This window comes from Diceros bicornis, chromosome 5 (assembly GCF_020826845.1).
Source record: "Diceros bicornis minor isolate mBicDic1 chromosome 5, mDicBic1.mat.cur, whole genome shotgun sequence".
In the NCBI taxonomy this organism is placed as follows: Eukaryota; Metazoa; Chordata; class Mammalia; order Perissodactyla; family Rhinocerotidae; genus Diceros; species Diceros bicornis.
The window spans coordinates 5,548,887-5,693,065 of record NC_080744.1 but is presented as its reverse complement, the minus strand read 5'-3'; the positions used below and the strand labels follow the sequence as shown (position 1 = coordinate 5,693,065).

Here is a 144,179-nt window from a genome sequence, read left to right as displayed (position 1 = left end):
ATGCTGAGGTGGTGTCCCACATACAGCAACTAGAAGGATGTGCAACCATGACATACAACTATCTACTGGGGCTTTGGGGAGAAAAAGGGGAAAAAAAAGGAGGAGGATTGGCAGTAGATGTTAACTCAAGGCCAGTCTTCCTCAGCAAAAACAGAGGAGGATTGGCATGGATGTTAGCTCAGGGCTGATCTTCCTCACACACACACACACAAAATTGATTGATGTTACTAGTCCAGTTCGAATGATGGAAAGATGATAAAACTGAATCTTAGATGCTCTTACAGAATTTGCCCATGATGACCAAGATGATCTCTGTTCCTTGAATATTGTGCCAGGTCTCACCTGGTAGAGATGTCGCCCCAGTGAGTTGTAATCTTAAGACATTGTAACAAGCCTGGATCTGGCCAGAGGACCTAAAAACTGCCCTTCTCACTGTATTGCCTACATTCTGTTTTTTCAAAGTGGAAAATTTATTTGCAAGTTGAATAAAATTTTACTTCATGGCTGTGGGATAAAGCAGTGGGCTTGAATGTAAGACCGTGGGGGATAGTGGGCAGTGAAGGGGATTTGACCAGAAGATGTGATTTGACTATCTGCCATCACCCATTCTCTCAGAAGTCTTCTGGGATGAGGTTTCAGAAACAGTCATCTAGGTCAAGACACGCTCAGTCTATTATCTGTGTTTACTTGTCTGGCAAGAAAACTCTCATTCCCAATCCCAGCCAAAGGAATTGTGGTTTCAGAAGAAATACGGCATAAAAATTCACATTACAAGATAAAACATGAGAAGACATGTCAAGCTATGTAATTATCAGGGCAGCTCAAATTTGGCAATCATCTTGTAAACATAGAACTCTTTTCCTCCTCTCAATCTGGCAGCTGTGAGGGGAGCCAAGGAGAAAATTAAAGAAACTTTAGCAAGGTTACTTAAAGTCTGACCTCCCTGCTCAGACTCTGTGCAATTCCCTTAGAAATTGCGTTATCGTTTGGCCTTATTTTCTGGGTAGACAGTTGGGGTAGCTGCAGTTCAGTTTGAATGCAAAAAACAAAACAAAACAAAACAAAAACCGAAACAACGACAAAAAAACCCAAAATCAAAGTTTAAACTCTTGTTAAGATGGTAGTAAAGTTGGGAAGGTTAGGTTCCAGTAAAACCTAAAAGGAAAAATGACATTTCATTTTGATTTCAAAGTATAGGCATTTTTGACATAAACTTTGCTCTGGAAAAAATACACATTAATCAGTAACAAGATTATTTCAAGCTTAAAAAGGTTGGCATATTCATACCAGGCCAAAGTTTATATTTTGATTATCTGGGAAAATCAGAATAAACAAAGAAATTAATAATATAAATCAAATTTTGAGGAAATTATTAATGGACACAGTAAAATGACAAGAGTGTTTCCAAATATTTTGGCATATATGTAAATAATGTAAATATGTAAATAATTTATGGGATTGGAAATCAGTTTCAACTTTTTGTTAGAACACATCCAGATGTGGTAACATTTACATTAGTACTGGAAATTAGTAAACTTTCAATTATTTAATGTAAAATAGAAGAGGAATGTCACTAATTTTTATTGTTCTTCCTTTCATTCTGAATTATGAGGTTGTGGTAAGGTATGTGATCACTCGAGATATTTTGCATATTTTTAGTGAACAAGTAACTTCTTAGTAATACTGTGTTGGTTAGCAGAGAGATAGATAGGGTATATATAGGAATATCCTAGACATAAGTAGAGGAGGAATAATGTGAGCTCAAAGTGTCAAAATGCCCGCCAGCTGCCAACAGATCATCCCCATGATGAATGACTACTTTGGGTTACAACACAAAAGACCTTTGATAATTTCAAGTGTATTAAACTACCTTTAGCTAGAATGGCTGTATCAATATGTATAGCTGTTTACTTGCAAATTGCCTTCTGAGTGGGGGAGGCGGTCAGATAATAAGAAGGGCAATAAATCTCTGGAGAAGAAGTGGGGGAGGTGGGAACAGGCAAAGGTAAGGTTGACCAGGGTGGACATCACAGGTGAAGTTCACTTACTTTGCACTTTGACTGTGTGTGTGTATTGATTGTGTGGGTAAAGTGGGAGAAGGTGGGGTAAAATTATGCTATTATACCTTTTAAAACTACGCTGTGTTAGATTGTTGCCATGGCAAATATTTTTCCTTTGAGTGACTGCTTAGTACTAACTTCAGGTCATGAAGTATTCCCAAAAATATGATAAAGATGCGAAACATCCTCTGCCTTTGGCAGAAAGTTACTGTGGCTCAGGGGCAAACTGGCATCAGATGTAAACCAAGTTGTGCCTTTTGATTCTTACTCTGTCAAAGACCTGCTGCTTGACGTGAACTAAACCCATCCTCTCTGCTTGTAGCTATTGAAAAGGCAGAAGAATTTAGACTCAGCTGATGGACAAAGTCATTATATTTGTGAATGAATTTTGTTATGTAATAAAACTTTTGCACATAGAGAAATTATTTAATGAAATGAAACTTTGACTTAAATCATAACAAGTGAAGTAAAGAATTGAGAAAATCGTCTGCAGCAATTCAGACCTAGAGTAACTTTCATTTTAACTTTGAGATAGAGAAAAATTATTTGGAGTTTTCATTTTGCTTAGATTATTTCATTTGCTTAGATAATCTGTATAATTGCCTTTTCTACTGTGTGTGAATCTGGAAACCACTCATTCATCCATCTTCTATTCTACAAATGTTTGTTGAACCATCACTCTGGCTAAGAACGGGGACTGTGAGGTCAGGTGAACAATACCATCCCTCCAAAAGCTTGCTGTTTGTGGAACTCCTAGCCTTTAAAGATGGGTTGTTATTACTTTGTGAAATATAAACATAACATAAATCTAAGCAGCTTTAAGCCCTACTCCTGAGATATTAGCCATGAAGGATAAAACCAGACCAATGAATATTCTGAAAAACAATTTAAAATACTCATTTAAGTCTTTTAAAGCATCCTGAAGTGAGATTGCAATAATCAGGCCCAGCCACATTTCCCACCCCCAACCATTTCTCAGGAAGTGGACTCGGTTCCCTAAATCTCTGAGTTTCTTCTCTGCAAATGCCCTCAAACTCTCTTCAGCTCTTGATTTCTCCCTCCATAGCTCCATATTCTCTTCCCTACTAAGTCTGCTCCTTAATTCTCCCCTCATTCACTTTCTTGACTTGGTACAACAAAGACCACATCACAGAGGTAGAATACACACACACACACACACACACACACACATTTTTTATGTGACATAAAATTTATGAAAGACTATTTGAGTTAGATTTTTAAAGATAGCCAAAAATCTCAGAAAAGTATATTCACAGATCTAAAATGTCAATTTGTCTATTGTTTCAGTCACTTAATATCGATATGAGGGCCAGCCCCGTGGCTTAGCGGTTAAGTGCGTGTGCTCCGCTGCTGGCGGCCCGGGTTTGGATCCTGGGCGTGCACCGACACACCGCTTCTTCTCCGGCCATGCTGAGGCCGCGTCCCACATACAGCAACAAGAAGGATGTGCAACTATGACATACAACTATCTACTGAGGCTTTGGGAGGAAAATAAATAAATAAAATTATAAAAAAAATACTGATATGAGTTGATTATGATAATTTCATATTTTTTTTTGCCTTAGATCTTCAAAATTTTGGTCGAAAGAAGTATGTGTAGGCTAATCTATTTTGCAGTTGTAGGGCAGCCAAGTAGACTATGATGTATGTGCTGTTTTTTCGTAAGCATATTTAAATAGATATCTTCTTCCCACACTGACACCACAGTCTGGTGTATGTCATTGTCCCTTAGTTTTTTAAAACGAAAATATTTTTAAAAGCCTCAACTGTTTATATTTGGAAAAACTGCTGCCTTGTGCAGTAGCTTGAGTATATCTCATAAAAATTTTATCTTTAGTGCAAGCTATGCATAGAAGATATTATGGCGGCATTGAAGTCATAATAGTTCTATTGATATCATAATTGCTCTGAAGGACCATTACAATGTAAATATGCAAGTGCTCCTAAAAAGCTACACTGTTAAATGAAGCCATCCCAAACAAGCTAAATGTAACAGTGCAGATGTAACAAACCAGCTAAAGAACTGCTGTTAGAGACAGCTTCTTCTGTCTAAGCTAAGTGGGTAGGGACTAAGGAAGCAATCTATTCGTATTCTAGTTTTAAGAATTAAGGTAGAACCACAAACCTGGAAAAGGCCGAAATAGTCATTTGGCCCATCTCTCTTACTTTTGAGAAGAGAAGAGTAGGCAAAGGGAGGTTAATGATTTATTTGAGGTTTTATAGCTAATGGCATAACCAGAGCTAGAGTTGAAGGCCTGACTTCTGTTCAGGATTACTTTCACTACATAGTCCCCACTCAGTGGCAATTCACTGCGGGTGAATACACCTGTTTTAAATACACTTTGTCTGCATTTTGGGGCAGGTGTTGTTCCTTGTTCCATTATGAGATCTTGATCACCATCTGTGGCTGTTCTTAAGATGGGCTGGAATGTTATTGAACTCAAATGAGCAGTAGGACACTATTCACATATAAGTAAGACGATTTTTTGGGGAAAGAGGGAAATATTCTCTGACGCAGGATGGAACATCCCCCTCCCCAGAGGGTAATTTGGTGACTGTCTGCAGCATGTTCCCTATGTCCGTTGCAGAGTGGAGAAGATTGCAGCAGAGGATTGGTGGGGCAGCAGTGGCCTACCATCTTGGACACTTGACTAATTGTGAGAATTTGGGGGTGGCCTGTTTAACGGTCCTAGATCAGTTTTGCACTGAAAAGACTAAAGAGTTTGAAATGTTAGATTTCATTTTATAGGGTATTATACATGTAAGTTAAACATTTCATATGGAAACTCTTAGTGTTCTGATTTAGGCTTCATTGCTCACACCTCCTCTCTATCAACTTAAAGATAAGCAACTCCAAGAGAAATGATGACATCCTAATGTAGTGATTTTAATTAGTGATTTTAATTAGTGATTCTTATGAGATAGGTGCTAGACACCCATTAACAATTATTTTAAAAGTTACAGTTACGCGTACATTGTAGGAGAAGTCTAGCGGGCCTTGAAAGGGTAAAACCCTGGACAATAACTTAGTTGAAGAGCACAGATGGCTTCCTTAACAAAGTGACACTTGAGCTAAACTCAAACCGAAGAAGAAGTAGGAAATCGAGGCATAGAGTAGAAGAAAAATTTTCTAGTGAAGGGCAAAGATTTCAAGGTAGGAAGGAATATGGCATGTTTAAGAAACTGAGAAAAAGTTATTATAGAATGAGAGTGGCCAGAAAAGGGACTCATGAGGAGGGTGTCAGATGGTGCCCAATAATCAGATATTCAATAGAGTATAAATTTATATATATTTGATACAGTTTGATTTTTTAAAGAATAAAGTTAAGTGGGATGACATTTTAAATGAAAAGTTTCACACTTCTGAGTATTTTTACTAGAGAGAGATATTAAGTGAGGGAATAAGTTAGAATATATTAATGTGTGAAGTTAATGACAGTCTCAATAAACTAGTTAATTAGTTGAGATTTTTTATGGTGAGCATATTTCAAATTCAAGAAAGATCAATTATTCTATTTAGAAGTAAATGTACCACACACCTAACTTAGAACGGAATACGTTAAATAATGAAATTGATTGATTTTAGTTATCACTATCATTTTTCCAAGCTGAGAGATACTTGCTTTCTTTTCCAATCATTTATTATGATTGAATTAGCTTTGTTTTTTTATTTAGCACTTTCCTTCCTCTTGGTTGACTATATTATGAAAGATTGCAAGTTTTGAGTTTGAAAATAAATAGGAAAGTTATTTAACACTCAATTGATTGATTCAATCCTTGAGCTTCGTGCTAGTTTGCCGTTGGTGGTAGCTGAGGGAAATATCCTAGCTCTGGTTACTAGAGTAATGACAGGCCATGGGTTCATTTACTTGGAGATGATCAAGCAATCATAAGAATAAAACTTGTAACTGAAATTTTTAAACTCAATTCCTTGATGGAAAGTTACCCAGGTTGGCAATTATGAATGCATTTTATTTGCAAACTTAATAATAATAAATAAACATTTCTGTGCTGCTCAGCCTGAGCCAATGGTAAAATGGTTGCCTTTAACTGGGTTTGACTGGGAATCTTTTTTCACCAATGATAGTGATGTGGTAAAATGTCCCATGGATCAGTACAGGAATCAAATGGGATATTTGTTGTTTTTTATACCTCCTGTAGTAACTTATTATTCAGGTATACGTATGTTTACACCTCTTTCAGAATGGCATCACACCTCACACAGGTGCATAGGTGCAGGTGGACTTCGTATCAAGCATTGACCACAGGCCAGTCGAGGTGTGGGCGCTAGACAGTCAGGAGCTACCGAGACAGGCAGGATGTTTATGCTCACGCAACTTCTAGTCTAGGTGGAGAGACGTGTTTCAAACTCGTTATTTAGCATACAGTTATGACAGGCTTATGAGAGCATATAATGAGAGAGTTAGCCTTGTTTTGAGTGGTCCTGAGGAGAAGAGGACCCCCAAGAAAACTGTCTTCTGAGTAAATGACATTTAAGCAGAAAGCTGGAGGTAATTACAAATGAAGGTTGGGCTGAGTGGGAGGAAGACCCCTCAAGGAAAGGCCTTGAGGCATTAAGTCAAGGACCTAAAAGATTATTATTAATTATTATCAATAATTATACTTATTGATAATAAATAATAATAATAATTACTGGGAGAGGCCAGTAAGTGACAGACCTGCCAAAAGTCATGTTACCTGCTCTACCACTTTACCTGAAGAGATTCTCTCTGCTGCATTAAATTTGCGGATAAGATTCTTTTCTTTGTGTGAGGAAGATTAGCCCTGAGCTAACATCTGTTGCCAATCCTCCTCTTTTTGTTGAGGAAGATTGGCCCTTGGCTAACATCTATGCTCATCCTCCTTTACTTTATATGGGATGACCCCACGCAGGCTGGATAAGCGGTGCGTTGGTCCACGCTTGGAATCCTCTTGGGATCCGCGCCCGCGAATGAGGGGCCGCCCAAGCTGAGCGCGGGAACTTAACTGCTATGTCACCGGGGGGGCCCCTGTTGATAAGATTTTTCAGTGGGCCTTTTGCTTCCTTAAAGATTGAGAAAAATAACTAAGAAATCATTGTTTTTTGTTACCTTTTCTTCTCTTTTGCCAAATGTTGAAGATCACAAGAATTTGATTGTTTCCAAAGAATAAAGAAGAGCTGGAATTTAAATCAGGTTGTTGCACAAGAATGAAATGTAGAAAGCTTTTCAGGAAAAGATGAAAATAGAAGTAATTACACACATGGGGGAGTGGGGATTATCTATTTTTTTTAACTGAAGCAAATGAAGATTTATCACAATGTATTAACCAGGATTTTAAAAGCTTGCCACTTTTAGGTGTAGATTCCAATTAGCCCACAGACTTAAGTTGGACAGAAAGAAATTGGCAGGCTACATACTTCAATTCAGTGTTCAGTGGCAGCCCTTTGTCAGCTAGCCGTCCACCAGGGGTCTCTGAATCCTCATGTTGGCTGTCTCCCTGTGCTTTGGTTTTAGCCCAGCTTTAACTAACTGGGTGCAACCATTTACATAAGTATCACCATGGAGTCAATGGAAGTGTGCTGACACAAGCCTTCCCGAGGCAGAAAAGTCCAAGACGACTGCACATGACGTGGCAGTGCAGCTGTCCTCAGGAGACGCGTTGGGTCTGTTTGGGCTGTGGAATGGGCAACAGTGCTGATTGCTGACCACCTTGAGCATAATGGCTGTCCTAATCCCCGCCTCTGATGAAATCTGGTTTCTCATGAGTAGTCCTAAAACTCAGTTATGTCTCACTGATGGCAGTGATGAATAAGTGAACGGCAATAAGAAAAGTATAGATGTTGAGGTATATGAGGAAGCCGTTTGGTTTAAAACGAATTGGGCCTGACCTTGTTTTTCCAGAAAGGCCTGATGTTGCCTGTCAATCATGCATTGTACATCTGCTGTAAACATTTACAAAGCCAAGAATGATGCCTTTAAACTTAGGGATGTACGCCTTCCCCCGTGTCAGCATTTCTTTCAAGATAAGTGTTTCTTCCCAGAAACTAAGGGTCAAACTGACCTGCTGTGCTCACCTTGTGACCACTGACCTGCTGACCACTGACCTGCTGTGCTAGCAAACATCTTGTGACTGTAGTAAAAAGAGATATTCATATTTGATGTATGTTCCTTGTTCCAAGACGGCGTATAACCAATCTGTACACCTCACTTCTTCCGAGTACGTCCTTCCTTGGTGAAGGTTCTCTCCCAGGCTATATAGTCCTCAGACTGGCTCATATAATAAACTCACCTCAATTTTGATTATAGATTGATTATTGATTATTTGCATCTACAACAGGAAAGGAAGGCAAATTCATGCTAGTGACAGCATCTAATGTAGCACTGTCTGATAGAAATGTAATGCGAACAACAAATACAATTTAAAATTTTCTAGCAGCCCCATTATAAAAGTAAAAAGAAACCTAAAAATTAATTTTAATAAGATATTTTATTTAACCCAATTTTTCCAAAATATTATCATTTCAACATGTAATCAATATAAAATTATTAAGATATTATACTTTTTTTAATACTAAGACTTCAAAATTGGATGTCTGTTTTACACTTGTAACACATTTCAGTTCTGACTAGCCACTTTTCAATTTGCTAATAGCCACTTATATTTTAATAATACCCACATATATTTTTCATGATTGTTTGTGTGTAACTTATTTTCACATGGCTAAAGTTGGCTTTTGTTTTGTTTTGTTCTCTATGTATTATCTATCATTAGTTCTTTTCTTGTTTGTTGAGAATTTTTTAGATGCTCATACACGTCACATAATCTATCGGTTTCTTCTTCTTTCTCCTTGCAGGCCTCCACCCACTAGTCCTCTGTCTGTCTGCTTCCATCTGAGCTGGTTGTTCCCTAGGTTTTGAGGCACAGCTGAAATTCCAGCGCTTCCCTTTGTCATTCTTTGTTCTGGATCCACTCTTTCCTGTAGGCTGCGTCTTTCTTTTTCTTAGTTCACTCCCTTGTTTTATTGGTGCTTATCCTTCAGTAGCTTCTTCCCAAAAATGGCAAAGGCATGAAAGATAATGTTTGCATGTCTAAATTTGAACAATTCATATTTTAAAGAAAAATTGGTGAGTTTATGGGTGAAATTCATGTACTTTGTGTGTGAAATGGCAGCAATCACTTGCTGAATACGTACTTCCTCTCAGGAGGTTATGAGGCAGCACAGGTCTGGAATGTGTGTATTGTTTATTGCACCAGCCTCAGAGTAAAGGATAAACTGTGGGGATCTAGAAATTGTAGCAGAGAACAGGCTGTGGCAAAAATTCAAGTGAGAGTGTGCGAGGCACTAGGGTTGAAGGGAGGGGTATGGAGGGAGTTATAAAGGAGGTAGACCCTGAAGGGACCTGTGACAATGGACCCAGTAGTCAAGTGAGGGGCTCTGCCATAACTGAACGCGTGCCCGTGTGTGCGCTCCTGCACTGCAGGGCTGGATGAGAAGGGTTAGAGCAAGGGATTGCCTCAGGCCAGCTTTCTGCCCTGTGCTCACACAGCACAGCCTCCTTTTGGGCGGGACTATATTCGAGCATCTCAGCAAATAAGATTCTATCCTCTTTAAAAAAAAAATATCTTTGAAAAAAATTTCATACTGTATCAACTTCAATTTATTGTCAAGTGTATTCTGATCAGATTTAATTTCTGCTTCGTGCTGCATATACATCTACAAACTGCTTCTTGTAGATCACAGTATCAACATGTTGCATGAACATGTTACCTATGGAGGTAAGACTAAGGTAAATTTTGGGCCAAGTGAAATGGGTTCTGAGAGGAGGGAAAGAGCTAGGGTAGACCGTGCAGTGGTATCCCCAGATGGCACTGATCAAGGCAGTTGCTTCCAGGGTCTATTCCTAAAGCCAGATAATTTTCTTTGAAGGCATTATTCTGTAAATCTCCCCCAAACAGATAACCTGAATGATTATGTCTTTTTTTATATGAATAGTATAATAAGCAATGCAATTGATTTTCTGTGGATAACCACTTCAATCTTATATTTCCAATTTTTAAAATTTCATCCTTAAAATACCAATTTTGAGTTAGGCAGTTTTGGCTTCCATTTTTTTTTTTTTTTGATTTTTATTGATATTTTAATGGTTTCTAACATTGTGAAATTTTGGGTTGTACATTTTTGTTTGTCCATCACCCCGTATATGACTCCCTTCACCCCTTGTGCCCACCCCCCACCCCCACTTCCCGGGTAACCACAGTCCAGTTTTCTCTGTCCATGTGTTGGTTTATATTCCACATATGAGTGAGATCATACAGTGTTTGTCTTTCTCTTTCTGGCTTATTTCACTTAACATAATACGCTCCAGGCCCATCCATGTTGTTGCAAATGGGACGATTTTGTCTTTTTTTATGGCTGAGTAGTATTCCATTGTATATATATACCACATTTTCTTAATCCAATCGTCAGTCGAGGGACACTTAGGTTGCTTCCACTTCTTGGCTATGGTGAATAATGCTGCAATGAACATAGGGGTGCATAAGCCTCTTTGGATTGTTGATTTCAGGTGCGTTGGATAGATTCCCAGTAGTGGGATGGCTGGATCATAGGGCATCTCTATTTTTAATTCTTTGAGGAATCTCCATACCGTTTTCCATAGAGGCTGCACCAATTTGCATTCCCACCAGCTGTGTATGAGGGTTCCTGTTTCTCCACATCCTCTCCAACATTTGTTGTTTTTTGTCTTGGTGATTATAGCCATTCTAATGGGCGTGAGGTGGTATCTTAGTGTTGTTTTGATTTGCATTTCCCTGATGATTAGTGATGTTGAGCATCTTTTCATGTGCCTATTGGCCATCTGTATATCTTCCTTGGAGAAGTGTCTGTTCATTTCCTCTGCCCATTTTTTGATCGGGTTGTTTGTTTTTTTGTTGTTCAATTGTGTGAGTTCTTTATATATTATGGAGATCAACCCCTTGTCAGATGTATGTTTTGCAAATATTCTCTCCCAGCTGGTTGGTTGTTTGTTCATCTTGATTCTGGTTTCATTTGTCTTATAAAAGCTCTTTAGTCTGATAAAGTCCCACTTGTTTATTTTTTCTTTAGTTTCCCTAGTCTGGGTAGGCATGTCATCCGAAAAGATTCCTTTAAACCCAATGTCAAATAGTGTGTTGCCTATATTTTCTTCTATGAGTTTTATAGTTTCAGGTCTCACCTTCAGGTCTTTGATCCATTTTGAGTTAATTTTTGTGAATGGCGATAGCACATGGTCCACTTTCATTCTTTTGCATGTGGATGTCCAGTTTTCCCAACACCATTTATTGAAGAGACTTTCCTTTCTCCATTGCATGTCCTTAGCACCTTTGTCGAAAATTAGCTGTCCGTATATGTGTGGTTTTATTTCTGGGCTTTCAATTCTGTTCCATTGATCTGTGTGTCTGTTTTTGTACCAGTACCATGCTGTTTTGATTACTATTGCTTTGTAGTATGTTTTGAAGTCAGGAATTGTGATGCCTCCTGCTTTGTTCTTTTTCTTTAGGATTTCTTTAGCTATTCGGGGTCTTTTGTTGCCCCATATAAATTTTAGTATTCTTTTTTCTATTTCTGTGAAGAATGTCATTGGGATTCTGATTGGGATTGCATTGAATCTGTAGATTGCTTTAGGTAATATAGACATTTTAACTATGTTTATTCTTCCAATCCACGTGCATGGGATATCTTTCCATTTCTTTATGTCATCGTAGATTTCCCTCAATAATGTCTTGTAGTTCTCATTGTGTAGGTCCTTCACCTCCTTGGTAAGATTTATTCCTAGGTATTTTATTCTTTTTGATGCAATTGTAAATGGTATTATCTTTTTGAGCTCTCTTTCTGTTAGTTCATTATTAGCATATAGAAATGCAACTGATTTTTGTAGATTGATTTTGTACCCTGCAACTTTGCTGTAGTTGTTGATTGTTTCTAACAGTTTTCCAACAGATTCTTTAGGGTTTTCTATATATACAATCATGTCATCTGCAAATAGTGAGAGTTTCACTTCTTCGTTACCTATTTGGATTCCTTTTATTCCATTTTCTTGCCTAATTGCTCTGGCCAAAACCTCCAGTACTATGTTGAACAGGAGTGGTGAGAGTGGGCAGCCCTGCCTCGTTCCTGTTCTCAGAGGAACGGCTTTCAGTCTTTCCCCGTTGAGTATGATGTTAGCTGTGGGTTTGTCATATATGGCCTTTATTATGTTGAGGTACTTTCCTTCTATTCCCATTTTATTGAGAGTTTTTATCATAAATGGATGTTGTATCTTGTCAAATGCCTTCTCTGCGTCTATTGAGACGATCATGTGGTTTTTATTCTTTGTTTTGTTGATGTGATGTATCACGTTGATTGATTTGCGGATGTTGAACCATCCCTGCGTCTCTGGTATAAATCCCACTTGATCATGGTGTATGATCTTTTTAATATATTGTTGTATTTGGTTTGCCAATATTTTGTTGAGGATTTTTGCATCAATGTTCATCAGCGATATTGGCCTGTAATTTTCTTTCTTTGTATTGTCTTTGTCTGGTTTTGGTATCAGGGTGATGTTGGCCTCATAGAATGATTCAGGAAGTGTTCCATCTTCCTCTATTTTTTGGAATAGTTTGAGGAGGATGGGTATTAAATCTTCTTTGAATGTTTGGTAAAATTCACTGGAGAAGCCATCTGGTCCTGGACTTTTATTTTTTGGGAGGTTTTTGATTACTATTTCAATCTCTTTACTTGTAATTGGTCTATTCAGATTCTCCATTTCTTCTTGGTTCAATTTTGGGAGGTTGTATAAGTCTAAGAATTTATCCATTTCTTCTAGATTGTCCAATTTGTTGGCATATAATTTCTCATAATATTCTCTTATAATCCTCTGTATTTCCATGGTATCCGTTGTAATTTCTCCTCTTTCATTTCTAATTTTATTTACTTGAGCCTTTTCTCTTTTTTTTCTTAGTTAGCCTGGCTAAGGGTTTGTCTATTTTGTTTATCTTCTCGAAGAACCAACTCTTTGTTTCATTAATCCTTTCTACTGTTTTTTTGGTCTCAATATCATTTATTTCTGCTCTGATTTTTATTATTTCTCTCCTTCTGCTGGCTTTGGGCTTTGTTTGTTCTTCTTTTTCTAGTTCTGTTAGGTGTAATTTAAGGTTGCCTATTAGGGCTTTTTCTTGTTTGTTAAGGTGGGCTTGTATCGCTATGAGTTTCCCTCTCAGGACCGCTTTTGCTGCGTCCCATATGGTTTGATATGGCACGTTATCATTTTCGTTTGTTTCCAGATAGTTTTGATTTCTCCTTTAATTTCATCAATGATCCATTGGTTGTTCAGTAGCATGTTGTTTAATCTCCACATTTTTGTCACTTTCCCAGTTTTTTTTTCCTGGTTCATTTCCAGTTTCATAGCCTTATGGTCTGAAAAGATGCTTGTTATGATTTCAATCTTCTTAAATTTATTGAGGCTTGCTTTGTTTCCCAACATATGGTCTGTCCTAGAGAATGTTCCATGCGCGCTTGAGAAGAATGTGTAGTCAGCTGTTTTTGGGTGGAGTGCTCTGTATATGTCTACTAGGTCCATCTCGTCCAGTTTTTCATTTAAGTCTAATATTTCTTTATTAACTTTTTGTCTGGATGATCTATCCATTGCTGTAAGTGGGGTGTTAAGATCCCCTACTATTATTGTGTTGTTGTTGATTTCTCCTTTTAGGTTTGTTAATAGTTGTTTTATGTACATTGGTGCTCCTATGTTGGGTGCATATATATTTATAAGTGATATGTCTTCTTGATGGAGTGTCCCTTTTATCATTATATATTTCCCTTCTTTGTCTTTCTTAACCTGTTTTATCTTGAAGTCTACTTTGTCTGATATGAGTATGGCAACACCTGCTTTCTTTTGTTTGCCATTAGCTTGGAGTATTGTCTTCCATCCTTTCACTCTGAGCCTGTGCTTGTCTTTAGTGCTAAGATGTGTTTCCTGAAGGCAGCATATTGTTGGGTCTTGCTTTTTAATCCATCCTGCCACTCTGTATCTTTTGATTGGAGAGTTCAATCCATTTACATTTAGGGTAATTATTGAAATATGAGGGTTGAATGTTGCTGTTTTGTCACTTATTTTCTGGTTCTTTTGCATTTCCTTTGTTTCTTGTCCCATTTGTTTTGGACTGACAATTCAGTTTGGTTGTTCTGTCTTATGATTCTTCTAGTTTTCTCTTTGTTTATCATATGTGGTTTTAATTTGATTATTTGTTTAGTGGTTACCTTGAGGTTTGGGCGAAAAATCTTCTGTATGAGATAGTCCATTATCTGATAGCCTCCTATTTCCTTATACTAAGTCAATTCAGTCACTTTCCTCTTCCCCTTCTAAGTTGCTCTTGTGATACCTTATTCTATCTTGTGTTGTGGCTGTGTGTTTACAGTGATGAGGTTAAATTTATTTTTGGTGAATTTCTTCCTTTGATCTTTGAGTTTAGTATTTAAGTGGTTGCTAACCTATTCCGGTAAAGATCTACTATTTCTCTGATTTTGTCTACCTACTTTTCTCCTTACTCCAAGCTTTGTGTTCCTTTCTCTTCTTGTTTTCAGGCCTGAGGGCCTTCTTGAGTATTTCTTGTAGTGGGGGTCTCGTGGCCATGAACTCCCTTAGCTTTTGTTTATCTGGGAGAGTTACTATTTCTCCATCATATTTGAAGGATATTTTTGCTGGATAGAGTATTCTTGGCTGAAAGTTTTTGTCTTTTAGTATTTTGAATATATCATTCCAGTCTCTTCTAGCCTGAAAAGTTTCTGTTGAGAAATCCGCTGAGAGCCTGATGGGAGTTCCTTTGTACGTTATTTTTTGTTTTTGTCTAGCTGCCTTTAATATTGTTTCTTTGTCGTTGACCCTGGCTAGCCTTACCACTAGGTGTCTTGGTGAAGGCCTTTGTCTGTTAATATATATAGGAGTCCTGTTGGCTTCGCTTACTGGTATTTCCTGCTCCTTCCCCAGATTTGGGAAATTTTCAGCTATTATTTCCTTGAATAGGCTCTCTGTTCCTCTTTCCCTCTCCTCTCCCTCAGGAATACCTATAATTCTTATGTTACATTTTCTAATAGAGTCCGATATTTCTCGGAGTCTTTCTTCATTTCTTTTTAGTCTTAGTTCTCTCTCTTCTTCCATCTGGAGTATATCTGTATTCCTATCCTCTAAAGTACTAATTCTTTCCTCCATATTGTCAGCTCTGTTCTTTAAAGATTCCAGATTCTCCTTTATCTCCTCCATTGTGTTCTTCATCTCCATCAGCCCTGATAGATTTTTCTTTATGATTTCAATCTCTTTTGTGAAGAAACTCCTAATCTCATTTAATTGTTTGTCTGTGTTGTCTCGTATTTCGTTGAGTGTTTTTATGATAGCTATTTTGAAATCTCTGTCATTTAGTTTATGGATTTCTGTGTCTTCGGGGTTGATTTCTGGGTGCTTGTCATTTTGTTTCTGGTCTGGTGATTTCATATATTTTTGCATTGTGGTTCCTGTGTTGGTTTTGATTTTCCTCATCCTGAAAGTCTCTGGTTGCAATTTCCACCTGCCGCCACTGTCTGGTGGTAAAGGGCTGTGTAGTCTAAGCCCCCTGCGCTCTGCCCCAGTTTTTCTGCTGCGATCCGCAGTTTTGTTTTGTTTTGTTTTGTTTCTTTTCCCCACTGCGATCCACGGGTCCAGTCCAGTTTATTCAGGTCTGCCTCGGACCGCTAGATCTGGTCGAGCTGCAGACTCCGGGTTGCGGGGAGGGGGGAGCTCTCTCTTTTGCCCTCTGGGTCCCTGACGTGGGAGGCTTCTCGTTTGCCCCTCTTTATCCGCTCTCTGGGTTGCTCAGATGTTGATGGTAGCCCTGTGGCTCCTCTGAGCCCTCTGTGCGGGAGTTTCCCACTGGCTGAGAGAGCCCGAAGAGCTACAGTTTCCCGCTGAGGGCCGCCCCTCCCCCCTCTCTGGGAGCCGCGCGGACTGGATCGCTGATCTGATGGGGAGGGAGCGGAGTTCTCCTTACCTCTCCCCACTTCCTCCGGGGGCCCAGCACGTTCCGCTCTCAGATGTGCGGCAGTGTGGATCCCTCCGCTCCAGCTTTTCACTGTCTGGGATTCCGTTGTTGGTCTGTGGCTGTTACTTTTGTTGTATTTTGTGGGGGAAGAATTCACGAGAAAGCTCACTCCGCCATGATGCTGACGTCACTGTAATCTGGCTTCCATTTTTAAGAGCTAATATAATCTACTAAAGTTTCAATCTCCACTTTCTGTCATTTTCTTTCATTATTTTAGCTTGCTTGCAGAGTTGTGGGTGAAGAAGGTCCATGTAGAGAGGTCCTCTGCTCTGTCCCCTTGCCCCAGGGGGGACAGCTGTGTCAGCAAGACAGTTGGTCAGAATCTTGTAGAGAGACACAATGAAAGCTCGACAATCTGTTTGTCAGTCTGTGTTTTGAAGCAGATGGCTAGTTTAGAAATCCTGACAGTACAAGTCAGTGCAAATACTAACCCCTTGTTGCTTTACCTCAGTTCTGATGGCACAGAAATGATTTTAAACACTGGTGACTATTAATTGGTACAAGTAGGAAATGTGTGGTCACTTTTTGTGTACATGCTAAAATGTGTGAACATTATATTACTATTCCTCTGTGAAATATTATAGTTTCTCCTGTTCCTGCCAAGCAAGAAAGGAAAATAGGAATAAACAGATCTATAGATTTTCTCTCTCTACCATATATTATATAGATTTTTGAGACATATGGTTGATTAAAAAATGCTACTGATGGGGCTGGCCTGGTAGCATGGAGGTTAAGTGTGCGTGCTCCACTTCGGTGGCCTGGGGTTCTCTGGTTCAGATCCTGGGCATGCGCCGATGCATTGCTAATCAAACCACACTGTGGCGACGTCCCATATAAAAGAAAGGAAGCTGGGCATGGATGTTAGCCCAGGGCCAATCTTCCTTGGGAAAAAAAAGAGGAAGATTGTCATTGGATGTTAGCTCAGGGCTAACCTTCTTCACCAAAAAAAAAAAAAAAAAAATTGCTACTGATCAGATACGTATTACTTTGAGGAAAAAATGAAAAATGACTTATACTAATATGGCATGTTAATGAAAATTAAGATCTAAAATATCCATTTACCTATTTTCTATTATATATCTTTCCTGTAGTTTGAACTTGGATAAGATTCACCTTTACAATGTTAAACTGTTTGTTTTTGCATCTCTAAGACAGATTTACCAAACGCACAAGTTAGTAACATTTCTGTTAATTGCCTCTGAACATACTGAAAAACTGCTGTGTGTGTAGAATTGTTACATAAGTAGGATTGAAGGCCTGAACGCAGATTGTGAATTTTGCAATTGCATTTTTAGAGCCGACTCAATCTAGCCTATAACTTTTTTCTTAGCTTGTATTCACATAATGGATAATGGGTGCTTTCTATGAGGTAGCCAGATTGAAATGAATATTGAAGTTTATATTTCTTTGCTTGAGAAAGCTCACTTTTTTAGTTAGGCCCAAACCACAGCAGTCTTTATAGACAAAAATAATCTAACATTCTCAAAAAGTGTATCTCAAGTCTATCCCCATAATAACAATGGAATGGAGGTTGAGAACCCTGAAGTGGTTCTTAGAGTTTTGATATAAAATTTCTCACGTATAGAAAAGTGGCATAATTACTTTTGCATCTTCTTCCTCTCCTTCTGCTCTATCTTCCTTTCATTACCCTTCCTTCTGTGAAATTCAATAATTGTAAAGAAAAATGTAGAAAATAAACTCTATTTTCCTTACTTCACATTAATTTAATATCTCAGTAACTATATACAGTGTATGAATTCCAGTGTATGTACCCATACACTGTATTGTATTCCATAAAATCTAGTGGTGTTATTTGTATGCATACTTCCAACATATTGATATATTTGAAGTGTTTAGTCATTTATTTTTTCAAATAGACTTTGTTTTTTAGAGCAGTTTAGGTTCACAGCAAAACTGAGACAAAAGTACAGAGTTCGCGATGCCTCCTGCTCACATACACACACAACCTGCTCCACCATCCACATCCCACACCAGAGTGGTACATTTGTTACAGTTTCATGAGGAAGATCAGCCCCTGAGCTGACATCGGTTGCTAATCTTCCTCTTTTTGCTGAGGAAGATTAGCTCTGAGCTAACATCTGTGCCCGTCTCCCTCTATTTTGTATAAGGGATGCTGCCACAGCATGGCCTGAGGAGCGATGTGTAGGTCCGTCCCCAGGATCCAAACCTGCAAATCCTGGGCCACAGAAGAGGAGGATGCAAACTTGTGAACCAATATTGACAAGTCATTATCACCCAAAGCTGATAGTTTACATTACTCTTGGTGTTGTATGTTCTACGGGCTTGGGCAAATGTTTAATAACATGTATACATCATTGTAGTATCGTGTAGAATAGTTTTACTGCCCTAAACATCCCCTGTGCTCCATCTATTCATCCCTTGTCATGTGTATTTTTAATAACTCCGTAGTTTTGTGTCTGTGTGTTTTAGCCATATCCCTATTCTTGGGCATATGGATCATTTCCAACAGTTTAAATTAAAAATAACACTTATTGGAGAAATTGGCTCTTTCTTTGCTTTTGGATCATACCCTTAAAGTACCTTGTGCAAAGAAGAATTGGGTTAGAGTATATTAGAAAGTGTACAACACTTGTTTCTCTCATCCAATAAGCATTTGCTGAATAGCCGCTATGCCTCGATACCAGGTTTACAGAGGTGAATAGAGCACAATTGCTGCTTTCGGATCTGAGTATGTGGGGTGTGAAGGTGGGGGAGTGGACATGTAAGCTAGAAAATAAATATATAATGCAAAATGCTAAATGTCGTAACTGAGATATGAAAAGTGCTTTTTGGTTCCTGACAAGGTGGGATAGCAAGGAAGTACAAGAAAGTGAAAAAAAAAATGTAAGGAAGAGGAAAGGACTTTTCAGGTGGGTCTTGAAGGGCGAATATAATTTTCTAGGCAGAGAAGTGGGACAGGGGTTTTCCAGGATGAGGGAATCGTATTTGCAAATCAAAGATCCAATAGCACCTGCTAAATCTGGGAGAGAGTAATCAACGATCGAGGTTGGAGTATTGTTTGTATGGGTTGGGGGGACAGTGAAAATTGTGGGAATTGTGGGGAATGAGACTGGATTCTTAGGCTGGCCTAGATTATGAGGGATCCTGCATCCCTACAGGTGCATGAGCTTTGTCCTTTGGACAATAGAGGGTTGGCAGAGTTTACCAGAACTTCCTGTGATAATCTGGGGGCAAAACAGGCAAGTGGTGTGAGTGACAACAGCAAATATCATGTAGCCCAGTGGTTCTCAAATGTTCATGTGATTCAGAATCACTGGAGAGCTAGGGAGGACCAGACTTATTGAAGCAGAATGGGGCCCAGACCTCTGGATTTTTGTTGAGTTCTCCAGGTGATTCTGATAGACGCCAAAGTTCAAGAACCACTGATATAACGCGGACACAACAGTCATTGCGTGGCTTACTTTTAGTAGCATTCAAAGAAACATCCTTTCACAGGAAAATTATAAGAAGAAGAAAATTTAAATATTTTTTAAAAACGGAGGAAAGTCAGAAGACAATGGAAGATGCCTTTCATTTTTGGCGTTGTTGTTGAGCAGTTAGCATAAAGTCACTTGAAGGTAATCTGTTTCTTTACTGTTGTTGCTTTTAAGACTTTTTCTCCCTCTTTATTTTTCTGTTATTTTAGTATGATACATCTAGGTGTGAATTCTTTTTTTTTTCTGGTTGGGCTCATAGGGATCCTTGCATCTGTGGATTGGTGTATTTCAGCAGTTTTAGAAAATTCTTAGCCATTATCTTTTGAAATATTGATTCTACCGCATTCTCTTTGTCCTTTTCTCATGGTCCTACAATTAATGATAGTGTGTATAATAGCTTGTCATGATGTCGTCTCCCTTACCCTCTCTTCTGTATTTTCCATGCTTTTCCTCTGTGCTTCATTATGGATATTCCAGCATATCGTCCAGCTAATAAATTGTCACTTCATCAGTGTCTAATTTGTTTTAAAACCCATCCATAAAGTTCTTCATTTCACTTGTTGTATTTTTCAGTTTTAAAATTTCTATTTGATTTTCTCTCACAGTTATGCCATTTTTATGGTTTCTAATTCTTTGCTTAAAATTTGAATCTAATCTTTTGTTTGATGAGGATCGTTGTGTTAAAATCTACATCTGGTCATTCTAGTATCTGTAGTTTTAGTGGTTCCATTTTTATGGTCTGTTGATTCTATTTATTCTTGTCCACGCTATCTTGATCTTCTCACCTGCCAGTTTATTTTTTATTGTCTGCCAGACATTGAATTAGAGAAATTGTTTGTAAAAAATGTAAGGCCTGTGATGATACTTTCCTTCAAAGAAGACTCTGCTTAGTTCTACAAAGTGCCTGGTGGTGGTAGCGTTTGGATAGTCAGTAATCATTTTTCTTGGGGCCATGCAAACGACTGAAAGCTGGACTGCAGGCTGTGCAAGGATTATGTTACTTCTGTTTCACTCGGATTCCTTTGGAGTTCCCAAAGAAACTTGTGGGGGCTTTGTTAGAGCTCCAACCCTTCACAGATTCTGGCTTCCAACTTGAGGCTTACAGAAGGACTGCTTAGTGGCTCATCTATCTCTTCTGGAATTGGCAAATGCCCTCAGGGGTCAAGCAACCACCAATGGTGGGCTTACTTGTCTGGACATGTCTGTCATAGATCTTGGCTATGTAGTTCTTCACCATAATATTAGCTCTCCCATGCATCCAAGTAGATAATTTTAATGTATTTTATATTTTGGCAAGCTTTTCTAGTTGGCCTCATTGGGAGTTGCTCTGATTCACTTACCATCACTGGATGTGGAAGTCCAATTTTTCCTTTCCTTCCTTTTGTTTCCATTTTAAAACATTTTTAATAGGACGACAATTCTTAAAGCAGTGTGTGAGACAGATTAGAGGAGAGGAGGGACATAAAGTTACCACCAAGTTGGTTCCAGAGTGGATGTGCCCACTGACACTTCCACTAGTACTGGAGACAAAATGGGTGTCTCCACTAGTAGTGGGGAGTTCCAGTTGTTCCTTGAGTGTGTTTCTTTAGCCCTGTTTGCCAGGCAAGGTATTCCTGAAAAGTCTGTCTGTAAGACAGTAGGTTCTATCTTCATTATAGGAGCTGTACCTCTCATGTGTGGGTGGGAGGGGATGTGGCCTGGTGGGATGGGTAAGCAGCTGTTTTTTTGGTCATGGAGGCTCCCTGTTTATTTTAGCAGCTGTAAGGATACTGGCCACTTTTCTGGCCCCAATGCCCAATCCAAACATCTTGTTAGAACTCCCTCTTCAGAGTTTATTTAGAACATTATCTTGGTGACAAATGGAATTAGCTGCAAATGTTTTCCTCTTCAATAATTACCTGGTAGAATCCCCATGGCCCTTTCCTTTCCTAAGCCCCACACCCACATATGTCTGATCTTTGCATTATTTCTGTGGTTTGCTGGGAAAAATTCCTGTTTGGAAGGCCCTTCCTGTCACTTGTGTGTGATTGTGGGTTTCTGGAAATATTGGATTGCCCCATTAATTTATTCTCATTTGTTATATATTTTCCAGGAATTCTTTATTGCTTTTTCTGGCATTCTTCCTGATTTTTCCAGTGATTTTTTTTTTTTTCCCCCTGAGGAAGATTTTCCCTGAGCTAACATCTGTTGCCAATCCTCCTCTTTTTTTGCTTGAGGAAGATTAGCCCCGAGCTAATACCTGTGCCAGTCTTCCTCTATTTTGTATGTGGGACACCATCACGGCATGGCTGGTGAGTGGAGTAGGTCCATGCCTGGAATCCGAACCCACAAACCCAGGCTGCCAAAGTGTAGTGTGCAGAACTTTAACCACTAGGCCACGGGGCCAGGCCCTTTCCAGTGTTTTTAAAATGAAATATTTGTTAATATTATTTCATTTTGAGGGAGAGAGAAAATTTGTGTACTTAGCCACCTTGATCAGCAATGCCATAAATTTCTAATATTATTATCATTGATGTATTTCAAAATAACTATTTTCATAATGTCTACTATTTATACTGTCACCAAGAAAATAATATATTCCTCCAAGAAGATCTAAAAAGAGTAATTACTTGGATTTACATTTCCAATCCCCTTTCTTTTCTTCATTGTTTTATCTTGATAGTCTGAAATCCATCTGAAACTCAATATTCAAATCTCATGTTAGCAAAGCTGTCATCTAACAAAATAAAATGTTTATCTTTACCCTTCTTCATTTTCAAGTCTATTTGTGTTTTAAAGATATTTTTCATTTTTTTTTTAAATGTTTATTGAGCACCTTCTTGAAGAATTCTCAGGCCTTTTTTTTTTTTTTTTGAGGAAGATCAGCCCTGAGCTAACATCCATGCCAATCCTCTTTTTGCTGAGGAAGACTGGCCCTGAGCTAACATCTATTGCCAATCCTCCTCCTTTTTTTTTCCCCCTCATTTTCTCCCCAATGCCCCAGTAGATAGTTGTATGTCATAGTTGCACATCCTGCTAGTTGCTGTATGTGGGACGCCACCTCAGCATGGCCGGACAAGTGGTGCGTTGGTGCGCACCCGGGATCTGAACCCGGCGCCACCAGTAGCGGAGCACGCGCACTTAACCGATAAGCCACAGGGCTGGCCCCTATTTTTCATCTTCTAATTCCTATGGTTTCTTGTTTTGATCATTATATCTATAACAATTTTGTTGACAAATTGTTCTTGATTTTGAGATATTCTTCTTTTGTTTTGAAGAAAAAAGTGTCTTGCTTTTTACTCTTTTTTGGTATCAACTCTATCCCTGATAAATTTTTTGTCAAGCGTTTTTTAAAATCTATAGTCTTAGGGCAAAGGAAAAAAAATCATTGTTGTTGTCCCTAATTTAAATATTATGTATTATTTTCTGTTTGGTATATTATTAAAGTCTTAGCACTGGCAATCAGGTATTCAGGGTGGGCTAGCAAGGGCTTGGGGATTCACTGAAAGCAGTTGTTTACAGGCATCACATCACACTGTGGATACAGCGGTAAATAAGACAGATGGTACCTGCCTTTATAAAGTGAACTAATAGAGAAGGGAGAAAATCACACAGGTGATAGTAATTAAGTATGATGAGTTTTATGACAAGGCAATTACTGGGATTTATCAGAATATGCAGTAGAGTTCCCTATCTTAATCTGGAGATGAGGTAAATTCTCCCAGGGACATTGTGACATCTCTACCAGGACTGGGACTTATCAATCGACAATATTGTCTGAATCTAAGACGTTAATTATAGATCAAATCTTCTGTTTGTGTTTTCTATTTTAACAGGTATTTTCCATAATTCTTATTTGTGTATTTTAGTTCTGTGCTTCTTAAACTGATATAACCCCCATAGGGATGCCAGGACACAGGACACACATGCCTTGTTCTCCCAGAGGATTTTGTTGTAGAATACAAAATTTACATGAACTTATTTTAAGAGAAAGAATGTTATTTCAAAGAGAGTTTTTCCTTGCATAGGGCATGGGGAACACATTCAGAAGAAAAATCTGAGAAGCACCAGTTTGAGTATTCTATGTTACCCCTTACTATCAGTTGTCTTCTTATATATGCATCATTTATTCTATTCCACAACACTTAAATCTAGCCTTTCCTTTAATTTCATATGAATTCTGCCTCTCTCATGTATAAATATTTCAAATTAAATATCGAATTGTAATGACCCCACTCAAGTCAGTAGTTGTGAAATGTAGACGGTGGAGGCTGCAGGCATTAACTTTTCAGTGGTTTTATTGCTCAGTCTAATTCTTGACTCGTTAAAGGTGAAGCATGGAGACTAGGGAAGTGCGGTGAGGATATAGGATATAGGACCCTGATGACTTATTTTTCTAGTAAGTATATGGTAAATACTGTTCTAATGTTCCATACTTTCAAATCTCATCCTTGAGCTGCGTACTTGGAGGCAAGGCTGGTTTTAGAGTTCCTTCTTTAGTGTTAGGTTCTTCATTTCTGCTTCTATCTCGAGATAGCCTGGGAGTATTGTTCAAGCTTGAGTTTCTGAGTTCATTTGCCTGTCTGAGAGCCATAGGAGGTTTCCATCACAGTAGACTGGGCGCTCCAGATTGGAGGATTAACCCAGGTTTTTATTCTAACTTTTAAATTAAGCTAACCTAGGTTTTTTTTATTGGAGGGGCAGGGGGAGGGTGGTGGTCAAGTCCTTGAGCACCTTGAGAATTGGAGAGAACTTGTGCTCTTGGTGGAACGGTGAGAGAGAAGGAGTTTAGTTCAGATGTTGAGAAGAATAGTTAGTCATGCACACAAGGCTTTAGAAGGAAACTTAGAGATGGTTTGGTTCAACATCTTCTTGTTAGAGGTGAAGATATTTCTAAGCTCAGGAAGTTTGAGAGACTTGCTCAAAGTTGAGGGACTTATTCAAGAAAACTAAGTTGATGACAGACTTAAACATCAGGCTCCAGATTCTGAGTCTCAGGGTGGTTTTTGTACATTAAAAACTGCACTTCTGCCTGAAGTCTCAGTGGCAAGCATGTCAGAACATTCTGATAACTGGTTTCTTGGCACCACAGTATTTAACCACTAGAATTAGATTCCATTTCTTTTCTACCCACTTGCAGCACTCTTCCCTATGCCCTTCCTTCATGTCCCTTGGAGTTTCTGCAGATAGTCAAGAATAAATTTTGAACTTAAACTGAGAGATGGAGAGACAGACAGACAGAAGGGAGGTGAGCATCCATGAATGCTCAATTCTATTCTTATCGCTAAAAGTTCTTTTACAATGTTGTTAATGGGCAAGGTAAATTTTTATAGTCAAGGTGTTAATATTATTTAGTTTTTTTTTTAGCTGGAATTCTGTTAAAAAATTCTATATATTTCATGATTCATTTCTTTATACTTATACTGTAATTTGGGAATTTACAAATTCTTATTTTTTCATTAATAAATTTTTATTTTTTATTAAATAAAAAATTTAATAAAATTTTTAAAATTATGAATGGTGACTATGTATGATTTTACAGAAATTATTCTTTTAAACTTCTTCCTAGACTTAAAAGAAAAAAAAACTCGAACAAAAAAACTTCCATGTCACTATGAATCTTTAATCTTTTGGTATGACTTTCTTTATTTGGGAATAATTCCTCATTAACGTTATTTCAATACTATAGCAGGATAGTTTTATTTTAGAAGAATTTATTGTCTAGTTGGCAAGTGAGTTATATAGTAATCTGGAAATATACATAATTCTTGTTCTTCTTAAATCCCTACTTGATATTTTCTTCAAAATAATATTAATTTGGATTTTATTAAAAAGTCAACCAATCAAGAGAATTTATTTATTGATGAAGAAAATAAAACATAAATTTAATCTAACAAATTTATATTAAGCACCATTACTTACCACCCTGGAGTATGTGGAGGTGTAGAAAAGACATGTACGGCACGTTATTGGTTCTCGGTTTTTAAAAAGTGAAACAGACACAAAGAGACACAAACAGAGTAGCATTTTCTGGCTTGCTCATTCATCAAGTAGCCCCAATACCCAAACAATTTCTAGTCATGTTGGGTTTCATACAATTGCTTTATTTTTTTATTTTAATTTTTTTTGTTTTTTTAAAATTTTTTCAAAGACTTTATGAAAGATAAGCTTCTTGAATCCGCTGTAGTTTGAAAATTCTTATTTTTTTTCTGGTGAGTATCGAATTAAATTTAAAAATTATTTTCCAAGCAGTATAAACTTCATAATATACATATTTCCATTAATGCTAATCAGTTAACATTAATTCCTATTAATCTATAAAAATATACATTTCCAAAAAGGAAAGCTTTTAGTTTTTTTTTTTTTTAATTTTTTGTTTATTGCGGTAACATTGGTTTATAACATTGCATAAATTTCAGGTGTACATCATTATACCTCTATTTCTGCAGGTGACATGTTCACCACCCAAATACTAATTACAACTCATCACCACACACATGTGCCTAATTATCCCTTTCGCCCTCCTCCTGTCCCCCTTGCCCTCTGGTAACCACCAATCCAATCTCTGTCTCTATGTGTTTGTTTATTGTTATTATCTACTACTTAATGAAGGAAATCATACAGTATTTGACCTTCTCCATCTGACTTATTTCACTTTGCATAATACCCTCAATGTCCATCCATGTTGTCACAAATGGCTGGATTTCATCGTTTCTTATGGCTGAGTAGTATTCCATTGTGTATATATACCACATCTTCCTTATCCATTCGTCCCTTGATGGGCACTTAGGTTGCTTCCAAGTCTTGGCTATTGTGAATAACGCTGCAATGAACACAGGGGTGCATGTATCTTTATGCATTGGTGTTTTCAAGATCTTTGGATAAATACCCAGCAGTGGAATAGCTGGATCATATGGGAGTTCTATCCTTGATTTTTTGAGGAATCTCCATACTCTTTTCCATAGTGGCTGCACCAGTTTGCACTCTCACCAGCAGTGTATGAGAGTTCCCTTCTCTCCACATCCTCTCCAACACGTGTTGTTTCCTGTCTTGTTAATTATAGCCATTCTGACGGGCGTGAGGTGATATCTCATTGTAGTTTTGATTGGCATTTCCCTGATAGTTAATGATTTTGAACATAATTTCATGTCTGTTGGCCATCTGTATATCTTCTTTGGAGAAATGTCTGTTCAGGTCTTTTGCCCATTTTTTAATTGGGTTGTTAGTTTTTTTGTTGTTGAGATGCATCAGTTCTTTGTATATTTTGGATATTAAGCCCTTATCAGATGTAGGTTTGCAAATATCTTCTCCCAATTATTAGATTGTCTTTTCGTTTTGTTGATGGTTTCCTTTGCTATGCAGAAGGTTTTTAGTTTGATGTAGTCCCATTTGTGTATTTTTTCTATTGTTTCTCTTGCCCTGTCAGACATGGTGCTTGAAAACATGTTGCTAAGACCAATGTCGAAGAGCGTACTGCCTATGTTTTCTTCTAGAAGTTTCATAGTTTCAGGTCTTACATTCAAGTCTTTAATCCATTTTGAGTTAATTTTTGTGTATGGTGTAAGGTAAGGGTCTACTTTCATTTTCTTGCATGTGGCTGTCCAGTTTTCCCAACACCATTTGTTGAAGAGACTTTCTTTTCCCCATTGTATGTTCTTGGCTCCTTTGTCAAAGATTAGCTGTCCATACATGTGTGGGTTTATTTCTGGGCTTTCGATTCTATTCCATTGATCAGTGTGTCTGTTTTTGTGCCAGTACCATGCTGTTTTGGTTACTATAGCTTTGTAGTATATTTAAAAATCAGGGAGTGTGATACCTCCAGCTTTGTTCTTTTTTGTCAGGATTCCTTTACTTATGAGGGGTCTTTTGTTGTTCCAAATAAATTTTAGGATTCTTTGTTCTATTTCTGTGAAAAATGTTGTTGGAACTTTGATAAGGATTGCATTGAATCTATAGATTGCTTTAGGAAGTATGGACATCTTAACTATGTTAATTCTTCCAATCCAAGAGCATGGAATATCTTTCATTTCTTTGTGTCTTCTTCAATTTCTTTCAGCAATGTTTATAGTTTTCGGTGTACAGATCTTTCACCTCTTTGGTTAAGTTTATTCCTAGGTATTTTATTCTTTTTGTTGCAATTGTAAATGGGATGGTATTCTTAATTTCTCTTTCTGCTACTTCGTTGTTAGTGTATAGAAAAGCAACTGATTTAAGTATGTTGATTTTGTATCCTGCAACTTTACCATATTCGTTTATTACTTCTAAAGTTTTCTGGTGGATTCTTTAGGGTTTTGTATATATAAAATCACGTCATCTGCAAATAGTGAGAGTTTCACTTCTTCCTTTCCAATTTGGATCCCTTTTATTTCTTTCTCTTGCCTGATTGCTCTGGCTAGGACTTCCAGTACTATGTTAAATAGGAGTGGTGACAGTGGGCATCCTTGTCTGGTTCCTGTTCTCAGAGGGATAGCTTTCAGTTTTTCACCATTGAGGATGATATTAGCTGTGGGTCTCTCATATATGGCCTTTATTATGTTGAGTTACTTTCCTTCTATACCCATTTTATTCAGAGTTTTTATCATAAATGGATGCTGTATCTTGTGAAATGCTTTCTCTGCATCTATTGAGATGATCATGTGATTTTTATTCTTCATTTTATTAATGTGGTGTATTACGTTGATTGATTTGCGAATGTTAAACCATCCCTGCATCCCTGGAATAAATCCCACTTGATCATGGTGTATAATCTTTTTAACGTATTGTTGTATGCGATTTGCTAGTATTTTGTTGAGGATTTTTGCATCGATGTTCATCAGTGATATTGGCCTGTAGTTTTCTTTTTTGTGTTGTCCTTGTCTGGTTTTGGTATCAGGGTAATGTCGGCTTCATAGAATGAGTTAGGGAGCTTCACCCCTCCTCAATTTTTTGGAAGAGTTTGAGAAGGATAGGTATGAAGTCTTCTTTGAATGTTTGGTAGAATTCACCAGGGAAGCCGTCTCGTCCTGGACTTTTATTTTTGGGGAGGTTTTTGATTACTGTTTCGATCTCCTTACTGGTGATTGGTCTATTCAAATTCTCTACGTCTTCTTGATCCAGTTTTGGAAGGTTGTATGATTCTAAGAATTTATCCATTTCTTCCAGATTGCCGAATTGGTTGGCATATAGCTTTTCATAGTATTCTCTTATAATCTTTTGTATTTCTGAGGTGTCTGTTTAATTTCTCCTCTTTCATTTCTGATTTTACTTATTTGTGCCTTCTCTCTTTTTTTCTTGGTGAGTCTAGCTAAAGGTTTGTCAATTTTGTTTATCTTTTCAAAGAACCAGCTCTTGGTTTTATTAATTTTTTTCTATTGTTTTTTTAGTCTCTATTTCATTTATTTCTGCTCTGATTTTTATTTTTTCCCTTCTTCTATTGATTTTGGGCTTTGTTTGTTCTTCTTTTTCCAGTTCCTTTAGGTACATTGTTAGATTGTTTGAGATTTTTCTTGTTTGTTGAGATAGGCCTGTATTGCTATATACTTCCCTCTTAGAACCGCTTTTGCTGTACCCCATAGATTCTGGCATGTCGTATTTTCATTTTCATTTGTCTCCAGGTATTTTTTGATTTCTTCTTTGATTTCTTTGTTGACCCAGTCGTTGTTCAGTAGCATTTTGTTTAATCTCCACGTATTTGTGGCTTTTCTGATTTTCTTCCTATAGTTGATTTCTAGTTTCATACCGTTGTGGTCAGAAAAGATGCTTGGTATTATTTCAGTCATCTTAAATTTATGGAGACTTGTTTTGTGGCCTAATATGTGATCAATCCTGGAGAATGTTCCATGTGCCTTTGAAAAGAAAGTGTATTCTTCGGTTTTTGGATGGAATGCTCTGTATATATCTACTAGGTCCATCTGTTCTAGTGCATCATTTAAGGCCAATGTTTCCTTATGGATCTTCTGTTTGGATGATCTATCCTTTGGTGTAAGTGGAGTGTTAAAGTCCCCTACTATTATTGTGTTACTGTCTATTTCTGTTTTTCTGTCTGTTAATAATTGCTTTATATATTTAGGTGCACCTACATTGGGTGCATAGATATTTACAAGTGTTATATCCTCTTGTTGGATTGTTCCCTTGATTATTATGTAATGCCCTTCTTGGTCTCTTTTTACAGTGTTTGTTTTAAAGTCTATTTTGTCTGATATGAGTACTGCTACCCCATCTTTCTTTTCATTGTCATTTGCATGGAGTATCCTTTTCCATCCCTTCATTTTCAGTTTGTGAGTGTCTTTAGGTCTGAAGTGTGTCTCTTGTATATGGCATATATATGGGTCTTGTTTTTTTATCCAATCAGCCATCCTATGCCTTTTAATTGGAGCATTTAGTCCATTGACGTTTAAAGTAGCTATTTATAAGTATGCACTTACTGCCATTTTTTAACTTTTTTTTTTCCCTCAGTGTTTTAGTAGTCCTTCTCTGTTCCTTCCTTCTTCTATACAGAATTGATGGTCTCTTTAGTTTGACCTCTGTCTGAAAGCTCTACTTTTTAACTCCCCTCCTCCCTCCTTTTATGTTTTTGATATCATATCTAACCTCTTTTTTGTACATTTGTATCCATTACCCTCTTATCATGGAAATAGATAATTTTTCCTATTTGTGGTCTTCTCTTTTCCCCTTAAATCAGCCCCTTTAACATTTCTTGTAGCACTGGTTTCTTGGTGACAAACTCCTTTAATTTTTGCTTGTCTGGGAAATTTTTGATGTCTCCTTCCATTTTGAATGATAACCTTGCTGGGTAGAGTATTCTGGCTGTAGGTTTTTTCCTTTTAGCACTTTAAATATATCATGCCATTCTCTTCTAGCCTGTAAGGTTTCTGCTGAGAAGTCAGCTGATAGCCTATGGGGTTTCTTTTGTATGTAACTTGTCTTTCTCTTGCGGCTTTTAGGATTCTCTCTTTATCTTTAATTCTGGACATTTTGATTATGATGTGTCTTGGTGTGGGCCTTTTTGGGTTTATCTTGTTTGGGGCTCTCTATGCTTCTGGCACCTGGATGTCTGTTTCCTTCCTTAGGTTAGGGAAGTTTTCATCTATTATTTCTGGAAATAGATTCTCTGCCCCTTTGTCTCGCTCTTCTCCTTCTGGGACACCTATAACACGGATGTTAGTGTGCTTGATGTTGTCCCAGAGGTCTCTTTGACTGTCCTCACTCTTTTTAATTCTTTTCTCTTTTACCTGTTCAGCTTGGGTAATTTCTTCTAGTCTTTCATCCAGCTCACAGATCCGTTCTTCTGTTTCCTCTACTCTGCTTTTGAGCCCCTGTAGTGAATTTTTCATTTCCAGTATTGTATTCTTCATTTCTGATTGGTTCTTTTTTATATCTTCCATTTCTTTGTTGACCTTCTTACTGAGTTCATCTATTCTTCTCCCCAGATCAGTGAGCATCCTTAACACTGTTAGTTTGAACTCTCTGTCGGGTAGGTTGCTCATTTCTGTTTCACTTAGTTCCTTTTCTGGGGTTTTGTCCTGTTCTCTTACTTGGAATGTATTCTTTTGCCTCCTCATTTTGCCTCATTCCCTGTGCTTGTGTCTACGTATTAGGTAGGTCAGCTACGTCTCCTGCTCTTGGATAGGTGACCTTATGTAAGTGATGATTTATGAGGCCTACCATGTACTTCCCTCAGTTCTCAATGTTCCAGGGGTGACCCCTATGTGGGCTACGTGTGTCCTTCTGTTGTGGCCTGTTTGCTCTCCCTGTAGGCGCCCAAGGAGGCCGAGTTATGCTCCTAGCCAGCTGTTGTAATGCTCAGCTGCTTGTAGTTGTTGTGGGCCCTCAGTCTCTTTATCAGGTGTGGGGAGCCCCAGCACAGTTGGCTGCAAGTTCTAATACCACATTTGTGTTGCAGTATTTCTTTTAAGTGAGTAGGCCCCCAGCGTGGCAGGTTGTTAGGCTCAAGGCCTTACAATTGGTATAAGCTTCCAGCCTTTAGGTCTCTTGTCAGCTCTCTGAGGATTGCAGCTGGGTGGGGCTGGCCTCAGGCACAGGAGCACCCAATTGTTTCAGGCTTTGGAAGGTGGGGCAAACCCCCTATGTGGGTCTTTGAGAAGCACAAGTCTTCTGCAGCTGACAAGCCCTGCCGCCCACAGGTCCACACACACAGTCCACACAGTCCTGCCCCATGTGTGCACCCTGACCTCCCGAAGCGGCCCCAGTCTCTCCATGGCGGGAGCCCCGCACACTCCACCACTGCCCCCCACTCTCCACCCGCTTCTTGTGCACGCCCTGCCCCACCGAAGTTGGCTCAGTTGCCAGGCTGCAGAGAATCCAGTTACCAATCTATGCAGGCCCACACGTTGCCCGAGGGCTTCTTGTTGGGTGGGACCAGTCTCTAGGGTGGGCTGCCTGCCCTGGCTGAGCTGGATTAAATCGTTGCTCTAGTGGGTGGGGCAGACCCTGGGCTAGCAGGCCCCAGGGAGAACTCCAATGGCATCTGTGTCAGCCCGCCCACACCAGGCGACAACAATGGCCGCCGCCAATGTCCCAGTCCCTGGAGAGGTATCACCTCTCACTGAGATGCACACGGGGCCTATTAGGTGAGTCTCTTTTCACCACAGCACTGTGCACCTTTCTTTCTGGTGATTTTATGTTGCTTTCTGAAACGGGTGAGTTTGTGCGTGGGTCCTTTAAGAGCCGGTTTTAGTTTCCTTGTGAGCCAGCTTTTCTGGGGGTGCTCCCCAATGTTTTAGTAGCAGCAAAGTCAGATATTCTGCCACTTGCCTCGATTGTGCTGGGTCCACAAAATGCCCACAGTGGGGGCGCTCCCCGGCTCCAGGCGCTGCGTCTCCAGGGAGTCTGCGCACCTTTGAGCTGCTCCCGGCGGCCGTGACGCTGGCGGCTTGTGAAGGCGGTGTTTTTCCTCTCCAGAAGGGAGTTTCTGCCTCTTTCACCTCAGTTAGGATTGTCCGTTGTTGCAGGAGTTCCTCTCATCCAGTTTGCAGTTCTGTCTCAGGGGTAATTTTTCCAGGAGTAGTTGTGAATTGGCTGTGTCCACAGGAGGAGGTGAGTTCAGAGTCTGCCCACGCCGCCATCTTGACTTCTCTCCCTACCATCCAATTGCTTTAATATAATATGTTATAATACAGCTCCATGCCTCTCCTCGTAACGTTCCCTCTGTCTAGACCGTCGCGCCTCCCTTGCTCTCCTGATCTACCTGCTTGTGTGCTTACTGATCTGCAAACACTCAATGGAAGGGTCACTCCCTCTATGGCAGTCCTCCCTGGCAACTCCTTCCCTTAGTGCACCATTAAAAATAGTCCTTTTCTCTGTGCTCCTTCTGTACTGTGCAGATGTACCTTTTCTTAGAGAACACTTGATTGCTCTAAAAATCAGCAGCCACAACGAAACAAGGACTGTGTATCTGCGATCATTAATGGTCCCCATTATGTGAGAGTTAGATAATTTTCTATATGGAAAAACATCTGCTTGTCAAAATCTTTAGGGAAGAATATAAAAAACTCATTGAAAAACTGCTCCATAATCAAATTCTTCAAGTTATAATGTTTTCATTGCCCTTAAAAAAAAATGTCAGTCTCCTTTTTCTTGACTGTGAGCTTCTTGAAAGCAGGGACTGTGTCTTGTTCGTTTTTGTATTTTCCTACTTAGAAGTGTTTCTTGCAACAAACTGTTGTTTGTTGAATGAATGGATGAGCAGCCAGGGATTGTGGTATATAGTGTACATTCTTTCTGCTTGCTCATCGGGTTGCATATTTTCCACTGGCCCCTTCAGATCCATTTTCTGCCCTTACCCACCCTGCTGTCTGTCCCGGGGCCTGATTTTTAAGGCTTACATCAATGGGCTCCTGTGTCCTCTGGCTCTTTGTTGAGTTTAGTCAGTGGGGAGTCTTGGAAGGAGATTGGAGGAAGAAAGGGTTTATTTCCCAGGCTCGATCTTCTTGTGAGGCCGCTTTGGGTTAGTTGTGTTCCTCACTGAAGATCTTTGCTCCTCTCAAGGTGGTTTCTCTACAGGACTCTGTGCTTCTTGGTTTTAGTAACTGTTTCTTTCTCTTTTCCTTTAGATGGCTCTTCTAAGTGACTATGCTATCTCTCCTGGTTTCTCTATACCCCATTTATACCTTTGTAATTTGTCTCTTCAAAAATAAATTTTCTTGAATTACCCTAAATTGAGTGTTTCATTTGTTTCCTGTTGGGACTCTGATAAACCCAGCAACCATTCTTCTGCCTTTTCCTTGGATGAAAATTCCTCTTTCTGTTTCAAGAAAACCCTCCCTCCATGTATAGCTCATGAAGGTGTCCCACCTGTTGCTCCAGGGATTGGCACCTGACTCAGGCTTGGCAAAGTATCCATTCCTCTAGCTTGAGTTACTGGTTCATTGATGGGCTCAGGACCAGAGTCATTTCTCCTCTTGCTGTTTTTTCTAGCACTCCTGGGGTAGAGGCACTGTCTCCTGAAATTGTAGTAAGCCTGGAGTACCTGGCAGCCATCTTTGCCGTCATGTGGAGAGTCTTCACAAAAATGAAGGCAACATAAAGGAATTCTGAAAGAGGGAAAAGACTTAGGCAGGTTTGAGCTGAGTCTCTGTCACGTATAAGTGAAAAAAAATTGAGTTAATATATGGTATCATTACCATCCATAAACTATGGCTGTGTGTTAGGAACTGTGCAAAGGAAGAAGACTGTATTTGAGGAGTGTGTTGTGTTAATTTATGACAAAACTGTCTAGAGAACAGAGGTCATTTTGTTTCTGTACGTGTCTACTTACCTGTTAAGTTGTGGTTGTCAAAATTTAAAGCCTAATGATTCTAATTCTAGGTGATTCTAAAAAAATTCATCCGCATGATATCAAGAAGCTCATCTTTTAAAATCTTTTCAAAGCCTTGTACAATAGATCTTTTTTACCCTTATTCTTATATATTTGGGTTTCCAGTAAATGTCTTATTTCCCTACCTGAATAATATATGTAAGCTTAGTCTTTTTATTCCTCCATAGGCCAATGTTTTCCAAATAAACATCGCTGGGTTTAGCTTTAGTTTGAAGGAATCCATCAAACTGATTCCACTTGTGAGCTAAGTTTTATTTTCACTTAAATCTCCAGAGCAGGAAACCTACCAATTGCATGAACTCTTTTCTTAGTGAGAATTCTGCATGGAGCAGAGAGCAAACTGCCAAAGGCACACAGAATATATTGTCGGAAAATGTCCTGTTTCTTGCTGCATTTTAAAATAATTCAAACATGATAATTTCCTCAAACAGGAGTTTAAAGTAAGTAGTTTATCTAAGAGATGTATTTCCTAAGACTTCAGCCAGTTAGGCTGGATCTTAGAATTCAAAAGTCATGGTTGCATTTTCATTCAAATGAGTGTAAACATTCGAACCACGTTTCTCTTCCCAAAGGAGATGGAAAGGAAAAAAAAGCAATGTGTTCATTTTTTAAGAGTTTGGGATGAGAGGATTGCTTCTTGATCTATTTAAAAGATAATATTACAAATCTCTATCTGTATCAAATTATTTTTCAGGATAGCTTTGAATTCTTACAAATAACATTGACATTTGAGATTCTTTTCCCTTAAGGGTGATTCTTTGGACCTCAGTTGTCAATTTTTCTAAAAGAAAAATATTGCAGAAACAATATGTTTCAGCCCAGGATAGAGAACTACATACCTTCTGATTTGGTAGTTAAAATTCAGAAGCACCTGCTAGTGAGTCTAAATCCTGATTGTTCAACTCTTCCTCTGAGTCTCAGAGATGCCCTTGTATCCTCCCTTCAAAACTCCCACCTTCTTATTTAGTGGGTTTTTAACTTTTTTTGTTTGCACTAGCCCGAGTTGATTCTGCTGCTTGCAACCAAAATATCTTAACGATGTACTCGAAGTGGTTGTGTTATCTCTTTATGATAAGAGACAATGGAAGATGCCTCCCTCCAGCAAAAGCATAAATTTCATTATTGTACTCCAAAATATTTCTTACTCTCTAAAAAAATGTTAAAATAAATTTTAGTAAAAAATTGGGCAACTGCTATCAGTTGGCCCGCTTTCGTATATGTATAATATTTCATTTGAGTCTACATTTGTTTACTAGGGCTGTTTCAACAAATTACCACAAACTACGTAGCTTAAAACAATAAAAATTTATTCTCTCACAGTTCTGGAGGCCAAAATTCCAAAATCAGGGTGCTGGCCATGTTGTTTTCTTCAGAAGCCTCTGAGGGAGAATCTGTCTCATGCCTCTTTCCCCGCTTTTGGTGAATCCTGGCGATTCTGTGCGCTCCTTGGCTGGTATCTGCATCGCTCCATTCTCTGCCTTCGTCTTCTTAGGGCCTTCCCCTCTGTGTCTTCCCCATTTCTCTCTCTTATAGGGATACTTGTCATTGGATCTCGGGCCCACCTTCAATCCAGGATGATCTCATCTTGTGGTTCTTAATGATATCTCCAAGATGGTATTTTTAAATAAGGTCACATTCACAGGTACCAGGGGTTCGGACTTGGACATATCTTTTCAGAACCACTATTCAACCTACTAGAGATCTTCAATAGCCTGTAGATGGGTGACAATGTTATCATTCCCATTTCACGCATGAGTAAGTTGAGGCTGAAATCACATAGCCAGCAGAGTGGAAAGCAGGACACCAGCCAAAACCTCATTCTAAGACCAATGCTCTTTCTTCTATGTCACAGCCTCTCTTGACACACCATTTTTGCTTACATAATCATCTCATCTTTTAAACAGAAGACAATACATATTTTAACATTGTTCATAGATTTGACAAAGTTGTATATTTTATCAGTGTCATGTTTAATTTTCTCAATATAAAGTAATTCTTGTTAACAAACTATTACTAACAAGATTCCTCAGCTTTTCAGAAAGAAAGGGAAATTAAGAGAGAAAGCAACTATATTTTTCCTCATCATCTTCAGCTCTTTTTTTACTCATAATTCTAATCTTCCATTTATATTGCTGTCCTTCTGCTCACTCACATCCCATTTCCAGACCCCTGGGGTTCAGCCAGTGATGAGCACTCTTGAGGAAGCCCAGCGTAGGCATGCTGGTCTGTCTACAATCCCCTTTTCTCGGCATTCTGTGTAAGCGATCAAGGATGCACCCGCCCCATTACAGACAAGGGAGTAGGGCCATGATGCATGTTTGGGTTTTTGGTTTTTAAGAGCATTTATTTTGTCGACTGGCCATGTTGAGGCCAGACCACAGAGAGCACAAGCTAACGACTGAATGAATTTGCTGCAAGGCATGACACATGGCAGTATTTTGCCTGAGTGACCAAGAAGCCTGTCCATCTTCCCATGCTTCTCTAAGATTTGGAATATTCTACAATCCCACAAAACTCAAAAATCCAATTCACATTGAGTCAGTTTAGAAATTCAGAATATATAGGAAGGATGTAACAGTTGTTTGGTCTTCTATACTAATTCTTGATTTAAAAAAATAGCTTACGTTCTTATATCACTGAGCACTTGCCTTATATTAATCTGATTTCATTGCTCAAAAAGGGTTAAAAAGTAAACAATATGCAGTTGAAAATAAGACTAGTCACTGAAAAAGTCTGAGCATGTTATTTATTTTTTTTCAAATTAAATGCCTGCTCCCATCTACATTCTACCTTCACAAAAAGAATTCTTCCTTTGAAGCCAGTTCCTCATTTTCCAAGAAGTCCTGAATTCCAGGCTTCTTTGATTTCCTCCTTTCCTCAAATTTGGTTAGTGATTGGTTTGTGCCCTACAATTGAATATTTTATTATTTGGCGTGCACACTATAATTTTGAGTGCTTATCTCATGTCTTATCACCAGACTGTAAGTTCCAGAACCTGGTACTTACCCTGGTACCTGCAAATAACTAGCCAAACATCTCCAAAAATTGAGCTATGACTGATGCAAAGTACAGCCTACATTTATCGTAAGCCCGGAGCTGGCAGCAGGACAGTTCCTGTTACATTATGTAATACTTTATTGAGGGTTGCTGTGTACCAGGTACTGTTCCAAATGCCTTCCATGTATTCACCTCAGTTCATGGAAAGTTAGAAAATTTAATGATTGGTTGGGAAAATCACAGCAGCATTGCTGTTGTCTTGAAGAGTGTAATTTTCTTCAAAGTTTTGGTCGATATCCCTTTCTGGAGAACGTTATTGCTATAATGCAAAGTCAGGACAAAGATGACTTCCATCTTCATATTTCTCCTCCACTCTGTCCCTTTTCAATGTTTTCAAGAATTCACATTTTTTATCAGTGCCCATTCAAATCAGTTTGTGTAGATGAGGCTGTTGATTAATTCTGTCAACAGGTAAAGAAGATTTGAGCAATTTGAGCTCAGTTTGAGCAATTATACTCTTACTAAATTTTTGCACTAACATTCTTGGCAGTTGACTTGAAAGCATTAGAATTGCCAATGTAGGTGGACTTATGAGTGAAAGACGTCCCAGGTTGGTTTCTTTAGTTTGGCTTTTCCCTAGTGAGTTTTTGTAGGAGGAGCAGCATGTTTAGGGACAAAGCCTTTATACCATTTGGAACAGTCTTGTTCTTAAGTGACTGTGACAAAAAGTTTCCTACTCCTGGGAATCCAGATATCTGCCAGTCTTTTATACTATCTTCCTCACTGGCCAGCTTTCTTAGTGCTGTGGAGAAAGGTTTTGGAGGCTATCCTAAGAAGGAAGCTTAGGAAACTCTTTTGGTTGAGTATTTGCGTGCTTGGCCATGTAGGCCCCATATACCTGCAGTTAAACACTGATTCTGATTTAGTTCTCTCCATATTCAGGAGTCAAATATACAAAGTCTTCAGCCTCAAACTGTTTACATTCTCTCTTTTCTCTCCCCATGCCCTCAGTTTCATTGTCAGGGGCGTTATTTCCATGGAGTCCTTGATTTTTTCCAGAATGGAAAGTACTGCTATAAGAAGAGGAACTCTCACCATATCTGTTATGGACTGAATATTTGTGTTTTTCCAAAATCCATATGTTGAAGTCCTTACCCTCGATGTGATGGTATTTGGAGGTGGGGACTTTAGGAGGTAATTAGGTTTAGATGAGGTCATGAGGATGGGGTCCTCATGATGGAATTAGTGCCTTTATAAGAAAAGACCAGAGAGTTTGCTCTCTCTCTCTGCCATGTGGGGACACAGAAAGAAGACAGCCATCTGGGGCCGGCCCCATGGCTTAGCGGTTAAGTGCGTCTGCTCTGCTACTGGCGACCCGGGTTCAGATGGCGGGCACGCACCGACGCACCACTTCTCTGGCCATGCTGAGGCCGCGTCCCACAAACAGCAACTAGAAGAATGTGCAACTATGACATACAACTATGTACTGGGGCTTTGGGGGGAAAAAAAAAAAAGGAGGAGGATTGGCAATAGATGTTAGCTCAGAGCCGGTCTTCCTCAGCAGAGAGGAGGATTAGCATGGATGTTAACTCAGGGCTGATCTTCCTCACACACAAAAAAAGAAGACAGCCATCTGTAAGGCAAGAAGAGAGCTCTCACCAGGAATCTGACCATACTGGCACCTTGATCTTGGACTTCCCAGCCTCCAGAACTGTGAGAAATAAATGTCTGTTGTCTAAGCCAGCCGGGCCATAGTGTTTTGTTATAACATCCTGAGCAGACTAAGACAGTATCCCTTTTGATGATTTATGTTTTCAATGCCATTTATTCCTTGCATACACCATCCAATTTTTCTTACCTTACAGTGTTACCTCCATTAGGATGCCCAATACCAGCGTCAAAGCCATTTGAAGAATTTTGTTATCTATGATTCACATTGTAACAATTTTCTGTCCATGAAAAGTTTCCATAACGCTTCTCAAAATTCCATGGCGATTTTTTGATGATAGAGAAAAAATCTAACCTAGGCTAGAGCAAAGTTATGCTGTGTAATTTTAGGTGAAGTCTCTCTGTCTCAGTGAAAAAAGACTTCAACACCTCATGGAAAGTCCAAAATCCAACAGGACTACCCAGAAAGGTGTTAGATTTTTTCTGTGAAATTTTTGTGTTTTCCAGTTTGTTTTTTAAAATTTTGCTTCCTTTGAAATAATGTCCAGGTTTTTTTGAAGATATTTACTGTGTAGTTATTTGACATACAATTATTTCAAGTCAGCTACTTGTACTTCTGTTAAAATTTTTATATGGTTATCTCCAAAATTAGCCAAGTTTCTTGTGTTTAAGATTATAGTGCCTTCTGAAGCCTGTTTCTATATTTTTCCATGTTCTTGAAGAATTGACATATCCTCTCCAGATGAAGTATGTTTTAGGAGCTAAAAAGCAAAAACCAAAAGAAAATTTCACATCTGAAGGAACGAATACTCTGATTCATCATGGAGACACGTAGCTAGCTCATTACTACCATGCTCCTGTGAAATAACAACATCTTAAATAAATTTACACTTTCAATGTTTTCCTTTAGAAAAGTTGTTCCATGAGACATGGAACATCAGAAATTCCCATAACTTTTAATAAAGATAAAAATGTCTAACATGACACTTCAGCAGTATTTAAACAGTAATTTGAAGCTGTTTAATCTATTCAATACATAGATCAAAAATATCTCTCAGGTCTGGCTGAAGAACACCAACAACAGGGAAGAGGATAAAAATTCAACCAGCTTAAATACTTAAAAATGATAAAGAATACCCAAAAACTTATAGTAATTCCAGCTTGAGTACTTTTTTTTTTTTTTTTGGTGAGGAAGATTGGCCCTGAGCTAAGATCTGTTGCCAATCTTCCTCTTTTTGCTTATAGAGATGATGAATAGTAGAGGGACTTTTGAAGGGGAAATACCAGGGAAAAAATGTCTGTACTCTAGTAATTATTCTGTGTAGAAGAAAGAGATGGTACATTCAGTAAAGGCAATGAGAAACTGAGTGATAGAGGAGAACCAATGTCCCATGTTATGGCAGAGCCTGCCAGTTTCCCACCCAAATCCATGTAAACACTTCATATTTACAGATCCCTGATTTCTGTCGTACAGCTAAAATACTATATTTCCCATCCTCGCTGTGTAACAAGGCCTGACTCAGTTCTGGCCAATGAGATCTAAGTAGAAGAAGTTTGATGTAAGTTGTTGACAGAATGAGAAGGAGCCTTAAAAGAGAGCAGACAGCTGGGATGAGTCCTTTTTGTTTCTCCCTTTCTTCTTTTCTATCTCCAGGAAATTGGAAATACTATGATGGCTGGAGCTTCAGCAGTCATTTTGGGCTATGAAATGCCCTTGATGATGGACAGTAATTGCTAGGATGATGGGACAAAAATAGGAAGAGTTCTGGGCTTCCTATGTCGAGACTTCTTTTGTAAATTTTCTCTTATTTACCCCACGGCTAATAGGTTTTCTGTTTATGCCGATATAACCGCCATGTAATAATGGCAGCCACCATTTATTGAGCCCTATTATATTTCAGGCATGGTGCTAAGAACTTTATATTATTAGCTCAGTCAGTCCTCACAGTAATACGATGCCATGGCTGCTATTGTTTCCATCGATTTAATACATGACGAAAATGAAACTTAGAAGGGTCACATAAATCACCCAAGAACACCCAGCTAGTGTGGAGCTTCAAACTTACTTGTTTGATTTTAAAGCTTGGGTATTCTCTGCTCCAGCATGCTGTCAGGTGGGGGTAAAACTTAACTGAGGTTCCGAGAGTCCTGTTTAAACTATGTTTCTCTAAACTGGATGCTTCATCATTGACTGACTGTACGTTTCGGGCCTGCCTTCTTCACACATGGTTTTGACAAATCCCCATCTCACCTAAGACCTCATTCCATTGAAGTGATGCTACAGCGCAGCATGATGTTTAAATCCTGCCAGAGTCCGCTTTGTACCCTTCTCTATGGTAGCCGTCCTGAGGCGGGGGAGAGCTCTTCTCTCAGAGGGTAGGGTTTTGTTCTAAATCGAAAGGAGGTAGCAGCTGGCCTACAATTATGACTGGCATCTGGTCTCAGATTCATTATGGTTACGCTGATGCTTTCTCAGATTCACTGAAATGTTTTTCCTCTGAGAACAAAGCTTCCGGAAACTCAAAACACCGGTATTAATTGGTGACCCAAAAGGAGCACTTACCTGCTGACTTCCTGGCTAGTTTTCAAGTAGCTTGGCAGAGACTTCCTGCTGTTACTAGGCTGCTATAAAGAATTAATTATTCTGGATAGCGAGGCCTATTTCAACGGAAACTGCCTTATTTTTAAAATCTGTATTTTGAAATTTTCTAATAACTGTTAAGAGCCCATTAGCAAAATTGTAAGGAAAATAAGGTAAGACAAGTAGAGGCATGATCCCAATCATCCCCCCTAGAGACACAGCAGCATGCATTAGCTCACGTGGATGTTTTAGTTTCACAATTAATGTAGATTACAGAGATGAAAGAGGTTCAGATCTTTTTATTTATGTGGTTGTTTGGGAGTGGAGTATGAAAGAGTAAGTATGAATGGAAAGGATTATTTAAATATTTTAATCAAAATTGCATTAATACTCACCATTTATTGAATGCCTATTAGGTGCCAGATGCCATATGAGGTACTTTACTTCTCTCATTTAATGCAATCCTTGCACCAGCCCCTACGAGGTAGAGCACAGTTTGTAAACTTGGTGACGTTCAGAGACGTTGAGTTGTCACCGAATCAGGTGGGTTCATCTCCTGGCGAGTTAAATAAGACTCTACACCAGTGGAAGTTGTCTCACAAGGTAACGTATATTTGCAGCAAATAGGCCATGTGGAATCATTTCCAAAGTCATGGCGTCCCCGAACAAAGGGAAGCAGAAACTTTTATTTCGGATGGAGAATGAATATACAAAAGGGAGAGGTGTCTATTCGCTTGCGCAGGCTCAGTTGGAAAACACGCTTCCACATACACATCACACATATGGTGATAAGGCCCAAGCCTTAAAAATAAGACAAAGGTCATGGACACAGCTCTTGTGGTGAGGCGTGGTCTGGTTCAGGGTGGTTGGTGGTTGCATCTCCTTAGCATAACAAAAGGGAAAAAAACACTTTGGAAAAACAGTGAAATTCTTCCAAACCCATCCTTGAGTTCCTCGGGGAAGCTAGTCGGTGACAGAGTGAGTTGCCCAAGGTCACACAGTGGGAATTTGTATATAGATTTGTCTGTCTCCAAAGAGAATGCTCTTTCAGTTTTATTATTCTGCCACAAAAAGCGCACAGTGCTATGGGGTATTTTACACAGAGGTCTGCTTTACAGAACTTCAGCGATATTGAAAACTCAAGTGCACTTGTAAACAGCTCTGGATCACTGATGATGGTCTGGTTGGAAGTTTTCAGTTCCCACATCCTTCTTTTTCCTGCTGCTACCCTTCGACCATTTTATATACGCTAGAAGAAAGAATACAGTTAATTAATTTTGTTCATTATTAACTGCCTTGGCAAAAGTGTTGATGAAGAAGGAAATGAAAATACGGATTAGAATGAACTTTGTTTATTATTTTCCAATTTCATTTAATGGTACATTACCATTCTTCATTCCCATAATTTCTTGAACTGACTTTAGTTTAAAAAAAAATCTCTAAATTGCTCTCATTTAGCAAGTGAATACACTATTGTTTTTACAAATAAGAAAACTAAGTTATATTTGCTTATAATGGTTTATAATTACCCTAACCGTCACATAAAGAAATAGAGTAAATCCTTAAAGCAACTAGCTTCGTTTGTTACTTTGAGGAGGGCCAATAGCCACAAAAGAGTAGTCGTGGTTCTGGGAGAGCTTAGTGCAGTAAAGTCTCAATTGAACGGCATGTTGGTTCACCTGATGGCCGAACTGGCTGTGTATACAGTTGATTAGCGGTAACCACAAGGTTTGATCACAATTAGCAGTAACCAACATCATGCAGTATACTGTAAAGTTTCTGCATAAAGGAAATGGGTCATTTGCTAAATTTTACGTGAAGGCAAAGCAACGTTGACTATTTTGGTAGCTATGAAATGCTTACCCTCATCGACTATCATCTATGAAAATTTTAAATCACAAATGAATATAGTTATTTAATTTCTGTTTTGTGTATCTTTCCAGCTAATGAGATCAGAAGCAAATAATAATCAAATTCTTGAGTTTTTCTCTCTTTCCGTTTGAATAAGTATTTTTCAGTTTCCCTTATGGGTTGTATATTGACTAAAGGCTATTACTGACTTTTAGGAAATTATGCAATAAATTGATTGCTCAATGTGTGTGAAACGTTTGTTTTTTGGAAACATATAAAGGAAGGAGAAAATAACTAAGTATCTACAAAGTGTTTAACAAGATTAAATAATCCTAATGTCACTACCTTGTTGCAGATAGTATTTGTGGGTGAATGTGTAGGAAAAAGAGAGTTTCTCTACAGACTCAGACTCCTGGGCTTGTCTGCTTTCACACTGTTCAGTGGCTTTCCTGGAGTTGGGAATAACAAAGAATCATGTACTTCCATTGCAAGTTTATTCAAGGGTATAATTTTGCCTGGATTTTCTTTGTTTGAGGAGGGATTACTTGCCTGGCCTTCTTAGTTATGCGAGTTTAGGGGACATTTGCAGCCCCTGTTCTAGGATTAGGTTGCAGCAGATTTTGGGGGGGACTCATCAAGATGCTTTTCCCTGTAATCTTGGGTTTGAGAAGGATGGTCCCAAGGGAGAAGATGGGTCATCTTGCGTTAGGAGCTTTCCTCATCTCTTCTCCCAGGATTGAAAACTGGAGACTATAAGGGTATCTTCAGTCAAGGTCCAGTGGGAAGGACAGAAAATAGAGCTGAAGAAATAAAATGGCCTTGAGGAAAGACAGAGTCCTGGTTAGGCAGGCCTAACACAAAGGGCGAAAGGTGTGTGAAAGAGGACTTGTTCTCACACAGCGTGTGTGTGCCCCAAATCACCCTCGCATGGTGGTTCTCAGACATGGACGTGCTCAGAATCTCCTGGAGGGACTGGTGAACACAGGTGTTTTGGGCCCCAGATCCAGAGTTTCTGATTCAGTTGGTCTAGCATGATGGCGGAGAGTTCTCACTTCCAATCAGTTCCAGGGTGACGCTGCTGCTGCTTTTTCAGGGACCATGGTTTGACCATCATTTCCCCCAGCACACTGATAAGCTTTATGTAGGGGGTTCTTGTGAACTCAGAGTGCTGGGACTATGATACTGACGAAGGGAGAAGAAGAGTACCCTCTACCCACTCTGGGTCCTCTCTGACTGGGATACAAATTAAATTGACATGAGACTGAATAGCAGGACAAAATCAAACAAAACTTAATAATATGTATACATGGGAGAAACGAGGGAAACTGAGTTTCTCAACAAATGGTGGAGGTTTTCACCTTAAATAGATTTAGATAAAGACAAAGGAGGATGTTGGGAGTGGGGCAGGAGACAGCTATAGGAGATTACCAGATAGCACAGCAATCAAGAGTATGTAGATTTAAGTCCTCACCTTCCGCACTAATAAGAGTTTCTATAGATAAGGTCATTCCCCCCCCCCCCTTCCCAGTACAGAGAGGGAGACACCTTTACAAATGTAAATGTTTGGTAAACAGAACTTTGATAAGAATGGGCTTAGCAAGGACCTTGCCAGTCTAGCCATACCTAGAGTTAAATTCTTTAGTTAGTTAGTTGGGGAGGTCAAATGTCCATCAGGGAAAATAATCAAGGTAAAGAGACATATTTTGAGGTGGCCAATTTTGATCTCCCACACTGATGTTGGGGAATTATGGGGCTTTGGCAGGAATCCAGCCCAGAAAGGAGCAGTGAACAGCTTCTTTTGGAGTGGGCCTGATACGTCTTTCATAGCTGTCCTGTGAGGCAGTGGGAGGCGGTGGTGATGGACTTATACCCTTTAATGTCTCTCTGTCTGGAATTTGGAAGCAGGACTGACTAGCCACATTATTGACTCAGTCCTGGAATTTTTGAATATTCTTATTGCCCAGCCTATAATGAACATTTAAATAACGCATGTGCTTTTATTTAAGGCAGTTTAAAAAGGTGAATTTATAGATATATCTGTATATTTACATTAATACTAAAAACTTTTTACTTTATAATTCACCTACACAAAACAATATTTCTATAATATTTCTAAGGCATGGAGTGATTGCAAAATGTATTGAATAGAGGGCCAGCCCTGGCGGTATAGTGGTTAATTTCGGCATATTCTGCTTTTGGGGCACGGGTTCAGTTCCCAACGTGGACCTTCACCACTCATCTATCAATGGCCATGCTGTGGTGGTGGTTCATATACAAAAAGGGGAAGATTGGCAACAGATGTTAGCTCAGGGTGAATCTTCCTCAGCAGAAAAAAAAAATGTATTGAATAGAAAACAAAGATGCTCTGAGTTGAAAGTTTTTCCCTCAATCCTCGCTCCATCCTGAAATGTGACTTTATTTGCACTGCATGACTGGGATATGGCAAGAAGTTTACCATTTCAAGTTTCAAAAAAGTAATATTAAGTAAGCAGTCAATGGAGAAGGGGAAATGAGGCAGAGTGTCCCCAGACACTGATTTGCTGTTTGTTTTCTTTTCTAACAAAGAAAAAAAAAGTCTTGTGGGTATAGAGTGAGTGAGCGTGTACATGTCAGAGCTGGAGGGCTAGTGGTGGGACTAGATCACGTAAGCCAACTATTCATTTATGCTTAGATGTCACTGGCTTAGTAAATCATTCGTTGTATGTCATAGCTGGTACCATATTTTTAGACCAAATCAATTTATGCATACTGAAATTCTGTCCTCGGTTTCTACATTTATCTAAATAAAAACGTAATGTAATAAGTTTAACTGACCACAAGTTACATTATATTTATAGACTTTCAACCTTTGTATTTTTCCTTTCTCTCTGTTTGCTGAACCATTTTACTTCTCCCATTATTTTCTCTCTTAATTTTACTTCTCTTTATAGTCAGAAGTTCACTCAGTTAACAGTGTGGTGTCTTTCTTATATTTTTTTGGTCCCTTTACTGTCTACACCTTCGCTAGATAGAGCAGAGATGAGGACTTTCTGCTCTAGGAAATGATTGCTTCTCTTTAACTTTCACATAGCTTAATTTTTATCCACCTATTATTAGTCTCTGTCGACTTCATCTCGTGACAGAACAACACTGAAGCGTTTTTGGCATAGTTTTCTTTATTGCTAGGACATAGTATGCTCAGCAGTGTAGACAATATAAAAAAGTGTTGGTTCAGCATTTGGTAGATTGGCTTTGTTTTGGACAACTTATAATTTTAAAAAATGTTCCACACAACTAGGTAATTTTAAAAAATTGTTAGAATTGAAATCTTTGAAAATATTGACCTTACCAAAGTCCTTATGAGATTACAGAAACTTTACAAGGGGATGACATATAAGGTCTCAAACAAAGATTTGGTCCAAATGTTTTTTTTTTTTTTTTTTTGGTGAGGAGGATCGGCCCTGAGCTAACATCCATGCCCATCTTCCTCCACTTTATATGGGATGCTGCCACAGCATGGCTCAACAAGTGGTGCATTGGTGTGCGCCCGGGATCCGAACCGGTGAACCCTGGGCCACCGCAGCGGAGTGCGCGCACTTAACCGCTTGTGCCACCGGGCCGGCCCCAAACATGTTTCTAAGCACCTTTATAGGCTTCAGATCTGCCCATATTCATATTCTTTGATGGGAACAGAATCAGGCAAGGAGCTGTTCCAAAGACTCTTTAGTTAAACCACCACAAAGGTTAGTTTTTCCAATTAGTGCATTTTATTTAAGGCCAGAGAGTTTAGAAAGAGGGACCATAGGAAAAACAATTGCTTTGAGTCTCTGGGTTAGGCAGAGAAAGTGTTCACACTGGCTGTGGTCTTTGGAAATTTAGACTAAATTAAAGAACTAGTAATGTAATTAATTTACAATTTTAATGAGAAAACATCAAGACACTACTACTTATATTTTTCACTAATTTCTCTGTAACTCAGCAGTTCACACTGAAGTTCAGGGTAGCTACACTGCCCTGCAGAGTCCATCCCTTCCATAATCCTATCCCTCTCTCCTACTTGCTTGTCTCTGCCTGGTAGGAAGAGCTTCAAGCTGGACCTCCAGATGGAACACTAAAACAGGGTTTAATTATATAGGTCAACTGCCTTGCTTGGTCATGCAGCTGGAAAATTTAAGATGAAGAATAACTTAAAGGTGACTTAAACGTAGGACAGGTACATTATCATTTCTCATCAATTTGCAACCAAACATGAGATAGAAAATACTCTCTTAGCTCCTTTACATTGCTGAACAAGTTAAAAAAATCATTGAATTGAAGCCCCAAAAAGGCCTTTCTGTAGGAGAAGATGATCAGACACGAGCGGGTAAATTCTACTCTGGTTCGTACTAGCTTATTTTACAGTCTTCAGCTCCCTGTGGGAGAAGTATTCATTCAAAGAACAGAAGCACAGAGGAGAGGGGAGTAACTAGAGCTGGGGGAGAAGGGATAAGGGAGCTTTTGCTGAGGACATGACATGGGAGCTGGGTCTCGAAGAATAAATTCTTCAGGAAAGCAAAAGCTTCAGGCAGAGGACCCAGCTTGCACAAAGGCAGAAATCAGCATGGCAGTGTGGTGACTTGCGTGTGTGTGCATGCGGGTGCGCCTAGGGAGCGAGAGATGGAGCTGGAAAGGTAGGCAGGGAATGGAATGAGAGAGGTCTTTTATATGTGCAGAGCAACTTACACTTTGATCTAGGCCTGTGGTTGCAGACAGTGCTCCAAGAGCCCTTCTTGGCCCCTGGAGGCGGGAGTGAACGGGCCTTGGGACTCTCTTCACTTCCGCCGGGGTCAGTATACATATTTCATAAACTTTCGGTCTTCCCAGTCTCTCTATTAAACAAAGGATTCTGCAGCTCTCATATTCACTGCAGTGGTTATGTCTTTCTTGCCATTTCTGGCATGATCTTTTCATTTTTGGCATGTAGCCTTTAAAACTACATGCCATTGTCTGAGCTAGTCTGTCTTGGACCACCATGTTTCTTTATTTTGGTACTTCACCCTCTTCTCTCCACATGGAGATAATTTGGGATTGAATAATCAGAATTATGTCTTGTGGAGGCTCTAGCCCTTTTGACCTATTTTCCCTTTTAGGATTGCATGCCATAAAATCATGAATTTTTCTCCGAACTTTCAAATTCTTGTCTAACTACAGTCTAGACTTACATTAAGCCATCTAACTCAGTCTTTTCCTTGCTGGCTATTGTAAGCCTCCAGGTGACAGGGCCCCCTGAATCCTAAGATTCTCATGACTTGCTTCATTATCCAATTCTTTTTGGTCTTAAGTCCCTAGGTGTTTCCTTGACTTTCTCAGTGCCCAAATTGTGAAGAGCTGTCATATGCTTTGTTTGAACTAAATGAGAGACAAGAACTAATTGAGGTCCTTATCATGACTGTGCCTATTTTGCGACCTGTCTCAGTAACCTGTCTTATGTTCTAGAATTTGCTCAGGAATATTACAGTATCATCACAATACTTTTCATTTCTTTCCTCCCACAGATTTCTACCAAAATGTTTATCTTCATTAATTTACTTCCACTGCACTTACCTTCTTCCTACGTAGTGAGTCTTTTTTTTAAATAGGCTAATTCCTCATATTGTTATAGCTGAAATATAGGTTTATCCTAGCAATTATCAATAATACCTCTATGACAATGTATCATCCTGTAATGTGCATTTAAGCTTGATGTTCATTTCAGTTCAATCTTGCCGGTTTTCAGGGCTCTGTACATAGCTACATAGCTACGTTAACATCAGTAATTGTAAGTAGCATTTCTGATCTTTAAAATTATTTTCTCATGGTGGTTGTTGGACATCTGCTCTCCAGTCAGATTTTCTGACAGGCTGATGGGAGAGACATGTTGGGCAGGATAGAACTTTCAGCATTTCTCCATAACACTCAGAAGTGATTTTCTACTCCATGTGCAGTGGTAATCATTCATGGTGTATAAGTCGAGTCGAGAGACCTTCTTTAAGAAGAGTGGCAGAAAATACGAGGAAGAAAAAGTGGGAAAGTGTGCTAACTTTGCACCCAGTTGGGGATTTGGCAAGCTTTGCACACAATAAAACCTGACTAATTTTTCCCCTTTTAGATCACAGTTTGATGACACCGTCAGACTGAGACATGCACTTGTCCTCAACCATTGTTAAACAAAAGACCATAATGATTGTATTTGAAGAGAACAAAAAAATAAAAGGAATGAAACGTGGTATTACTTGGTTATTTCTAGATATTAATACACAATTTGCTTTTGTTATTATAGATAGGTTCTATTAGAGTGGTTCTGTAGCTACAGATGAGCATTAATTATTATTTAATTTATAGGGAGCATGAAAATCCAATTTATTTAAGCAAGAGAAATGATGTGGATTATTCATGATAAATCATTAGTTCAATATTCTAGTTTATGCATTTGAAGATCATGACAAGTTTACCATTAGAAATAGGTGTTATCTCACTAGGTTTTTTGCTTCTCTGTGAATCTGCTTCCCACCTTGTGATGATTCTAGTGTTAGTGCTCACGTGGGCAGAATGTTTGCTTTCATTATTTCAATGTTATTGATTTTGTTTTACACACTGATTTCAGTCCTTTTGCTCATTGCTGTTTGAGAATATTGGTTCATTCCCAGCGCTCTTAGAGGAAATGAATGAAGAAGAGGGTTTACAACCCTACAAAGTCTTGTGCCAAAGTATTTAGTGATTAAGGGATTCCTTGGCCACTGCTATTCGTGATATAATAATGCTTTTCTTAGTCACACAGTTTTTCCTTGTTAACTATGGTTACAGAGTTGAGCTATTGACTACTTTATTTTGGGGGATAAGAAGATGTTACATTATTGGAGATGGAATTGAAATATAGTTTCTATAGCTGTGGAATTTATAGTGAGCATTTCCGCTGGACTATAGGCAGGTTGAGAGGTTATCTGTTATGAAAACTACTTAGGATTAGAAGTAGTTCTACCCAGAAGTAAGTGTTAATGAATTTTTTTGGTAAGTGTTATATAGAACCCAGAGTTTGGGTACCTGAAGCTTGGAAAAGACAAGCAAAAATATAGGCAAAAAGAAGACTATTGTGCATACCAGAAATCAAATTTAAATTTAGGTTAGAACAAACTTACGCAATAAAAAGCTGTTTTTTTTTTTTTTTTTTTTGTGAGGAATATCAGCTCTGAGCTAACATCCATGCCAATCCTCCTCTTTTTGCTGAGGAAGACTGGCCCTGGGCTGACATCTGTGCCCATCTTCCTCCACTTTATATGGGATGCTGCCACAGCATGGCCTGATAAGTGGTGCATCTGTGCGCGCCTGGGATCTGAACCCGGGCTGCCAGCAGTGGAGCGTGTGCACTTAACCGCTGCACCACGAGGCTGGCCTAAAAATCTGTTTTGTAAAAAATAGTTATAAAACAAATGGCATTTTCTCAAATCCCTTGCTTTTGGATATTTCAGTCTAATAAAGCTACATTGGAACTTCTGATAAAGATTCAGTTTGCATGGCCAAGACCGTGAGCACTCTTCAGGCTGGTGTAGGAAAGGGCTTCCATCTGCTTCCCAGGTTTTGTTTGTTTCTTAAATCGTATTCCAGTGACCTTTTGAACACTAGAATTCCTCTAGTTCAGCTGAGCTGTGGTTTCTTATATTTTAACAGTGCCTGCTTCATCCACTAGGGAGAATGGATGGATATGTTCAATAGAAGGTGAGCCCTGTAGTGTTTTTCATCAGGTAAAGCATGACAAAGCCTTCTGACAGGACTAAAGGGAAATGCATGAATGAAAACACCACTCCTGCTTGGGCTTCCCCTGCAGATGGCACTGCTGTTGCTTAGATAAAGAACATTTCTGTGCTCGGCAGCTTTTAGTTCACTGTGCACACTGGAAAGGCTCATGTGTGTTAGGAAACTAGGTAGACGTCTTGCAGTAAGTAGTCACTTATCTGTGTGTGAATGAACCCCAGCATGGCTCAGCCAGCCCTTTTGGAGGTCTGCTTTTCAATTAATGCATTCACAGGGACAATCAAATCTGATGGAGTACTCTTTTTGACCAGAGAAGAGGCCTACTACCAAAATCACGTTACAAAGCTCCAGGCCTGTTCTCCCAGTTGCATCTGCATGAAAAATCCAGCCTCGTTTGAAAATGCATAAATATTACAGGAGTTTGGAGGGAGGTATCATGATTTTTTTCTTTTTAAAGTAAAAAATGCTAGGAGATTTGCTGTGATAATCTTAAAAGTGAATTCAACAAAGACTTATTGAACACTTATTTGAGATAATGTATGGTGCCAGATTGTTATGGAGGGTTCAAAGATTAAAAACAAATATGATCTCCATCTTCTCAGATCTCTCAAGCTAATTTCAAAAATAGATATATGCATAAATATGTGATATACAAATGTCGTAGTCCATTCAGGCTGTTATAACAAAATACCACTGACTGGGTAGCCTATAAACAGCAGAAATTTATTTCTCACAGTTCTGGAGGCTGGAAGTCTGAGATCAGGGTGCCAGTATGGTCAGTTGAGGGCCCTCTTCTAGGTCACCAACTTCTCTTTGTATTCTCCCATGGTGGAAGGGGCTAGGGAGCTCTCTGGGGCCTCTTTCATAAGGGCACTAATCCCATTCGTGAGGGCTCCACTCTCATGACCTAAGCACCTCCCAAGGGCCCACCTCCTGATACCATCATCTTTAGGGGTTAGGGTTTCAACATATGAATTTTGGGGGACATAAACATTCAGACCATAGCATACAAATTGGTTTCATAAGTGACAGAAAAATTACCAGTAAGAAGTTATTGGGGTAAAGGAGGAGTGTTGAGGTGGGTTTGAGATGGAGTGTGAGAGGAGGGCCTGCCTTCAGCTAAATATGAAGTGGGGAAGAGACAAAATAGAATTCCCAATAAGGGAACTGTATGGGCAAAGCAGTGTATGGAGAATGGTGTTCTTTTTGGATTTAATGATTTATTCAGGGACTGATATATTCTATGCTCTCTGTTAGGTGCTCTGAAACTGACTGTATACCACTTTGTGTTAGTCACTTGAGGCTTCTATGACAAATATACCCTAGACTGTGTGGCTTAAACAACAAACGTTTATCTCTCACAGTTCTTGAGGCTGGGAAGTCCAAGATCAAGGTGTCGGCAGATTCTATGTCTGGTGAGGACCTGCTCCTGGTTTGCAGCTGGCTGTCTTCTCATTGTGTCTTCACATGGTGGAGAGCAGAGAGAGGAAGCAAGGTCTCTCATGTCTATTCTTATAAGGCACAAATTCCATTCATAAGGGCTCACCCTCATGACCTAATTACCTCCCACAGGCACTACCTCTAAATACCATCACATTGGGGATTAGTCTTCAATTGATGAATTTTGGGGGACACAAATATTCAGTCCATAGCAACTTTTTAATTCTGTGCTCTTGGGTTATTTAACCTCTCTGTGCCTTTGTTTCCCCATCAGGAAAATGGAGATGGTGAGAGTACTTACCTCAAAGTGTTTCTGAGGGGATTAAATGAGCTAACATATGTATAGTACTTGGCCATCATAATAAATATTACTGTAATTATAAAAAAATTAGATGTTATGCATATTTGTATTTTATGCTAATCATTCTATAAGGAGAATTCTAATTCTATCAGGAGCCTAACAATTTTGCGTATAAGAAAATTTAGGCTTAGGAAAATTAATTAACTTGCTAAAGATGATACAGGCTATATTTGTTAAATTGAAGTATAATTGAGAGTTAAAAATTATATGTGTTTAAGGTATATAATTTGACGATTGGATATACATATACATTGCAAAATAATCACTATAATCCAGCTAATTAACATGTCCATCTATACAGTCTACATTTGGACCAAGGCCAAACTTATCCTTTTTCTGCTTCATCATTCACTTTTTTTTTTTAATAATTTTATTTATTTATTTTTCCCCCAAAGCCCCAGTAGATAGTTGTATGTCATAGCTGCACATCCTTCCAGTTGCTGTATGTGGGACGCGGCCTCAGCATGGCCGGAGAAGCGGTGCGAAGGTGCGCACCTGGGATCCGAACCCGGGCTGCCAGTAGCGGAGCGCGCGCACTTAACCGCTAAGCCACAGGGCCGGCCCCATCATTCACTTCTTAATAATTAAGTTGATTTTAATCAGTCCACGTCTAAGTGGGTGGCAAGGAGCTACAGTAGGATTTAAAGATGATCAAGGCCCAGAGTGGAAGCCTTCTAATGCTTGGCCAGGGGTTTATACTTTGTTATGCAATGGGAAATAATTTATGGGCTATCTTGGACATTGCCTGTCTCCCTTGGCAAAGATTGAAAGATAGTTTGAATCTGCAAAGGTCAATTAATAGGTGGTTGAAGGCTAATTGAAGAAAAAATTATTCAAATATTAAATGTCTTCCAACCATTCCTTCATAGATTGATATCCTGGTTTAGGGGAATGTTCCTAAGGTATCAGGCTGGGCTATCTGATAGGCGAGAGATCTGAACATGGGAGAATATTTAACTTGTAGATAGAGGTTGAAGAAAAAGATTAATCCAAGTGGTTAGGGGAGAACCAGGAGATATGCTGAGTGTTATGGATCCAAACAATGGGAAAGTTTCAGGAAAGAACCACGTGCTGACTGTTACAGAGCGGTGAGCAAGGATAGGCTGAGAAGAACTGAGTGAACTTCCTGGCTCGATGGATATCCATGACAATTGAGAGAACAGTTCAGTCCATGTTGGGGTTTCAAACTGTCGGGTGAAGTAAGGAGATTGAGAACAATGAGTGGGGACAGCATAGATTAGTCCAACAAGAACAAAGCTTAGAGATAACAGGAAGATAGTTGTAACTTAAGGGGGAATCATTATCACTGAGGGGTTTCTTTTAGTATAGAGACAGGAGAGTGGCAGTAGTTGAGGGGACTACAGTAGCAAAGGAGACTGAAACCAGAACAGCTGAAGGAGAGGGCAAGCGACGGGACATTTTGGTTGGGCGTGGATGTGATGGCCAAGGCAGCATCAGAGGAGTGATCAGTAACGTCCAATGCAGAGGAGAAATCAAGTGAGATCTCTATAGAGGAGTGGGAACAGAAGCTGTGTGCAGAAGCTGCTTTTGAGGAGCTTGAAGTGCTTGGTTATGCAGAGAAGGAGAGAAGAGAGGTAGCCCCAGAGGTGGTAGGTTTTTTCTGCTTTGCTTTTTTGTTATTGAGGATGGGAGTGTACTTATCGTCTTTGAGGAAGATACCAGTAAAGCTGAGTCCAGAGGAGTAAGTGATGAAGTAAGAGTGAAGTGAGGCCAGGGAGGTGATGACAGGGAATCTGATCAGGAGCTGAAAGGGGTTAGTCGTCCAGCGCAGTGAAGACTGGGGAGGAGAAGTGTGACGTGGATGTGATTTTGTGGGTTAGGGTGGAGCTCCTTCGTTTTGCTTCTCAGAGAAAACAGAGCGACCAGGGGCTATTAAATACACTCTGAATTCTCATATACAACACATAAAGCCCTTGACTGATTCCCTAGTTTTCATCTCCTGCCCCTCCTCACACGATTCAGCACCATTTAGAACTCGTACCCAAATTCTGTTCATAAGCTGTGCTTTTGCCTATAGTGCTTCCTCTGTTCTTCCTTCAGATACCTCTGCTGTTCAATAGAGTTTAATGTTTCTCCTGTGTCTTGAGCTCTATAGAGCCCTCCCAAACAAACTTCATTGGGTTGAGAACGCCTTAGGAACAGGGACCACTTCCCAGTTGCCCTTTTATTTCTAGTTCCTAGCACACAGTGGTAACGCAATAAATATTTGATGAATTTAATTTCTTCATTTCCAAAATAACACTTTTGTGTGGTTTTTAAAGTTTGTATAGCAATTGGAGATTATCCCAATTTACATATTTTTAATTAGTAAAGCTAAATTAGAGGCAGACTTGATTTTAAAAATGGGAGAAATGATGCTTTATTGGCTATATCACTCTCTAAAGTGCACACTGTCTTTGCTTGTTTGACTCGGTGTGTGTGTCTGCCATCTGTGTGTGGATTAGGGGTCACTAACTAGTGTCAAGTCTCTCTAGGGCAGGATGTTTTAATTTCTGAATCTACAGTGTAGGATTGCCAGAACCATACTTGATAGATGCCTAACAAAGAGCTAGTTCATGTTATTAAATAAGTTCTAGACTTATGTACTATTTGTGGCTAGAGTGTCTTCTTGGAGAAGTCACTTTACATCCCTGTGGCTTAGTTAATTCTCTGTGAAGTGACTTCATCTGCTAACTATCTTTCTACAATTATAGTTCAGAATTAAGCAGGTTATGTTTGATTAATAATTTTTGCTCATAGGAGAAAAGCACTATATAAATAATTATTCAACTAGAGGAAGAGTTTAGTCATGTGCTGGCCTTTTCAGAGGATGACTATACCTGGGTAATATAATCTGCAACAACCATCTTTGTATGCAAAGTCCAATAACAAATAATAGATGCTTTTGCTCTTATTTAAATGAACATGAATGTATTGCCTCTGATCCTTAAATGATCAGTTCTTTCTTCTCCTTTTTTTAGATCACTGTGTATTTCCATCTCTCTTCTTCTGTGGTTTGCTATACTTCTCATCTCAGTCCAAGATATTACTCCCTGATCTTTATTTTTTCTTCCTCAGCTCACAGGGTCTCTCCCCACCTAGAGTGCAAACACTGTCAACGTGTATTGATGGCTTTCATATTGTGTGTTGACAGTGCTACTACTCAGGACTGGGAATGTGGTCAGAAAGACTGATATGACCGTCCCTTCTTTCCAGAGAATATTGCTATGATAAGGAACATTCACAGGAGGCTTTTCTGTTTTAGCTCCCAAGGTAACCTTGGTGTGTACATCTTACTTTTTATTTTCCAAAGTACACTGTTTCTAAGTTTCTGAAGGCTTTGCTTGGTGTCATATCCTAGGTTTTGTTTCTGTGAGTTTTGCTTCACATGCCTGCAGAGAAATAATGGTGTTGACATTCTTTATCTCATTTAGAATATTCTATCCAGGACCCAACGTACTGTGTAATTTAATTTTAAATAATAAATTGCATACAAATGGAAATAATGTGCTGTCTTTCAAAACACACTTCCTAGAGCCCTTTTCTTGAGATTGCTGTGACTATCAAAGGACACCATTATAGAAACATAACCTTGTGTGCCGCTCCATGTTTGAATGTGCTTCAGGAGGGCAATAACCCAACATAAAAGCAGTCACATTACATTTTAAGTCCTTCAGCAATAAAACAAAATTTCAATGTGTCTGTAATGTGATTTTCTATAAAGACTCATCCTATTATGTTATGTATCATCAATATCTTAATTGATATACGTGTTAATACAATTACTGTTTTATTCAGGCTATAGACATCATAAACAAAGAAAATGGGTTAAACTGAGTAAAAATGAATGAAGTAGGAAAATGGAATATAGAATTAGAGGGAAATAAAGGAGAATCTGTTTATAACCTTTGATTGGAATGGTTATAAGGTCAGACACAAAATGTAGACTATTTATTAGAAGCAATTGATAAATGTGATCATATCAAAGTTTAAAAATTTGTTTAAATTAGACACTTTAATGTTAAGACAAGCAGTGCACTGGAAATGTTTACAAACTCTTTACTCATTCACTTTCTTTTTCATTCTTCCAGTGAACAGTTACGGAGCACACCTGTGTGCCAGGTACTGTTTCAAGCCCGAGGGACCTAGCAGAGAACAAAACAGATAAAACTTCTGCCATCACGGAGCTCACAGTCGATTAGCATTCAGAATATATGAAGAACTCCTCAAGCAAAACAAAACAAAACAAAGGCCCACTAGGAAAATGAGCAAAGGGGATGAGTAGGTACTTCAAAGGGAAAGTACAAATGGCCAACGAACATCGCACCTCTATCAAAACATCAGTAAGAAGTGGAAGATACAAATTAAAACAATGCAATAGCAAACTTTCCTCAAAAAATTGGGAACAAGTAAGAAAGATTGACAAATCCAGTGGTTGTGTGGTGTAGGGTAATGGGTAGTTTCAAGCATTTTGGTGCTCAGGTAAGTTGGTACAGTCCTTTCAGGAGACCATCTGGTAGAACCTTCCACCCCGCAACTACCCTCCTAGGTATGTCTGCCGTGGACTGAATGTTTGCGTGTCTCCAAAATTCGCATGTTGAAGCTTTAACTTTTCAATGTGGTGATATTTGGAGATGGGGACTTACAGAAGGAATTAGGGTTAGATGAAGTCGTGAGGGTGGGTCCTTTTAAGAAGACACCAAAGAGCTTACTCTCTCTGTCTCTGTCATGTGATGACATGGAGAGAAGGCAGCTGTCTGCAAGCCAGGCAGAGATAATAAGGAAGAGAGAGCTCTCACCAGAACCTGACCATGCTGGCCCCCTGATCTCAGACTTCCAGCTTTCAGAATTGTGACAAAATAAATTTCTTTTATTTAAGCCACCAATCTATGGTATTTCGTTATAGCAGTCTGAGCTGACTAATACAATATCTTAGGAAAAAATAGTGCAAGGGCATGTTGCGTTTTTTTTAGTATTTTTTCAATGACAGAAAACAGAGAATGGGTGAGGGAGGGACGAACAGATGGAGCACAAAGGATTTTTATGGCAGTGAGAATACTCTATAGAATACTATCATGGTGGATACATATCATTATACGCTTGTCCAAACCCGTAGAATGTACAACACCAAGAGTGAACTCTAGTGTTAAACTATAGGCTTTGGGTGATACTGATGTGTCGATGTAGGTTCATCAGTTATAACACGTATACCACTCTGGTGGAGGATGTTGATAATGGGGGAGTCTATGCATGTGTGGGGACAGGGGGCATATGGGAAATCTCTGTAACTCCCACTCAATTTTGCTGTGAACCTAAAGCTATTCTAAAAAAATTGTCTTTGAAAAAAATAGGAGAGAATAAAAGGGAGAAAAAATGGAGATAATCCAAATATCCATAATGGGTGGATTGTTAAATAAAACATGACATATTCACACTTGGAATATTATAGTAGATCTCTATTATTGATGTGAAAAGATCTTTAAGAAAATGGGTAGGGAAAAAAGTTAAAACAATATTGGAGTATGATCCTGTTTATGTAAAATAAGCATATAAATACACACAACAAAGCCATATATTTATATATATATATTCATATATTTTATATGTCTATATGTCAATACATATGAAGAGTTGTGCTAACAGGGATTGCCCTTCTGGGAAGAGAAGGGGGATTGGATAGAAACCCAGGGGAACGTTACCATCACCTAAATTACTTGAAATTCTGTGCAAGAATGAATTAATTTAAAAGTTGTATAATTAAAGTTGTTTTAAATAAAGACAGTTGCAAAATGTTTTTAAAAAAGTCAATGAGCAGAAAAGAAAATTGGCAGCTGAGAGTATTATGGGAACCGAGTTCTCCCAAGTGCAAGAACACAGTGCGCAGTCAGGATTGTCTAAAGTGCAGGTCGTACGTTGAAGGGAGAAAAAAAAATTGAAAAACTGAACTGGAAGTGTTTGTATATGGTTTTTAAGGTTGGACTACATTCTGCGGATAAAGTTTTAAGCAGAAGTGTGAGATTATTGGACCTGTATTTTATGAAGTTTTATCTGTTCTACAGGATGGATTGGAGAGACTAGAGACAAGAAGGTTAAGACTTTTTGTGTGTGTGACAGTTTCAAGAAGAAACGTATGTTACTGTATTGCATCTCATAAAACCAACTTACAAATATACTGCTTGTGGTCGGATAGTAGAAATAACTGAGCATACTTATACATTAATGTGTCTATGTAATTTTCCCATCTTAGCTCCTGCTATCTTTTGTATACACTTAAGGAAATTTTAAGATAAAATTATTAGGAGTTGGCAAAAATTTTAATCTGGTTTTCAAGAACACTTATTCTGCTTTTTGCAATTCCCCTGCCTTCAGATTCTTAAGAAACCATGAACCTTATATCAGGCCAAAAAGACAGATGATACCTACTTCAGCATCTATTTCAAGGTATCTTTCTGACTTCTTTAAATAAAATAGATGGATATTGAGAAAGCCATTAGTCACCACTGCCTTTTTCTCTCCCAGTGACAGAGATGGAGTCAATCAAGCTGAGCATCTGCTCGGGTCAGCAGACTAGGAGAGACTTTTGACATGAGAATGAGTTTCATGAAATAGCTCTCCCTCCAGAATGCTTACTAATTTTAACCCTGGACTCCTCTTACTGTTTTTAAGAAAGAAGGTTGATGTTCTTATCTCAGGCAAACTGTCTACCTTCTCCTATGCTGTTTTTCATCACCAAGGCTTTTTAAGGACATTGATCTCATAATTTTAACAGGAAACCACATTTCCCAATTGCATTCTCACCTCCTAGAACATGATTTTCAAAAGTTAAAAGGGGAAAAATAAATCTATCTTCTTCAGGACACACAACACATTTGCTGCTACATACTTGTCAAGTTTTCAAAAGTGAAATTAAAATGGGGCTGATAAATGAAGGTAATGTTCCCATGTTCCCTTCTCTTTTCAAGTCCACTTAATTCTCCTCTTCCCCTCTATTATCAATCTCCTACCTCCAACAACACCCATGCCCGTTGTCCACAATGTTTAATGGAACAGACATTTGTCCAGTGCTTAGTGAATGCAAGTCCCAGAGCAAGAGAGCAGTCTTGTCTTAATTGTGAATAGGAATCCACATTAAAAAGAATTAAAAAGGAAATGGAATATGGTGGCCATGAGTTTCTTGAGCAGAGGATTCTTTCACTCAACAATATCAAACACTAAGTACTAGGGACTCAAACATGCTTTAGACGGTAACTCTGTCTTTGAGGGACTCAGGTTCCTAGGGAAGGCCTAGAGGTAAATGTGCTGTTATATGCAGTATCACAAGTGCTATCACAGAAGTATTTAAAGAGACTGCAAGAGTTCAGAACAAAAGTAAAGACTCTGAACTCATGTGGAGTGAGGTCAAGGAAGGCATCGTAAAGGGATGACGCCCAGATGACCCAAGGATGAGGGCAGTGAAAAGAAGCGGGTACAGGTCATCCCAGGCAGTGTGTGTGTCACGTGTCAAGGTAGAGAAGAAGAACGCATTTATTATTTGAGGAAAGGAAAAGTGTTCAGTGTGGTTAGAGAACAGGGTGAGCAGAGGGAGTTTGGGAAGAACTGGGAGGAGGAAGGGCTGGATGGGGTACCATGCCAGTAGGAATGACTGGTTCCCGTTCTCAGTGTTTTACATGTTCTCTAACATTTACTCCTCACAAAAATCCTCAGTCAAGTATTATTACCCCCCCTTTTGCACAAAAGGAATCTAAACCCCGATAAGGTAAAAACAGAACCAAAAATATCTCAAATTTACATGGGTGGAAAGAGGCAGAGGCAGGATTTGAATTCAGGTCTAACAGGCTTCAAAGCCCGTGTTCTGATTCATAGAAGAGTGAATGGTAAAGGTAAGTGTCCTTGTGAAGAGCCTTCACAAGACGAGAGCAAGCAACGGGAATTTGAGTTTTATATATATGCAGTAGGAATTCAAGGAAGCAGTTTAAGCAACAGGAAAGGAATAGTTCACCCTACAGAAAGAGGAAAGCAATGTTGTTTTCAGAATTTCTTTTGCTAACATTAGTGATGTACAGTCATTATTATTAGTTAAAGATTTGCCTCAAGTCAATAATTGGGCAGGAACAAAATATAATTAAATCGTTCTATGGTACTGGATATAGTCACCTATATAGAATTAAACTAAAATATCATTTAATTTGGGAAGGCATTCTGAAAAGGACAAAAAGCTAATGGTAGCTGACTGTGTGATTTTCAGTACGTTCTCAGCGCATGGACTTTTAAGTGAGTTAAGGTCAGAGACCGGCTGAAATACATGTGTAAAAGCACGGCTTTCGTGATTATTTAGGGTTGATGTCAACACAGGATCCAAACAAACCCAGTATGACACAATGACTGTGTTGGCCAGGCTTTTCAGATTTGGTGATAAATTTAAAATCCGTATCAATTTGAAGTGAATCTGTATGAATTTGCCAGCATCGTGTGGAGGTCAGTACATCAGTGCTTTATATGTCCCGATTTTATCTGAAACAAAAGGCATAGTGTAATCTGTTGTTCTACAGGAAATAAAGTATAAATCAAGAAGGGTCCCTATATTTGGGGTCCCTATGATGTCCTTGAACTACGTGTGCAGAAACTCAATTGATGCTAAAAACACAATGGCCTGTTATGTGGTAACTGCCTGAATTTATTTCCTTTCCTTTTTTTTATTTAAATGAGTAAAACCATTAATACGTCAGACAGACTGATGCATTAATCTGCTTATAATATCCTTTATTGCAAAGTATGTGTCCGTTGTAAAGAAAATCTCAATATATAAATTAACTTGAAAAGGGGTTTTTTCAAAATACGGAAGTGAGGAAGTAGTACTTTTCCTCTGAATTCTGTATTTAAAGATGATGCTTATAGGTTGAGTGGACTCATTCAAGCTGAGCCTTCTACTTTGAATCCTGATTCTTACCCTTACTAGCTGGATGATCTGAGCAAGTTACTTCACACCTCTGAGCCTCAGTTTCCTCAGCTGGAAAGTGGGAGTGAACCTCCCCACCCTCCAGAGCAGGTATGAAGAATAAATGTGATAATGTGTAGGTACAGGTAGGTGCCTGGTTCTTGGAGGCTCCCCACTGCCTGCTTACAGAAGGTCGAGTAGACATTGTTTTGGTTTCAACATCTGGTTGCTGCCAAAGTAGACAGTCCTGCTGAGAAATATATTTGTCCAAAAATAAATTAAAGATGATTATAAGTGTGAATCTTAGACTTTATCTGAATAGTCTAACACTGTTTTATATTCACAGTAGTTATTCATTAGAAAGTTGGAGTTTTGGGGCTGGCCCTGTGGCGTAGTGTTTAAACGCGCGCGCTCCGCTGCTGGCGGCCCCGGTTCAGACCCCGGGCGCACGGACGCACCGCTTTTCAGGCCATGCTGTGGCGGCGTCCCATATAAAGTGGAGGAAGATGGACACAGATGTTAGCCCAGGGCCAGTCTTCCTCAGCAAAAGTGAGGAGGATTGGCATGGATGTTAGCTCAGGGCTGATCTTCCTCACACACACACACACACACACACACACACACACACACACAAAAGAAAGTTGGAGTTTTGATGCTTCTGCCTTTCTTAAATCAGTTGCAGTTCATCAAAAGAGATTTAAAAGAAATAACAGCAGGACGACATGGCCCGCTCATGGAGAGACCCTTATCTGGTGCATGACTTATGAAGATGCTTTCTTTCCTCCCCAAGTCTAGTTTTAGATTCCTGCTTGTGAGAAGACAGCTTGGTTCTAATTGCCAATCTGCAGGATAAAGCACGGTCTCACTGTCTCCCTTATGACAGAGCTGGTTTTGAAACCAAACCAAAGAGGCTTCAAAGATGCACAGGATAACTCTGCCAAGAACTAGGGTGAGGGTCTTTTTTTTCTTTTAACTTATTTTTTCTTTACCTTGCAGCTGACTTTGGGATCTGTAATTTACAGGTTGCCATGGAAACAAGTCACATGTGTGAGTTCCTATGGCAAAAGTGCCAGCCTGTGAATGGTGAATATTCAAGGTGGCATTGGGCTCGTCTTTGCTGAGAATAGTTTAGTTCTAAAACATCCAAAAATCTTAGTAGTCATAGCCATAGCAAAGAGGGCACTGTTTCAGTGAATTACAAAAGAAAATTGCCTAATACATTTCTCTGCTGACTGGAATGTGCCCACTTAGAAATAAAGAATAGGTTCTCCAGTGTGGGCGTGTCATGTTGCATATTTACATTTTGACCAGGACACACTGATTTCTTTTCACAAATAATGAATGCAATATTTAATAAGAACACTGACTTGATATTTTAGTGTTAATTAATTTTACTCAGTCAAAAGTCACCTTTGGTATTTTTAAAGCAATCTTGAAATATAACTCTTCCTAATACGCTGCTTTAGAAACCAATTCTTGCTTAGTTTAGTTGTTTAGTTTAGTTGAGCTGTCAGCAGAAAACCTCACACTAAAGCAATACATTAAAAACTATTCTCATTGTCCTGTGGGTTGTTTACAAAGAGGAGCTATTTAAGTTTTAGTTTTCAATATATTTTTCTGATCCTTGCTTTGCTCATCCATTTTCCTACCTCTTTCACTTATTAAAATAAATAGCAGACAGTAGAATAGATCAAATAGGTATGGAAATTGCCAAATGGTATGCATTCTGAAGGTATACAATTTCAGAGGTCAAGACACCAGAGAAATCACATTTATGTATTAATCAGTATTTTCATCTTGTTTTGGTGTACTTTGCACTTGGATTCCCCGACATGACTAGTAAAATTGATTTATTTTAATGACTAAGAGGTTCTAGTTACAGAAACACAAGAAGAAATTTTCTGTTGTTTTAACTAGCTCAAAAATAAAATTTTAACTTACTATTGTATTGATATGTGTGGTTGGAATTTCCATTCCGATGCTGTTATCATAATGCATGTCTCAATTCAACACCTCTTCCAGGATAGTTATTTTCTACTCTACTCGGACCACTTTGGATAACTATACTTACATGCTTCTCTTTTATATACCATTTTCATAAGTACAACTTCTTTTAATTCACCACCCACCACTAAGTATGTGGTATGTGTGTATGTCTATCAATATATTATCTTTCAAACCTTACATATGAACAAAACTATTTCTTCCTTGTTTCTAGCTGCCTTTATCACAGAAGACCTAGTGATTCCATTTGGAGTTTACAGAATTTGCCTTAAGTAGGTACCAGAGACAAGTGCTAAAATGGAAAAGGTAGAATCACTAACCCTCAAAGATAACACCCCAAATCCTCCATACCAACATGCAAAAAACTCCATTCCCAGCTCCCCCACCACTTAGTACGTGTTGAAAAGATGCCATGAACAATTCACAGGTTTTCATCAGATTCAGTTTGCCGATAGCATGTACATGAAGCCAAAAAGTGACTAGGTAGAATCCCAGCAGAGCAAGATAGAAAAACAAACCATAAAAAAAAGCTGAGAATGGAAAGATGGGTAAAGGTGAGAACTCAAAAGAAAATGCTAAAATGAAACCAGAGGGAACTGTTGAAAGGGAGAGAAACACTGCAGAGGGAGAAAAGAAGAAAGAGAAAAATGGACAGATTGCAGATGGCATCATTCTAGAACTGAACTATCTGGAGTGTCAGACAATATATCTCTAAAAATGTATTTGGGAGTGCCATCATTTCTTTTCAATAGGAGGCTCTTCTCAAGAGTTATGAAAAACACGTGCGAGTCAGTGTCAGTTCTACTGCTGGCCTTCAGTCTTTCTGTATGGACACAAAAGATACCACAAGGCTGAAAAAGAGGGAGAAAGCAGTTTTTATAGGAGGGGAAAAAAGAAACAATGTCTTGACATTATTGGAAAAAATGTTTTAAGAATACTACTCTTCTAATTGCTTATGTATCTGTGCTGTGAATTGCAGGCAGCTTTGACGGCATTGTTGCCAAACATTGATTTGAAATCAAATGCATTGCACACTTTACGTTTCAATTTTCTATCATATGTTTGAAAAAGCTGTCTAATAAAATGGTCTGGCGTATTGTGAAGTGAGTTTTTCTCCATGGGAGTTGTAAAATTCATTTATAGTGGCGACGATAAAGTTTCATAGTTTTTAAACTACTAAAACATTTCTCTAAGCACAAGGTATCAAAACCTTTGAGAACCTCAGTAATTATAAGATGTTGAACAGTGCAAGTGAGATTTTGAACTTCTTAGCTATTTTGTTACAGAAATTTCTTTTGGTTCTGGCACCGATGGCTTCTCTCAACTGCACATTGCGTCCTATTAGAATGAAGAGAAGAAGAATTCCAGTTCTTTCTGAGAAGGGGTTTTGTAGACAGAGATTGATATAACGTACCTGTTGAGGATTTATTCCCTCTCAAACACATGATCACAGCACAACTGAACTTTATTTGATATTTGTTGGATGGACAGAGATTTAAGTAGACTTCTGAGTGCCTCCCCAACAGTTAGAACAAGTTACTGTTTGGAGGTGTGATAAGGATGAGTAAGTTGTAAAAAAAAAAAAAAAGATCATCAGGAGACTCCATTGCTGAGTGTGTGTCTATGATTCTTACCTTTCTTTGGATCTGGCACCACTACACTGCCAAAGACAACTAAAAATCTTACAGTAATAAGTATGCAGTAGACTGTACTCAAGGGAACTAAAATGAAGGCCAAGAGTCATCAAATGTATCCAATTTTTACGTTCTTTTCTCTTCTGGGTAGGGAAATACATTAATATGAAACTAGCTATCCTCAAAGCATTTCTTTCCAAGTCCATTCCAAGTCTCTAAAATGGCAATATGTCAAAAAAAATATTGAGAATTTCGATTATTGTTACCTGTGACAATAGTGAGAGTTGCTGGGAAATGAATGACTAATTTTCCAACCAGTACTTTTTTTTTTTTTTTATGAGGAAGATCAGCCCTGAGCTAACATCCATGCTAATCCTCCTCTTTTTGCTGAGGAAGACTGGCCCTGAGTTAACACCTATTGCCAATCCTCCTCCTCCTTTTTTTTTTCCCCACAGCCCCAGTAGATAGTTGTATGTCATAGTTGCACATCCTTCTAGTTGCTGTATGTGGGACGCGGCCTCAGCATGGCTGGAGAAGCAGTGCCTCGGTGCACGCCCTGGATCCGAACCCGGGCCGCCAGTAGCAGAGCACGCACACTTAACCGCTAAGCCATGGGGCTGGCCCCCAACCAGTACTTTTAATTTTACTACAGTTCTTCCTTTCAAAATATGGTTTTTCTAAATGTGATGAAATTTACTTAAAGTAGCAATCATCTCTCAAATATTGTTTTCTAGGAAAATTAATGATGAGCTCATCAGTTTATGAATCAAAATAAAATACATCAAATTTTAGCACCTTTAACTAATTTCGTACATAAACTTAATAAAACTTGTAATAATAGGTTTAGAATATACTTATATTTAGAAAAATCAAGTATTAGCAAACCTTAAAATATTTATATTGTATTATAAATTATATTATATTATTATTACATATATATTTATATATAAATATTAGACACACATATACATATATTCAGGCAATCAAGATTTAGTACTAAAATTAAGTGTTTCTCTAAAGTTCAATCTGAAGATTCTGTTTGATGGTTGTACTTCCCTTATCCAAATATCCCAAATATTGTCTCAAAGGGAATATACATTTTACAGTGTGTCCTGAGTTCTCACTGTCCCCTTGCAAAAAATACTCAAAGACCTAACCATATTTTTATTAAAAAAAGGAAGTTTTAAAAATTTCTTAACTTTTGGATCAACGAATTTTATTGTTTAGAGAATTAAACTGAAATAAAAGTAGACTTCTATATTAGGAAGGCTCTTTGAGTATTAACTTTGGTTTTTTATCATAACACTAATTTAAAGAATAAGTATATGGGTTTGACTATTTCCTAGGTAATACTAATCAGACTGCCTTGCCTTTCATTCTGTACTGTAGCCCATTGGATTCTCTGTTGAAATGTCATAGCTTAAGGTTTGTGTCAAGTGATTAATTGAATAACATACAATGTACTTGAAAGAAATGTCTTAACGTTTATTTTAAAAATACTGTAAACTATAAATCAGTACCTCTCATGAACATAGACAAAAATCCTCAACAAAATATGAGTAAATCAAATCCTTAACAAAATATGAGTAAATCAAATCCTCAACAAAATATGAGTAAGTCAAATCCAATCAAATACAAAAAGCGTTATATATCATGACCAAGTGAGATTTATTCTAGATGTGCCAGGCTGGTTCAACATTTGAAAATCAATCAATGTAAACCATCATATAAACTGACACAGCAAAAGCATTTGACAAAATCCAACACCCATTCATGATAAAAACTCTTAGCAAACTAAAAATTGAGGGGAAATGTCTCAACTTTATAAAAAACATCTGCAAAAGTTCTATATAAAACACAATTCTTGTTGGTGAGAGACTGGTTGCTTTCTCTTTAAGATCAGGAAGAAGGCAAGGATGTCTTTCTTCTTTCACCACTCCTATTCAATATCTTACTGGAAATCCTACCCAGTGCAATAAGATAAGAAAAAGGAATAAAGGATATAAAGATAGGAAAATTGGAAAAATAGCCATCTGTATTCACACATGATATGATTTTCTATGTAGAAAACCTCAATCTACCAAAAAACTCCTGGAACTAATTAGTATAGGAAGATAGCAGTATACAACGTTACTATTATTAGTCTGAAAAAATATTTATCTATTAAGACAGTTAAGAGTAAGAAAAAAAAGATTTTATTTTACCTTCATTTATTCTTTCTGTGATCCTTTCCCTTTTTTATAAATGTAGATCTGAGTTTCTTACTTATGCATTTTTCTTCTTTGAAGAACTTGAAACATTTCTTTTAGGGAAGATCTGCTGGTTATAGATTCCGTGAGTTTTTGTTTGAGAAAGTCTTTATTTCTTCCTCACTTTTGAATTGGGTTCAAATTGCTCTTTTTCCTACCTTTTAGCATGCTTTATAATTTTTGTTGAAATCTAGACATGCTATATTGGGTAATGGGAACTGAGGTGAATTGGCCATTAGTCTGAGATTTCATCTTAATCTGGCTAGTAGTCAGACTGTGTTCAATGCCTGCTGTAGCTGAAGGTGTCAGAGGCTTCAAATTCCTCTAGTGTCCTTGTTTTTGTCTCCTCTCTTGTCTTTGGGTTTCCCTAAGATCTCTTTCTTCAATAGAGTCTGAGTCTCGCGGTTCTTTCAGCTCTAATACACTATTATTATACTGTTGCTGTTGTGGTAAGGAGTGATAGAGGGGAAGCATTCTATAATCTTATCATCAAATCTTAGTCTTTTAGTGGGCCTGTATCCCTGGGGTGACCTTCACAAATGTTTTTTGCTTTTCTTTTTTTGCGGGGAAGATCATCCCTGAGCTAACATCCAATGCCAATCCTCCTCTTTTTTTGCTGTGGAAGATTGGCCGTGGGCTAACATCTGTGCCCATCTTCCTCTACTTTATATGGGATGCTGCCACAGCATGGCTTGACAAGCGATGCATCGGTGTGCACCCGGGATCCGAACCTGCGAACCCCGGGCCGCTGAAGCAGAGTGTGCACACTTACCCACTGCACTGCCGGCCTGGCCCCCACAAGTGTTTTTTACGTAACATTTTCTCTCCCATTTAGGTGAGATAGGAAGGCTAGAAGGGGCTGGAGTTGGGTATTGCCTTTCTGCCTATGTGAGATAAGACTCTAGTAATGATTTTTTCACTGGAGAGTAGGCCTTTGTTATGGTGTATTTCAAAATGTATACTTTTCCCTTCCGCCATCAAAGAGGTGATTTTTCTTGGCTCCTCACTGTGAGAAACTGATGGCATTCCTGTAGGTAAAATGCATAAAAGTGTGGGGACAGGATACAAGGTTAATATACAAAGGTCAATTTCTTTCCTATATACTGGCAATGAACAATTGGAATTTGAAATATAGAAAATACCTTTAAAATATGTACTTAGACTTAATATTGTTAAGATGGCAATTCTTTCAAACTTGATCTATAGATTCAGAGTTAGCATGTATTTTCTCACTCCTTCAGCTGAGAGAGCCTAGAAACAATGACACATAGTAGCAATGAGCACACCTAGCACTCAGATCTTGGTTTCTAATACCATTGTACAATAAAAGAAACCCAGGATTCTTAGAGAAATGGCTGATTTTAGTACTGGGGCAGGAAATATACAAGATGAGCCTGGAGGATCTTAAAATGCTGAAAAATAAGGAAATGCTAAAAAAAAAAAATCCCCCCCAAAACAAAAAACAGCCCCACAGTAATGGGGTGTGTCAAAAGCAGAAACAAATCAACTGAGTGAGCCACGATTGTGCCAAAGCTGGAACAATTGTAGCAACAAGATGAAGTAGTATTGGATTATAACCCAAAGTATAAAATAAATATCCATGAGTTTATACTGATAAATAGAATAAATAAATGGAGAAGAACGGTCAAATCTCCCATGCAAAAAGATTCCAAATAATTTACGTAGATACTTTACCCTCAAAGAAATGAAGTATAAATCCCCACTCTTTAAGTATGGGCTATGGATAGTGACTTCATTCCAAAGAATACAGTATGGGAAGTGAGAGAAAGATTAATTTCAGAGTGGAGAAATCTGACAACTATTATCCCAGCAAAGTCATCAAGGTTAACCTCAACAATGATAAATCATGTTAATTTTATGTGCCTTTGATATGATTTGACAGCAATGACACTTTACCTCTGTTTTCTTCTTCACAAAACTAATAACCCCAGTTTAATCATGAGAAAAATATCAGACAAATCCCAATTGAGGGTATGTCCATAAAATACTTGACCAGCACTCCTCAAAACTGTCAAGGTTATCAAAAACAAGGAAAGTCTCAAAAACTGTCACAGCCAAGAGCAGGCTAAGGAGATAAAACTAAATGTAATATGGGGATCCTGAATGGGATCTTCGAACAGAAAGAAGACATTAGGTAAAGACTAAGGAAATCAGAGTAAGATATGGACTTTAGTTAATAATAATGTATCAAGAGAGGACATGTCAGCAAGATGGCAGAATAGGAAGCCCTGGACTCTCCTTCCCCCCATGGACACACTGATTCATCAACAATTCATGTACTAATTCCTCTTGTGAGATATCCAGAAACTAGTTGAGAGACTCCTGCACCCCAGCTGAACGTGAAACCAACCACATGGAAGCCAGAAGCTGATAGGAAAACTCAAGACCCTCTCACCATAATCTCTACCCCTAGCACAGTGCCATATGGTCAGAGGAAACTCTCAGCTCCAGCTTCTCCCTGGGAATGGAGAATTGCATTATGCTTCCAAGGTTTCAACTTTTCCAGGGATGGCCCAAGGTACTGGCTTCTGTCTTACCTGCCTCAGAGCACTGCAGGACCTAGCATATTCTAGATGTTTGACGGCCAGTGAGAAGAAAGAGGATATTTGAACTAGCACCTGAGCAGTCGCCATAGTCTCTGCCTCTGACTCAGTGCAGAGCAAGTGGGTGAGAAAATCCCAGATCCCAGCTTCTTTCTGGGGAGGGAAAGAATTGTATCTCACGTCCAAAGTTCCAACATTTCTGGGGGCTGCCTGAGGGACTGACTGTTGCCTCTCCTGTCTTGGAGTGCTGAGGGGACCAGGCCTACTTTAGACACCCGGGCACCGCTAAGAACAAAGACAATGGATTGGACTAGTATGAAGGTTTGAGAGTCCCTTAAGAATACTTAAGAATAAACTTAACTAAGCAGGTGAAAGACTTGTATACCGAAATCTACAAAATGTCGATAAAAGAAATTAAAGAGGACACAAATAAATAAGAAGACATCCATGTTCATGGATTGAAGAATTAATATTGTTAAATGTCCATACTGCCCATAATGATCTACAGATTCAATGAAATCTATATCAAAATCCCAATGGCATTTTTTATAAAAATATAGAAACAATATTGAAATTCATATGGAACCACAAAGGACCCCAAATAGCTAAAACAATCTTGAGAAAGAAGAACAAAGCTGGAGACATCACACTTCTTGATTTCAAGATATATTACCAAGTTACAGTAATCAAAACAGTATGGTACTGGCATATACATTAAGACAGACATATAGACCAATAGAACAAATAGAGAGCCCAGAAATTAACCCATGCATGTCATCAACTGATCTTTGACAAGGGTGCCAGGAATACACAATGGAGAAAGGATAATCTCTTTATAGATGGTGCTGGGAAAATTGGATATCCACATGTAAAAGATTGAAATTGGTCCCTTATCTTACACCATACATAAAAATCAACTCAAAATGGATTAAAGACTTAAATGTAAGATTTGAAACTATAAAGCTTCTATAAGAAAACATAAAGGAAAAGCTACATGACAATGGTCTTGGCAATGACTTTTTGGATTTGACACTAAAAGCAAAGGAACAAAAGCAAAAATAAACAAGTGGAACTAAATCAGACTAAAAGACTTCTGCACAGCAAAGGAAACCATCAACAAAATGAAAAGCCGTCTACTGAATGGGAGAAAATATTTGCAAATTACATATCGGATAAGAGGTAGTATCCAATATATATAAAGAACTCATACAACTCAATAGCAAAAAGCAAACAATCTGATTAAAACATGGGCAGAGGAACTGAACAGACATTTTTCCAAAGACGACATACAAATGGCCTACAGATACAGGAAAATGTTCTCAACATCACTAATCCTCAGGGAAATGCAAATCAAAACCACAATAACATATCACCTCACGCCTGTTAGAATGGCTGTTATCAAAAAGACAAGAGATAACAAGTGCTGGTGAGGATGTGGAGAAAGGGGAACCCTTGTGCACTGTTGGTGGGAATGTAAATTGCTGCAGCCACCATGGAAAACAGTATGGAGATTCCTCAAAAATTTAAAGTGGAACTACCATATGATCTAGCAAATCCACTGCTGCATATATATCTGAAGGAAATGAAATTGCTATTGTCAGGGAAGAGGGAGAATCCCCCCCCGCCCTTTCCCTTAAGGTTCTTATGGCTGGCTAAATAATTAAAAGACAGGTTAGCAGGAGAAAATAATACCAAGTTTAATAGCACGTATACATGGGAGAAACCAGGGAAACTGAGTTTCTCAACACAATAGCAGAGATTCTCGTCTTAAATACCACCTTCAGCCAAAGACAAAGGAGGATGTTGGGGGTGGGGAGAGTCAGTTATGGGAGATTACCAGTAAAGCACAGTAAACAAGAGTAAGGTTATTATGCAGATTTAAGGCCTCACCTTCCACGTTGATAAGTTTCTAGAAATGAGGTCATCCCCTCTCTTCCCAATACAGAGAGGGAGATACCTTTACAGATGGAGATTTCCCTTATAAAAGTCAACGTTTGTCTGGCAACTCCTAGCAGGGCTACCTAGAGAATGTGGCTGGGAAGAGACAGAATTTTTGATAAGAGGGGCCCATCAGTGCCATTCCTATTGTAACATCTATTTTGCATTATATTACAGCCATCAGATAGTAACTCCTTCTTGGAACAGGTCTTCTATGTTAAATTCTTTAGGCAGTTAGTGGAGGAGGTCAAATGTCCATCAGAGAAAACAATCAAGGTAAAGAGATATATTTCAGGGTGGCCAATTTTGATCTCCCACACTATCTTGAAGAGATATCTGCTCCCCCATGTTCATGCAGCATTATTTACAATAGCCAAGACATGGAAACAACTTAAGTGTCCATTGATGGATGAATGGATAAAGAAAATGTGGTATATATTAAAATGGAATATTATTCAGCCATAAAAAAGGAGGAAATCCCACTATTTGCAACAACCTGGATGGACCTCAGGGCATTATGCTAAGCGAAATAAGTCAGAGAAAGACAAATACTGTATGTCTTCAGTTATATGTGGAATCTAAAAAACCAGTTTTAACAATATTGTATTGTATATTTAAAAGTTGCTAAGAAAGTAGATTGTAAAAGTTCTCAATACATGAAAAGAAAATTGTAAGTGTGTGTGATGATAGATGTTAACTAAACTTATTGCGACCATTTGGATGTATATACCTAACCATTATGTTGTACACCTTAAACTAATATGATGTTATATGTCAACCGTATCTCAATAAAACTGAAAAATAAAAAGAATTATATACTTTTTACTATAGTTATCCAAAGTATAATTTTATGTAATGGAGAGATTGATATTGACTTCTACATAGTTAGAGAACTGATAAAGTTTTATCTAGGTGCGACTGAGACAATTATTTCTGTTCTCCCAGGCCTGAATTTCTCTTCCTGTGGACTGCAATTTCCGGTAATCTGAGTGTACATTGAGCTTCTTGGAAAAGATTATTCCTTTTTGAGATAATAATAACAATAATAATAAACATTTATACAGCATTCACCAAAGGACCAGCATTGTTCCAAGTGTTTTACAGATGTTAACTCACTTAATGCTCACAACAACCCTATTGGATGGCTTCTGTTATTAATATTTCTGTTTAACAAACGAGGCAGATTAGTCTCACACTCTATAAGAGGCAGAGCAGGGACTATGAACTTACTAACTATTAGGCTTGTCTGTAAAGATGTGGCTTTAGGGTACTGGAGTCCACACTACTAAACTACTACATTTTTAGTTTGTATATGAAAGTGCTCAATTCATAGGTTTTAGATAACAATTATGTTCAAAAGAAAGCTTTGTTTCCTCCAAAGTACTTGAAAGAATGCTGCCTGTCGGCTTCACATACTATTATGAGGAAGGGCCGACTTCTGCTTGGTGCCCTTTGCTGTCTCACCTCAGCTTTCAGTGTTCCTCAGCCTTCTCCCCGCTGAGCCTTCTGCCCCAAATGCTGTGGTGGAAAGGAGTTCTAACCTGATTTCTGTAACTAGAGGAATATTTTCCTGATTGAGGTCCAGGAGGAAAACTGATTCTCAGGCCACGCCCAATCCAGGCCAAACGATATCAGTTCTCCTTAGTTGTGTCCCTAATACAGTTTTGAACCGAAAACTTTTGACTTACCTAATGAAAAGTATTTGAACACAGATTTCTAAGCTATCAAATGCTAATAAGAACCATCAAATACCTAATTATGGTTTTCTTTGCTTGATCAAAGATCTCTACAAGAAGGAGATTGCCAATTCAGTAGGTGCCCCTTTCCCCACTGAGCCAGAACTAAAGCAAAACCCTAGGAATTCAACCTGCCCCAGGACCAGGTATCTTTCCACTGAGAAATGGGACAAAGGAGGTATTTATTTATAGTATTAAAATATTTTTTTTGAAGTGCTCAGGTGTGCTGGTTAAAATGCAGTTTGGATAATTACATTCTTTTCACAGAAATTCCACGTACAATTATAACTGCCAACTCCAATTTCACCAACAGTTAGAATTCTAAATAGTCTCTTTTTGACGCAAATTGTTCTTTATTTCCACTTTGCAGTGGCTGGCCAACTGTCCCCGTCTTCCCTATAGCTGACTAGGATGAAGTAGCACAGGAAAGTGTTTTGGGGTGTAATTAAGTGATTTGAAATGAATGGCACTGTATTAAAGTGATGCAGTACTTATTAATACACCATCTGATTATGTAAACTGCCATAGATTTTGGAATTCTTCTGATGATGAATGTTTTGGCTTTTTCCTTGTGATATCCTGCAAACCTAGAACTTAATGTACTATATTCTTTTGCTTTTTAAAAAATACCCATGTTTTATGATTCTTCTTTTAAATATGTGAGTGTGTCACCTGTCTGATGAAAATATATTCATGCTGTTGTTATTCATTCCATATTGTATGACTTAATCTAGTGGAAAGATAAAGTACTTTATATGGAAAACACAGTAGTTCACTAACACATATATCAAATCTCTTCCAGGAACTGAGAAATATATGAAAGAAAGTTGGTTCTTTTTTCTCAAAGAGCTTATCATTTTAAAATTGAGGGAACCAAAAATAACAAGAATTTAACTTAAACCTAATATTCAGAAGAAGTAAGCTATATCTTAATGATACCGGCTCAACACAAGGTTGATGTAAGGGAAACCATATTGTAGAAAAGAAACCATATTGTAACTTTGAATGACCTCTGATTAACTTACCCAGATATGCTCTGTAGCTTTTATGGCCCTCCCAGCTGCTATAAATTGATAACTTTGTTCTTTTGAGTTCCTTAGGAATGTGGTGACCCCTGGGCAGAAAGTCTATGCTGATAGCCATCATCAACGACAACTGAAAGATCAAGGTATAGGGTGTTGCTCTGGTCTCTGATGCATGTCCAGTAAAACAAAAGACTAGCAGGGACTAAGAACAGATGTCTGCCCCCACCCAGAGATCAGAGGGATGCCACCACCTGGAGACCAGATGCCTCCCCCATCCAGAGACCAGCCCCCTATGTAACTGGCCTCTAGTCTTTGTTCTGTAAGATGGTTCTTTCGGACATTAGTAGACCGTCTTCCCCTTTGCTAGCAGGCTGTAATAAAAAGTCCTTTCTTTCCTACCACCTTGTCTCTTGACTATTGGCATGTCTTGCGGTGGGCAGATGACCTCCATCTTGGGCGGTAACATTAAGGTGAAAGCAGTTTTGAGAACTAATCTTGTTACTATCCCTGGATTTCCTCTTTTCTTCCTCCTTTCACATCACCGTTCTTATCCCCAAATCTCAGAGAAACACATTCTTAGCTTCTATTCTTGCTTCCTACTAGTCCCTTTTGTATTAGTGTTTTACGTCTTTCTTTTTCCTACCTTGCAGCCTCCTCTAAATATTGAATATGTGTAATGAATTTCAACTTTTCACTAATACCTATAATGCATAATAATTACTATTCAGATAAACTAAACTAAGTCTCTTTGAAACACTGAGAACTTTGAAAGGTACAAAGCAGTAGTCACTCAATGAATAATTATTGTGCACTCATTATAAGACAGACATTTAAAAATATTAGATACACAATGGACTACTACTCAGCCATAAGAAACGATGAAATCCAGCCATTTGTGACATCATGGATGGACATGGAGGGTATAATGCAAAGTGAAATAAGTCAGAGGAAGAAGGTCAAATACCATATGATTTCCTTCATTAAGTAGTAGATAATAACAACAATAAACAAACACATAGAGACAGAGATTGGATTGGTGGTTACCAGAGGGGAAGGGGGGAGGGAGGAGAGTGAAAGGGATAATTCAGTACATGTGTGTGGTGATGGGTTGTAATTAGTATTTGGGTGGTGAACATGATGTAATCTATGCAGAAATAGAAGTACAATGATGTACACCTGAAATTTTTACAATGTTATAAACCAATGTTACTGCAATAAACAAAAAATTAAAAAAAAAAAAAAAAAATAAAAAAAAACACCAAAAAAAAAAATATTAGATACAACGATTGTTACTGTTATTTTACTAAACCAAAGTCTATGTCAAAGCTCAAGGGCACACAGCACGCCTAGAGTAAAGCTTGAGTTCTGCATCCGCTCTTCTCATTCCCTACCCTGAGGTTCAGTCCTCTAATACCAACTGCTTCACATGTATCATTGCAATCAGCAACGCAACAGTACGTGAACCTCCTCAGGAGTCTAGTTTCTCTCTCTCAAAACATAAGTCAACCCTTTTTCCAGTCTTCAGTTCCAACCTGTATTCTGTTGGAGCAAGAAATTAAAATTAAATCCCTGCCAGTACCCCTTTTAATATAGTTAGGGAGGTGAACAATCATACATTACAAAAACATGTTACTCATCTGGATGATGTAATTCAGAGGCTACTATTAGATTTCCCTACCTTAAAGTGAAGGCAACAGGCAAGAACACAGAAACTGTGAAGTTTGAATAAACAATATCCATATTTAAGAAATAGTCAAGCGGTTCTAACTGAAGTTGTCTTAGATCATCAAATGGGACAATCACACGCCTGTCTGAAAAGATATGCCCTCAAGCATCCGAGAGGGCTATTTAATAATTGGAACTGACAAGGAATCCCTCCTTGACCAAACTCGTCAGGCTCCTTTGAGCCCTTTTCTTGACAAGGCCCTGTCCTTGGCTGTCTGAGCCCAGTTTTAGCAGAGAATCCTGTCAAACTCAGTTTCAGCAAGAATCCTACTAAGCAGTTTAGCGAGAATCCCCCAACACTTGATATCCAGTCATGATCCTCTTCCCCACCCTTGACGTGTAATCAAGTTCCTCTTAGTAATTCTCTATCCAATGACTCCCTCTCTGTGCCTGTTGGCTGTAAATCCCCAGCTGCCCCTGTTGTATTCAGTTGAGTTCAATGTTTCTCCGCTATCGCAATAGTCTTTCTCTCCTCTTGCAGTAGTCTTGAATAAAGTCTTCCTTGCCTGTTTAATTGCACTTGGTGCAGTTTTTCTTTGACAGAATCAGAGTGAGCTTGATCCAAATATCTTCCATTGTAGCCTACCACAATATGAAGCACCCACCTTTATAGATGGTTTTTAAGAGGAAGACTTACAAAAATGCAAATATATAATGTAGGAGGAGCATATATTAACATCCGTTTGCCTTTAGTAGGTTGTTGAAGGGATGGGATCCATGACAGGTAAATTTTAATCAGGAGGAGGATTCTGGAAAACAATTACAGGATGAGGAGTTTACCTGAGAGTAGGTGTCTATCTAAGACCACAATGGGGGATCCCAGGCAATTTGGCTTTGGAGTGGAAGATAGCTCACACATGAGGTACAAGTGGCCAAATGGGGAGAAAGAAGGAAGGCAAACAAATGGAAAATGTTTGAGCACCTGAAGAGATGGCAAGGATATAATTGAAGTGGATTCTGCTGTTCCTCATGTTTGTATGCTCTCTACAAAATAAGCTCTAGTGAACACCTTAGATGGCACTGGACAGAGTGACTTCACAAAGAGAGGTTCCCCTAATAGCTGACGGTGTTTTATAAATGAGGGAGAACTTCAGTTCTCTCAATTTTGACCCAAGAATCTTAGCTGAAAATGTTGCTTGTCTCTCTTAGGAAATATGGGGACAGGGTGGAACCAAACTGTATTGTCCAATATTGAAAATTTTAACAAAAAAATAGGCAAATAAGCAAAAGTTAATTTTTAAATAATTTATAAAACATTTAAACATGCTCATTCTTTGCAGACTCTTATCCTCAGTAGGATATGCCATTTAGATTCATTTTCAAGAATCAGCAAGTTATTTGCACCGAGCCGCATACATTCCTTTCTCTTATCTCTTTTAAGGGTGAGAGCATTGACAACAGTGAACTGGTTTTCTAGGGCAACCTTTGACAAAGAAGAAAAGCAAAGCTAAGTGGCTTATGGAGGCCTTGAACCCAAGACCTTCACCACGTTTTGATGGTCTGTAACAAAACAAAAGCATTGAGAAAGACAGCTATTTCAATCATTCTCATCTTAGACCATAGCTTCGAACGCGTTTTATAGAACCCATACCACTCTCTAAGGATCATAGTATTATCTCTCCAGATTCACACTATGAACAATGAAAATACCAGTCCCAAAAGCCTTAGAAATAACTGTTTCTTTTCCTGCTTAGGGAATGATTATCTCCATTCTAATAAGAGCCTGATGATTTTACTCATTTTATTACAGTAGATGATCCTTGGAAGAGATGTGACTCTTGAATACTGTTGTGTTGACTGATGAATTTTTTTTCAATGTATTTACAAGGACACATTACTATGGTACTTGATTAAAAAAAAATCGTTTCCATAGATTATTTTGTGTATTTAAATGTGGATAACACTAACTTACTCAGAATAGTAGGGGAAGAAACTGACAAAAATAGTGTTAAATCCCTTTATAGAGATGAAAGTGGATAACAATAATAACGAAAAAAGGTGAGCATTATCCCAAGATTCTACAGTAAAATTTGCTTTGGCAGAAACAGAACTGACCTTTATATGCATTGAATTTGATCTTAGATTCTACAAGTATCTGCATGAGAATCAAAAGCTGCTTTCATAGTTCCTCCCATTGAATTCAAGGGGTATTGTCCAAGTGCATCGAGCTGGTGGGAGGCTGCCGAATCCAACAAAGAATCTGATGAGATTCAGACTACTTGAAGGTAATTAAAACAAACAGTAAACACAAGCTCTTCTACTCCCACAGCAGAATGCTACTTTTCCAAATGTAAAGTGAGCGTAAAGCACAACTGTGTTGCAGAGGGAAGTATGAATAGTCAGGAAGTCACCACCTACGCTCCTGTCCACCAGGCACGTCAGAGGTCACCCAGTCAGAAATCACTCAGGAAGTCTTTTTAGCTCCGCAGGCGTGTGGTTAATTGTAGAGACTAAGATTGACACTAAAAAGGCTAAAAGTCTCACTGTTTTCATAGCAAATGCCTTCGAGTGAATACAATTATCATGCGAGCCTTTCCACTCTAAAACAAGAATATTTGAGCCCATATGTAATATAGTTAACAACTGTCATACACACACAAATGCAGACTGATTCTCTCGTGGACAAGCTCTCCTTCGTTGCTCCCACAGCTTTGACAGCCCAACCCAAACAGGAGTTTTCTTGGAGGATTGCCATCTTGCTCAAGATGCCAGGCCCATGAGACTGCTTTAACAGATTTTCAAGAAGCCTTTCGATCTGCTCAGATTCGTCTGCTGGAACGTGCATAGCTTCTGTCTCCTCTGCCATCTTTCCTCCAATATGTCTTTGCTTCCTTTTCCCTTTCGCAAAAATGTTTGCTGTAAAAAGGACCTTCAATGAATCCATTTCAGCACTTTTTCATCCGTCCACAAAAATCCATTTCTCACAGCTCCAAAAATCAGGGTTGAATATTCATTAAAGAGCCAAACACTTTAAAGCATCGCCGCCTTACCTTTGTTCTCTCATTTATATGTCGTCCTTGTGGTTTGAAAACATTTCTATCTTTTGCTTTATTTTATTTCCTTAAAATTAAAATGTCCTTTGAGAAAATAATACAAAATAATTTGACTCTAACCACCACCTTCTAGTTTCTTCATACTGTCGTCTGTCTCCTGAACAAAGATACTACAATTTCCTATTTGGTCAAGATCATGCCAAATTTAATGCAGTCATCCATTGCTTAACGACAGTGATACATTCTGAGAAATGTGTTGTTAGGCGATTTCGTATTTCGTTGTTATGCGAACATCTTTGAGAGCACTTACACAAACCTAGATGGTATGGCCTACTACACACCTAGGCTAGATGGTACTAGTCTTACGGGACCACCTTTGTATATGCAGTCTGTCGGTGATCCAAATGTCATTATTCAGCGCATGACTGTACTTAGAAATGCCACCTAAAACATCACTATAATAATGATGATGGTTTTTATTTTTTTAAGTAGAATCCAGTATAAGAATTTGTCTTCCCAATATTTTAATCCAGCATAAGACTTTTGTCTTCCCAATATTCATTTAAACCAAATTCAAAATGAAGCTTCTGAAGTTTTCCTAACTTTTGATATTATGGCATTGTTTTAAAATATGGCTACAGCCACAAAATAAGGAATGCTTTTTGAATGATGTTTTATAATAGTTTGGTATTATTGTGAATGTATATAGTCCATTGACTTGCAACTACAGAAAAGATGTAGATGAGCCATCTCAAACACACACATACACACGAGCACATACATACATGCGTACATACATCATATGTATTTATTACATATGCTTACATTGTTACATTTCATTTATTATTATAAAAAACTAGAAGGCAGTATAAGCTCCACATACATATAATAAGCACACATGCATCCTACTTGTACTGCTCAATTAAAAAGCATTTTCTTGCTCCTCAACTATTGCTTATAGTTGTCAACTGAAAAAAATGAAATTTAACCTAAATGTCAAACTTCTTTAGAAAAGGAGACCCTTGCGTACTAAGGGGAATGTAAATTGGTGCAGTCACTATGGAAAACAGTATGGATGTTCCTCAAAAAATTAAAAGTGGAACTACCTATGATCCAGTAACTTCACTGCTGGGTATTTATCCAAAGGAAATGAAATCACTATCTCGAAGAGATATCTGCACCCCATGTTCATTCCAGCATTATTCAAAATAGCCAAAACATAGAAACAACTTGTGTCCATTGACAGATGAATAGATAAAGAATATGTGGTTTATATATATATATAAAATGGAGTAATATTCAGGCATAAAAAAGAAGAAAATTCTGCCATTTGTGACAACGTGGATGGACTTTGAGGACATTATGCTAAGTGAAATAAGTTTGACAGAGAAAGACAAATGCTGTATGATTTCACTTATATGTGGAATCTAAAAAAAACCTGAACTCATAGAAACAGAGAACAGATTGGTGGTTGCCAGAGGCAGGGAGTGGGGGGTGAGGAAATGGGTGAAGATGGTCAAAAGGTACAAACTTCCAGTTATAAGATAAATAAGTTCTGGGGATGTAATGTACAGCATGGTGACTATAGTTAATAATACTGTATTGTATATTTGAAAGTTGCTAAGAGAATAGGTCTTAAAAGTTATCATCGCAAGAAAAAATTGTAAAAATTTGTGAAAAAAAGATCAGTTTGATTAGTTCATATCCTGGGACCAATAATTGTTGGGTTGTTGATTGTACAGACTTTTTCTAGTCATCCTGCTTGGCTGGAGAATCTGAGACACTAACAAAATACACACTGTCAATTGACAAAAAAAAAATCAAAAACAAACAAAAAAACTTCTCTACAATATGTCTAAAATGCCATTCTTTCCTCAAACCTTCCAAGATCAGCTACCACCACCCATCCCAGATGTATTTTCTACTCTGAACTCTCAAAGCAGTGTGAATATCAACCATCTGTCTGTCATCCATCCATCTATTCATCCATCTGTTTTCTTATTCAATCCATAAATATATTCTACCACATTGCTGGAACTCTATTAGGCACTTAGGAAAACATGCACAATCCTCGCTCTAGAGGAGTTCACCATCTATCATTGGGGAGGACAGTAATTTCACAAAAATCAAATGCATTTGTAATTACAGAATTTGATATTATTTCCTTTGTTCCTCCGCTAGAATATGAGGACGTTAAGAGCAAGTGTTGTGCTTTCTTCCTCTCTGTATCCTCTTATAGTGTCTAAAGCATTACTTGCATCAAATAGCTATTCAGTTAAAGATTAAAAATTTAAAAGGCTTCACATCTAATTCCAACCTAATTCTAATGACAATTTGTGTTTTCATCATCTTTATTTTTCCAGGCCAATTGCTCTGCTTGAGAATTCTAGTTGTTAGGAAATTCAATTAGGTAGAAACTGCCTTGGTCTAATTTCAGACTAACGTTTGAAAGATTTCTGGTGATGACTATGGAAGTGAGGAAAAACCCCTCAACTGTAGTTAAAGTTTCCAGCAGTTATGTTTCTGTGGAGATTTTTAAAAAATAATTTCGTTTCATTGGAGAATACAAATATATTCAGAAGATTTCTCCAATCATAACTATACAAATTGATGTTGAAATTTCCACAAAGCAAACATCTGGAATGAACACACAGAACAAGAAATTGAACTGTACATATCGACACAAATATAAAATCATAAAATGATTTGATCCCAGTTGGTAAAACTCATTTTATGCAATTACTGTCACATTGCCCTGTACAGATACTTAAATATTTTATCAGAATGCTAAATATTTTAATACAATCTGCCTGGATTTCTTTTAGGTAAAGGGACTGTACTTATTTTCATGCTTGTACTATAGAGTAAAGAAAAATGTGCTTCTCATAGCCAATGCTTTTCCAAACATAGATGCCAGTTGAACACTCACGTCCACCTGGGGATCCTTTGCTCTCTTGGCCTTCTGCTGCCTCTCCTTTGCCAACTCTCGTGCCTGAATGAGCCTCCTCTGTTTCTCCTCTCAGAGCTTCTGGCTAGTGCTGGATCCACTATAATTTCATGCTAGATGTTCACTGGTGCTGAGAAATCCTTTGTTTCATCTCTTGTTGACTTCTACTTTGTTTCTGGAAGTGGCAGTTCCAATTGGTTTGAATTCTGCTTCAGCTCAACTCTAACTTTTAATAATTGATTTGGTTTGTATTTACTGAGAAGTGTGAATTTTTCTAATTTTCTAATTTTATTCTCACTTAATTTTTCTTGTCAGTGTTAATGCCCCACCTGGCCTTTTTAGTCCCTAGTTATTCAGCAAAGTTCTTTACTCAATCCTAGTTTGCCTCAACTTTCCGCAGCATTCTATACCGTGATGCCTCTAGAGAACCTGGATATAATTGGGTATAAAAGGAAATGTCCCACTTTCTTCTCTCCCTCTAGTCTTTCTTGCACATTTCTCTTTCCTTGGCTTCTACCACACTTCACATATCCTGGTTTTTCTGCTAAGAATTGTTCTTATATCTTCATAGCTGAGTCTTTTTCTCCCTTCCAAACTAAAATATTTGAAGAAATGGATTTTTAACTCCCCTGACACATAGTTGGTGCTCTGCAAATATTTTTAGCTTAGTAAATCCAATAAAATTCTCTCATTTTTCTCTTTCTCTCAGTCTTCTCTCTTATCACTTCATTTGTTTTTCTCTCTCTCGTCTCTATCTTTGTAACAATTCTCTTCCTCCTGGAAACTTTCCCAAGATGGTAAATAGGCTTAAGTCTCCTTCGTTAAACACATAGACACAGAATAAACATGTCTAGTTAAGTTTTTCAGTTGTAAAAAATGGAAACCAATTTTGGTTAATTTAAACATAAAAGGTGTTTACTAATGAGTCTCCATAGCTTATGGATTGGCATAGCATGATATTTTAAAATCTGATTCCATGAGGCTTATAGTGGGTACTGGGAAATCCTCTAAGACTCTGACATTAAGCTGACTACCAATCCTAATTTGTATGGATGATGTGAATTTCCATTTTTTTGGTTTTCATAGGTGTTTTAGCGAGAATTTAGGAAGGCCTGCATTAGGCACAAATGCCATTTCATACCAGAAGCCTCATTCATTGAAGCACTTGGATTGAATTTCCCAGAGTCTATTTTGAAAACACTAGTTCAAAAAATTACATTAAAAAAAGTGTTTCACAGGCCAAGCCAGGAGATTTGGGCTATGTTGAAATAAAGAAAGTTAAACATGTTCCTTTAAAGGAAGGCTTCCCAAAGCTTTTGATATGTTAATATTAAAGGGAAGTCCTTGGCTAGGGATCTAGTATGTATAATGCATTGCCCAAGTGTATCTGAACACAATTCCCCCATCACTTTTTTTCCATAAATCATTTCTTGAGACTAGTGTTCCATGGAACATATTTTTGGAAAGGGCAGTTTATAGACCGTTTTTATCTTCTGGAAGTCTCCGGCTTCTTCCTGGAGTTACTCACTTTGTTGTTGATTATCCTTGAGAGGAGAGAGAGATGGAACCAGAGGGCATGAATTCTCAGCCAGAACTTTCTCTTTTCTTGGGCTTATTACTCCAAAGAGCTTGCCAGTAAGTGGGATAAATATCTAAACAGTTCATGTTCAGCAAAAAGGAATACGTTTTTCCATTTCCAAATAAATTACTCCTCAGGTGTTTGATTGCAAAGAAAGCTCACACACATGTACGTCACTTCATATCACCTCATTTGCTCCTAATGTGACCTCTATTCTATCTTCCCTGCTGATTTAACTCAGCTGCTTGGTCAGGAAAAAATTGGGGCTTCTGAGGAAAAGAGAGTAAAATATAGAAAGATCAATATCACTGTGTTTTGTTTTCTGACCCCTGACCATTTTTTTCAGAACTCTAGTGGTTTATAGTTGACTATGACCGGACTGGGTAGGTAGGTCTGTTCTAGGAGATCTAAGTTGGATCTCAGTGTCACTGCCTTTGGAGGCTGTAAATCCTAAGTAACAAGAAAGACTAGTATTTAGAATAGTATTTCTCTACTTAAACTATGCTGTGGGCCGTTAGCCTCACTAACCAAGGGTTGCAAACTTGAGATCATATGTAGTTAGTAACACCTACTGTGAAACAGGCTGTTTTTTCTACGACCAGCCATAATACCTGTCTAGATACGCTATCTTTTAAAACATTGTGGGGTACAAGAAACTGGCCCCGACTATCCGCTCTCCAGCACCTCCTGCCTGTGCCCATCACCAGGGCCTAAAAAGCACCAGTTGACAACCCCTGATCTGAACAGAAAACAGTGAAATGCCAAGAACAAGGAGAGAGGAGGAACTGGGGAGCCATAGTTATAAGATATTATAAGTATATAAGGGGGAAGTGGAAGGAGGGGAGCCATAGATATAATGTATTATAAGTATATAAGGGGGAAGTGGAAGGAGGGGAGCCATAGATATAATGTATTATAAGTATATAAGGGGGAAGAGGAAGGAGGGGAGCCATAGATATAAGGTATTATAAGTATATAAGGGGGAAGAGGAAGGAGGGGAGCCATAGATATAATGTATTATAAGTATATAAGGGGGAAGAGGAAGGAGGGGAGCCATAGATATAATGTATTATAAGTATATAAGGGGGAAGTGGAAGGAGGGGAGCCATAGATATAATGTATTATAAGTATATAAGGGGGAAGTGGAAGGAGGGGAGCCATAGATATAATGTATTATAAGTATATAAGGGGGAAGAGGAAGGAGGGGAGCCATAGATATAAGGTATTATAAGTATATAAGGGGGAAGAGGAAGGAGGGGAGCCATAGATATAAGGTATTATAAGTATATAAGGGGGAAGAGGAAGGAGGGGAGCCATAGATATAAGGTATTATAAGTATATAAGGGGGAAGAGGAAGGAGGGGAGCCATAGATATAAGGTATTATAAGTATATAAGGGGGAAGGTTAACATGGTAAAAGTTTGCTTCACCAGCAGCTGGGAACTGCCAGTGTAGAATGTCCAGGGTAGATGCGGACAAGCCCCATTCCAGCTGGATCTTGCTGAATCTATCTGTTATCCTTGGGAACTTTGCCAAGACTGGTAACCATGAGACTACCAAGTATTTACCGCAGGGTAGACCCCATCACTGTAGTACTAAAAACAGTTTTCCAAGTGCCAGGGGGTTATGTTTGAATTCCATATCTCAGATCAAGCAAGTATCCCTAATGTGTCCAAGATTGTCAAATCTTTCCAGAGCCCTTAACAAGATTATCAACAGCAAATGTTCCATCTGGTGTTTACCCAGTAGTTATAATTAATATGTAAGCTTCTTGATGTAAAGGATTGTATTAGCCAACATTCTTGGTTGCAAGCAAAAATTCAAGGCAGCTTTGTTTCAATGAGGGGATTTATTTGAAAAATACTAGGGTAGATCACAGAGCTGAGGGAAAAGCTGTAAGAACCAAGAAAGTTCTAGTAGGCTACAATTGGAGATTTGATTGCTCCTAGAATTCTCTCTTTTCATCTCTCTTATCTGCTGTTCTCCAGATTTTGACTTTATTCTCCCTTTCAACAGATGAGCTTTTTCAATAGGTGACAATATGGCTCTAGGCCTAGAATATCCTAGCCTAGTAAATCCAGAGAGAAGACTCATCATTTCCTATTTAAATTTAAAGAAATTCTAGGAAAGGACTCTGATTGATGTGGCTTGGTCACATATTTACCTTCAACCAATCATGGTGTCCAGGGAGATGGGGTCCTATGATTGGCCAGGCTGAGTCACATTTCGTTTCTGTGCCCATGGGGACAGGGCATTATGATAGGCAGTTCCATCAAGCCCACATGACACCAGGGACAAATAGATCTCAAAATGAGTGGGCAGTGTCTACAGGTGTGTGAGTGTGTGTGTGTGTATGTGTGTAAATACATGCATTTATGAAAGAAAGAGAGAGAAAGAGAGAATACTAAAAGAAAATGAAGAAGGGATGCTGAAAAGAAAAAAGGATAGACATCATATCTTATCCAGACCTAACATGGCCCCCCCATAAGTATTAATTCAATTTCCTTATACTTTTCATCTAGGGGAGATGATGTTCTTGAAAAGGCCTCATTGAGGATTGTGTCAAATTCTGGCATTGATTCTAGAGGAATCCTGGAAAGATGCAGGTGGTCTTAGGATGTCAGTGTACTTAGTCCAGTGGGATTTTAGTCTCTGTCAATCTGAAAGCATGGCTTACGTTTAGATGAGATTCATCACTGTCTGACACTGGCACTGAGTAGGATGCTTCTAGTAATAGGGGTTCCTTGTCTCAAAAAAGTGCATTTTCTTCAATAGCTATGTTGTTACATTATTTCCATATATTAAATCATATTATTACCTCTTAGATTTATAGAGACTCTATGTAATCAAACATTGTTATATGATATAGTTCTTCAGTGTTTGAATACTGTTCTTAAGTCCTTTGAAGTTGTCTCTTAAGGTTATTTACCTTCTTTTCTGCCAACCACATCATTTGTGAATGACAGTTCAAAATTGCTCCACACCATTGAGCAATGCACATCAAAACCCTGCTAATATTTTGCCTTATTAATCCTATTTCTAAGAGTTTATCCTAGGGAAATAATTATGTTTGTAAAGCTGTAAGACTTAAGATACTTTGTGTGGAAAAAGGAGAGTAATTGAAACAGTTGAAAGTTATAATTGCTTAAATGTCCAATAATAATGAATTGGCTAAGTTTCAAAATGCTCATAGGATGGGATATTATAATGCCATTGAAATATTTCATAAATAATCTATTGACAGGGGACAATGTTCATTCTATAAGGTTGTTTCAATTGTCTCTTGCTGTATAACTAGTCTCCCCAACACTTAGCAGCTTAAAACAAAAAGTATTTTCTTCCAACTGTGGGTTGGAAATCTGGGTGGTTCTGCTTCTCTTGTCTGAGATCACTTATATAGCTCTAGTTATCTGAGGCTTAACTGGGGCTGGAGAGCCCAAGATGGCCTCACTCACCTGAATAGTAGTTTGTGCTGTTGACTGGGGTGCGTTAGTCCTCCAATGCTCCACAGCTTACACAATGTCACTTCTACCAAATTCTTTGGGTCAAAGCAGGTCACAAGACCAGCCCAGATCCAAGAGATGAGGGAACAACCTGGTACATGAGCTTCCCCTTTCTAGAATGTCTTCCCTCTGACTTCCCATCTTTAAATGCCCTCCACCACATAGGCCAGCTGTAGGTCCAGTTCCGGTTGAAAGCCTTCTCAGGTGTTACCAGTCCACACTGATCTCTTATTTTCCTAAGTTTTGATTGCCCTTACTGCCTGCACTCTCCAACCTAGTATTTGATATATTTGGCAATGCCACATAAAGTAAGGACAAATGTCTTCTACTGTATTTGTGCAACAAGTTTAGTACATAGTGCTAGGCACCCACCAATGTCTTAGCCAACACTGATTGACTTGACTGTTAACAGTTATTGTTTTTGCTTAGAAGTTTACTTTTCTGAAAATGTTTATCACCTTCTAAGCTCTGGAATATCCCTCCTTTTTGACTGTTTTGCACTGTCCTCTCAACCCTCCTCACCCCATGTCTGCCTTGAATTTGTACTTAAAGTGCCTAGAATTTTGCCATAGTCTTTCTTTTGTAAATGTATTTCTTTTTTTAATATCGATAATTGGAGTGGAGTAATCATGTCCAACATGATCCATTTTAAAACTTTGATACTTCAGAATTTGAAAATTAAGTTAGCTTTCTATTTATTAGTCTCAGGATTCAGCAATTTAGTGGAAGCGTTACCAGTGTGTATTTTTAGTTGCCTTAAGGCAATATTCTGAGAAGGGCATTATTTAACTTGAAGAAATAGACTATGCTTCCTTCTTTTCTTCCTTCCGTCTTTCCTTTGTTCTCCACTGTGAGCAGTAAAACCCTGCATACAGAGGTACTGTTGGATTCCCAAGGGGAAGGGGAGGGAAATCCCAACTCACCAGGTCTGGGGATGACGCGGGCCCACAGACACAGAAGACCGAACTTGATGCAAACGCAAGAGGTTTATTGAACGGAGCTCCGGGTCGACTCGTGTCTCTCGCAGGAGACAGAGGGGTCGACCCCGAGCCTTAGGGGGCAAGTTCTTTTATAGGATTTGGGAGCATAAAGCGGGAAAAGGTTGGCGCGGTTTTACATGATTGGTTAATTCAAAACATTCAGACAGTTACATTTTATGGCGCGAATTGCTACGGCGCGAAACAGCTATCAAGGTGCACACACATGTCCCCATCTGGCCCCCCTCCACCCCGACCCTCCCAAACTTATCCCTCTGTAGCACTCCCTTGTTCTCAATTTTCTCTGAACAGTTTAGGGTGAGTCTTCCGCGAACAGAGTCAGTTGGGATCGATAGACTCTATTCATAGAAGACTCGCCCCAACTGCCCCTTAAGGTGTTAACATATTAAATTTTTAACATAATTTACATTCTTCAGTACTTGACAATAGCACAATAAAAATTGAATGGTCAAAGTGGTCAGAATTTTGAGAGAAAGATTCTTTGAAATAATCTTATGGGGATGAAAGCTTAGCTGGCAATGAACAGGAGAAATTGTTCTACTTATGCTGTTCATCTCCTACTTTTAGCTAGGTCAAAAAGCAAGAACTAAATTATCACAGTCAGGATCTGCAAAGTTTATCACATTTCCCCTTCTGTTCGGAAGGTTGCTTGCGAAACATGTAAATCTGAGCACAAAATAACTTAAACTCCCAACAAATATTATCCACCACAATTTCAAAATTATAGCTGAAGTCTCAAGAACTAATTTAAGCACAGCTGTTATGATAGATTATTCACTAGATCAAAATGTTTTATCAAATACTGTCTGCTGTCTGGGAGTTACACAATCCTTTTAGTCTAATCAAAGATGCAAATAAGTTTGCTGCCTTGGACTCTGGCCATTTTCCTTAACACCAAACAAAAACAAAAGGCTTCAACAAGAGAGAGACATAAGAGAATTAGAAAAGTTTATCTTTTGGTAAAATTTTATAAACTAACCAAGTTCTTTCAAAAATTGTCATGTCAGATAAAAAGATATACCGAAATTCAGAATCATTTTCTTTTCTTTGCTTTCTTTGAAGAAGAGTTGATGCATTAGTAACTGACTTTACAGCTTCTAGCATAAATATTAAACAATGTTTAGAGAAAATAAGAAAAACTGAATTTTAGAAGTCTCTGTTCAACCTTCACTGACAATTGATCCACAACATAGAATTTTCTCCAACGTCATATACAAAAGGCTAAACCTGGGAAAAATAGAATTAATATATTAAAGGAATAACAAGTGGAAACTTTTCTACTTCAATAATAATAAAAAAGGCATTACACTTTTTCCAACTTTGTCTTAAGCAAATTATTCTAGTTTAGGTTAGCTATGAAAAAACACCTTTTCTAATAATTTTTAGAATTACTTTCTATAATGACATTTCCCTATCTCTAGCAAAAGAAGTATTTAGATACCAAAAGACATAAATACTATTTTGGGAATTTATTCTTACCTATTAACTGTTTTTCTTTGCTAGAACACTTTTTTAATGATTTGTTAAAAAATGAGCTTCCAAGGGGCCGGCCCGGTGGCGCAAGCGGTTAAGTGCGCGCGCTCCGCTGCGGCGGCCCAGGGTTCGCTGGTTCGGATCCCGGGCGCGCACCGACGCACTGCTTGGTAAGCCATGCTGTGGCGGCGTCCCATATTCCCATATAAAGTGGAGGAAGATAGGCACAGATGTTAGCCCAGGGCCGTCTTCCTCAGCAAAAAAAGAGGAGGATTGGCGGATGTTAGCTCAGGGCTGATCTCCTCACAAAAAAAAAAAAAAAAAAAAAAAAAAAAATGAGCTTCCAAGTGTCCCTTCGGGACTTTGTCTGCAGACAAGCTCTGGACCAGCTTTGTCAAATTCTATCAGGTCTCTCCTCATAGCTGATGGAATTAGGCGTTCTAAATAACAGATACTAAAAGTACAATTAGTCTCATTTGCTGGGTGAAACCAATAAAGAAGGAATTGACGTTCCCATCTTTTCCCCCACCATGAGTTCTGTGGGATGACGCTCCCTACTCAGCGTTTTCTCCTTCAGCTGGGATGGTGTGCCTAATGAAGGATGCCGTGTTAATGGCTCCCCTCGCTTCTTGCTCTGCTTTCTGTGCCATTGGGACCTAGGTAACAGGATTGGTTCTCGGGATCTCTTCCTCACTGCAGTCCTTGTCTGTGGCCACTCATTCTTCTCATTCATCCCTCTACCTCATGGGAGGTTACACTAGTTAGGACATACTGGGGTAAAGCTGAAGTAATGAATTAAGCCCCTAAGATCAGTGGTTTACTAAAACAAAGACGTTTTTCTCACTCACATTTCATGCCCGATGAAAGTCAGCAGTGATGGTGTGGGGTTCTGCTCCATATAGTTGCTCAGGGACCCACTCTGGCTCAGCCACCATCACCTTTTGATACTTCCATCTCCAAATGTGGTTGATTGCACGATGGTTCCAGCAGAGGAAGAGCAAGCTGGAAGGTTGTGTGTTGGCTTTTAAATGCTTGGACTTAGAAGTGACATGCATCCTTCTGCTCACAGTCCACATGTCCCATCGACCTGCCTAAGTAGTGAACATGGGGCCTTGACATGTGGACACAGGGATATTTGGTGAGCAATAAATATCTCTGACATAACATTCCCATTTGGCCATTAATATTCTCTTCTGTCTTCTTTCATACATAGAATACCTCCTCAAAGGAGACAAAGTTCCATCCAGTTATTGCATAAACATAAAAAGTTAGGATGGCCCACATTAGTCCTACACCCGGTGTAATGTGCTCCTCTTAGCGTAGAGTCCTGTGAACTGAAAGACGTGCTATCTTTCCCACAAACCTGACCTGAAGTGGTCCTACAGGGACAGGACAACTACAATCAGCACTTCCATTAAGGAGAGGAAAGATGGAAGACACGGCAGTTACTGTCTGTGGCGATTCTGAAATCTGCTGGCTGACACTGGGAGGGCCTCCATCCCTACCCTGGGGTGGAGGAATGTTCCCTGACTGGACTCAGCTCTCCTGGCAGAGCCTCTTTGTCCACTGTTCTCACTGCCTTGACTGTGTCCCTGTGAGCGTCTTCTTCCTCCTTATCTTCTTTGACCACTTCTGAAGCAGGTATTGAATATTACCTTTTGAAGGGTCTATGGTTTTGGAAGCCTAATTCCTGTCCCTTGAAGTTGGGATCCTAAATCATTTTATATCTCAAAGAGTCAACAGCTTGCAGTTTCCTTGATAGTCAACTCTCTTGAAAATTTAACAGGCTTTTATTCGAATCCAGCTAGTTATATAACCTAGTAACTAAACCAACATCTATGTTTGAGACTTAGTTCTCAGATCTGCTATAATTCTTTGCCTTTCTTCCCTCCATGCTCATCTCAAACTCTTTTTGTCTTTCTTGACTTAATTATGGATACATTGAATCCATCTAGAACAACAGCTAGAAGGCCACACCCTTAATCTGATATTTCCCCTGAAGCGTTCTAATCCATTGATAGGTTTTATTGGGCACTATTTTTAATCTCATCATTTATAGTTTAGATTCTAAAAGCCATTGGTTTGTGCAAACTGTAGGGCCCTGAATTTTTGGATATTTTCTTTTCTCTTTCATTTCTTCTTACAATCAGTAAATTCTTTCTTGAGATTCTGATCTTTTTCTGGTATTTACATGCCAGACTCAACTGAAATTAACCAACACACACGCTAAATTTCTTTTCTTCCAAAGTCTTTCCCTAGAGCTGCCTGTTCTGTACTCAGTTGTCTTCTTTCCAAGTTACATCATGTAACTATTTACCAAATATTTTGCCATTGCATGACTAAGATGACCATCTTTTTAGCCTCTGATATCAGTTTCCTTACCTCCTGCTATGTGACCACTAAGCCAGTGATATTCCTTAGATTTTTGTTATGGCAGCACCCCACTGCTGGCATGAATTCTGCATTCATGAGACAGGCTAGACTATGCTGTGTTAATAATTTACTCTGAGGTATCAGGGGCTCAACACAACACTGGTTTCTTTCTTGCTCATACTAGATGTCCAACCAACAGAAGGCCCTGTACAGCATAGTTACTAACAAACTCAGGCTGACCTAGGCTCTTTCATCTTATAATGTCACTGTTTCAGCATGTGACCTCATGGTTGCTTCAGAAGGGAAGAGGAACTACCTACTGGCTCTTAAATGTAAGGGAGGTGAGAAATAAGAAGAAGCAGAGAGGTGTTTGCTTAGTAGTAAATATCTCTGCAGAATAAATTCGGAGAGTATTAGCCCAACATCGAAAGACAAAAGATATTTAAAAATTAAAAATATTACTGACAAATACTATATTATCACTGATTTTATGGTGCCAATAATAATATCTTAAAGACCAAACATTTTATTTCTCCTTTTCTAAGAGTATATTCTTATATCAGTATTATAGAGAAAGTCTTCTGTATGCAGTATGATACTTGCACTTCTCTTTTCATAATCCCCCTAAGATAAAATAATTATAAACAGAATTTCATAAAATATTTTATTTTTATCTTTAAAGATAAAGGTGGTAAGATAAGCAGAGGGAAGTCTACATCCTCTTCTAAGCTGCTTCCTCCTTGGGGTCATGGGAATCATAAACATTTACTTTTTTTTTTTTCTTTGTGAGGAAGATCAGCCCTGAGCTAACATCCATGCCAATCCTCCTCTTTTTGCTGAGGAAGACTGGCTCTGAGCTAACATCCATGCCGATCTTCCTCCACATTACGTGGGATGCCACCACAGCATGGCCTGATGAGTGGTGCGTCGGTGTGCGCCCGGGATCCGAACCCGGGCCGCCAGTAGCAGAGCATGCGCACTTAACCGCTACGCCACAGGGCTGGCCCCCATAAGCATTTACTTTTGGAAGCAATTTGAGAGGTAATGGAATTCAAATTCCTCATTTTAAAAGGTGAGGAGGGAGAGACTTAGAGTGACTAAGTGACTTATCAAAAGCCACCCAACTAGTTACTGCCAGGAACTATGAAGTCTAAAATTTTACCCTGCTCAAAGCTAACAGACCTGTGTTCTACCACTTTGTTGGTGTTGGTAGAGTATCTTCATAGTTACTCCCGCATCAGAGACAGAGGACTTTATCACTCACAGCAAAAGCAATAGCCAGAGTTTCATGTTCACTTGGGTTGGTTCCTTATATCCCCCAAGTTCCAAGCCAGTGGGCCCAGATGGATGCCTACACACACAGTGGGTTGCATTACAGGAGAGGTGGACTGAACTGGGACTTGGGGAATTCACTGTGTTTAGTGAGCAGAGGCAGGCATGCTCTTTGTCTGGAGAGAGGCATTCTCTCATTTTTCAAGGCTGCTTGCTGCAAACGTGACCCTGATAAATGGCCCTAACTGCCATTAGGGCGTCTCGTTTATGGCATACCCAGCAAGAATGTGGCGAGATGCTCGGGGCCCATGGTGGATTGCTACATCCAACAGTTGGTAGCAGAGTTAACTAGCTCTCTCAATTCCTGGTTTCCTAAACTGTCCATAGCACTGCCACTGAAGACAAAACCTTTTTCATTTTTTTTAAATTATTTTCATTCTGTTTGAAGTGTTCTTTATTAATTATCTTCCTTTTTGGAAAAGGCCCATATTTTCCAGTCCTATTTACATATTTAACATTTTCTTTTGTCAATGATCTGATTGATAGATTAGTATCAGGATCACATAAAATGACTCAATTGTTTAATATATGATAAGACCTAGTCAAGGACCAACAAATTTGTGCCAGCAAATCCTGAATTACAGGAAATTCATCTGTTGAAAATATCATTATTTTACTTTTAATTTGTTTTATACTTTGTTCTCACTAGTCAACCTTTATGGATCTCCTACTTTGTGCCAATCTATACTTGGAGTATAGGTTCTACAACAAGTTACAAGTCTTGTCCTCAGAGTTCTTATAAGACCCATGTATAAGAAAATGAAAAACAGTGAAGAAGTGTATGCTGAGTGGAATGAGCAGCAGAAGATTATTAGGTTCCGGAAGAGTTAGCGATTTCTGGCTAGATGAGGTCAGGCAGGATTCGTGGATGAGATGGAGAAAGGAAGATAGTTCTTAGAGAAGGAGAGAAGAGTGAGTTCTATCACTCTTTACATTCTCTCTGATTTTAAAAGGAACATTAAAAGATACTCTTTAATGGTAACTGTATAGGCGTTTTCTCCGTCTGTTTTATCCACTGTTCAATCTTCAGTTCTTAGAAAAATGCCTTGCCCATGTTAGAAACTCATAAAAACACTCAATGAATGAAGGAGTGGTGGTTGGAGATGTGCATGGAGTGTCTTCGACATTCACCTTGTACACAGCCCGCAAATTCATACAATATACAGTCCACTTATAGACAGTTTCTCATTCACTGAATTGGGTCTTGATATGGCTCTGACGAAATGGAATTTCAAGACACCAGCCATGATGTAGTCTGCTCCTGGCCCTGGGGAAAAGGACCTGATTTCAACGTGGCAGTACAGGGGGATTTTTTAGCCAGCTCCAAATCTTCCGCAGTTGTACCCACCTCTCTCTTACCCTCTGAAGTGAGGAGCTTTTTGGGGCACTAGTGGCTTGGATCTTGTATTCTCGTATAGTGATTTTTTACCAAGCCTAACTTACCTTTTCATGTACTGCTCTCTGTGTCCCACTTCCTCCCACTCACCCCTAACTGCAGGCTCAGAGGTGTGGAGGCCACACTGGCGGAGCATGGTGCAGCACAGCCACTGTGCTGTAGTTGTGGAGACAGCCTCCTGCTATCTTGCTCCCAGTGTGTACTGGGCCCTGCTGGCAGAGGTTTAAGGATCAGAGACAGCTTCAACTCCCATATACGATGATTCTAGGCCCATGGGAAAGGGATAAGCTTGGATCATTCCTTTCCCCTGTCATCAATTCCTGACAACCCCACATGCCTGCAAAGATTCTTGTCACCATGTTGCTTGGACCTGAGAAGGGCAGTACCACCCGAGCTATTATTATTATAATAATATAATTATATAATATATAATAATATTCTTATATATTGTGATATATATGCTGAAACATAATATTTCTGATTCTTATGGGGATGAAACCACCTTAAAGCCATGTACACTCAACTTTCCAACATTTGACTTTCAAATATATATTCAGAAAAATAGAAGATATTGCCTATATTTTGTTCTTGGACCATAGATTTTATGTCTACTACTAATGATCACCACACAATTTTCTAGTGAAAACTTTAATTTGGGTGAAGATAGTCATATCAAAATTAGGAAGAATAGGAAAAACAAAATAAATTAACTTAGTAACTCGGGGCTGCCTTTGGAAGTATTTGCCATAAACATTATGGAGTGTTCCATTTAGAAATAAGTTAATTAAAAGGAATTGTTAACTAAAAGTGTTATAGATTGTAGAAACCTTTCCCCAGGTAATGAGTGCTACATTTTCACCTGGTTCTTTAGAAAATTTTAATTTTGCTGATGCCTTATGGATCTAGTGAATCTAATAATGATTAATGTGAATTTTACCTTCCTTGGAAGGAAGCTGTTAGATGTTATAACATATATATTCACTTACTTAGGAAGAGAGACTGATTCTGTAGAAATGTCCTTCTGTTTAAAAATCTTGCTACTGCAATGATGTAGATTTCTGAAGGGAACATAAAATGGGCAGCTTGAGAAGGATGCCAGATGGTCCAGCACTGCACAGAGAGAGGTGTGAAGCCAGGGGTAACGCCAGGTGGTGCTTCCTAGGATCATAGCGGAGATGGGAGCGAATAAAGTGTTGCCCTCACTCTGCAGCTTTCACGTCTAGGCTAATTCTAGGGACTCATAAGCTTCGTAGGCCTGTCCAGAAGTTGGGAAGACTGGAACTTGACAATAATTTAGTTTCCCTGTTGGATTTACTCTGGCCCCAGTTTACTTCAAAGCCAGAGAACTTGTAGGTGGAGCTATTGACTTAGTGGAATGTTGTGATTAGTCCAAGAGTGATCAGTAAGTATCAACTTTTCCCCTCCATGTGTCAGCTAAAGCCCTGTAACTCTGGCAAAACTCAGCTCTTGAGGGAATCCCAGATGCTATGGTCTGAATGTTTGTTTCCCCCTCACATTCATATATTGAAATTCTAGCTCCTAAAGATGATGGTGTTAGGAGGCGGGGCCTTTGGGAGCTGCTTAGGTGATGAGGGCAGAGCCCTCATGAATGAGACTAGTGCCTTATAAAAGAGTCTCCAGAGAGATCCTCAGCCCTTCCACCATGTGAGGACACGGTGAGAAGTCACCAGCTAAACCAGGAAGAGGCCCTCCCCAAAATGTGACCCTGCTGGTGTCAAAGGATCTTGGACTTCCCATCCTCTAGAACTGTGAGAAATAAATGTTTATTGTTTATAAAACACCCAGACAGTATTTTGTTACATCAGCCTGAACGAACTAAGACATAAGACAAATTAAAAATATGAACCCAGGTATTTGTTAATAGTGCTGAGGGATTAAGAATCATATAATATCCAGAGAATATAGTAAAGTAGCACTAATCGTTCATTTATTCAAGTATTAATTATTCATTGGTGTTTAGAAGTTTCAGGTATTCTGCTGGCCCTGGAAGAGACAAACAGATTAAAGACATAGTCCTAGTCCTCAAGGACCTTGTGGTTTAAGTGAACAATGATTATTTCCTTGAGACTTTTATGTTCACAAAAGAGGGCCAATTATGTGGTACTTGGGACTGCCCAGTTCTTGGCTTTCCCCATGCAGCATGCGTATCCACTCAAGAATACTTTGTTAGCCAATGTACTAAAGTACAAATGCAACCATAGTGAAGTTTGATCAACAACAGTGCTTCTAAAATTTCTAGTGTGCTTTTACTGGAGGAAAGTAGGTTTTGACAAGAGTTCTTTTAGTTGGCACACCCTCCTCAATTCTTGACTATTCATGTGCACCATTTACTTTAATGTACAAGCAGGTTTCATGGTTTAGCAGGAGCAGTGGTGGGAATAGTTGGTTGTAGGATAGACATCTTCCACACCCCCTGGCCAACAACAAAATCACCATTAATTTAGGGAGAAAATGTTTGCAAAGAGGCTTTCACAGAACTTGTCTCTAGAAAGGTAGAATTACATTTACATCAATGCTGGACTATTGACAAAGTGCTGGTGATCCATGTAGATTGAGAAGGAAAAAGGGTTTTATTTTTTTAAAGAAAGTGGCTAAGATTTCCCCAGTGTATTTTTTTTTTTTTTTTTTTAAGGTGAGGAAGATGGGCCCTGAGCTAACACCTGTTGCGAATCTTCCTCTTCTTGCTTGAGGAACACTGGCCCTGAGCTAACACCCGTTGCCAACCTTCCTCTTTTTGCTTGAGGAAGATTGGCCCTGAGCTAACATCTGTGCCCATCTTCGTCTATTTTGTGTGTGAGTTGCCACCACAACATGGCTTGATAAGTGGTGTAGGTCTGTGCCTGGGATCTGAACCCTTGAACCTGGGCTACTGAAGCAGAGTGCACTGAAGCTAACCCCCATGCTAGTGGGCCAACCCCTCACCAGTGCTTTTATGTAATGGGTCGAGGTGGAGGAAGCTATAGAGAACAAAATGCACACAACAAACAATTTTTGTTTATTGTAAAAATAATGGTAAAGAGTTAGAGTGTGAAAACAAAACTGAGAGTTTATTAGTAAATATTTATTCAGTAACCACTATGGGAAAGGCACTGTGCTGAGCACTGCAGGGCATACAAAAATGACCATGACTGCTGATCCTTGCCCACCAGGAGGTTCAGCCACTGGGTGGAGGAGTATGACAGATATGTACAACTGTAGTGCACACGATAAGGGGTTAAAGGTTTCCATGACAAAGGTAGAAATAAAAGGTTAAAAGGTTCAGGAAAAGAGAGAACATCTGGTTGAGTATGTGTTTGAGGCTTAAGGGCCCTGTTGAGATTAGTGAAATGGGATTTCTGCTGAGTCTAAGGATGGATGACATTTAAATCTGCAGAAATGGGCAGAGGTGCAGAGGCAGGAAAGCGCAGTCGAGGAGATGGCCGATAATCCTGCGTCAGTGAATGCCGGCATCCTTTGGGGAGAAATGGCTGATGAAGCTAGAAAATATGGGAAAGGTTACAGACATTTCTTATTTATGTCTTTCTTTTCTCTTATTTTTTTAAATCTGAATCTTTCCTCCTATCTTATCTTCTTTTTTCTTGTACTTACAGAGAAAAATCTGTCCTCCAAACGATCATTTTGTTTAATTTTAAGGTCATTAAATGTGTTTTAAGTGTCCAAGTGTCTGTTATATGTGATTTTCAAAAGTCACTGAAATGAAATAGTACTCACAAGTCTCTACTGTAACAAGTCTTAGAGGATGAAAAAAGAGAAAAAAGAATAAATGTGAGGCTTTAAGTATGTGGATGTGAGACCAGGTGGTTCTCCATAGCAGCATTTCCCCCAGGCATGCAGTTTTGATGTGTTGCCTTTTAACTTCTAGTGGATTAACGATAAAACCTGCGAGTTGACACAGATCAGTAATTAGATTTTTCCCAGTGTCTTTATTTTAAGGAAGAAAGGAGGCTACTCGCTATCTTGAGTTGCTTTATTTTTGGCTCACCTTATAGTTGTTCAGCTTTGAGACATTTCATGTTTGGATTAGGCATGCCTTTGGGCAAATTTGATTTTTGTCAAAGTAATTTCAGACCGTGCTGCATTCACAAAGTTAGAAGTATAAAAGCTCGTTTCTGATCACCTTTAATAGGATAATATTGGTGCTTTCGTTAATTTTTAAAAGTAGGCTCTTGGATAACATAATTATTATTGTTCTGTCATAGATTAGTTATGTTCAAGTGCTTGCTAGTTAGAATTCTAAAAAGCCATAAGTGATTGGAATTGTCAAAGCTTGGTTAACTTTTGTGGTTAATAGTAAACCTCTTTTCAAGTCCAGATTATGTTTACTTTACATGTGAGTTTAATTTCTTAATTTTAAAATGATTATGAAAATACTAGATTAGATGAATTTTGTTGATGGCATATGTTTTTTTAAACACATTTTTTTGCATGAAAATAAATTGTCAATGTGTTTCTAATTCTCAGTTTCCAAAATCAATCATCTGCCTTAATTGTGTTCTGTTCATTTATATTAATTGTAAAATAGCATGCTGGAAATTGTTTTATTCGTTCCATTCATAGCCAGGACAGGATGCTGTTGCATGTCAATATGCTCTTGAATTTAAAGTTCCTCCAAACTCAAAAGAGCAATTATAATTTTGTATAATTTTAATATACTTATTTTGTGGCTCTTATTACTAAAATGAGACTTTGCTTTTATAATATTAATAAATTTATTAAATTTTTATTTAGTGATTTCTTTTAGCCCTTCTTAGGGTACTCAAAAAGTGTTTCTGTATTTACTAGTTAGGTTAGATTTTACAATATTTGGTTTAAACTTGAAATAAGAACTTTGACTTGTAATCCACATTTTCCTTTTTTTTTGGTTCAGTGAAGAAATTCTTAAATTATTAAGATGTCACTTCAGCATCATGTTGAAACAGAAAATTTTTCATGAATTGTTCATTGTGATTATTAAGCCTGATAATGTCTTTACAAAAAGGTGTCCCTGCCCAAATGACTTTTACTGACATAGGTAATGTGAAGTGCACTCAGCCCGTCTCCAGGCGAGGACTGAACAGGGTATGCCTTGAAATTACCTGAAAAATAATTTAATGGCTAATGTACTTGTCTATACCAAGAAATAGACTCACCCGTCTACAGTATCTGTCTTGGGGGGGCGGTCAATGGGATGTCTCTTTAATAAAAGTGTAAAAAAATACTATTTTGTCCCCTCGGATGAAATGATCTCCTCTCTTTGACAAAAATAAAATGGAAGTTCCCTGCAAGACGAGTCAACCAATCTTTCACAATTAATACTCCTGCCTAAAAAATGGAAGCAATTCATCGTGATTGGGTTCCTAAATTACATTCCTTTTTCTTGCCAGACTTTACATCTGTTTCTAAGGATGGAGAAGTGCTCAGGTTTAGTGTATGTAGTTGCTAAACTATATACTCAAAGATATCAGTAGCCTCTTTTTTTTGTTCCTATGCTGAAACTGGAGTGCTTAAAATTTATTAAAAATGACTTAAATTTAAAAATTAAGCATAAAAAGGGATGGTTGGAGATCTGGGCAGGTACCCAGTCCATAGATGAGGAATAACATTTTTTGTTGGCAGAATTTTCTTATTCCATTAACACTCTTGGGTGATTCAGTTCCCTGAGGCTATCTTAAGGATGTACTTTGTGGAAAGACTGGCATTCTTAGAATTTCAACCATACAGTGTAACTGGTGTTGATGGAAAATTACACAAAAGAGCAGTCCTGATCTATATGGCTAAGCTCTGGTAGACAAATATTTTGTGAGTTTCAAGCAATACCAGTCATTAGTATGTACTATCACTGGTATAGGAAATAGCTAAATATAGCCGAATATAGCTGAGTGTTTTTTTTTTTTTTTGTGAGGAGGACCAGCCCTGAGCTAAAATTCAATGCCAATCCTCCTCTTTTTTGCTGAGGAAGACTGGCCCCGGGCTAACATCTGTGCCCACCTTCCTCTAATTTATATGGGACGCCACCACAGCATGGCTTAACAAGCGGTGCGTCGGTGCACACCTGGGATCCGAACCAGCGAACCCTGGGCTCCCCCAGCCGAGCGTGCGCACTTAACAGCTTGTGCCACGGGGCCGGTCCCTAGCTGTGTATTTTTGACAGAACATAAGGGGAAAAATAAATTTTAGGGTGCTTTATTTTCTCCTGATTGATTTAAATTCAAAGGTATAGCTCTCTTGTCTGTATCAGCATTCCACTGAATACAAAGATTGTTCAGCAGAAGTGCACATGACCAGCATGTCTAGCATTCCCTGCTCAGTTGAGAAAATCATGATGCAGAGAGTTGAACAGACTTTTGCCCCTAATTTGTACCCTTCGGCTTTTGCCAAATTCTTATTCCTAAGAATTTTCAGGGCCTATGGGATAAAGTTGCATTTAATATTCCTATTTGATATAGATGTTTTAACTGTGACAATAATTTCTAATTGAAAGAATCCACTGTACATGTACTATGGGGCAAATATATTGTTAAGTCTTATCACAAAGATTCTAGAAGCATTTTGTTTGGACTTAAAAATCTCCATCAAATGGACTCAGTGACCTTACCAACTGGTTTAGACATTTCATGAAGTGAGTCTTCATTGCACTTCTAAATAAGGGTGGTTTGAAGAATTTATCTAATTTCGCACATACGGTAACTACCTTTCTCCACTTTTCATTCAGAGAATACTTTTTTATTTATAAATGAAAAATATAATAAAGAAGTGATGAGATTTTAGAACTCATCATATCATGAATTCTTTAATTTACTATGTCATTGTTTACTGAAAATAATTTAAGTTGAATCCTTTATCATTTGCCTTCTGGTTGAGTACACTCTGGCCTTTCACTCTAGCTTTTAAAGATGGTGTTTTATTTTTAATATCGCATAGTGCCTAGCACAGGGCACCGTATATAAAATAAATACTGTTGAATAGAATTAGTGTGAAGGAATCATGTTCAGCTGAAGCTTTTGTTACTCTTTTGATAGCAGATACATTTAGAGGAGAACAATGGGCTCAGTTTGGATCATCATACTTGGCTATTCCAGCAAAATTTCCAATACTGCCATTCGGCCTCTTATTTGAAGTTAACAGCTGAAGGTACTTCATCCCAGAGTACATATTGTCTCCAATGTGGGAGATCATCTAGTATTTTATGCAAAAAGAAAGGAATGCATGCTTTGGACATATGATGTTCTGGGTTGAGCTGGTGTTTCTGTCATATTAGTATAGGAACAAGTCCAGGGAGTAGTCTGATAACATAGCAAATCACCAAAAGCCTATTTTTAATGGGTTCATTGATTTAGAAATTGCAGCTAAAATGACTTACATGTGGTTGGATAATTATCCTGTTAGTATCCTGTTTACTAGCCTGTGTAGAGCATGGATCTCTTGGATATTATAGCAATTTTCAATATGGAATATGACAAGACTAAATAGTAATGCTTTAAACAAAGATAGGACTTGGTGTCTGAGCACTTACAATACTTAGTGTGGCAAATAATGTCTTTGCTTTATCCTATTTAATAAGGCTTTCAAATTTGGTGTATCTTCCACATCACTGTTAGAAGAGTTTTCATGATATTTTCTCTCTCTCTCTCCCCCTTCTCTCTTTCTCTCTCTCTTTCTGCTTTTTTTCTTGGTAGTTTAGGAAACTCGGCTTAAAAATAATAAATAACAAAATCATTTAGCTTATTAAAATATGGGGAAAGGGAACTTGTCAATTTTAATTTCAATGACTGCTAAATCAATAATAAAAAAACACTGAAATTAGAGGAGAAAGTTATTTAAATTATGAGCCTACTTCTTTCCTGAACAAGATGAGCCCTCTAAATATGGTAATTGGTTGTGTCAGTGTTTTTTAACTTCAAAAAAGTAACTTTTTGCTCCTTTATTTCCATGCTGTATATTTGTTGTGGGTACTGAATATTGTCATGAACTCAAAAGTAGATTTATAAAGAAAAATCTGTTCCAGATAATAGTCAGCCAATTGAATTCTGTCCTATTAGTACAGTGGGAAGAACAGGATTATATTTGTTTGGTCTTTCACATAAAAATGCTTTGTTTCTTCAAGCACTGTAGAGGCAATGAGATGCGGCTTTTGCAGACGGGTGGGTTAAGCGCAATGCCCGGCTGAAAATAGCTTTCTCAGGCTGCTGTCTAAGTGCCTTGCAGCCAATGTAAATGCAGCCCATGCACTAAAAAATATTAAAACACTTAATGGCCAAGCTTATAGATGGTACTCAAGTTTTATTCAGGCTCTGGTATCTGCAAGTCTCATGACTTTTCTATTTCCTTTTGCTTCAGGACATTGAAAGAAGCCTGACTCAGAGACAAGATATGCATATTTATACGTACTTTATAAGAACAACTAACCTTGAAAAAAATGCAGAATAACTTGGAGAGGACTGAATTATGCTTACTTTTCAAATTCCCAATAGTCCTTTATTTTCTGAACAGTGATTTAAAGTCCTTGTGAGTGAAGAGCTTTCGAAAGGGGTATTTGTTAATGTGCTCAATATATTTATTTATGACCAAATATATTTTAAAAACAGCGTGTGTCCTAGATTTGGAAAATGTTGTTAGGCTTTTTTAGTGTCATTTTACTTCCTTTGGAAGACTTATATACTCAGTAAATATTTTAATTTTGACTGGCGAAAAAGGAGGAAAGATGAAAAAAGGAAGCCCACTAAAGCATTTCTAGTGTACAGTTGTTTATTCAGAATTCTCTTTACCAGAGCCTCAAATAGCATTTCTGCAAATCACACATGCAGTGATAATTGATTTTTATAATGATGAGTTGTAGTTATTGTTATGTATTGAAAAGCCTCTGAATCATTAAAGAAACATTATGATTAGATTAGTTTTAGTGTTAACTGTTTAACATTCTGTCTCTTTTCAGGGTACAGTGTATCATTCACAGAGATGCCTTTCAAATTTGCTCATGCCTGGGAAAGCTGGGCAGGGCTGGATAAACATCCCTTATGTCAGCCCATGCCGGATTGAAAGATACCCTCTTCTCTCTCTCTCTAATGGCTTCATCTGTGTCATAATAGTTTAGAAACATGGATCTAGCTAGTAGCTGAGTCCATCTTGGTCATGTCTAGTTTTGGGAAACCAGGTTGTTGGCCCAGTTTGGACTATCCTCTGCGTTGCTCTCCCTATGCAGCTGCCTCCTTGCCTCTTTCCCTCCCCAATGCATCTTTCACAACTTTAGAGAGAATATTTCTGAAATATACTTTCATTCGTGCCACACTTCTGCTCATGAACCTGCCATGTGTTCCTCCTCTGTGCTCCCCCCGCCATTTCAGTCTCTTTTCTGGCTGGCATCCACATTTAGGGTGGTGGTCAACGGAGCACAGAAAAGAGTGTGTCAAGGAGAAAAAGACTGAGATGGGAAAAGAGAAGATGAAACAATTAAAAGAGATAAATTTGGATTCTTGGACCCTCAGGACAAATGATTTGCAATTTAGTTATTTTGTATCATGCTGCAGCTTGGAAATATTGTTTTAAGATTCTCAAGAGGGGGCCAGCCCCATGGCTTAGCGGTTACGTGGGCGCGCCCTGCTATTGGCGGCCTGGGTTCAGATCCTGGGCGCACACCGAGGCACCGCTTCTCCAGCCATGCTGAGGCCGCGTCCCACATACAGCAACTAGAAGGATGTGCAGCTATGACATACAACTGTCTACTGGGGCTTTGGGGAAAAAAAGGAGGAGAATTGGCAGTGGATGGCAGCTCAGAGCTGGTCTTCCTCAGCAAAAAGAAGGATTAGCATGGATGTTAGCTCAGGGCTGATCTTCCTCACAAAAAAAAAAAAAAAAAAAAAGAAGAAGTAGTGGGTAGTAGAAAGACACAAAATGCAGCAGACATACAGAGCACCTACCATGTGCTGCTCACTGTTCTAGCTGCTTGGGACACATCAGTGAATAAAACAAAGAGCTCTGCTTGAAGCACAGGTCCTAGAGGAGTGGGACAGTAAGCAATCAACATCTTAGCTGAGCAACACAGCATACGGGAGTGCTGTGGAGAGAAGGAAAGGGAGAGCAGGAGAAGGGCTGGGAGCACAGGGTGTGGGGTGGATAATGTGCTCTTGCGAGACAGACGGAGAAGCCACTGCCTTGGTTCTGGCAACTTTCCAGTTAGCAGCTCCAGCTCGCGTGAATCCTGCCCAAACAGGAGTGTTTATAGGGCTTGGCTTTTGTGACATGTAGCTATCCTTCAAAGAGTCTGCTTTGTTATTTGAACTAGTTTCAATCTGTTTCTATTCTGTTCAACTTGGATGAAAACATTTTTATATGTTAACTTTTGGACACTTATCCACTTATTTTTGTGGGATAATTTCCTTAAGTTGATTATTGGATTAGTGAGTATGCACATTCAAATTTCTCAGGTACCTTTCAGGTGAGTTTGTGTTTTAGTTTCCTAACTCCCAGTAATATTGAGGGAGATGATAAATATCCATGTGGCATATTGCCAAACACGTAGGATATCAAACAGGGTCTGGTCAGGGGCCAGAAACTACGCCATCACTGGAGCAGGGGAAATCTGATACAAAGAACTTTTTGTAAGATGAAAGGTGGTTAACTATTAAAAAAGATAAAAGAGAACACCAAAATCTACAGAGGAGGCATCTGTAGAGAAAGGCTACTACCCCGAGAGCTAAGGGAAAAGTCAGCAAGGAAGAAACTGAGCGGAAGGTTCTGCAGGGCTGAGAGTCAGACCTCTGTAAGAGAGGGTGTGGTTGCCGCTGGACCACACTGTTCGTCACTGGGCTGATGAAGGAGCTTGATGGGGACTTCTTGCCTTGAAAACTTGAGAGCCACCGCTTTTGTGGTGACTCCTGCTATCGGGGGCCCACTGCTGAACTGCCAGGAGTGCCCCAGCTGCTGGGACCCCTGCACGTCCCTTCTTCCTTCTCCAGCCTGGCGGTGTCCCTCCAGGACTCTTGAAGGGCTGTCCTAACATGAGCCAGCTGGCAAAGGAGAAGCAGAGTCTGCAGGGAAAACAAGGTGGGTGTGGAGCTGAGAGGCACTATGTTAATACCTGCAAATGTGAGCAGTGTGTTCTTTAAATCCATAAACAGAACAGTTTTGATAAAATAAGGCAAAAAATAATGGATCTTTTTCCTTTTCTCTGTATAAAATAGTGTATTTGAGTACAATGCTATTTGATCTGAAGCATTTTGAGCATGAGAAAAGTTTCTAATATTTTAAAAATTCCATCTTAGGGCTATAATTCTGTACCACTATGTGCAAAGTGATGGAATGGTTTGTTTCATCGTTCAGTTTTACCAACCAGGTGAAGACTAGATAGTGCTTGAGTCCAGAGAGAATTTTATTGATTTAAGTTTAATACTATGTATTAATCTTGCTGTGAACAGCTGGTCCTACTCATCAGATTCCCTATATCCTGCTCACAATTATTTTCCATGTATAACCCGCAAGCTTTTTCAAATGCATTTGTCTCATGGGAATCCAAAAGCTCTAGAAACATTTTTTAGTGTGTATTTCAGTGGTTGCAATTTCAAGGTGCAGTAGCACGTAGTGAGACCATCACAATTCATCTGCTGTCTCTTAGGGAAGTAGTAAATTGTCCGATGAACTAGATATTTTTCTGTATTTATTTCTCTTCTTTTTTTTCCATATTGTGTCTGCTCAACAAATTATACTAATATAAAGAAAGAAAATTATTCTAAAATGATATTTTAACTACAAGTGCTATTTATATAAAATTGTTTTCACGGCTGAATTTTTTATGAGTAAAAGCCATCCTCTTCTTCACATGCCGTATTACACAGCCTGAGGTCAAACTCCCATTATGTCTCACTTAGACTAGTAGGCTAGCATACTAAGTTGTCTCCTGGACTCCATTCTTACCTGCTCCACATCTGTCCTCCATAATTTTTTTTTTTTTTTTTTTTTGCTGAGGAAGACTGGCCCTGGGCTAACAATCCATGCCCATCTTCCTCTACTTTATATGGGACGCCGCCACAGCATAGCTTGCCAAGCGGTGAGTCGGTGAGCACCCAGGATCTGAACCGGTGAAGCCCAGGCCACTGCAGCGGAGCGCACGCACTTAACCGCTTGCGCAACCGGGCCGGCCCCTGTCCTCCATACTTTTATCTGTGAGGTCTTTCCAAAAGACCTGATCTTGTTCCATATCAGCTTTCAAAAGCGTCCAATTGCTCTGCAGTGACTAAGTGCGTTTGCAAGGCAAAGCCACATTTCTAACTGCTCACCCCCTTTTTCTCTGTACCTCCGTTTCCTGAGCCACTGGCTATTTTGCACGAGTGCATGCTGTTTTGTGCCTAGTAGGTTTCCACTCATTCTTCCAGACCCAGATTAAGGGTTGCCATGAAGATGTCTCTGATACTTGGGAAGAGTTGTTTAATCTTTGCCACCAGTGTTTTATTGCAGCATTCATTCAGACATTTCAAATAATTGAGCACCTACTATGTTCAAGAGAAGAGAATAGAGAGTAATGGGGTAAAAGTTGGGCAATTTTAGGTAGGATGATTGACTTCTCTGAAGTAATGTTGAGCAGAGAGCTGAATGAACTGATGGATTGAGCCATGTGGCTCTCTGGGAAAAGAGTATTTCAGGCATAGGGGTATAGTAAGTGCAAAGGCCCTGAGGCAGAGATGTGCTTTGGTATAGAAAGAATAACATGGAGGATGATGGGCAGAAGAGAGAGCAGGGGGAGAGTGGTGGACACAAGGTTGGGTACTGAGTGGGGGTGAGGGCAGATCACATAAGGCCTTATAGGCCATGGCAAGGATTTGGGGTGTTCTTCTGAGTGAAATGGGAGGGGAAATATTGTATAAGAGCATACAGGGTAAGTCCCCCTCTCCAATGTGCTTTCACAGTAGGGAATAAATTAATTCTTTAGAACATGGGAACATGACATTTTCTAATTAAAATTATTTTCACTTTTGCAGCAAAACCTGACGTGCAACAATGGGTTAACCTGCTACTTTGCCTTTTGTGTGTAGGAGACATATTTAGGTGAAAGGAAATGATGGTTCTTAGAAAAATCAGTTTCTTCTTATCAAATCTCTGAAAATGAAACATGTTCACAAATTTTGCAATTCCTTGGAAAAGAGCCTTCTAGTCAGTAGTGGTTTTTGATCATGTATTAACCCATATTGCAAATCAAACTGTTGAATGGCCCATGTTTTTTCAATCGCTTTGTGTCTGAATACATGGACTGTATCTGTAATTTAAATTACTCTTTAAAAATTCAAGTAAAATCTTGGCAGAGGCAACAAAAATAGAAAAACAGAAGTATACAATTGTTTTCAGTATGGAAAAGACTTTTTTTAAAAATGAGATAAGATCTTTATTATTTTATAGAATGAATTAATGTGTAATATGCATAACTTTCGCAATTTAAGGGGAATTCTAACATTAACATAAATACATAGGATATAATATATCTGGAATTTTAACTGACTTTTAAAAATAAAGTAGATATTTTAAAGTCATGGACATACTTAGGATTATCAAAGTCTATGTTAGAAATTATATGTGGCAGTCAGGGAGGTGGGACTCTCAATAGTGCTACAGTTTATCTAATCAAGGTTGGTATAGTCATGTCATTCATTTTTGATATGAATTTCAGAAGTTCAATACTGAAGCTGTGAGACTGAATGGAGTCCCTGAAGAGATACATCTACTCCTTTTCAACACCTGAGGCTGTTGCATGACTAACAATGTTAACCTGCCTCACAAACTGATGAATAAAAAATTCAGTTTCAACCACATTAAAACAACAACAAAAAGTTTCAACTGCATAAAACTGTCCCAAAGAGATGTGAAGTGCATTAGAATCCAATGGGAGCACAGATTTTCGTTCACACTCATATTTCTACTCCCAACAATCTTACACTCAGTGCAAGACGGTGATGATGAAGTGGGTCTCCCTGTATGCTTAAAAGCAATCACACCAGAAAAGGAGGGAGAGGATGAACCAGAACGAACGTTTCTCAGAAAGTATCTTAAAGAGATGCCCTTCCCTACCGTTATCATATATTAGATGTAGGTTATTCAGTTTTGGATATTTGGTGTTTTGTCAAAAAATGGAATATTTCTTTTCTGTGAAAGTCTCATGTGCACTCTCTAATGCTTCCATTTTCCCCAGAATTTCCTTTAAGTTCCAGAAGATATTAAATATAAAGCTCGACTTCAAAAAAAGTTGCTGAATTAGTGTCCCATTCATCTGCAAGTTAGACAAAGCCCGCATAATCCAACAAATAGACGCCATTTCACTGACAGTCCTTTTCAGGTGTTCTTTGGTATGTATGTGCTTGTGTGTATATTTTCAAACAACCAAAGAACTTCGTATTAAAGAAATAAGAATGATTTGTGTAATGTGACGTAGCCCATCCACATAGAGTAAAAACTTCTGAATAAAGAATAGGGCAGTGAATTTGGCCAGAGAGGACATGACCAGGGGGATCAAGGCCTGTGCTCAGCACACTCTGATATGGCCCAGCTACCTGGTCAAGCTTTGTACGGGGAGTCCCAGGGTTCCAGATCCTTAGTGTCCCAGCTGTCAAAATATCCCCGGGCAAGCCAGCCTGCCTAAATGCCCTTGTTGTGATGTATTCTGATTCTAGTGTGCTACCCTTGGTTTTGGCCTCAAAGCGCCTGGAGAGTCTCAGGAAGAACTTGGGAACAGAAATCACTTTGCTGGGGTGGGGTGAGGGTGTGGGGAGGTGGGGATGAATAGGGCCGGTCTGGTAATTTTTTATCCTGGGGGGGCCTATTTTTTCCATGTCCATTTAGTCCCTAATTCCCATTATTATAGGCAAGGAAGACAGAAGATTCAGAAAAATAAAAAATAATGCACAAACAGGTTGTCTAGCAAAGAGGTAGTGAAAGTCAGGATCTGGGGACCAGGAATGGGAAATTCTTGAAAAAGGAAATTCAGATAGTCTTGTAAGAGAACTAGTAAGAAGACACAGGAATAGGATTAATTAAAGAAAGAGAGATAGACAGAAATACTGAAAAAGAAATAGAGAAGGTAGGTGAACAGATATCCCATTTATCTTCACATTAAGTAAAGCTTCCATGGCCATTTTCCACAATTCATTAATGTGATGAGTCATTTTCTAACAGAAAAATTTGCCTGTGGTGTTAGAGCCCGTAGCACGGGGAAGGTTCAGACTTGCCTCTGCTGTGTTTTCTGAGCCCCCATGGCTCCTCTCACCTGGCGTGGGCCTTTGGAGATGTTCTTGGAACTGCGTTTCTCCTGCTCATCAACCCAGCGGGCCTTGGAGGTTATTAACAGCAGCCTACTTTTGACGTCCTGAGCCGAAGCCCAGGGGTATCCACTTGTGCAGAGAAACACAGACAGGGAGATGGCAGCATTCCTGCCTCTTTACCGGAAAGAAGTCATTCCTGTTAATTAAATGAGGTGTTTGAAAGGTGCTTGGAGAATTGTTTGTAGCTCTCCTGCGGAAAGAGTTTTCTTTGTCATGTCTTTGGAAGTCAAGGCTCTAGTTCAAGCTTTTCCTTTGTGAATTAGAATTTGAATTCTTTTCATTAAGGGATATTCAATCTTTGCAGTCAAATCGCTAACTATAAATAAAAGTCATAGATCTCAAATGTAGATTGAACTATCTCCCCCTCTACTCTTTTAATTATAGCTCTGGGGAAATGGTTTGGAGACTCAAAGTGGTGAAATACATCAGAGTCAGAAGCCCAACTTCTATCTGCATTTTTAACTGCCCTTTGGGTGATCTCTCCTTTGTTATCTGCTACAAACACTGGGGCTTGAAAGTGGCACCAGCCGTCAGCGAGGGTCCCGACTCCGGCCAGCGCTCCTTCAGTCTGTGTGTTGCTGGCTGGTTTACCGTGCGCTGTCATTTTGCATGTTAAGGAGCTGGAAGGGCGGCTCTGAGATACCGAAGTAAGTCTTACACCATGGGAAAAGTGGGAAATAATGCGAAAGAGCTTGAATTTTGGAGCCCAAGCCGGGTTCAAATTTCTGCCTGGCCTCTTTCTAGTTGTGTGACCCTAGGAAGGTCACTTATTTCTTCAACCCTAGATAAAAAGGTGAGAACTTTGTACACTGATTGTGTCGTTGAGACATCGCCAGGCACCTGCTAGGCAATTGATAAATAATAGCTATTTTATTATTCAGGCATTGATTAATAAAATATTGTCACTTTGAATCTTTCTTAGAATTGGAGTCATCTAAAGTTCATACACTTCTCCATTCTCGGCTCAGGTACTGAAGGATTCAGGCGCTTGGGAAAGATAGTTTTACTCTGTCTTCAAATTATTGGCATGTGAGTTTTCAGACAGAAGGCATTAAGTTGCATTTGAGCACTCATTGTCTCCAAGGTCATCTTCTCATCACGACCCCCGAACCCCGCCCTGTCCCTTTTATCCACTTTTTACTGGGGAGAACTGCATATTGTTGCACCTGGCTTTTCTCTGCACTGTTGCAGGTGTTGCCTGAAAGGTTGCTGACTTGTTTTTCTTCACCCTCTACCCCAGAACTCAATACAAACATGGATGTGCACCTCACGTCCTCACTCACACAGTAGACTGACAGCTTCTCTCCATCATAGTCTCTTTTTAACTGAGCCCTCGTTTGCTTTTAGAGTCCTTAAGTTAAACTCGTTCTCCCGTGGTCATTGTCACCTGCATTGTTATAAATAGTAATTGTACAATGTCACTTAAGATTACCTTTTTATTAACTTCTCATTTTTCCAACTATTTTATAGCTTGGATCCTGCCAGAGACCTTTAAATGTGTCAGGTTTCTTTTCATCTGAATATTTAAAATATATTAAACAAAAATTTCAGACAGAAATATACTGAAGATCCTTCACCTAAAAGTCGTTTGTTTCTGATGTTGCAATCATGTAACATGCTTGTAGTAAGTACTAAATGTGTAAATAAAGATGCCTGTTTCTGCAGTGGTCTGAGAAACAGAATGAAATTAATAAGAAAACCAATTCTGGTTGTTGACCAGACTTGAGAAAGGGTGTATATAAAGCAGGGGTTAGCCAGCTGTAGCCCGTTGGCCAAATTGGGCCACTGTTTCTGTACGGCTTGTGACCTAGGAATGGCTTTTCCATTTTTTAATGGTTGAAAAAACATCAAAAGAAGAATAATATTTCATGATACATGACAATGAAGTAAAACTCAAATTTCAGTGTCCTAAATCAAGTTTTATTGGCACACAGCAGCTCTCATTTGTTGACACTTGGTCTGTCGTTGCTTCTAGGCCAGGCCAGGAGAGCTGCGTAGCTGTGACAGAGATCGTCTGGGCTGCAAAGCCTGAAATATTTACTCCCCAGCCGTTTACAGAAAAAGCTTGCCGACCTCTGGTCTATAGCGTTCCCTGTAGGGAATGTCATTTATCTAGTTTATGATCTGTGTTATAATTTCCTAAGTATTTGAGCTTCTTCTGTGTTATTAACTGATTTGCCTAAGATCACAATATTAGTAGCAGAGCTTGGGTTTCACATATCTTCTCAACAAGACCAACATTTCAAACTTAACTTAATGAAAAAAAAAATTAAAGAATGTTCATGTTGGAAGAAAAACCTGTGTTTTTAAAATATACAATAATTTTTCTCTTTTATTTATTCAATAGGATTTATTTAGATCAAGGGGATTTTCCAAGTAATTTATAAGGACCTTGTCCCTGGATTATTTACAATATAATAGGTTAGGGAGTAAGTACATTCAGGAAACAGCTGGTGAAATACAGAGTACGTCTATGATGTTGAGCTACAGAGTTTGTACACACGTGCACAGTGAATGCAGCGAGAGGCAAAGTATCACCAAAGGCAGTTAACCTGGGAAAGAGTTAAAGAGTAGTATTTTTCTTCTAAATTTTGTGACATGTGATTTTAAATTTTGTCATAAAGATTCAAAGTGAAATATGAAACATAAAGTGGAAACTGTTAGATAAACTAGAATAAATCAGTTTTATGTCTTGTATTTTGTACTAATTTCTGAACAAATGATATTCAATAAATGGTAGTTGTCATTATTATATGATATTTTTCAGTGAAAAACAGATGGATTAAAAATTCTGTAGTTAGAAAAAGAATATTTGAAGAGTATACGACTGACTAATTTTATAATAATATATATATGGAGATACATAGATGCATAGATAGATAGCAACCTTTGATCATCTTACAATCAAGCATTGATTATCTTCTTTTGGCTTAAACTTAATCTGATGTGGTATAAAAAACTGTACTGTGATTTAGCAACAAACACTCAAAATCCTTTTCATTAAGGATAACTTCAAACATATACAAAGAAAAGGGAGTACGATGAGCACTTTATGTAGCCGTCATCCAGCATCAACAATTATAATCTAACGGCCAACCTGTTTCATTTTTAAAAAGCCCCCACCCAGTACTGGATTATTTTAGATCAAGTGCCTGTAAATAGTGTCTGTATGTATCTCTAAAAGGTAGCTACTTAAAAAAATAGGAACATTATCACATCTAAAAAATAATATGAAGTCAGGATCCAAATACTGTTAACGACATGCATTTGGAATTATTTGCTATGTCTCTTAAATCTATAATTTCCCTGTCCCTCTTTTCCCCCATGCGATATTTGTTGAAGAAACCAAGGTATTTGCCCTGTAGAGTTTCCCACATTGTTAATTTTTGCTGATTGCACCACACTGGTGTCATTTAAAATACCCTTCTGTCTTCTGTATTTAATATAAAGAATATTCGGAAATAGAGGGTTAGTCAAATACACGTTCGATTTTAGGACAAGAACACCTCAAAGGAGGATCCATCAGGAGGCAGGTGAATATTCTGCATGTTTCTCTTTTTTGATTTAGGGGCCTTGATGATCATTGCCTAGATCCATTGTTTCATTGGGGTGACATCATAATTCTGTCATTCCTTCTTCATTTATTAGTTGAAAACTTCTGTGAAGAGAAACTTCCCCTCATCAACTATTTGGTTACCTCAAGAATAGTTTGTATAGGAAAATATTATAAATGTGATTCTTTTACCTGGTATTCTCTAAAAGTGTCCCAGCAAATATATATATATTTATATTTAGTGAACTCGTTGATTTAAACATAATATGAGGCTTCAATCAATTGCAATTACTCTTGTTATTGTTGCTCAAAATGTTCCATCTTTGCCTAGTGGGAGTTTAGCTATAAAATTTTAAACTTATTTTTAAAAAGTTCCCTTCGTATATGTCATGAGAGTTTCTACGTGTGATTTTATTTAGAGTTTAATTTAAACAGTTTTAGTGCTTTATCTTTATACCTTCAGTGACTTCTTCAGTGCTTGTTTGTATTCAGCTAAGAGTTAAACCTTTCAACCTGAGTTCTGCGCCAGAGACGGCCATCGAGCTTCTCCCAAGGGCAGCCCTCCTCGAGTCCCGGGATCAGCTCTCCTGGATGAGGCTCCTTGCTTGTCTCTGCCCCTCATCATTTTCTTCTTATTTAATGTAGCTTGAAGGAGTTTTCTGCAACTGAAAAGGCCTGACACAAACAGCAATGTTCCTGCCAAGAAACACTAGATTGAAAATAAAACCACCTGGTTCTTGTTCTGACTCTGGGGCTAAGTTACAATTTGTCGAATTGGTCTAGATCAGTATTTTCCCCAATAATATCCCTCAAAACAGTAATTCTGTGGGATTCTCTATAAAGACGTATCTTACTCAAATAAATTTGGGACATACTGCCTATAATTTTCCTGTCTTGGAGTGTCACTAGGCCTGTTAGCATAAAAGGCTCTGAGAATTTTACATGAAAGAAATCTATTTAATTTGGTCTAACTGCGCAGTTTCCTAAATCTGCCTGGCTACAAAGTCATTAACACTACTATCCTGTGTCTCTAGAGTCCCCAGGAGCACTCTGTGGGAAACACTGGGATAACTAATGTCTAGGTCCCTCTTAATTCTGAAAGTTGAATTGTCATAACAAAATGCACCAGAAATCAGTCATCTTTTCTTCCATGTGGAATGTACTTTCCCTCTTGTGTCTTCCTCTGCTCAGTCATTGGAGCTGACTTCATCTCATCCCAATGGGGAAAAATTTTCCTGGATCCCAGACTTAGATTGAGTGTGAATTTTGGTGGCAATCATTTTCTAAAGAGGCCTAGAATAAAGTAGGGCTGGCTTTGTCAAAGTAGACAAAAGGAAACTCTTAGGAAGATTATTGGTGCGTTGGAGTATGCGATAACTCAGAAAACTGAGAGTTTGAAGTCATCCAAAATAGAGATTAAAACCTAAACCAGAACAGTCATAGTGGAAATAGAAAATGGAAGAATGAAGCTACTCCTTATCAACTGGGAGGATTTTGACCACATTACACACATTTAGCATCACCAAGGCTTTTGGTTTATGGACCTGAGAACCATCTGGCACTAGCTCTGCCACTAACTGGGTCACCTTCAGTAAATCATATGGGCCATAGTTTCTTTATGTGCAAAACGGGAGTGTTTCCCTAGATGGTCCTGCAGTTCTCCTGTTCTAAGTCAGTGATCCCTGTGAAACGTGTTTAAAAGCTTCTGTGTTTTGCATACTGTTGGTGTATGGAGAAGGAGAGTGAAAAAGACTTTCCTTCTTTTTACTGTATTTGTACTCCTGTGAGTCAATTTAGCTTAAAATATGGGGCTGGAATTTTCCCGAAGATATTGGTGATGTGCCTGGTGGAAATACCATGAAATTGGGAAAGGAGTTTAGAATTAAAGGAAAGATATAAGTGGAGTTCTAAAAATCATTTTTTCTCTCCAATATGCATGGAGAAACAATTTGAGGCAATTATGAGCACCAGAGTAATACAGCAAATATTCTGAATGTGAATAATTTTGATTATTTGTGTAGATTGTTGAAAAGAGAAAGCACCAGAATAGGCCGTGCAGGGAAGGGACCTGGGCTCTGGGACAAGGAGAGCAGTTGAGATAGCCTTCTGCCCGTGAAGAAGGCCTATAGGCAGGCTGGGACATCGTTTCAGACTTTTATTTTCAATTCCCAGTATGTTCTTCTCTTAATCTTTTTCTTTTTAATTACATTCTCATTTTATCCAAGCCAACAGCTTCAGAATTACTACTGTGGTTTTCGTTTCACGCAGTCGGTTTGCAAATAGAGCACGTCTGGGTTCCTCTGTGGCAAAGAGAATTTAAAAAAAGTTAACTTTGATGCTGTGATAAAAACGTCTGTAAACACAGCAAAACTTAGCCATGGTTCCGCACAACGTGGCTTTGTTAAGCTATCTGATCATGACTCTGACCAAAGTGTAGCTTTAAAGCTCCTTAAAATTATTTATTAGCCCGAAGCAGTCAAGGGTAAATGCCGTTAAAGTATACTTCTAGTGAAGAACTAGATTCTCTAGTGAACTTGAGGATACAAAAGCAGTCCAGCTATTCAATGGTACTAAACAGAGCGACCAATGTTTTATTTCTCACCTCAGGCCTGCAAAACTATTGCATAAAACAGTCATGAGCAGTGTCCACTTTTAATATGGTATTTACAATTCAGATGTTTTTCTCCTTCAATTTTCGTCTGCAGTTGCAAACTCCATATCCCCCTCTTGCTAGTCGTGTCCTCGGGGCTTTGTTCTGCCAAATTTTTGGCTCACCACTTTCCACGGTAATTTTAGAACCCGGTTCACTTTGTGTCACCACAGGTTATAAATGAAAATGGAAACAATTTGCTGTTAAGAAATCTTTCTGAAACAAAATGCAAATAACATATTGAAACAAACTAAGGCTATTTTAAAAGAGCAGTGCAATATAATTATAGGGGTTGTATTACAATAAATTTCTTTTTGCTTTTTTTCTTTTTTTTTGGTGAAGAAGACCAGCCCTGAGCTAACATCCGTTGCCAATCTTCCTCTTTTTTTTTTTTTGCTGAGGAAGATTGGCCCTGGGCTAACATCTGTACCCACCTTCCTCTACTTTATATGGGATGCCGCCATAGCACAGCTTGACAAGCAGTGTGTCAGTGCACACCTGGGATCCGAACCTGCGAACCCCAGGCCGCAGAAGCGGAGCGCACGCACTTAACTGCTGCGCCACCGGGCTGGCCCCCAATTTCTTTTTTCTTGATAGTCTCTCTCTCTGCATCAGAGGATATCTTTCTGTATTTAAATTAAAACACTTTCCCTTAGGAACTTTTTATTTATTTCTATTTTTCCCTGTCAGTTAGCTTCAAGCTTCTGGTGTGGTGGGAGTGGGGAGGGGGTCTTGGAGTTATTCCTGTGGGTCTGCAAATCCACTGGTATCCAAACCTTATACTTAAGGTTTAATATGCTTGTATTTTTCTAGCTTCTTAAAGTGGGAACTTAGATCATTGATCTTAAGCTTCCCTCCTTTCAAATATAAAAAGCTATATTTAAATTAATAAAAAAATTTAAAGCTATAAATTTACCTTTAAAACACCAGTTTTGCTGCATCCCATACATTTTTATATATTGTGCTCTTATTATTCAGTTAAAAATGTTTTCTAATTTTCCTGGTGATTTCTTCTTTGACCTAAGATGTTGCTTAATTTACAAATATTTGGAGATTTTTAGATATTTTTATTGATTTAAATTTAGTTACTCTGTTGTCAGAGAACATATTCTGTATAATTTTAACATCTAAAATTCATTAAGAATTTATGATATACTATATGGTCTATCATGGTGACCATTATATGTGTACTTGAAAAGAGTGTGTTCTGCAGGCATTGGATATAATTTTCTATACATGTCAATTAGGCCAAATTGGTTGATAGAGTTGTTCAAATCTTCTATATCTTTGCTAGCCTTTTGTTATGCTATTCTATATCCTTGAAGCTGGCCTTTTTAGATGTGCTTTTTATCAGGGGTTATAAGAAAAATGAAATATGATTATAGTAGATTTATATTCCTGTTTAATTTTATTTTACTTAGTCTTTGATAAAATTTTGTGGCAACCTATTTATAAGGCAAGCCCTTTCTTTTCATGGAGGGCAGATGGTATATGAAATACAATATCCTGTAATTCAAGGGACATTGGCTTGAAAATCAGAAGTCCAGGTTATTGTCCTAGCTGTGCTACAAAATCCTTCCTACTGCTATCATTCCTTGAATTGGTGGCTTTTCATTTTCAGTGAACTTTTCTTTTGGGGGAGGTATGGGTCAGAGAATCTTACCAATGACTTTTATTTTCGCCTACAGTTTCATTTTAGAGCAATATTTATTAGTTCCAAAAATATTTGTTCATCTTCAACTATTTCCAGGTACTGTTGCAGATGCTTGGATAGATTTACTTATGAAACAGGTCAAATTCCTGTACTTTTGGGCTTTCATTCTCATGAGGGGAAACAGTATATACAATAAATAAGTAAATTATGTAGTATGTTAGAAAGTGCTAAATGCTATGGGAAACATAAAGAAAGGTAACAGAGATCAGGGTGATGGTTTTGAGAGTACCACTGACAAATTGGCATGTGGCACAGACTTGAAGGGAATGAGATAGTTAGCCAATTGGATATCTGGGGACAGAGCCCTTTAGGAAGAGAGGACAGTCATGGCAAAGGTCCTCAGACCAGAGCGTGCCTGGAGTATATGGAGAACAGTAAGGAGGCACTGTTGCTAGATTAGGGTGAACAAGGAAGAGAGCAGTAAGAGATGAGGTCTGGGGGGGTGGGGCAGGTCATAGAGGCCTGTTTGGGACATTTTAAGGACTTCTTTTTTAATTCCAAGTGAAATGGCGTTTATGCAGAGGAGTGTCACAATTTGATTTTCATTTTAAAAGGATCTTTGCAGATGTGTTGATAATAGACCATAGGAGGACAAAGGTCAAACAGAAAGATATGTTGGAGGCTATTGCAGTAATGCCGCTGAAAACCTGATTTGGTTCAGACTGAACAGAGGTCATTGGATGATTGAATAGAGGTCATTGGAAATGGTCAGATACTGAATATATATTTTGAATATATCACCAACAGAATTTGCTTATTTATTGTATATGGGGTGTGAAAAAAGGAGATGATTCAAGAATTTTGTGAAGTTTGATAGTTCTAGAAACTGGAAGGACAGAATTAGTATCCAGTGCAATGGGGAAGTGTGCATTTCTTTTGGAGGGAGGTGGGGAAGATCAGATATCCACATTTGGAAATGTTGAGTTTGAAATGATGCGTAGATATCAAGTAGGCCTTTGACTATGTGAATCTGGAGTTTGCCTGCGAGTCTGGACTGGAGATATAAAGTTGGATGTTATAAGCATATATACCACTGTTAGATGGAGAAGGGCAGAAGACCAAGGAGGAATTCTTGGGGAATTTCAAATTTATCGGGTCTGGGAGAACAGGGGAAACTAGCAGAGAACACTGAATAAAAGTGACAGGAAAAGTAGGAAGAAAACCAAAAGAGTGAGATATACTGGAAACCAGTAAAGAAAGTGTATCAAAAGAAGAGCATCTGCTCAAGCCTGAGCCTCTACTAGTAGATTGAGGGAGGTAAAGGCTGGCCAGTGGCTTTAGCAACGTGGAGGCCGTGTGACTTTGGGCAACAGCAGCTTTTGGTGCGGTGTGTGGCGGGGGTGGGGGCGGGGGCGGGGGAGGTGGGAAATCTTATGAGGAGAGTTTTCCTGCAAAGGGAGATTTAGAAATGGGACAGACCCTGGTAGGAAAGTGTAGCAGTAGGATCTTTTCTTTTAAAGTAGGAGAAACTAGAAGCAATCGTAAGATCTGTACCTGTTATTTATGTTTACTTATTATTTGGTCATGCCTGCTTCATTTCCCAAACAAACAAAACTGGTAAAACAAAATAAAAAAGGGAGGGATTCAGTAATTTTACCTCTTTATAAAACCTTGAAATTTATGCTCCCTAGGAAATAGAGTAGGCATCATCCTGTATTTTAGAAGAGGAACAAGCATAGTTATTATTTGTCCAAGTAGACTGAATAACTCACAATGTAATGGCTTGGAGGCTGGTTATTTTACTGTGAGACACATACACCATGGAGCCCTATGCCTGGTTTGTTAATCATTTTTTTTGTTGCTGACATTAGAAGTACATAACTTTGGTATCTCTTTTGCCTGCCTGCTCCCAAAACCTGATTTAAAGCTATATTTCTTGTTGCAGTTAAAACAGCATGATGATATATTGGTTAAATTGCTTTTTCATTTATAAAACGAGTTCTGAAATGTTACCTGTCTACAAGCAGACATACAGTGGCATTTTCCTGCTCTTATCTTTGTAATTTATTCTTAAGATGATGCTTTATCAAAACGAAAGTTACTTTTGAAATCTTGTAGTCTTTTTTCCCCAGTGTTCTTGAGACATAACTGGTATACAGAACGTACAAGTTTAAGGTGTAGAGCATAATGACTTGATTGACATATCATCTGAAATGATTACCACAATAAGTTTAGTTAACATCCATCATCTCATATGGATACCAACAAAAGAGAAAAAAAAAATCTTCTCCTGTGATGAGAACTCTTAGTATCTACTCTCTTAACGGCTTTCCTATATATCATATAGCAGTGTTAGCTATAGTCACCATGCTGTACATCACATCCTCAGGACTTATTTATCTCCTAATTGGAAGTGTGTACCTTTTGACTCCCTTCCTCCAATTCCCCCAGCCCTTACCCCCTACCTCTGGAACCACAAATCTGGTCTCTTTTTCTAAGTTTGGTTTTTTCTCTTTCCTTCCTTCCTTCCTTCCTTCCTTCCTTCCTTCCTTCCTTCCTTCCTTCCTTCCTTCCTTCCTTCCTTCCTTCCTTCCTTCCTTCCTCCCTCCCTCCTTCCTTCCTTTTCTTTCTCTCTTTCTCTTCTCTCACTCTCTTTCTCTCTTTCAATGCCACATGTAAGTGACATCATACAGTATTTATCTTTTTCTGCCTGACTTATTTCACTTAGTATAATGCCCTCAGGGTCCATCCATGTTGTCACAAATGGCGAGATTTTCTTCTTATGGCTGAATAATATTCCATTGTGTATATATGAATATATCACATTTTCTTTATCCATTCATTTGTCAATGGACACTTAGGCTGTTTCCATGTCTTGGCTATTGTAAAAAATGCTGCAATGAACTTGGGGTTGCAGATATCTCATCAACATAGTGTTTTCATTTCCTTTGGCTATATTCCCAGCAGTGGAATTGCTAGATCCTTAGGTAGCTCATTTTTTAATTCTTTGAGGAACATTTATACTATTTTTCCATAGTTGCTGCACCAATTCACAATCCCTCCAACAGTGCCCTTTTCTTCACATCCTCGCCAGCATTTCTTATCTCTTGTATTTTTAATGACAGCCACTCTAACAGGCATGAGATGATATCTCATTGTGGTTTTGATTTGCATTTCCTTTAGGATTAGTGAGAGTGAGCACATTTTCATGTACCTGTTGGCCTTTCATATGTCTTCTTCGGAAAATGTCTATTCAGGTCCTTGGCCCATTTTTAATTAGATTGTTTGTTTTTTCGCTATTGAGTTGTATGAGTTTTTAATATATTTTGGATATTAACCTCTTATCAGATAAATGATTTGCGAATATTTTTTCCCATTCTCGTAGATTGTCTTTTCATTTTGTTAATAATTTCTTTTGCTGTGCAGAAGCTTTTTAGTTTGATGTAGTCCCACTTGTTTATTTTTACTTTTGTTACTTGTGGTTTAGGTGTCATATCCAAAAAATCATTGCTAAGACCCTCGTTGTCAAGAAGTTTTTTTCTGTGCTTTCTTCTGGGAGTTTTATGATTTCTGGTCTTACATTTAAGTCTTTAATCCATTTTGAGTTAATTTTTGGTGTGGTGTAAGATAGGGGTCTAGTTTCATTCTTTTATGAGTGACTATCCAATTTTCCCAGCACCATTTATTGAAGAGACTGTCTTTTCTCCATTGAGTGTTCTTGGTTCCCTTGTCAAATATTAGTTGACTGTATATACATGGGTTTATTTTGGGGCTCTTGATTCTGTTCCATTGGTCTATGTCTGTTTTTTATGCTAGTACCATACTGTTTTGATGACTATGCTTACAATGTAGCTTGAAACCAGGAAGTATAATGCCTTCCCATTTGTTCTTTCTCAGGCTTGCTATGGCTTTTGTGGTTACATATAAATTTTAGGATTTTTTTTTGTACTTCTGTAGAAAATGTCACTGGAATCTTGGTATGGATTGCATTGAATATAGATGACTTTGGGTATTATAGACATTTTAACAATATTAATTCTTCCAATCCAAGAACACAGGATACCTTTCCATTTATTTGTGTCTTCTTCAATTTCTTTCATCAATGTCTTATAGTTTTCAGTGTAGATATCTTTCACTTCCTTGGTTAAATTCATTCCTAAGTACTTTATTGTTTTTGCTGCTATTGTAAATGGAATTGTTTTCTTTCTCTTTTTCAGATAATGTGTTGTTGTGTATAGAAATACTTATGATTTTTATATGTTAATTTTGTATCCTGCAACTTGACTGAATTCATGGATTAGATCTTTTTTAGTGTAGTCTTCTTTAGGATTTTCTATATATAAAATCATGTATCTGCAAATAGAAACAGTTTTATTTCTTCTTTTCCAATTCTGATGACTTTTATTTCTTTTTCTTACTTTATTGCTACAGCTAGGATTCACAGTATTATTTTGCATAGGAGTTGTGAGAGTGGGTGTCTTTGTCTTGTTTCTGATCTTTCACCATTGAGTATGATGTTAGCTGTGGGCTTGTCATATGTGACCTTTGTTATGTTGAGGTGTATTCCTTCCATACCTCATTTGTTATGAGTTTTTATCATGAACAGATGTCCAATTTTGTCAAACAGTTTTTCTGCATCTATTGAGATGATTGTATGATTTTTTTCTTTCATTCTATTAATGTGATGATGTGTTACATTTACTGATTTGTGTAAGTTGAGCCATCCTTGCATCCCAGGGATAAATCTCACTTGATCATGGTGAATGATCTTTTTATTGCGCTAGTATTTTATTGAGAATTTTTGCATGTATATTCATCGTGGATATTGGCCTGTAGGCTTTTTTTTTTTTTTTTTGGTGTCCTTTTCTGGTTTTGGTATCAGAGTAATGCTGGCGTTGGAAAATGAGTATTGGGAGTGTTCCTTCCTCTTTAAATTTTTGGAAGAGTTTGAGAAGGATTAGAGTTCATTCTTCTTTAAATGTTTGATAAAATTCACCAGTGGAGCCATCTTGTCCTGGGCTTTTCCTTGTTGGGAGATTTTTGATTACTGATTCAATATTCTTATTAGTAATTGGTCTGTTCAGATTTTCTATTTCTTTCTTATTCAGTCTTGGTAGAGTCTACGTTTCCAAGAATTTTTTGATTTCTTCTAGGTTGTCCAGTTTGTTGGCTTGTAGTTGTTCACAGTAGCGTCTTACGATTCCTTATATTTCTGTGGTATCAGTTGTAATGTCTCCTCTTTCATTTATAATTTTGCTGATTTGGGTCCTCTTTCTTTTTTCCCTTAGTAAGTCTAGCTAAAGGTTCATCAATTTTGTTTATTGTTTCAAATAACCAACTCTTAGTTTTGATATTTTTCTCTATTGGTTTCCTATTTTCTATTTCATTTATTTCTGCTCTAATCTTTATTATTTCCTTCCTTCTGCTAACTTTGGTCTCAGTTTATTCTTCTTTTTCTAGTTCCTTGAGGCATTCAGTTAGGTTGTTTATTTGAGATTTTTGTTGTTTCTTAATGTAGATATTTATTGCCATGAACTTTCCTCTTAGAACTGCTTTAGCTGCATTCCATAAGTTTTGGTATATTGTGTTTCCATTTTTATTTGTCTCAAGAAACTCCTTTATGTCCTTTTTAATTTCTTCTTTGATCCTTTTGTTGTTCAGGAGAGTGTTGTTTAATTTCCATGTGTCCATGAGTTTTCCAGTCTTCTTTCTGCTATTGATTTTTAGTTTTATACTATGGTGGTCAGAGAAGATACTTGATATGATTTCATTTTCTTCAATTTGGTAAGACTTATTTTGTGGCCTAACATATGGTCTATCCTAGAAAATGTTCCATGTGCATTAGAGAAGAATGTATATTCTGCTATTGTTGGATATAGTGTTCTGTATATGTCTGTTAGTTTCATTTTGTCTATAATGTTGTTCCAATCTGCTGTTTCTTTATTGTCTTTCTGTGTGGATAATCTATTGATTGTTGAAAGTGGTTATTCAAGTCCCCAATTATCATTTTATTGCCGTTTATTTCTCTTTTTAGCTCTGTGTTTTTGCTTTATATATTGAGGTGCTCTGAAGTTGGATGCATAAATATTTGCAACTGTTATATATTCTTGATGGATTGATCCCTTTATCATTATATAATGATCTTATTTGTCTCTTTTTACCATTTTTAGTTTGTATATTTTGTCTGATATAACTACACCTGCCTTTTTTTGGTTACCATTTACTTAAAATATATTTTTCCATCACTTCATTCTCAATCTATGTATCTTTAAGGTTAAAGTGAGTTTCTTGTAGACAGCATATTGTTATATCTTGTTTTTTCATCTGTTCAGCCATTCTGTCTTTTGATTGGGGAATTCAATGCATTTTTCATTTAAAGTAATTATTGATAGATAAGAACTTATGTTGCCATTTTGTTAATTGTTTTCTGGTATTTTGTAGATCCATTGTTCCTTGCTTCTTATCTTGCTGTCTTTTTTTGTGTTTTCATATCTTTGGGTATCAGTATGCTTTGACTCCTTTATCATGTTCTTTTGTGTAATTACTACAGGTGCTTCCCTTGTGGTTACCATGAGGCTTACATAAAATATCTTAAAATTATAATGCCCAATTTTAAACTGATAACAACTTAACTTCAATGGCATTTCTAAACTTTACACTTTTGCTTCTCTTCCTCTTAGTAGTTTAGGTTATTGATGTTACATTTATGTATTTTTTATATTGTGATTCAATAACAGATTATTGTAGTTATGGTTATTTTTACTACCTTTTTAAAACTCGTAAACTAATGTTGTAAGTAAATTAAGCACCACCGTTACCATATTACAGAATCCAGCTTTGACTATATATTTACCATTACCATTGAGTTTGACACTACCTTCTTATGTTTTTATGATGTTAATTAGTGTCCTTTTATTCCTACTCAAAGAAATCCCTTTAGCACTTCTTGTAAGGCGGGTCTAGTGGTGATGAACTCCCTCAGCTCTTGTTTGTTTGGGAAAGTATTTATCTCTCCATTTCTGAAAAGCAGCTTTGCTGGGTATAGAATTCTTGGTTGACAGTTTTTTTATTTCAATAATTTTGAATATATCATCCCATTCTCTCCCAGACTGAAAACTTTCTGTTGAGAAATCTGTCCATAGTCTTATTGTTATTCCTGTGTATATAACTTATCTCTTTTCTTTTGCTGCTTTCAAAATTCTTTCTTTGTCTTTGACTTTTGACAATTTGATTATAATGTGTCTCAATGTAGGCCCACTTGGGTTCAATCCATTTGAGGTCCTTTGGGCCTCATGGATTTGAATGTCCCTTTATCTTCCTAAGTTTGGGAAGTTTTCCACCATGATTGCTTTGAATATACTTTCTATCTCTTTATCTTTCTGTTCTCCTGCTGGAATTCCCATAATTTAAATATTGTTTCTCTGATTGTGCCCCAACAGTCTCATAGGCTTTCTTCACTCTTTTTCATTCTTTTTTTTTGTGTATGTGAGGAAGACTAGCCCTGAGCTAGCATCCATTGCCAATCCTTCTCTTTTTGCTGAGGAAGATTGGCCCTGGGCTAACATCCATCTTCCTCTACTTTGTATGGGATGCCACCACAGCATGGCTTGACAAGTGGTGCATTGGTCTGCGCTTGGGATCCAAACCTACAAACCCTGGACTGTCGAAGTGGAACGTGCGACCTTAACTGCTATGCCCCCGGGGCTGCCTCTATTCATTTTTAGTTTACTCCTCTGACTGGATAATTTCAAATGTCCTCTCTTCTAGGTTACTGATTCTTCTGCATGGTAGAGTCTGCTTTTGAAACTCTCTGTTGAATTCTTCAGTTCAGTCATTGTACTTTTCAGTTCTAGGATTGGTATCGCTTTGTTTGTTTGTTTATGAAGGTTTCTATTTCTTTGTTGAACTTGTTTTGATCATGCATTGTTTTCCTAATTTCATTTACTTGTCTATGTCTTCTTATAGTTCACTCAACTTCTGAATTGGATTGTTCTGAATTCTTTGTGTCCATAGATTTCCATTTCTTTAGGGTCAGTTATTGCAGCTTTATTAGTTTCCTTTGGTGGTGTCATGTTTACCTGATTTTTCATGTTTCTTGATTACTAATGTTGATATTTACACATTTGAGTAAGTGGTCTCCTCTTTTAGACTTTACAGGTTTGCTTTGGCTGAGACAGTTCACCAGTTAGCTCAGTTTTAGTTTCTGGATGTGTCTGCTGGTAACATCCTTGGGCTGGTAGGGCTTACTATCAGGATCTATTTTGGGGCAAGGCCACTGCCTAAGCTCTGAGGTTAGGGGTTGCTGATGGCTGAGAACAGTTGGATAGCCCTGCTGTCTTGGTTCCCTGCCCAAATGAGGCTGTAGGATAGACTCTGTGGTTGCCTAGGTTCTCTGGTCAGGCTTCCTAGACAGTTGGGACTAGGTACCATATGCAGTAGTAGATGGGGCTATGAATTAGCTTCTCTTCCCTGGTGAGCAGTAGAATGGCTCCAGAGCCCATATGGCTCATTCTTTGGGGACCTGAATCAAGCAATCCAGTGCCCTGAGTTCCCTGGTCAGACAGGGCCACTGGTTTTGCTCTGCAGATGGTGAAACTCATGGGCAGTGCTCTCTGTTTAGGTGCCACTATAAGCAGAACTATTGGATGGACTACACATGTGTTTCCCATGTGCTCTTGTTAGGTACCTGATTGGACAGGCTGAAGGCTGTATTCAGCAATGGGTGGGGCTATGAATTAGTTTCCCTGCCCCGGCAGAGCAGGAGAACTGGCTTGGCTCTTTGTTTGTGGTTTTGACTCAAGCTGACCTGCACCCCACGTTGTCAGCTGAACGGTGCTACTGGCTTTGCTCTGTGGATGATCAGCTCTGCCTGCTGTACTCTCTGCTCAAGGATTGCTGGGCTATGCAGCTTCCAGGTGTTCCTGCCAGGCTTTCCGGTTGGGTGGGGCTGAAAGACACACTCAGCAGTGGACAAGACTATGACTTAGCTCCCCTGCTTGAGCGGGAGTTGAGGAGAGGCAGATAAGGTGTTGGAGATGACAAGGCTCTTCATTTGAGGACCCAAATCAGGCAGACCTGTGCCCTGCTGAGTTCCCTGTTCAGATTGTGTCACTGTCTTGGCTCTGCAGATAAGAAAGCCTCTGGTTGGGATCACTACTTAGGTGCTGCAGGTAGGAACTTGGTCTGCCAAGATTCTAGTGCTGGTTGTTGCAAGCCCTCCCCCGTTCCTCATCACAATCAGATTCCCGGTGGTCAATACCTGCAGATTCCCTCGTGATCCCTGTAAGATGAGACTGAATTGGGGACTCCCAAGAAGTGACCCATGATGCTGGGGGAGTTGGATATCCATCTTGAGCTCTCTTTTCCTGCTGGAGGAACTGCAGGCTCGGGGAGACCTCTGAGTGTAGGCTGCTCCAGGCAAGCAGTGAGCGTGTAGCCCCTCCTCTTATCTTCTAATGCGGTCTGTCTCAGTCTCTGTGGTGCAAGGGGATGCTTCAGTCTCACCTCCTTGTTCCAGGATTTTCTCACTGGTGTCTCATCCATGAACAGTTGTTAGTCGTTCTTGCCGGGGAGAGTGAAGCTGGAACAACTTCTGTTGCCATCTTGGTGATGTCACTTCTTAAAATCTTATTTTCTTTGAATCTATGTTTGAGTCTTATAATCTTCATTGGTCAAGAGCAATAAAATTCTGCTTTTAATTTTTTAGAGTTAAATTGAGAAAGGTTTGCTTCAGAGTAAGTGGGTCATTTTGGCTGATCAGCTATTATTAACATTGGCAATTCATAGTCGATTTTTAGTTTTCCTGATAGCTGAGGGGATTTAATAAAAACAATTTTCTTATGGATCAGTTACCATCTTATAAGAAAAGTGAAACTATTTTTACCCTCCATTTTTCTGGACTTCTTTTATTTGTAAAAAAGAAGCTTCACTCAATCTCTCCACCGTATATAGATCATCACAAGTTAAGAACCATATTATTTCACTCTATTCTTGGATCATAAGCTCCTTAAAGGGAGGCTCTTTTTATCCTCAGCACTTAGAATGTTGCTGATACATGACAGACACTCAATAAATATTTAAAGGAGCAAATTATTAGTCTTAAAGTTTCTAAATTATATGTCAGTCCTTTATTTTAAAACCCATTCTCCAAGGTGCTTCTCTTAAGACATATAGCTATATATTATGAATTTTACTGTAATTTAGATTAATTAGTGGATCTACTCTTGTGAGTAATAAAACCTATATAGGATTTAGACCCTATATTGTTTTATTTTATTTTCTTATTCTTCAAATTAAATTCAGATTTGAAGAGATGATATTTGAAGAGATTTATAATTTATAATTTTTTGAAGGATTATAAAATGACTTTAAAATGGATTATTTAATATGCTCTAACTTCTCTTAAAATATTATTGCTTCTGTTTCTTTCACTTTTTTCTTTTGTATTTTGCATGCTTCTGTTATAAATGTGTTCTCATTGTCTTAATCTTGACATTTCTTTTTCCTGTGATAATCGCTCTTGAGAGCATCCCTTTGTGGCATTTCTGGTTGTGACTTCTCGTGTTTTTTGAAGTCTGAGGTACTCAGTTGAGATTGGAAGCCCAAAAAAGAGGATAAGTCCATTTCATGCCCACACTCCCTTTTGCTCAAATATCCAAGTTTCTTTCTATTTAGATTTAGAATTAATTTCTTTTGAATGCTCCTCCTTTGCCCAACGATTGAAAAATATCCACATTTCAGCTAGTTATTTTCTGGAAACATAAAAAATATCTCTTCCTTAGCTTTATCTTCTAGGGTTTACTCATTTATTGCCACTCTTCTTCTAAGAAGACTACTGCGTTAAAATTCTTTGTTCAAAAAACATCATCACAAGAATTCTTCGTAGAGATTTTAAAAAGCACTGAGGAGATAGAATTGTCATGAACAGGAATTCTGCTCCCTATGTATTTTCGACTCTTTTGTGGAACCACTTATTCATGTATCGGAAGCACACGCACCTCCAACAGAGCAAAGAATGCTTCTGTCAGGCTGGGAATTCCTGGGGTGTTGATCCGGGGAGCCCCATGAGAGGAATGTGCGGAGCTGAAATGTAAAGGCGGATTCAGTGCCCAGGGGGAGAAAGGGAGTTATCCGGACCGTGATTTACCTATCTTCATTTTCAGAGTTCGACTCCTAAAAACGTCTAGTGTGGTGGAGAGAATGAATGAGAACAAATTAACTTTCCTTTTCCAGCAGGGGGATGTGGGAGATGCTCAGGAGTGAATCAATCACTCTGCTCCACTGTACTGACAGCATTCATCGGCGTGAGCAACTTCTGTGTGGGCAACGCCAGGGAAATTTACTTCTCAGACAAGTGTACTGCTTACATTCAGGGTGTCTCATCTTTCTGGCAATCAGGATAAGTTGTATCTCCGCAATAACATTGTAGCAAGCTATTCTTTACCGCTAGGGGCTGGTAATGACTGTGTCTTACATTTGCATTAATTCTGACAAGATTTACTGGTGGCTTGCTGATCTGTAAATTTCAAAATGGCAAACAGCAGCAAAGGTCAACACAGCAATAATATTAATAGTTTTAGAAAAAGGCTGAGAGACTCAGAGATTCCAGATGATAGCCTGAGTGGGAGGCAAATTCAGTGAATGTTTTTGTCATCTATTACTTCACTTTTTCTTTTATAAGGTAATCATAGTACCCTAGCAAAGGAAGCACGAGGTCACAAAGATCAATAATATGGAATGAACAGGCATACTTTAATTGCCGTTCGGTTTCTTGTGCTTCACAGATGTTGTGTTTTTCACAAATTGAAGGTCTGTGGCAACCCTGCGTCAAGCAAGTCTATTGGCACCATTTTTCCAACAGCATTTGCTCACTTCGTGTCTCTATGTCACATTTTGGTAATTCTTGCAATATTTTAAACTTTTTCATTATTATATTTGTTATGGTGATCTGTGATCAGTGATTTTTGCTGTTACTGTTGTAATTGTTTTGAGGTGCCATGAACCATGCCCATATGAGATGGCAAACTTAATAGACAGATGTTGTGTGTGTTCTGACTGCTCCACTGACCAGCTGTTCCGCTATCTCTCTCCCTCTCCTCAGGCCTTCCCTGAGACACAAAAATATTGAAATTAGACCAGTTAATAACCCTACAATGGTCTCTAAATGTTCAAGTGATAGGAAGAGTCACACATCCCTCACTTTAAATCAAAAGCTAGAAATGATTAAGCTTAGGGAGGAAGGCAAGTTGAAAGCTGAGACAGGCTGAAAGCTAGGCCTCTTGTGCCAAACAGTGAGCCAAGTTGTGAATGCAAAGCAAAAGTTCTTGAAGGAAATTAAAAGTTCTACTCCAGTGAACACACGAATGATGAGAAAGTGAGACAGACAGCCTTATTGCTGATACGGAGAAAGTTTTAGTGGTCTGGGTAGAAGACCAAACCAGCTACAATATTCCCTTAAGCCAAAGCCTAATCCAGAGCAAGGCCTTAACTCTCTTCAATTCTGTGAAGGCTGTGAGAGGTGAGGAAGCTGCAGGAAAAGAGTTTGGAGCTAGCAGAGGTTGTTTCATGAGGTTTAAGGAAAGAAGCCGTCTCCATAACATAAAAGTTATGTTATGGGAAGCTGCAAGTGCTGATGTAGAAGCTGTAGCAAGTTATGCAGAAGATCCAGCTAAGGTAATCAGTGAAGGTGGCTACACTAAACAACAGATTTTCCATGGAGCTAAAACAGCCTTATATTGGAAAAAGATGCTATCTAGGACTTTCATAGCTAGAGAGAAGAAATCACTGGCTGGCTTCAAAGCTTCAAATAACAGGCTGATTCTCTTGTTAGGGGCTAATGCAGCTGGTGACTTTAAGTGGAAGCCAATGCTCATTTAACATCCCCCAAATCCTAGGGCCCTTAAGAGTTATGCCAAATCTACTGTGACCTATAAATGGAACAACAAAGCCTGGATGACAGAACATCTATTTACAACATGGTTTACTAAATACTTTAAGCCCACTGTTGATATCTACTGCTCAGAAAAAAAGATTCCTTTCAAAATATTATTGCTCATTGACAACCTACATGGTCACCCAAGAGCTCTGATGGAGATGTACAACAAGATTAGTATTGTTTTCATGCCTGCTAACACAACATCCATTCTGCAGCCCATGGATCAAGGAGTAATTTTGACTTTCAAGACTTATTATTTAAGAAATACATTTTGTAAGGCTGTAGCTGTAGTAGATAGTGATTCCTCTGATGGGCATGGGCAAAGTAACGATTCTGTAAAGGATTCACCATTCTTTTTATTTATTTTTTGGTGAGGAAGATTGGCCCTGAGGTAACATCTGTGCCAATCTTCCTCTATTTTGTACGCGGGGCGCTGCCACAGCATGGCTTTGATGAATGGTGTGTAGGTGCACACCTGGGATCCAAACCCACAAACCCTCGGCCACCGAAGTGGAGCATGGGAACATACCTATTACGCCACTGGGCTGGCCCCAGGATTTACCATTCTTGATGCCATTAAGAACATTCATGATCCATGGGAAGAGATCAAAATATCAACATTAACAAGAGTTTAGAAGAAGTTGACTCCAACCCAAATGGATGACTTTGAGGGGTTCTAGACGTCAGTGGAGGAAGTAACTGCAGATGTGGTGGAAATAGCAAGAGAACTAGAATTAGAACTGGAGCCTAAAGATGTGACTGAATTGCTGCAATCTCATGATGAAACTTTAACGATAAGGACTTCCTTCTTATGGATGAGCAAAGAAAGTGGTTTCTTGAGATGGAAACTCCTCCTGGTGAAGATGCTGTGAAGATTGTTAAAATAACAACAAAGGATTTAGAATATCACATAAACTTAGTTGATAAAATAGTGGCAAGTTTTGAGAAGATTGACTCCAATTTTGAGAGAAGTTCTACTGTGGGTAAAATGCTATCAAACAACATTGCATTCTACAGAGAGATAGTTCATGAAAGGAAGTGTCAATTGATGTGGCAAACTTCACTGTTGTCTTACTCTAAGAAATTGCCATAGCCCCCCAGCCTTCAGCAACCACCACCCTGTTCAGTCAGCAGCCATCAACATCAAGGCAAGACCCTCCACCAGCAAAAAGCTTGTGACTCACTGAAGGCTCAGATGATGGTTAGCATTTTTTAGCAATAAAGTATTTTTTAATTAAGGTACATACATTGCTTTTTAGACATAAGACTATTACACACTTAATAGACTATAGTATAGTGTAAACGTAACTTTTACATGCACTGGCAAACCAAAAAACTCTTATGACTCACTTTATTGTAACATTCGCTTTACTGCGGTGGTCCGGAACCAAACCCAAAATATCTCCAAAGTATGCCCGTACGCGGTGCAGATCTGAGCCCAACCTACAGAGGATGGACGGGCCCAGTGGAATCTGTAGGTTGAAGCAGAGTCACTCAGCCCGGGTCAGCTGTCTTCCTAACGCGTGACCCGCAGTCATGTGCGTGAAAATAAATTGTGGCTGTTTTAAGGTGCAATTTTGCCCTTCCGGGGACATTGGTGATGTCTGGAAACATTTTTCGTTGTCACAAGTCCAGAGATGCTATTGGCATCTAGTGGGTAGAAGCCAGAGATGCTGATAAACATCCTATAATGCATAGGACAGTCCCCGACTACAAAGAATTATCTGGCCCCAAAATGTCAACAGTGCTGCTGTAAACAAATCCTATTTTAAGTAATAGCTAATTGATACATCCACCATCTGCCCTATTCTATCAGATGCTCCCTGGCCTCTGCAAAAGAAGAGTCAAAATTGGTCAGAGTGCAGAATCACCATTAGACCAATGTTTACCAGTGAGCAGAATTTTATGCCTTCAGGGCGTGACTCTATTCTATGTGCTGCCTTGTGTTTTTTGTCACATTACTAAATAAATCTAGGCAGGACCTATGTCCTTTGGGGTAAATTTAACCATTTCCCTCTCTTTTTCTTTCTCTAGGATCTCTTCTGAATTTCTTGCTCACTCATGTTCTCTCTTTTTAGATGATCCTGAACTTGCCTCCAGGCCCCATGATATAGGTTAGTTTCAATTAAGCATGAGGGCTTTCTGCTACTTGCTCAGCTATAAATACAATGGTACTTTGACTTCCATTCTACTGTTTTCCTTAGTGCATAGGGCTCCCCCAGGAACCCATAGGGAAGAAAGTGTTTGACATGACAGGATGCAGACAGTTCTTGGTCCCAAGTGGTAATACCATCAAGTAGCACTGAAACCTGTCTCTGAGAGTCTCACAGCTGTTAAATTGTCTGGTAAAAATGTTAAATTCTATAGAATTTCAAAGAAGGAGGTATGAGAATCACCGGGAAAGATTTGATGCAGAAAATAGGAAACATTCAACAACCATTTGTTGAGACAATTTGAAATAAGTACACTTGGCTTTTAAGCATTCAACACCCTTCAAAATGTAGCCTCAACTTTTTTTATGCCCTCGTCTTGTCTACCCTAGTCTCTTTTTTGTACTCCATGCAGTGACCAGATCAGATGACTCACTGCTCTCCAAAGGAGCTTGTGGCTTCACACTTTGTGATGGTGTATGTTCTCTTCCTTCTGCATCTAACTCATTGCCTTGTGTTTATAGACCCCTTCACACTTCTGTGTTTACAACCAATCTCTAAGGCCACCTTTTTGATCTTATCTAACTGTGTTATTTTTTCTTCCTTTGTACTTCTTAAAATTGTGTTCATGTATTTCTCAGTGTTTCCAAATTCCTGGAAGATATTAATCCTTGAAATTCAGGAATAAGAAATGGGAATTCCTAGGCATTCTTGGGAATTCCTGAAGTCATAAGTTATTCTTAAGATACTTCACACTTTTTATAATATTATGGATTTCTTAAAAAGTTGTGCAGTAAATAGGAAATATTAATTTAGGAGTGTTTATAAGGAGAATAGCTATAGTAAATATTTGAGCAGTGAAAAACACCAGCCAACATTATTGGGTAGTGTTCAAATAGTGTGGCATGTGGATCTCCTATCAATATTAACAGCACTGCAGAGACTCACCTGTCAAAATTGCCAATTTAAGGACTTAGTTTTCTTCTATTACCTGTTATTTCTTGGAACTTCACTCATAGGATTTGTTTACGGTATACTATACATATAAACATATTAATATTTATTTTATTTGAGTGAATGACTGACCATTAGCGGTAGACAGGGCCACGTTATAACAAGGCAACGGCTACAAGCAAGACCTACTGAGCAGATCATAATCACTTCTCTCCTACTTGATCCTGCCCTGGTTCCTGGAGATGTAGACTTGAACCTTCAACCCTGTGTGCGGTGTTTTCTGTCTTGCTTTCACCTTGACGTCAGTGATTCCCTCTCCCCAGTATACCTCTATGTTAATTGTTGAACTTTAATTTTCACAGGAGGATTATAACACTTTTTCCATTTTTGTGATTTCTTGACTGATTTTTATTGGGATTTGGGGTTTGGCAAAACATAAGTTTCCCGAGAAATATCAGAAAGGAATTCCAGCATGGAAATACTAGTGTCTCTCAATTTACATATCCCGTCTCTTATATGCATAGTCAGGCTTCTAGATGACACAAGTCTGCTGCAGGTTTTGTGAAGAGGAGAAATATGCTAAATCTAGGCCTTTACCAAGATTAATATGAGAACTGAGAAATGTCAAATTGCAGGTGGTAGGGAACAGGATGGGCATAAACGAATTTAGACAGAGGTAAATTATAGAATGCTAATGCAGTAACCCAGGTATGAAGAAACCTGGCCTAAAACGGGAGAAGTCGAAACAGGGAAGTGACTTGATAAGGACCACAGAGCAGAGGGAATGGTCTAAGATCTGAAATATTAAGCTTGGGGACTAACAGAGTTGTGGGGTACTAGTAGAAATCATAAATTTGAGAAAAGAAGGTAACCCTTAAGAAGCAGTGTCTAATAAGCCAGGAACTGTGCTACTCACTTTCATACACTATTTAATTTAGAAGTAGAGTCAATTCAAAGAGGGAAAGTGATATGTCTGGAAATAGAACCTAAGGTTAGAGGAGGTGGAACAGTCAGTGGTGCTGCCCAGCCAGCAATTGGAAATATAGGACTTGAATACAGGTGAGAGGTCAGGGTTGGTTACTATAAATAGACGTATTTTTGAGGAATAAGAATAGAGACAATGTTTGCAGCTAGGAGAAATGAATGTGGGCCTCTTTGAGCTGGTCTAAGCTTCATCACCATTTAGAATAGAATATGCATGCATCATAAACTGAAAGGAAGTACAGAAAGTATGCCTGTCCATCACTATGATTGGCATCTGCTAGAAAAATCCCAGAATATGTTTAACTACTTTCTTTCCACATTTGGATACATAACAGAACTTATTAATTATATAAGAAGCTTTTGAAATGTAAGCCTTAATGATTTTGTTAGGATCTGTTAGCCTTGTGACCTACTATACTAATAAAATGACTCAGCTTTAGATTTGAGTGAGCAAGTGACTTTTGGGAATTTTTGGAATGTAATCAAGTTGCTCTTTTAAAAAATCAATACCATGGATGATTTTTTTATTACAATCAAAGAATGGGCAGCAGGTATGGTTTTAGGCTTAGATATCAAGTTCCAGTGTTATTCTCCTTTCTTATGTTGGTTCTATGAGTGATTAAGAATTCACTCTTGGAACTAAAAGAAGTCAGAGGAAGAGCGATGATCTGAACTCATCAGATGAGTGATGACTCCTGACCCCAGGAATTTTCCCCCCAGGCGTTGTCTTTGGCTCCAGAAATGTAGCATGGTTAGGAAAAAAAGCCTGTGAGGAAGGGAGAGTGCTCTGCTAATGTGACTCAGTAAGCACGATGTAAGGATGGGCTCCGTCGGAATAGTGTTAGCACATTCGTTATCAAAAACCTCTTCTCCTAGAAGGAAAATTTACAAATGATAAAGGGATTGGGGTCGGAATAGTGTTAGCACATTCGTTATCAAAAACCTCTTCTCCTAGAAGGAAAATTTACAAATGATAAAGGGATTGGGAAAAAAGTAACAAAGTGGTTAGAAAGTGAAAACACAAATACCTCCCTGCTGACCTTTCATGCCCTGACTTTTCTGATCCCATTTAACTTTCAGTTGGGTGCTTGTCCTCCATCCTTAAGTTCCTTTTTTCCTGACATCTGTATTTACAGCTGTGCTTTTGCGTAATAGAATACCCCGCTTGCGTGAGTCTGATGTGTCTCCTTTAAATATATGATGAAAATAGCTTCTCTCTGTGCTGCATCGAGAATATTTTCCTCGCAAGCACAGGGCACAGGGACAATACTCTTAAGATGCATTAATGGAATGGGGTTTAGTGAAAGACGTTCTTCATTTCATACATCCAAGCCCTCTTCTTTTAAAGGACAGTCGGTTTATTATTCGAAGCCACATTTAACCAGAAGAATTTTTGCCAGAGTTAGCCACTCAATCACAGAGCAGAAATGCAAATTGTATGCTGCTTATAGCCTCAATGCAACCGCCTTATTGAACATTTTAGCAGACTGTACCAGTGCTATGATTATAGGGACTCTATTATGAGAAGTTTTCTAAGTTACGGGCCCAGAAATGCATTGAATTTCACTCAGATACAGTACGTGTCGAGTTATAATTATTAATGGAGGCTCTCTACCCTTCTTTGAAGGGAGACACAACAACTCAACGGCCCTCTGTGCTTTGTTCTGTATTCCTTCCGACAGCTGGAGTGACCACCACTGAATCTTTTGTTAATTTTTGTCCAAAGTTATTTTACTATCAAATAAATGATGCCATTTTGGAATAATTTGTTCAGTCACTGTGATTTTAGGGTTTCCATTTTTGTTCGCTGAACAAATTCTTAATTATCTCAGGGCAATTGAGATGCTCCACAAATCTTTGTGCAAAGTTATTTCTGTGAATAACGTACACACTATCCTCCTGGGAGCCCATCTATATTTGAAAGGTCTACTAATGGGCCGCTTCTTCCCCTTGCACATATGCTGGTTGATAATTCACGCAGACCTCCAGGAGCTATGTCTAATCCCACACCCCCACTGCACATCGCAGCACAGGCTCTCAGCTGCCACAAATCCCTGGTTGGGCACTTTCTGTTCTCCTCTTTCCCTGCAAGTTTATAGTATTTTGTTTCTATGGTTTTAGTATTTCTAATTATTTAATTGAGCCCAAAACATGTTAAGTTTTATGTCATTAAAATCCTTCAGTACTTGCCTTCTTTGAAGAGATAGATTTACATTTTCTATGATATTTTTATTTTTCAGCTCAAGACATATGGATTATCATTTGTTTTTGGTAATCAATTGATTGGCTCAGGAGTCGAAACAATGGGAACGTCCCGGGAGTATTTGTTATGGCTGTTTCTCCCACTGCTGTTCATTATCACCCACCTGTGTGAGGGATCTGCTGCCTTCTCTGCCTTTGCAGATATTTCTTCAAATCAAGGATGAATCTCTTTGGGAATAGCAGCTGTCTTTTGTCTTGTGCTTCTTAGGCGTATGTTCACACTTGGATTTGTGGAATGGGAGGAAGTCAAATTAATTACACTTGACTCTTTCATTTCCTGAGTTTCCAGCAGGCTGCCACCATGTTAGCTTAATGCCTCCTAGGTTAGGGGCCTCTATTAAAGGAACTGAAATGCATTATGCTATTTTTAGTTTTATTTCTAATCAATTTCATTTCCATCCTATATACAACCCAATACTTATTTTGGATTTTTAATCTTTTCTGCTATTTTATTGATTTTTCTAGTTGCTCACTATTTTTCCTTCCTCCTGCTTCCAGTTAGATGCAAACTAGATAGATTAGTTTTGGAGTCTGAAACTGATAAAGCTTTCTGATCTCTTTCTTTCAAGAGGAAATTCCTTTCTTACTGTTAGTGACGACTATCTTCTGCCTGTCGAATTTAGAGCATATCCTGGAGTCAGGCCATTTCAGTTAATAATGAACCATTTTTCTTCACATTACTTCCAATTCTATTTTGTTTTTCTTGGTGTTGTCCTAAGAATTGCATATTTTAAAGGAGAAAATAATGTGATATCTGTCCTTGGTATTTGGAAAGTTAGTTTTTGCATCAGTGTTTCAATTTATTAAAAGCTGTTTTTACAAAAGAACATATCATTCAGAGCAAGTTGTTTTTTGCACTAGTCATTCTTCCAAATCAAGAAAACTTGAACTTTGTCATATTCTTGGGACTATCTCAAAACCAGCCGGACACCTGTGGAGAAGGGAGAGTCAAGCTATCTTAAACACAGCAGTGTGGGATCACCATGGAAATATAGTATTAAGGCCATAATGACTGATTTACATTGGTAATGCAACATTCTCCCTTTCCTAGTAAACATTTTGTCAGGAGATATGATTAATCAAGTGACATTTTCTTTTTCATTACATTCTCTGTGATGAGAATATGAGACTGTGAAATGCCTATTACATTTTATGAATGATGGCTGAGTGCAGTAATTATTTTGTGTGTGTTTTTTTTTTTTTGTCTACACTGTACAGTTGGGCAACTGTCTCATTCAGTTTGACTATGCAGCATTCTGACTTATGGCTCAAATAGTTAGATAACCCAAATGCAGAATACTAAGAACCTATAATTTAAGGGCAACATCAATCTCACAATGCAATTTTCCCATTAAATAGATATACAAGGATTATACAAGGATATACAAGGATACACAAGGCATAAGATATACAAGGATTGTATTTTGAGTTTTAGAATGTTAGTGTTGATTACTGGGCGTAAGGTACTCGCAAATCCTCATGGAGTGGTGTAGCCCTGGGACATAGCATGTGATGCACTTCCAGTTCTGTGGGCAGTCGGCTGGGCTCCCCGGCTATTTTGTCTTTTTTTCAGCTTCCTGCTTTAAGATCTTCCATTTTTATACCCTTGATCATCACTCCCTTCTTGGGTACCATGACAACAATTACTCTGTCTTCCCCGGGAGAAAAATCGAACATTGGGATCTTGGGAAATCTGAGATGAAAGTGTTCAACAAAATCCCCTAGCTAACATCAAAGCTCTTGCTCCTCGCTTTGGTTCAATGCTATGGCAGCTCAGCTCAAATTCCTAAGGTGACTCTGAAATGAACTTTGTTGTCTATAGGTTTCTTGACTTCTTATTAGTCTAGAATGACAACATACTGGTTGATATGCTCTGCCTTTGTATCTCTGTCACGTTCATGAAACAATAATCACCTTAAAAGCAGCAACTCTGTATGAATTTATCCTTGTATTCCTCACAGTTTTAGGTGTGTAGCTCCTTACACTTAATAGGTATTCCATGAATATTTATAGAACTGAATGGAGAACTAATGAGAGAGAGGAAATGAGTTTACATTCCCCAGCAGATAGGATTTTAATTACCTTCACTGTTGAGCTTACCACGTGGATATTAAGAACCACTAAATGGCTATTTCTAAATGTCTCTTATTTGTTCAACTAACATTTATTGAATGCCCAGCATTGTGCTGGGAGCTGGGGACGGAGCTCATTAAGAGCCCAGTCTCTCAAGGGGCTCGCAACAGGATATCTTTAGGGATATTTAGCTGAAATAGGTGCTAGATTAGTTCAAAGTTTAGATCACAGTGTTGCTGCGGTCAAGATAATTGGTTTGATTCTTCTCTCAGGCCTATGTTGCTGGTCACAGTGGGGCTTGGTGATAGACTATGTGTGAATCTGTGTCCAGTCATTACTCCTATAGGGAAAACTGCTTTACAACATGTGACCAAAGTGGTCAGTAGCCTCATCTCCTCTTACAAAGAACATTTTCACTTCTAAGACTTTTTTTTTTTTTTCTTTTAAGCTTATAGCTACGGAAACTAACCCTTTGAATTTCAAGTCTTGTTTTCAAAATTAACCTGGATGCTTGACAAGGAAAAAGCTTGGTCTGTGGAAACTTCCTTGTGTAGTTGTTGCGGACTTTAGTTGTATGAGAGGCTGTAGGGCTGGTAGTACTTGTCCAAGATCTGCCAGCCTATGCAGAATATTTTGGAGAGCTTTTCTAGGAAGAAGAATTAGAAAGAGGCACCCTTTTCTACCAGGGCCTAGGGTTTAGTGAGCAGAGAGCATGGATTGAATTTCAGCCCCATTCATACCGTCTACCACATCTCTTTGTGCTTTAGACAAAATGCACAACTGTAGGCCATAGCCCTGGCATCTGAAAGTGAAATTAAATTTAATTTAAATTGTGACTGTACAATGATATCTACTTAGTTTTTAACCTCAAAGAGAATGCTGATCCTATTTCCATAAAGATTCTCCATTTAAAAACCTACTCTGCTAAAGACATGTCTCAGGACTCATGCCAATATGCAAGTTCTCTCAGATAATGCTTAAGAGAACTTGAAGTCTTGAGAGAGCGGCTCAGTGCTACTCCATGAGCTCTCTGGGATAGGTGTGAGTGGAAATTGTGGGGAAGTGAAGAGCATTAAACAATCTGAGTGTTTCTTAGTGAGCAACAGGAGTGAGTGCAGTACACGTATCATCGTTATGCTATTTGATAAATAATACTTATGCTCTACAGTTTATATTACTTTGCTTGGTTGTGAAGAGCCTAGCAGAATTATTATACTTTTAACTGCATCACGGTGTATTGTGAGATCTCAGTGTTAAAAGGCGAGGTTTCTCTGTGACCTAACTGATGAAGAAGAGCCCTCTTGACACTTGCGAAGCTAAGCAGGTGGGTTTGTAGTCTCAATAACACAGCAGTTGTCCACCTTCACTTGTCACTTAATTTAAATGGACCTAGAATGGCTTAAATTCTCCTCTATTTGGCAGGGCAGAGAAATGGGAACAGCTCAATGCCAACCTTGATTCTTTCTGACTCTTCCCCATTGCAGTGCAGACTCCTCTATTGGGACAAGGATCTTGTTGTCTGGTTTATTCTAATATGCCCAGATCCTGTCACAGTGTCACTACACTGAGTATCTTTTCAATATATATTTTTTAATAAATAATGAATTAATGGTTTTTGATTATGTCACCATTAAATTTTTATTAAATATAAAATGTGCTGATTTTTCACACCTGAACTAGGACTGGTTGGGATAGCCACAGGACAATTGGCAATCAAACTTAGGATAGCTAGTGAATTTTGAACTCCTTGCTTGTATGGTTCTTTATTTAGAGAAAGCTTTTAGGAAGCTTAAAGGGAATAGATCAATCTGTGTGATAGATTAAGAGAACACCAGATATGGATGACTAGAAATAAGAGGGTGTTTATCACCTTTCTCTTATCCTAGCCCTCATCTTTTCCCTGTGGGTGCTTCTGGTCAGAAGAAGACTTAAGAAATGGGAGTGGAGCAATTTTAGAAAAACGTGCACTGAATGGAAAGGACATTTTATAAAGCTTGGATTTGTGGTAAAATTATATTATTAATTTTAATAGATATTTTTGCCAATTTTTAGTATCAACAGACTAAATTTTCTGGTAAGCTGATTATGTGGTTTGTTTATGGACCTAACCTTCAAAGATATAATGAATTGTGTGTGTGTATATATATATACACACACATATATAAATATATATATTGCTGTATAAATTCTATTTGCCAGAAATATCTCTGGTTTATTTTAAGAATATATGTTTTGAGTTCTAATGTGAATTTTCTATAATTGGGAAAAATAAGAGAGGTCTTGACCTGGATTATCTAAAATCACATATGAATGTAAATCAGGCAATTGTTAGCATTTCCATTTGCACTGTTAATTAATTGGCAGATATTTGAGCTCTACCAGCCAACACTCTTGTAAATTATTGCATTAGGTATTCAAGAAGGCAGAACATATTAGAATAACTCTGTGATAGGATCACAATTTGAAGTGATGTATGTCTTGTTGTTCCATAACGTCCTGAAAATAGACAAAATAGTTCAGTGTAGTAGTTTGATCCACGTGAGACTCTGGAGTAGAGCTGACTTTACTACATGGCATGAAGGAAGAAACTGTCTTGTTTTAGAGACTCAGGAAAGGGGTCTTTTCTCCAACTCTCTCTCTTACTTAGGAATAATCACACAACGCTTTTCCTCCAGACCAGTCCTGCTTTACATCTGTTTCCCTGGCATAGTTATTAATAATGACCTCCTTTCACTCTCAAAAGTGTTCCTCTTTTTGATGAGAAATTATTTGGACACACTATTGCTAATCATTTGCCCTGAACACCAGACTTAGTCTCTTATACTTTAGTGTGAATGCAATTTAGAACCTTTCCTAAAAGTAGATTTTTTAAATCAAAAAATCAGATCAGGAGGAGGCATAGACTCTAGGAAGGCGAAAGAAATCCTTAACTGGAGGGTTAGGGAAATGGACCCCAACTTAATCTATTTCACATTTTTTTCCAGAGAAATATCTTTCAGGAATATACTTTAAATAGATTTACTCAATTTTATGTTTTTTATTCCCTCTTTCCTTTCTCTTTAATGTGGAAACTAAAATAAGAAAGTCTAGAAACAGAAAACCTGGAAAAATTATTGATTATTTTCCCTTAGGTAATCAATAATTGCCTACCTTTGGATAATTTTTACTCATAACACTTCAACTTTATTTTAATGTCAGTGTCCTTCTGCTTCTCTCTTTGTCCCTGGGTCTCTCATCTTTCTTGTTTACTTTCTCTTCCCCATATGTGTCATTCTCTTTCTGTCTCCCTGTGTCTTTCTCTCTCTCATCTCCCTCTCCCTCTCCCTGTGTTCAATGCCATTTTGCCTTTCTGCTCACTCTTCTAAAACAGTAAGTCCAAGACCTCAACATACAGAGAGAGAGTACTCTGAAATAGTTGCACAGCTTGAATTTCAACATATGCTGGTATAAGCGTCGATTTTGGACAGCTGTAATTTATAAGTGTTCCTGTGACCTTATTTATATTTGTAGAACCTCTTTGCTTTTTGATCAGTCAACAACATTCCTTTAAGCATATGCTGTAGACTCTGGACTTCGATAAGCATTGTGGAAAGTTAGCAGCATAGAGCAGTAGCTCTCACACCCAAGTGGATGGTTACAGTGTAGTTAGAGAAGATGTGATCTTAGTGAACAAGCTGGAATGTGGACCGCTCCCAATTTATAAATAGGGTGTGTTTCAGGATTATTTGGAAGATTGTCACTTAGAAATCAGAATACTTTTTCCTGACAGAAAAAAATATTGTGTGGCTGTAATAAACCAGTCTAGAAAGCTAGTTATGCTTATAATTAATTGGATTGATGGTACTATAGAACTTAAATGCTCCTAGGAGCAGATAATCCTAAATTTTAACTGGGATAGTAGAAGCACATCTTCCTCCTCTAGCAGAGGGGCTGGATATGTCTCTGGCAGCCGGGGGATAAATGAGAACTGTGGAAGTAGGAGGCATGACCACTTGAATGTGGAGGTGGTTTTCAAAGCCAGGTGTTCACATTAGGGCAATTCTAGGGCAATGAGATCTCAATCCGTGTGGAAGTGACAGTACACACTATGGAAAGTCCAATGAGAAGGAGATTCATGAAAGCTTGATTAGCCAGGGGAGTCTGAAAGAAGGACATAAGACTCGGACTGGGAATTAAACAACTGATGGCTTCTTATCCACATTTTATATCATTTTCCTACATA

At 38.5% G+C, this 144,179-nt stretch overlaps 1 pseudogene; it reads right to left on the bottom strand.

Annotated features, from left to right (window-relative positions):
• Window positions 1-37,517: 37,517 nt before the first annotated feature.
• On the bottom strand, window positions 37,518-95,583 carry LOC131405258 (vasculin-like; annotated as a pseudogene).
• Between the last annotated feature and the right edge of the window lie 48,596 nt (window positions 95,584-144,179).